The following is a 134,741-nucleotide window of genomic DNA, read 5'->3' as shown; positions in this document are numbered from 1 at the left end:
GGTATGTGTGTGGTGTGTGTGGGGTACGTGTGTGTGGTGTGTGTGTGTGGTGTTTGTGTTGAGTGTGTATGTGGTGTGTTTGTGTGTGTGGTGTGTGTATGTGTGTGGTGTGTGTGTATTGAGTGTGTATATGGTGTGTTTCTGTGTGTGGTGTTTGTGTGTGTGGTGTGTGTGTGATGTCTCTGTATGTGTGTGGTGTGCGTGAGTGCGTATGTGGTCTGTGTGTGTGTGGTGTGGTGTGTGTGTATGTGTGGTGTGTATGTGTGTGGTGTGTATTGAGTGTGTACGTGGTGTGCTTGTGTGTGTATGGTGTGCTTGGTGCTTGTGTGTGGTATGTGCACGTTTGTGGTGTGTGTGTATTGAGTGTGTATGTGGTGTGCTTGTGTGTGTGGTGTGCGTGTGTGGTGTGGTGTGTGTGTGTGTGTGAATATTGTGTTTGGGTGTGAGACACAAACTCATTCTCTGCTTCCAGAAGCAACTGCAGAATAATATGGGTCAAGTATATGGCAAAATATCCCCTTTAGAAAACAGAGAATGTGAGCAATATGTCTTTTCACACCTCCTGTTTAGAGTTGGAATCTGAGTGAAGATTTCGAACCCCATCCAGGCCCCACACCCCCAACTCCCCACCCAGAACCTCACTGGACTCCCTGAACCCCCTGCTGTCAGCTCAGGGCCCCTCTAGCCCACATTTTATCTTGGATGCTGGCACGAGCACGGCACTGAAAGGCATTTCCCCCTCGGCATGGCATTTGGAGAAGGAGTGGGCATGGGAACAGGCCTCCACCCAACCAGCTCCTTGAGAGACAAAATGCTACCTTGTGGGCTGGGCAGCACTCCTGGCCTTGTGGACTGGGTAGCACTCTTGGCTCCACAGCAAGCCCCTCTGCCAACGCCACCCCAAGGTTTTAGAAAAGGCTCCTGCCCTGTGCCAGCAAAGCACCTACATGCCAGGAGGCTGCCCTTGGCATTGTATAAACAGCAACGCAGGGATCTTCCCAGGAACCTCAGCCATCCTCTGGGCAGCAAGGAGGCAAACTCCAAGGGAGGTGGGCTCTGATATGGGAGCAAGGATGGCAAAGCAGGTGGGTTCCTGGGAGGGGCTGAGAAGGGTGCCAACCACAGCCAGGAAGCAAAGCGAGCCCGGCAGGGTCACTGGGGGGGTTTCAAAACAAGCCTTCAGCACAGCTGTCCCCCCATTCAGGGACACTGTGGTGGGCTCTGCATCCCTGTGATATGGATGATGGCAAGGGTTCACACCGAGCATGTGCCCACTCTACTGTGGGCACAGTGCCCTTTTGCACACACCTATGAGGCAGGGGTGTTGGTGTAATCTAGACCAGCAAGGGCCAGTCAGTAACCCCGTGCGACAGGAGGCCACTCAGCACTTGAAATGAGGCTGTTCCCAGCTGAGATGTTCCGGAAGCGTGAGATACACCATTGATTCCAGAGACATGGTATGAATGCAGGAGCACAATATTCCCATTAATAATTTTTATATTAACTCCATATTGAAATGATAATGTTTTGAATATACTGGGTTAAACAAAATCTATTATTCCACTGAATTTCATCTGTTTCTTATTACTTTTTAATACTGCTACTAGAAAATGTAAAATTTCGTCTATGGTTCTCATTGTATTTTACTAGACAGTGTTGGCCTAGAAAGACACAAGTGTGCCTGAGGCTATGATAACAGGTGGGGAGGGAGAAATGCCGAGGGTTCTAATCCCAGTGTCTCCACTAATGGGCTGTGCACCCTCAGGCAAGTAGCCCAGCTTTTCTGAACCAGGATCATCTCTGTATAAAGGAATATATTAATATCAGTACTATTGGCTTCTCAGGGGTGTTGAATGAAGCAGAAACAAAGCACACAAGACCCCAGAACACCCAAGGGGAGGATTCCATTGTTTCAATAGCAGGATGGGGGATTCCAACTTGGGTGGATGCACCAGCTGCAGGCAAGGCCCAATTCAGTGAGCAGGGGCCTATAAAGGCCCCAGGCCAGGTGGCTGGGAGGAGGGGCAGGCTGACGGGCAGGCTGATGGGCGGGCTGCCCTGACTCAATGCCGGGCATGTGTTCTAAAGATGCCACAGATTCCATAGCCTGGCCAGCTTACCTGGCACATTTAGAGGGTCAATGAACACTTTTGGGTTATCGTGTAGGAGAAAGAAATGATGATGATGATGAAGATGATGATGAGGATGGTGCCTGTAGGTGAGGCATGTCTTACTAACCTGAGTCAGGATGACATGGTCCCTCGATGCCAACTGTGAGTTTCTGAGCCTGTTTTCTTTTTCATGGACCCCAACAGTCTCAAGTATATGCCCAGCCACTTCCAGTTTCTGGAGGTGTGGTGGTGAGTGGCCTCTCTGTGTTTAAACTGGAGGATGATTCCAGTGTGGAACAGATGTTTATATTAGCAGAGAGGGGTATGTTTAGGACTCAGAGGGGGAAGCTCAGAGAACATGGGAGATGGTGAAAAACATGTTCTGGAACCCTGAACCAGAATTCCTAGAAAGACCTCACCCTCACACCTCTGCACACTAACCAGCACCCTGATGATTCTTGTGTACACTTGATTTCAAACATCAGTGACTGGGATAGACTCTAGTCTCTCCCCCAGCTCTGACATTCCATTAACCAGTCAGCTCCCCTCCTCCTCCTCCTCCTCCTCCTCCTCTGTATGAAAGAAGGAAGAGAGACAGAGTCAAGGGAGAAGAGACTGCCTCGCAAATGTGAATGATGGGCATTCCAGGGGATGCGATAAAATCTGAGCCCGCCCACCCCACGGACTCCAATCTGGAGGCAAGTTCAGGCTTGGGGCTTTGAGTGTGGATCTGCTAAGTCTTGATTAGGGGTAAGGGGTGGGGTGAGAGAAAACGAGAGCCCAGGCCCAAAGGAAAGGAAGGGAGGGGTCCACCCTGCACCTCTAGGAATCCTGCTTTGAGTCTGGGAGTGGAGAAAGGCATGTGTGCTATGAGCCTGCCCATAGCTGGGAGGGGATGGAGGGGGATAACTTTAAGAGTAGGGGAACATCCTGAGAGAGGAGGGACTCATACCCCTGCCCTCAGAGCAGAACGGTAGACTCCTCGCCTAGACAGCTAGAAGACCAGGGGGAAATAGTCCCTGCTGTGTGACTTTAGGCAAGCTACTTGCCTTCTCTGTGCTCATTTTCTCATCCCCAAGCTGGCTTCCAGCCGGAGCCACCGTATATTCTGAGAGTCCACTCATTCATCCATCGGGCAGATCCACCATTTAACAAGCAGCAGGGAGCTCACGCTGCTGCTTCTCTAGAAAGGGGTTGTCGGTGCCCAAAATGTGTGTTCCTTGCTCTAGGTGTCTATTTAGATGTGCTTTGTCCCTCTTACAGTGTCCAGAAATATTCTCCTTTCAGCCCACGTCTCTTTTGTCAACTCTCAAAGTGTAGCTGTGTTCCTGGCCCACAGCATCCTCATAAAACTGACAATCCCATCAGCACCTTGACGTCCGAGGGGTCCCACTATCTCAGTGGTTTCCCAATTAGGCTGTCTCCCTGCTCTTCCTACACAAGCCTGTTTTCCCAGCCTCTTCCTTTGGTTCTTCTCCCATTCACTTTCTTTTCTACTTCATGAGCCTCACTGTCAAATACTCTTGAGTTCCACCTCTGTGCACACGGCCAAGCTATTCCTTCGCTCTGGAATGCCTTCCCCATCCTTCTCTGATTCATGAAATTGAAGCCATCTGAAATGGCGGCCTCCCCAAATGGAGCTGCAGACGTCCTCCTGTGGGCACCCATGGGTTCCTGTTCTTGCCCACGCGGAAGGAAACACGTCGCCCAGCTGGGACTCTCTGCTGACCCTGCCCTGTGTTTGAGCCACCCTCCCTCCTCCCCGCACCCTCCTGCAAAGCCAAGCCCTTTGTCACTCCCTGACCACCTGTGCTCTCAGGCCCCGGGGCCTTTGCACATGCTGTGTCCTCTGCCAGGCTTGCCGATACACCCTGCCTGTTCCATTGCTCTGTCACCGTCTATGCCTGCACATTGCAAGTTTTCATGGTGTACTTCCTGACAGAATGAATTAAAGCAAGAACCAGACCTGGTGTGGGCTGGAAAGAATATGTGTATAGGAGATGGGGGAGGCAGGGAGGGAACACCCCTGATTTTTTTTAAGTGGAAGCTTCATGCTGGGGAGGAACAGGAGGGAATCTGGCAAGAGGGCCTGGATCCAACTGCTAAGAGGACTGAATGGCAAGCAGCAGCTTAAGGGCTTGGTTCTGGAGCACAGAATGAGGAGTCAGGAGACCGGGGTCTCTGCAGCATCTCTGAGCCTCAGTGTCTTTATCTGAAAAGGGAAACAAGAAGAACACCCCTCTGCCCAAGCTTGTGCTCCAGGCAGGGTAGTGCAGTGGTGAAGAGGAGGCGGGCAGCATACAGCCTGGGTCAAGAGCCAGCTCCACCACATCCCACATCCCAGCCCCAAGCCCTGACATTTCCTGGGCCTCAGTGTCTCATCTGTAAAATGGATGTAAATGCCCATGTCACAGAGACCTTAGGACTAAGAAAGAGGTTGAGTGTGGAGCATGTGTCGAGAAGGGGCTTGGAGGAGCCATAATTAGACGAAAAATGTCAAGGTGCTTTGAGATTAGACAGTGTTGCCTCACGGTCCTTTTGGGAGCTCATGGACGACAGAGCTGGTAGGCGCTGCATGGAGTGAGACTGCAGCCACCCGTCTTCCCAGCCATGCTATTTGTATTTAAATCTGTCCCCTACATACACACACACACACACACGCACACACAGGCAGGCATGCCGGTTGACTTCCTTAACAACTGTTTCTGGCCCTGTGCTCCAGTGGCCAACTCCTGACACTTGCAAACTTTAGCTCTTAGATGATCAAAGAGCCAGCCCTTAATGTAAGCCAAGGCCCATGGCGAGCCCCTTCCCATAGGTCTCATCTGATGCTCGCGAGAGCCCTGTGTGGCAGGAGCTCCTATTAGCCTCATTTTAAAGAGGAGAAAACTGAGGCACAGAGAGTTTTACGCACTTCCACGGCATCCAAGGTTCAGAACACCACCATGTGCCCCAAGCAGGCTGCCCAGACCAGCTCCCAGGGGTGTACTTGTGTGTCAGTCCCTTAGGCCAGTTCTGTTTGTCCCCATCTGAGCCAGGGATCCAATGCAGGAGGAGGGAAGGGAGATGGAGTCGTGCTCTGGGCGATGGAGGGAGGACAGATAGACTTTATCCCCTCTTTATTTCCCTGATCCACGAATCACTGTCAGATGTGGAAGGCCCACAGCGATCCCTTCATCCCAGGCTGCTCTTGTTACAGAGAAAGTGACTTGTCCAAGGCCACCAGCTTCAGCATGAGGAATGGAGCCCAGGGCTTCTCCCCTCCAGGGAAGGAGCTCAGGAGACTGGAAGATGATCCCCACTACCCCACTCCACCCTTGTAGGTGGAACAAGCCTGAGCTTAATGATAGCAAAGAGCTTCATTCTTCCACCCATGTCTGTGTTCACTGCGGCTCCATGACTGGGCCCCTCTGTGGTCAACCCATAGCCACCGCCAAGCCCAGGCCTGGGACATGAAAGACCTTCTGTTACGTTTGGTTATTCGAATGAACTGGACAGTGGGCAAGAACAGAGTGCCTTAGAGGTCACTGGAGGAGGATGGGACCTGGAGTCAAAACAGCTGACTGTGTTATTTTCTTGTTGTGTCGCAACCTTTTTGGGTCTCAGTTTCCCCATCTGTCAAATTGGGGCCATCAGTGCTGACCTCATGGGGTTGTTTTGATGATCAGGAAATGGACTTCAGGAAAGACCACTGTCTTCCCCAAGGGAGAGAGTAAGCATCCTCTGTCCTGGGGCCCGACTGCCATCTCCATGTCCTTGAACACTAAGCCTTAGCAACATGGCCCACTGGTCATCCCGTGTCATGCCATGTTGCTTCTACCTGCACACCCCTGCTCATGTACGTCCCCAGCTTCAACGCCCTCTCTGCCCGCCCTCTCGTCAATTTCCACTCATCCTTTAGGATTCAGTGCAAATGCCTGCTCCTCTAGGAAGCACTCTCTGCTCCTACTCCCACCCCCAGGCCCTTTCCCCTCTTCATCTCACCCTCGTAGTCCTTACCTACACTATGCTGAGTTACCTTATAGGGTGGCCCTTAGGTGTGAAGCCTTAAGAAATGGAGGCTTTGGGTCCCAGGGCTAAAGTTCAAATCTTAACGTTGCCATTTGCTAGGGGCTTTGGAAAATTTATCTGACCTTTACCTTTTTGTGACTCAGTTTACTCATCTAAAAAATGAGGAAACTAATAATAAAAGCAGCCTGCTTCTTAGGATAATCACGAGGACTAAATTACTTACTAAAATGTAGATGATCTTGAGTCAAAGAAACCATCTGTTAAAAAAATTATTTAGGACAGTGCAATTTGAATGTGGACTGAGTATTAACTAGAGAAAGTTACAAAATTGTAACAAATTTATTGGTGTGATAACTGCTTGGGGTTACAGTTTTCCTAAAAATTCCTCACAATTTAGAGACACACTGGAGAATTTCAGGTAAAAATCTCAGGATGTCTAGGATTCGCTAGATTTTCAAGAATAAAAAAACACACAGTTAGCCATGATGGCTCATGCCTGTAATCCCAGCACTTTGGGAGGCTGAGATGAGTGGATCACTTGAGGTCGGGAGCTCGAGACCAGCTTGGCTAACATGGCGAAACCCCGTCTCTACTAAAAAATACAAAAATTAGCCAGGTGTACACCTGTACTCCCAGCTCTTCGGGAGGCTAAAGAACAAGAATGACTTGAACTCCGGAGGCAGAGGTTGCAGTCAGACGAGATCATGCCACTGCACTCCAGCCTAGAAGACAGAGCGAGAGTCAGTCTCAAAACCAAAACAAAACAAAAAACCATACATGTGTGGGAACAATAGAAGAAACAAGATCAACTAAGTGTTGGTAATTATCAAAGCTGTCGATGCATATGTAGGTTCGTTATATTATTCTCTTAACTTGTGTGAATATTTAAATATGTCTCTAGCAAAGAACACGGTTTAAATTTGTGTATAGTATTCAGTATTTTTTGTTGTGGTTTTCTCACTACTCTCTAAAACTGTGAGAATATTCAGCATTCTTTCCCCTGCTCAGTAAGCAGGTCTTATGCAGTTAAATGAAAATGATGTATTTTACCCTTGATGTTTTGTTAAAACGACTGAAAATGGGAGAAAACCAAACGGAGTAGCTCCTGATGAAAAGACCCTTGATTTCTTCACCTCCCTGGACAAACAGGGTTATCATATAGTGGGCAGGCCCTTATAAAAATGTCATGAACCGTCTATGGCCCTCAGGCTGTAGTTTCTGACCTTTATACTGCGGTTGCCTGTTTTACGTTCCTGTCTCCTTGGAGGCTGGATGTTCTCAGAGGCTTTGTCCCTGACACTGGGCACTGCATGTGGGACTTAGTAGATGCTTTATATATATAGATTGACAAATGAGTGAATGCATGAGTGAACACATGAACGAGGACTCGTTATTTGGAAAAAAACCTGGCTTCTTGCCCCTTGTACCTTCTTCATGTAAAGTTGACTTCCCCCCCCTGCATGTTTATAAAACCAATTAGTAGAAAATCTTAAAAACCTTCTACATCCCATAACATGCGGCCTGGCCAACAACTTTCTGGAAACCGCCCTTGGAAGATTCTGGGCAGTGCGGTGGGGGAAGGAGGGCAATGTACCTGGCTCAGGCACCTTTCACGGCTTTGGAGCTAAGAGCTTTCAAAGAAGGTGATCGACCCAGGACCACTGTCCCAGGCCCCACTTGAAGGGAAGCCCCCACTAGGGCCCAGGGTACAGGTGCCTAGGGGTGCACAAGCCAGAGGTGTTGGGAAAAGAGGTGTTTGTTACCTGTGGTTGACTCAGAGGCACCGAAGCGCTTTGAAACAAGCGTGGGGAAGACATGGGCACCGGCCAGGCCTGCATTCTCTCACAGCCCCCAGGCTTCTCTCTTCAGCAAAGCAGTGAACAGAAACTGCTTCCAGCAGGACAACGCTGTCCTGAAAGCCCCCGGGGCCAGCTGGGGATGGCTCCGGCCATTCCTGCCTCAAGCCTGCCCCCTAGTGGAGTAGCTAGGTGCGGCCTCCCAAACCAGGCAAGCCAAGGCCTCTGACCGTCCACACTGCTCACGGAGCACTTGCCCAGGGTGTGCCAGGCTCAGTGCCGGGCACCCAGGAGGCGGGAAAGGGAAACCCGTCCCTGAGAAGCCCCACAAGGGCTCCTCACTCCTCTTCTGGGGGCCCTTGGCAACCTGGACTCAACTCCACTGCTATCCTCCCAGGGAGTGAGGACCCTGCCTTGTTCATCTGAACAGCAGGCACATCGTAGACGCTTGGTACGCGTGTGTGATGGGCGGGTGGAGGCATGAGTGAATGAATGAGGGAGCCGTGCAGCAAGGTGGTTACAAGTAAGGGCTCTGGAGGGACACTCTGGGGCAACAGACCACTTTTCAGCTGCGAGATCTTGAGCAAGATTCTTAAGCTCTTGGAGCTTCACTTTCCTCATCTGTGAACTAGGGATGACATGAATAACTGCTCATTAGGGCTGCTGAAGGATGTTGACATCACTGTCATTTTACAAATGACGAAACAAGCTCAGAGCAGATGAGCACGGCTCCAGGTTTCAAAGCTGGGAGTGGCAGGAGGTTGCGGGATTGTCAAGTGGGGCCCCCTCACTGCAGATGACATGCTCTTTCTGCAAATCCCATGCCCTGTTCACCAGTAAACTGCACACACTCTTAGAAGAGAATGGGACCTGTCTCCTTCATCAAACGGGACGTTTCAGGTATCCTGGGCAGTCCATCGCACCGCTGCTAGCCTCCCGCTTTCTGCTCCTGTGCCTATTGCTAAGCATTTTTGTAAAAATGAAGTAAAACTGATATGCAAAGGTCAAACTATAGACTTGCCTCTTCCCAAGTCAACTTTCAAAGAGCTGAAATACATCATAATAAGTTACCACTCACCTTGAAATGTTATCTCAAAAATACGTATGAAACATTTCCTATAGGGGCTTTATTTTTTTTCCTTCCCAATTTTAATCAGCTTAAGTTTGTCCAATAAGTATGATTGAAGGGATCTCTTCATCACTGTTCACCTGCCTACTGATAACCCTGTTTGTCTAGCGGAGTTAAGGACTTAGGGGTCTTATCATAGGGAGATGCTCCTTTTGGTTTTCTCCCGTTTTTCAGTCATTTTAACAAAATATCAAGGATAAAATACACCATTTTCATTTAACTGCACAAGACCCGCTTACAGAGCAATTGTGTCGCCCTGATGAATCACAGAACGCGGTAGGTATATTTTGTAGGTCTGCGTGAACTGCGGTGTGAAAGCGGCTTAGTGGTGTGGGTGGATAATGCACATGGGTGTGGGTTGTACAAAAGTCAGATGTTAAAAAAGGAAGATGGTCTAAAATCCCCACACTTTTCCCTTATCCCTGCCCAGTGTTCTAAGGCAGGGGTTCCTATTTCTGTAAAAATCTCCAAGGGTTGCTGGTCAAACTACGGATTCCAGCCCTCAGTCTAGAGAAACTTAAGGCGAGTATTCAAAGAGGGATCTAGGAATCGGGTTTTTTCCACTCTGTCACCCAGGCTGGAGTGCAGTGGTATAATCTCTGCTCACTACAACCTCTGCCTCCTGGGTTCAAGCAGTTCTTCTCTCAGCCTCCTGAGCAGCTGGAACTATAGGCATGTGCCACTACATCCAGCTCATGTTTGTATTTTCAGTACAGACAGGGTTTTGCCATGTTGACCAGGCTGGTCTCGAACTCCTTGACCTCAAGTGATCCACCTGCCTCAGCCTCCCAAAGTACTAGGATTACAGGTGTGAACCACATGTCTGGCCCAGGAATCTGTATTTTAACAAGTTTCACAGGCCGGTGATTCTGAAACTTTGGGATATTCAGAACCATCTGGAAATAATCCCAATGCCCAGGCTCCTCCCAGGTCCCTTAGGTTGGGATCTCGGAGTAGAGTGTCCATTAAAGCCCCAGGGTGGTTGTGCTTTGCAGTAAAGTTTGGAAATCAGCATCATAGTACCTGAGTAGTTAGGAGGGGTTGCTGAGGAGGGAGAGGCATGGCAGGAGGAGTCTCAGTGGGGTAGGTGGGGCCGGGTGGGCTCAGAGGCTGCAGCAGGCAGAACTGAGCAGGACCAGGCTGTGCCTGAGCAAGCCCTGGGCATCTTGCCTGCGGAAGCATCGCGGAGTGGCCCCCACCTGTGTCTTCCCCATAAACACAGTGGTATCTGCAGAGTCTGTTTCCAGAAGTACATCATAAAAGAGACTTTTATGTGAACATCCGCAATTTGGAAATACCAAGGCTGTTTTTTGTTTTGTTTTGTTTGTGTTTTGCCTTGTTTTGTTTTGTTTTTCCCCCTCCTCTGGCCTTTCCTAGACAACACTCTCCTTGACTTACGATCTTTTCTCCTTTTTGCCTTCTTGGCTTCTGTTGTTGGACAGAATGATGCAGGCTCCATATGACGATGTGTTTGCAAAGATCATTTTCTCCATCTGCAGAATGGTCCCAGTCACCCCAGCTCAGGTGGTTCATGGTGGATAAGAAGATAGCAGCCAGGGCTCTCCGGGGACTCTGCAGGATAGGGTATGGGACAGGCTCCTGCCTATGGCTGGGGAAAACAAGAATAGGTTCCAACCCCAAGGAAAATTAGACCCTGGTAGAAACCTCAGAGGGGCCCAGGGGCCCAAGCAAGCATCCTGGGGTTCTAGGATGAGCCCCAGCCCCCAGAAGGAAAGTACTGTTTGTGAGATCCAACAGAAACCTCTGGGGAAATGTGCTGGCCTTTTTTTTTCTATTGTTTAGCTGCAAAGAGATTCCTCTAAACGTTCATTTTCTACTAATTACCTCTCTCCAAAACCCAGGCAAGTCAAGCAAATAGGTATTTGTTTTGCACAAATACCTATTGCTTACACAGAAATGGGTTTATGGTTTTTATTTTGACAAAGGCCATACTCTCATTGTCCACTAAAGATAAGGGCCAGGTGTGGCTTAGGGGCCCGAGCTCCAGGGCTTCTTCATTGCAGGACACCACAGGTGTGGCATGGGAGTCCCGCCAGCAGCCAAATCAGGGTACTAGAGGCTGGGATGATACAGCTAGGTTACTTATGGAGTGACAGCTCTGACCCAGAGGTGCTACACGTTTTCTTTAGGATGTGTTGGTGTTCTGGACCAACACAGACACCCCCAGAAAGGCCCCAGACCAAGCATTCAATGTCAGCGCACATACACGTGCCAGATGTTCCCCCAGTGACTCCCCATCACGACAGGCCTGGGTGCACTGAGGAGGTGCACTGAGGTAAGGGTGGGGCTGGTGGTACCTGGGCCCTTGGATGACTCTGCAGGTGGATGTGCAAGGAATGGGGAGTTAAGAGCCCACATAGGATGCACAGACAGAGGTGATGTGGGAAACTCTCATCTCCCTTCTCTGGCTGAGACGCTTCCCCCACTCCTTTTTTGGGGGGTGGAAAAAGAGAGTCATTCGGTGAAAAGAGCTACGAACCAAACTTAAGGACAGGTAGACATGCCATGCCATCCTGGATGTTGAAGGAGGCTGATGGTGCGCGCGTGTGTGTATGGTGTGTGTGTGTGTGTGTGTGTGTGTGTGTGTGTGTGTGAGGGGGGCGGGGGGAGAGAGAGAGAGAGACCCTACACTGGCCTTCCAGGCAGCTGAAGCCCCATTGAGAAGCCTTTCAGGGATGCTCAGGGGATGCCTGCCTCAGCCTGCCTGGGGCCGAGGGAGGCCACCATTGGATGGGTACAAGGTGCCAGGGATCACTCTGGAATTAAGTTTCCAAAACTAACTGGGAGGTTCTAAGATGTCACCTCGCCACCCCTACACCCCAAGCTGCTGCCAGGGGTTCTTGGACAAGCTTTTTCATTAGAAACTGATATCATTCACTATAAATGCCACCTGCCCAGGAGGAGTCCCAGTGAAAGCCACCATGGCACCCTGCACCTCCAGTTGATCAGGGCCCCAGAGCAGCTTTGGAGTAGAGCAGGAAGGCGGAAGTGAAGCTGTGACTTTCGTAATGATTTCTCAGGGAGATGTGGAGACTGTAAGCACAGGCTTAGAGTCAAGCACTTCAGACTGGAGTCCTTCTGCCTTTCCCTGCTCATACAGGGGCAGATGGGCAAAGGAGTTCTAAGATGACTCGCAGCGTTACGACTCACCGACCCTCCAGAAGAAGTTCTGGCCATGAGGCCCCTCCCAGCCCTCACTTTTCAGCAATGAGCAGCATTTGTTGTCTCTGGAAGCTGAGTGTTCACGCACTAGACCACCCGAATGGCAGCTTAGGCTGGACTTCAAGGGAGAAGCCGGGCAGTGGGCCGTTATCAGCTCAGCTTTGGCAACAACAAGAACCCTGAAGGGACAGGTGCCCCCACACAGGGACCCAGCTATGTCTCAGAATCCCGAAGCCTCTCCTTGAGCTCCCAGTCCCTTGAAATATTTGTTTTGCTCAAGATCTGATGGGAGCGTGTCCCCAAAGTTCATATGTGCACAGTGTTCCCTGTGCAGTGATCAGAGGCACAAGAGCTAGTGGCTCAAAAGCTCTGGACAATGCAGACCTTGGTTCTGTCCCTGACTACCTGACGTGTGTGGCCTCGCACAAGTCATTTAACCTCTGTGTGCCTCCGTGTCCTCACCGCTCAGGGGAGCATTAGCAGGCCTGCCTTGTGATTTGTTAGGGGATTCTATGAGACAGTGCATTCAAAGTTCTCCATATAGTATGAGCCCTCACTCAAATCTTAGGTATGTTGATTGTAAGGGCCTGTGAGTTTGTGCATGCAGGGGAACAGATGGGCGGCATGTGGTTTCTACCTTCAAGGGATGACAGATTCGTTGGGGAAATGAACATGCACTCGTTTATTCATCCTATCAACAGATGCTTAATGACACCTACTATGTGTCAGGCTTTGTGAGGCTTGATGTCCCTCTACAACTGCCAGCCCAGATAATTGTCTAGCTGCTTCTTGATTACCTCCACTGATGGTACACTCACTACCTTTCAGCTTTTTTTTTCATCAGAAAATTCTCCCTCATGTACAGTAGTGGGAAAAACGTGAACTGAAACAGATCTAGATTCAAATCCAAGTTCTGTCGCTTACTAGATGTTGGGCCTGGGCAAGCCACTTTACTGATCTGTTAAATGAGAATAATAATACCAGTCACTGTGCAGAAGACAAATGAGATCAGCCAGTCACTGAGGGCTCGGGCAAGACTGTCGCCCAGTGGTCATCGGAGTGATGTTTTGCGATAGATGGACTAGCAGGAGGAATTCCAGCTGTGACCTCATTTGATGCTCACTTCTAGTCATTTGGGAGCTAAGCAATGGTAGCAATGCCATTTTACAGAGGAGAAGACAGGCTCAGAAAGTGTCACTCCCAGAGTGACATGAACAGTGACAAAGGCTGGACTGGATGCAGTGTGGTGTTTCTAAAACACAAGTCTAACCCTGCCATCCTCCTGCTAAAATCCTTCAACAAACCATTCTTCTAGACCTCAGCCCAAAGCAAGACATTTGAGGTCTTCCTTGATGTATGCTGTGCCTTGGACCCATCCTCATCCTTCCTAGGCTTCACCTCCTCCTGCCTGCACCCTGCACCCTACACCAGGCTCTCCAGGCCCCAGGCCCTGCCACACGTTGCCAGCTCAGTGCCTGTGCACCTGAGGGTCCTTGTGCATTGGGCACCCTCTCCTCCTTCCTCACTGATCTATTCCCACCCCCTCTTCAAAACCCACTCCCAACACCTCCTGTCTTGGGAAGCCTCTTTAGCCCCAGTGCACACACAGCCCAGCCACTCCTCTGTCATCCCACAGGCAGGTCTGCTTGGTTCTCACACTGCATCCCCAGCACCTAGTGCTGCACCTGACACAAAATAAAAGCTGACTACAGATGTGTTGAATAGACAAACGAAAGGGAGAATGAATAAATGAGTGGACACCATCGTTATAGCATTGATTGCACTGAATTGCAATCATTATTTGTGTGTCTATTGGCCTCGCTAGGTGGAGAGCCAGTCAGGTGCTCTGTCTTATGCACTTTCATCTCCTCCCAGCCTGGCACAAAGCCTGTGCATAGTAGGGATTTAAGAATCCTCTGTCCCTAGAATGACTCAGTCAGTGTGCACATCCCCAGCTAAACTGTCAGTGCTGGAGGGCAGAAGCCGCCCTCGTGCCAGTCATCTGCTTTCCCTCGTGCTCACACAGAGAGGCGAGGCTTGATCGATTATCAGGAGTCTGGACTCACTCGTGGCCTGCAGACACATACCCTAAGTATGCGTCCATGCTGGACCTACCCTAGGTATGTGTCAATGCTGGACAAGGCAGCTGGCGCTCAGAGGCTCACACACCAAACCCAGCAGTCCTCAGGCCCTGAGGTCCAGAGGTTTTTCCCCTGCACAGATCTTGTCCAGCACCTTCTCCCCTGGCCTGAGTCTGGAAGGTTTTCTACCACTAGATGGTGCCAATTGCAAAGGCTGGCTCAGCTGACTGCCCACAGCCCTTCCCTCCTCTGCCCAGGGATGTCATAAGGGGCTCCCCTGTCCAAGGGAGGACTTCTCTGCAGCTTCCCCTAACCAGCTGTGTGCCCTGGCTCCTCCAGGCACTCAGAAAGGAAGCTTCCTTCTGGGCATCTTTAACTTGGGATGTAGACAGGATGGATCGTGATCCCAGGAGTGGGATACGCACCCGGTTCCAGCCCATTCCAGCTCAGCTCAAAGTGTCCAGATCCCCAGCTCTGTTCTGGGCACAGTGGGGTCAGGGAGGACGCACAACCAAATGGGTGTAAGAGGAGACAGACTTCGGTGTGCCATGTGACATGTGCCAGGCCCTACCTAGTGTTGCCACATCACAATGCCCCTTCACCCTTCCAACTGGCCCCAAAGGGTGATTGTGCCCATATCACAGATGGGAATGCTGAGGCTCAGAAAGATGAAGATGCTGTTCCAAGGCCACATGGAAAGAACTTCTGTCAGACTGTTTCAGGTTGCATGTTCTTTTCTTGACACTCAAACTCAGTGCCCAGAGGAGAGGTTCCGGACCATGATGCCTTGAATATCAAAGATATCAAAGCCCTTTTAGCCGACAATCCCCCATCCATCCATTTCACCATTCAACACATATGAAGCCCTACTGTGTGCCCTGTGCTGTGTTTCAGGCGCACAAGAGATGCAAGGCCCAGGCTCTGCCCTTTCCAAGTTCACATTCCAGTGAGAGAGACAAGGGCAGGGAAGGCTTCCTGGAGGCGAGGGCATCTTTATTTCCTCTGCCAATAGCATGTCCTGAGTGTGGCTCTCAGAGATGGTCTGCTAGTGCTCTTGAGGCTCTGAGGCTTCTAGACTCATGGCCTAACAAGGAAACGTCTCTCCCCAAAGTCAAAAGGAGGTGTGTGTGTGTGTGTGTGTGTTTACTGATTTAGAAATGTAGCGGTTTTCTTGCATCCTGTTGTGTTTTTGAGGAAACACAGACAAGGGCAGGCTAACTAGTGCCTCCTAGGTGAATGCCACCCAGCACTGCCAACCCCAAGAGCTCTCTGTTCCCTACCAGGAAGGCCTTCCGAGGCCACATGGCCCACAGAGCCTTCCTCCCTGCAGGGGGCTGCAGGCAAGATGTTTTTTGCCATTCTGGTGTCTGTCTGGGCCATAACAGAGAAGACACCCATATGTCCCCACTGAAGACTGGCACTGTGCAGGCACTCTGTGGGGGCCTGCCCCACCCTGCCCTCACCCCATGGAGTTCACAGGCATTAACCTCCAAACCTAATTTGCCTGAATCCCTCTGCTGATCAGCGGCAGGGCCCCAATTCCACCTCAGCACCTGCTCCTTTCCCTTCTTGAGTGATTGTCCCTGCAGCCCTGAGGTAAGTGAGGTGGCCTCACTTTACAGGGAGGAAGCCGAGGCCCTGAGCAGGTGGAAGCTGGCTGTGACTCACGTGGCTGTGCAGGGCTCAGATCCCATGTCTCTTCTGTGAGGACCTGCAGGGCCAGGTCTAATCTAATCCAAATCTAATCCAGGCCAAATCTAATCCAAATCTAACCAACAAATATCTAATTTCTGAGGCTGTCTAGTGACTTAAGGGAAAGCCAGGCACACGCAGGTCAGCGAGTCAGGAGAGTCTGCCCAGAGAAAGGGGCCCAAGGTTCAAAAGATAGGAGGGCCTCTCAGCCACAGGGAACTGCATCACAGCGGCCTTGAAGTAGGGAAAGGGTGGATTTGACCAAGTCCTGAAATCAAGCTTAAAGTCGGGTTTTGTCTGTTGACTTGCAAGGGCTTTATTTATCGCATCAATATTTACTACATTTATTATGAGCCGGGCTCAGAGCCTAGACAGACTAATTCAGAAATTCATCTGAACCACTTTCCTCGTCCCTGGTCCTTCAAGGTGCAAGAGTGGACCCCACTCTCCTGGGCAGAGCAATTACTGCCCTGGTGTTCAGAGAGCTTCCATTCCTCCTTGGGATGCCCAGCACTTTGCATAGTAAATCCTTCGAGTTGTAGTAACTCACCTCTAATACTTGCCTCTCCCATAAGCTGTGGATTCCCTAATCATAGGGACTTTTAAAACTTATCTCCAAATGCCTGAAGCTTAAGAGAGACTATGACCTACCTCTGCAAATGTTTGTTGAGTGAATGAAAGAACCCAGAGGAGGCAAAAGTAAAAGCTGTTGCAATGAGAGTTAGGAGACGAATTTGCACCTTGGCCTTGCTGTGAACTGTGTCATCCTGGGAGTGTCCATCTGTCTCTCTGGGTCTTGCTTTCCTCCCCTGTAAAGGAGGAAAGAATTTGTCTGAATAGCTCAGCACCGGAACCTGGTGTTCAGAGTGGAAAGCAGATCTGTAACCCCACAAAGCAGGCTCCTCTGCTTCCAGATGGAGGAAGCAGCCCAGAGCCCAGCCAGCCCCCTGCCCCAGCCCCACAGAAGCCCTGGTTTCTCCCTGCTGACTTCGGAACTCAGGCGTCAACAATGGGAAATGCTGGGCAGGATGCTCCATGGCCTGCCCAGGAGTAGGAGGACTGACTCAAAGCCTGGCTCTAGCTCCCGCTCCTGTGTCCTCAGGCGATTCTCTTCCTCTCGTAGGCCCAGGTCTCCTTTGAGATAGAGCAAAGGGCACAGATGGGATTCAGGGGGCCAACCAGATGGGATGGCAGGTGATGGGAGCTGGAAATAGTGGCAGCCTGGAGCTCCTGCACTCAGACACCTGGGCATCTCCATCTGCCAGTCCTCGGGCCTGGGCAGCTCTTTGGGCCTTGGTTTCCCTTCCTAGCTGGCCTGTTGTTACGTTCATCATATTTGCCAAAATAAAAATGAAGCTGTTGGCCGGCGGATGGGAATGGGGATGCTGGGGAAGAGTGCCGGTTGGTAGCATGGAGTGTGTGTGTGTGTTGGGTGGGGGGTCTCATTGCCCTGAGAACAAAATAAAAGGGCTCCTCCTTGCAGGGCTGGTGCTGGCAAAGGAAGCGCCACTCACTCCCTAAGGGCCGGGGCCCATGCAGCTGCCAGGAGCTCTAAAACTGAACACCTGCCGTTGCACCACGCCAGCCCTTTCCGAATACTCAGAGGGGAAAAAAATAATAAAAGGTCAGCGGGCTGAAACTGTTGTTAAATAGGAGTCCTCTGACTCAGAGAGGCCTTAAGAACTCTTGATGAGTGACAGAACTGGCCCTGCAGGTCCTCAGAGAAGAGACATGGGATCTGAGCCCCGCACAGCCACATGAGTCACAGCCAGCTTCCACCTGCTCAGAGCCTCGGCTTCCTCCCTGTAAAGTGAGGCCACCTCACTTACCTCAGGGCTGCAGGGACAATCACTCAAGAGAGGAAAGGAGCAGGCGCTGAGGTGGAATTGGGGCCCCGCTGCTGACCAGCAGAGGGATTCGGTCAATTGGTTTAACTTCGCTGCATGTTGGGCTCCTCTGTTCTATTTGTTTTATTGAGAATAAAGGAGATGTTTGGCTATCAAAAGCATGATAGAAAAAATCATTTTCTGAAAACTTCTTGAACAGTATGAAGACAGGAATGCAATGGTAGGACCCTTCGGGCATTGAAACCCCTGCCTCAGTAGCCCTCCTTCCCCTCTGCCTTTCCCCTGCAGGCCCTCTCTCCAGCCCCTACGACCATGGACTTTACCCCAGCTCCGCTGGAGGACACCTCCTCACGCCCCCAGTTCTGCAAGTGGCCATGTGAGTGCCCGCCGTCCCCACCCCGCTGCCCGCTGGGGGTCAGCCTCATCACAGATGGCTGTGAATGCTGTAAGATGTGTGCTCAGCAGCTTGGGGACAACTGCACGGAGGCTGCCATCTGTGACCCCCACCGGGGCCTCTACTGTGACTACAGCGGGGACCGCCCGAGGTACGCAATAGGAGTGTGTGCACGTAAGTGAGTCCCTCCATACCTTCTGACCAGCCCCTTAGCACCCCCAGCTCTGGCCCCAAACCCCCCTCCCTTGGCACCCCTACAGCCTTTCACCTGGCCAGGCTTCTGTTCAGCAGGAGATACACCCCATGGTCAGAGGCCAGAGGCTGGGCCCTACCTGAGAAGGGGAGGGAAGGTTGCCTGCACTCATCTCGCCTCCAGAACTTTGCTTCTTGCTTTATTCTCAGTCCTAGAAGCACATTCATGGCTGTCCCCAAAGAAGAGGGAGACGTCATGAAATACCTAAGCCTGGTTTTATTCTCTTAGTGGTAGGACCTTTTAATGAATGCCCATGGCCTACCAGGACACAGCAGCATACTATAGAACTCCAAATATTTTGGTAATATTGTAAATTAAAACAATATGATTTTAAAAATCCAGTAGCCTTGAAAGAATGAAAACCAGTAGCCTACAGTCATCCCTTCCCACCAGCTACCTACATTTCTCAGTTACTACAGTCACTTTAATTTTCTAGTTATTTCTTCTGATAGCTACTACTATAAAATATGCCTTCTGCTGTATCTTAATTGCCTTGAAATATCAATTTTCTATGATCTATTAATATTCTAAGATAGTTGATGATTTACCTTCTCAGTACCACCTGATATATCCCTACCTTCCAAATAACATTGCCATGATCTTTGGTTATACGATCATCAGTATTTATAATATTATGACTATGTAAATATTGTTCACTGCAGTATGAGATCATGTACTTGTTTGAATTTCCTTCCTTATGATGCTTTTTGTTTTTCCTGGACTTTCTAATGTCCTTTGCTTTTTCTTTATTCTTGGTCTATTATGATATCCTCCTGTTTGGAGGTGGTCGTTGTTGTTGTTGTTGTTGGTTGTTGTTTTCTTTTGTCTTCAAGTGCTCCATCATGGGTATTCTGTCCTTTTTTGTTCCAAGACACCTCCTTTATGAAACTTTCTGACCTCCTGCTTCTGTCTGGGCTTGTATTCCCTTGAACTGTGTAAGCATTACCCAAAATACATGACTCATCAGATTCAGAGAGGTAACTAGGTATTATGATGCAGCAGCCTAACTTCTGAAAACTTCCACAAAGTCTCATAAACCCCAAAATTCCCTTCTTCCCTTAGTGCTGAATCAAGCCTTCCCCTTAACTATGACTCCATATACACCCCATCACATAGTCACACACAATATAGTCTCTCATCCTCAGCTAACCATTATATTTTTTGAGGTGGATTGTCAATGAGGGTTATGTACGTCATTTGTAGTCAGACAATTTTATTTTATCTGAACCTCATGGTTAATTTATGACAGTTTCTTCTCTTTTATCATTGGTTCATGCTTCAACTTTCACACCAATCCTTGTGTCTTTGTGTTTCTGTGAATAACCATCGCACTTCTCCCAGCCTTCTAATTTTTCTTCTTTTACTGAAACTCATTAGCAGCCACATAAAAGGTACGTTGAAAGAGAACTTGCAGCATCACCTGCTCAGAGTCATCTGATGTGTTGGTTATAAATGTTATTCCTGAGCCCCACCCCAGACTTGTTGAATTAGTCTCTAGAAGTGGGAATGAGGATCCATTCCTTTAACAAGACTCCCAGGTGATTCTCATGCATGCTAAAGTTCAAGAATTGCTGCTAATATACTGTCAGTTATCTGTTCTAATATACTGTCAGTCATCTGTTCCCTCCCCATAACCCAGGTAGGGAAACCTGGCCTGGACTTCTTACACTAGAACCACCTCCAGTTATATAAGCCTGTCTCATAATTTATTCCCCCTGTGAAAACTGTTCTTCAAGGTCATTAAAAAGATAATTCTGTTCACTGCCATTGCACTAATCTCTAAAGCTGTATTGAGATCTTGTCATCTGTCAGGCACCACTCATTTATAGATGTTCTGTCATGGATCCAAAGATTGTGTGAACCCAGAAACTGCCTGTCCTGCCTGCCTTCCCCACTGGTGGCCTGGAAGACCCCCTTCCCTGTCCTCCTCACCCCCAATCTCTGCATCTTAGGTCCTGCCTTGACCCAGTACAGTCACTTAACTTCCCAACACCATGGGCTTCTGTGTACTTCCTTTCCTTTTATTTTAAAAAACAGAAACTGTAGGGCAAAGGAGATTGTAATAGATTTTACACTTACCAGTGGTTCCCTGGTCATGAAGTTTTGCAAGCATTGAGATAAATGAAACTAACCAGGAGCTATAGAAATTCTCATAGGCTTCAAATGTTCATGTCCGTTGCCAAATTCCAAAAGAGAGCTATCATAAGCTTCATAATAAATTTTTAAAATGTATTTAATACTAAATTTTTTCATTCAGATAGTTTCTCACCCACCCATTACACTACACACACACACACACACAGTTATACATATACACATCACACACATATATGTGCCCACACCTGCACACATACACAACTGACTACTGCTCTATTGAACATGTTCCCAGAAGTGCTACCATAGTGTCTGAATTCATGAGACCCTCATGCAGGAAAGAAGAGAGTGTGGGGTCTGCAAAAGAATACACCTCTGGGCCAGAGGGTAAACAGAACAAAGGGTTCCTCTAAGAAACAGTCTTTCTGCAAATGGTCAGCTAAGCCAATGGACAGTTCCCAGGACAGGCTAATTCTGTCCTTGAAGATTTGCATGTAATTAGACCAGAACAAGGCAAGTAATAAAAATGAGCAATCGCAACCCTGGCTCATATAACTCAAAGAGAGTATGATGGGTACAATGGCAATCTGGTGTGTGCAAGCCCTGGCTCTCAGAGATCACCCTACTGGGCCCAGCCACTGTGGCCAAGCAGAAAAAAGCTAGGTCTTGTTCGGCATGCTTAGTTTTCAAGAGAATCCAGATATATGGATTTGTGTATGATTTGTAAACATTGGCAATACATTCAAAAATATTTTTAAAACCACGCTGTGGGCCAAACTAAATACATCTGTGGGCAGAGGGTGACCTCTGAGTTACATCTTTTGGCTATTTCAGTTGCACAAACACTACTCAACATTTAAATGAAGCTCGGTCAGGCTTGAGGGCAGTGTGGTTTGGTGGAAGGATTATGATATTTACAGGCTGACAGACTTGGGTTTTAGATCCTGGCTCTGCCACTTGCTAGCTATGTGACCACGTGCACATCACTTAAGGAGCTTGATAAAACCAACCCCACATGGTTGTTGCAGAATAAATACGGAAATGCAAAAAAAAAAAAAAAAGTGATTGAATGCTCTTTGGTTTGGCTTGTGAGGAAAGTTACCTCAGTCTTATTCACAGCCACCTTCAGAGGAGGGAGCAGGTCTAGCTCACTCTTCTTCTAGTATGAGCCTAGATCCCCCATAGTGAAGAGTGAGGAAGCAGTAAACTCATGCAGGCTCTTCGGACCTAGACAACTGAGCTGGAATCCCAGCATCATTATCACTCACTAGTGCTATGACTTTAGGCAAGCTACTGAACCTTTTAAGTTTCAGTTTCTTTTTCAAGGAAAATGTGACAAAGTTTATTTCTCTGGGTGGTTGGAACATCAAGTGCCTGCTACATGGCAGGAGCTGAATAAAGGGTAGCACTCACCCCGGCTCCCATCCATCCATCCCTCCACTGATTCTTCACACAATACACATAGGTGAGGCAGCAAACACAAACAGAGCTACAACAAGGTGTGACCCACTGTCCCTGTTGAGAGTGGGACTGACAGTCCATGGGAGGTGTGGGAAGGGAGGGAAAGCCCTGATGGCAGAGCAAGTTGATTTGAATTCCTGAAAGTGCCTCAGTAAGAGGAGAGCTAACTAGATCATACCTGTACTGCAGATCTGAGATTAGATAGGAGGTGGTGAAGGAAACCCAACTGGCTTCACTATCTCGCCTTTGATTAGCTGGAAAGTGAATGAGTTGGCTGATGGGACCATCTGCAGCCATCATTCGTCCCACTAGCCTGTGGTGGGCAGGCTGGTCAGAGCCAGTAGCAGCACCTCACTTCCCCACCCAAAGCTCCAAGGACAGACACTGGAGCGCCATCTAGATGCAGTGGTTTTCAACCTTAGCTGCAAACAGGATTCACCTGGGGAACTTTAAAAATACGGAGATCAAAAAAAATAAAAACTACGGAGATCAACAAAGGAAATACACTGACACCCAGGTCGCCCCCCGTATTCTGAGGCCTGGCATGAGCATCACAATTTTTAAAAGCTCCCCAGGTTCCCCTGGGATTCCCCTGTGCAGTTGGTGGGGAGAACCACTGTACTGGGGACTCCAGGCATCCAGCACTGACCTCTCCCTCCAAAGTCTCCACATACAGGGGCAGAGTCCCGGGCTTAGCCCACTCCCTTCTACACACACACACACACACACACACACACACACACACACTCTTCCTGGAGAGACAGCATGCAGGCAGAGGCAGGGTGACTCAGAATGCAAAGATCAGTGATTCACCCAGCACTTCCTCTGCTTTTTTTGCCTTCCTCTGTCCCCTCCTTCACTGGTGTCTGGTGGCAGGAAATGGGCTGTGGAGTCAGGTCCCCTGAGTTTGAGTCCCAGCTGTATCATTCACCAGTTTTGTGACCTTGAACAAATGAATCATTTAACCTCTCTGAGAGCTTTCCTGTCCATCAAAGGAGAAAAATAAAACTCTCTTCATGAAGTCATCGGGAGAACTGAATGAGATAATGTATCAGATGGTGCCTGGCACTAGATCAGAGGGTCAGTTGATGTTAGCATCTTTCCTTTCTGCACCTCCTGCACGGATAACTGCACCCCAAGAGAAACAGTAGCCGCAGCAAGGTTCACACAAACCGGGATTCTGCTTCCCACTGTGGTCACCTTGGACGCGACACATCTTCACTTTGCTAAGACTTTGTTTTGCTATATATAAAGACAAAGATAATAATGTGATAATGTTTCTGTATAGAATAAAATAAGTAATGCAATGCATAATAAAGAGTAGAGCTCACCCAGCTCCCATCCATCCATCCCTCCACTGATTCTTCACACAACACACATAGGTGAGGCAGGAAACACAAACAGAGCTACAACAAGGTGTGACCCACTGTCCCTGTTGAGAGTGGGACTGACAGTCCATGGGAGATGTGGGAAGGGAGGGAAAGCCCCGATGGCAGAGCAAGTTGACTTGAATTCCTGAAAGTGCCTCAGTAAGAGGAGAGCTAACTAGATCACACCTGTACTGCAGATCTGAGATTAGATAGGAGGTGGTGAAGGAAACTCAACTGGCTTTGGGTTTCGCAGTATCCAATAACAGAGTACTTCAAAAATCTTCATGCCTGCTAGATATTAGAATTATTACTATTATTAATAGCCACCTTTAGGCAATCCCTGAAGGACAGAACTGTTGGCCCACTGCAGATTCCAAACTACTCTTTCTCGGGTGATCACTCATGATGTCCGGGGCTCTCTGCCTGTATTTCCAGAAGCTGTCCTCCCGAGAGAGCATGGTGTCAAGGGTGACATCTGCCCCAGAAGTCCCCAACTCTCCCTGGAACTCCAAACTGGCATAACTAACTCCACATAGCCACTCGGTTGTCAACCAGGCATCTCGCCTATAATGGAGAACACTTGAGTCCACCCAGCCCAAACCCTGATTGTACAAGGAGGACAGAGCATCTTCTTCCTTCTTGACTCCTCTCCTCTCCCCTGCACAGCCCCTCTGTCAGCAAGTCCTGGCAGCTGTCCTTCCAAATCTGTCTGGAGGCCGAGCTCTTCTCTTTCTGGCTTCAGACTGCTCCCTCTCACCTGGGTCTCAGGGTGGTCCCCCATGCTACCTTTGCCCTCTGATCTGTCCTCAACTCAGCCCCATGAGTGTTCTTGCAAAGCATACTTTCTGTCATTCATTCAGCAGTTTCTTACTGAGCACCTACTATGTGCTAGGCTCTAACAGCTTTGTACCTTCCTCTGAGCCTACAAGGAAGCCTTCTCTGACCTGCTCTCCTTCCCTTTTCCTTCTTATCTCCCCTCCTCAGACCTCTCCCACAGCCCAGGCTTGCTCCCCGCCCAGGTCTTTTTACTTAAGTGGGCCCCTCGCTACCTGGAAAACTCCTCCAACCCCCGCGTGGGCTTACTTCCTCACCCCCTTCAGGCTTTTCTGAGCATCCTCACCCAGTGAGGCCTTCCCCATCCACCTAATTTAACCCTATTCCTGTTTGCACTGAGAATACTCACCAGCAGCACTACAGGCTGCAGCATTTACCCCAAAATAACTTTGCCACAAAATATCTCACTTTTATTATTCTATTGACATCATTCTGGAATACCAACTTTGAAAAACAAAAGATATCAATCTATTTACAGCATTGTGTTTTTAGTAGTGGTCTTTCCATTTACAAAATGTCGTAATTCTTGATCACTGAAAATGTCAAATCCTAGAAAACCTAGCATTCCTATGCATAATTGTTCTTCAACAGTTGGCCGGGATTCACTTGATGAATCTGATTTTTCTGAAATAGATTATTCTGATGATTCAGACAATTCCGATGTTAGTTCTGTTTAGAAAGAACTCCAAGAAACAGATTTTCTATTTTATTTTTACATCGAAAATCAGTCAGATTTGCTTCAACCTCAAAAAGCATGTTTATATAAAATTAAATGAGCTCTGGCAGCTAGCTGAACTTTTTTTCTAAACAGGGAAAGGGTTATTAATAAATTTGCAACTGTCTCCCCACTCCCGACTCCCCCTCCCTGCTCCACTTTTCTCCCAGACACTTGTGACCGCCAACAATCCGTATGACCTTTCCACAGCATAAGCTCTTTGAGGGCATGACTTTTGTCTGTTTCCTCCGCTATTGAGTCCCCAGCACCTGGAAGGCTCCATAAATGCGTAGGGAATGAATGGAACACGTGTTTCGAAGTGTTCTGGCTTTTCTTTACAAGTCGGTCACCTTCAGAACCATGAGCCCTAACGGCAGGTATTTGTCAGTACCAGGCTTTGTGCCTGGTGCTGGGGACCCTGCAGGCAGCAAGCCACCCGAGTCCCTCGGGATGCTGCATCCTTCCACTCCCTAGGTGCTGGCTGAAGCTATAAAGGAACTCCCGCACTTCCTCTGCTGAAGTCCCACCAAACACTCAGCCCTGCCCTGTGCACTCTCACACCTCCCTGCCTTTGCCTTTGTGCCTCTGTTCCTCCCCCATGCTGGTAGCCATCCCAGGGATTGGGGCGTGGTCCACAGGGAGCCCCTATAAAGGCAGCTGGGCCGGCCAGGGGCATCAAGGCCACTGGACCTGACCCGCCGCCTGTGTTTGCAGAGGTGGTCGGTGTGGGCTGTGTCCTGGATGGGGTGCGCTACAACAATGGCCAGTCCTTCCAGCCTAACTGCAAGTACAACTGCACATGCATCGACGGTGCGGTGGGCTGCACACCGCTGTGCCTCCGAGTGCGCCCCCCGCGTCTCTGGTGCCCCCATCCGCGGCGAGTGAGCATACCTGGCCACTGCTGTGAGCAGTGGGTGTGTGAGGACGACGCCAGGAAGCCACGCAAGACCGCACCCCGTGACACAGGAGCCTTCGGTGGGTGTGGGCCCGAATGGGCTGGGGACGGGACCCTACAAATGGGTTGTGGACTCTCCTGGAGCTCTGACCACCATAGAATGACTCATTCCCCAGTCCACTAGGTACTAGCTTTGTGACCTTGAGAAAGTCATACCTCCCCTGAGACCCTACTGCCCCATCTGTAAAACAGAAATAATCCCATCTGTCTAGTCTGTCCTATGGGATCCTCCCAGCATAAAATGAGGAGTACTTTCTAAAGAACAAAGCCCTAAAAGTGCAATCCATTATTATCCTACTAAAGCGTTAGGGATGGGTGGTGGAAGAAGGGTAGGTGTGTGGGTACCCAAGGAGAGGAGGCATGAGCAAGAGGAGATGGGTCTAGTAGAAGCTTCATGATGACTTGAGGCTTCCCCTTTGCTATGAAGATGGGTGGGCAGGTGAGATTTCAGCAGGTAAACCAGATAAGAGGAAGCCCTGGAAAAGGAGGGTGGGGAGGGGCCCAATTGTTTCACTGCTGCTTACTGGAATGTAGCCCAGGGCCATACATTTAGCATGTACCCAATTAATGTTTGTCATACAGGTGGGTGGGTAGATGGATGGATGAATAGATAGATAGATGAATGAATAGATAGGTGGGTGGATGGATGGATTGGTGAAGAGATGGATGGATAAATAGATATATGAATGTATAAATAGATGGATGAGTGGATGGATAGATGATGGATGGATGGATGATGAATGAATGGGTGGATTAATAGATGGATGGATAAATAGATAGGTGGATGTATGAATAGGTGGGTGGATTGATGAGTTGACAGATAGATGAACTGATGGATAGCTGTATAAATAGATGGGTGGGTAGATGGATGGATAGATAAATAGATGGATGTATGAATAGATGGATGGATGGATGGATGGATGGATGGATGGATGGATGGATGGATAAATAAGTAGATGAGTGGACAGATGGATGAATGGATGGATAGATGAATGGATGAATTGATAAATGGATGGATGAATGAATAGATAGATGGATGTATAAATAAATGGATGATTGGATGGATAGATGACGGGCAAATAGGTGAATGATGGATGGATCAGTTAATAGATGGATGGATGGATGGATGGCAGATGGGTGGATGAATGGATGGATGGGTGGGTGGATAGATGGATGGGCTAACAAGGATCTGAACTAGGGTAGTGGGAGTAGAGGCAGCGAAGAAGGAACAGGCACAAGAGGCATTTCTTCAGTGAGACTGAAGGTCTTAATGTCGATTTAATGCATAGGGTGAAGAAGAAAGAGAGCCAGAGGCTGACTCCCAGGGCTTGCCATTGCCTAGGATCAAATACAAGAGAAGGAGCACATTCGGGCCAAGGGAGATCCACTTAGTTTGAAACAGACTGAATTTAAGACAGAGTGCCCTGTCCACGGGATCTTAAGAGGAGCTTCCAGTTTCTCTTTATGAGGAAGAAGGAGAGGAAATAGGAGAGCTCTGAAGTCATCTGCTTGGAGCTGCTGGTGGTGATGGCTGGGATGGCCTGAGGGTAACATGCAGAGACAGAGGGGGCCTGAGGCAGAGGTCTGGGAATGCTGACATTTGAAGGGTGAAGAGGATAAGAGGAGGCGTGGGGAAATCAAGAGAAGGGTTGGAATGTATGAAGAAAACCAGGAGCATCTGATGCCATGGCAGGCAGCAGATGAGGACATTTCTAGAGGAAAGTGCTTACCAGGCAAGCAGTAGAGAGCAGCGGAAAAATGGCAATGGAGTGAGAGTTCTAAGGGTATTGGTGTTTTTTTTTTTAATTATAGCTGCTGAAGACTGCTCAGGTATGGTGTGGGGCAGGATTTCTCAAGCTCAGCACTGTCAACATCTTGGATGAGAGAATTCTTTGTGGTGGAGTTGTCATGTGCATTGGAGGATGTTTCGTAGCAATCTAATGCATGACTACTAAATCCCAGCAATCTAATCCCTGGGCTCTACCCACTAGATGCCAGTAGCACCCTCTCCCTCAGAGGTGTGACAACCAAAATCACCTCCAGACATTGCCAAATGCACCCTAAGAGACAAAATTGCCAGGTGGAGAAGCAGTCCTGTGTGGATAGGAGAAGGCGTGGAGGACAGTTTTGTCCCCAGCAGCCCCAGGGCAGCAAGGCAGCTGTCCCACCACCACCTCCCCAGCAGGGCCCATTGAGGGTCACGGGGGAAGCAGGGAAGCAGAAGCTGTCTGTCCATTGTGTGTGGCCCAGTGACCCTGTTCTGACTGAGCACAAGAAGAGCCCCTGCCTAGCAGAGGCGACCCAAAAACCAAAGCTTTTATCCTCCCGGGCAAATCCCTCCCCACTGCCTCCCAAGATGCTTGCAGCTCCAGTTCCTGCCAGCCCTGCCCCTCCTGTCCTTGGATGCCTCCCATTTCAAGTCTCTCTCTCTCTCACTCAGTGATTCCTGCATTCGTTCATCAATATTCTCTGCACACCTATAAGCTTGGAGGAACTTACCTTTCCTCTTTCTCCTAATCCTGGTCACATTTCTCTCCTTTTCTGTGTTTATCTTTTCCCCTCTCTTTCCCTCCCTTCATTCTTTTTATTACTTTTATTACCTTCCCTCTGTTTCTTTCTCTCACACACACGTTCTTTTTCTCTCTCCTCCTCTCCTTCTTTCTCTGTCTTTTCTCTGAGCTTCCATCTGTCTTTCCACCGCTTCCCTCTCTGCCTGTTCCCTCCTCTCCTCATGCACATGTGTGTTTGGATGGGACAGGCCTCCTCTCCTCTGCATCTTGTTCCATCTTTCTGTGGGCAGTTCTCTGTCTTAACAGCTTTTAACCTGCTTTGGTCTTGAGCTCACTACCGTTTTCCATTTTTCAGATGGTTAGAGAGCACCTACCATCTTCTAGATGCGGGAGATACGTGCATCAATAGGACCATCAAAGAGTGGGTAGTTGAGTTGGCTGATAGTCAAATGACCACATAGACTCACGTTAACTAAGGGCTTTAGCTTACTAAAGGCCAGGGACAGCTTGGGTGCTTTCATAGGCGTAAAGTTGTCTTTTCTATCACGGTACGGGAAAGAGATGCTATAGCCAACCCCATCTGCAGGTGGAGATCCTGAGGCAAGGAGGTGTGAGCTAGCTTATTGGAAATTACATAGCCAGCAAGTAGCAGTGCAGTGCTTCCAGTTGAAGCCTGTATGTCCTCTTTTTCCTTTTTTTTTCCTTTTTTTTTTTTTTTTAAACAGAGTCTTGCTTTTTAGACCAGGCTGGAGTACAGGGGCGTGATCTCGGCTCACCGAAACCTCTGCCTCCCAGATGCAAGCAATTCTTGTGACTGAACCTCCTGAGTAGCTGGGATTACAGGCACATGCCACCACACCCGGCTAGTTTGTATATTTTTTAGTAGAAATGGGGTTTCACCATGTTGGCCAGGCTAGTCTCAAAACTCCTGACCTCAAGTGATCCACCTGCCTTGGCCTCCCAAAGAAGCCTATATGCCCTCTTAACCACTATGCCCTCGGCATCACTAAAACAAAATGTTAGGTGCTAGGATGTAGCTACTTGCCTTTGAACTTCTCCCAAGTAACCTTTATCTCTGCAGAGGCAGGAGAATGTCTTTTAAAAGTCTTATTTCTGGCCAGGCGCTGTGGCTCATGCCTGTAATCTCAACACTTTGAGAGGCCGAGGTGGGCAGATCACCTAAGCTCAGGAGTTCGAGACCAGTCCGACCAACATGGTGAAACCTCACCTCTACCAAAAATACAAAGTTAGCTGGGCATGGTGGCCCATGCCTGTAATCCCAACTACTTAAGAGGATGAACAGGAGAATAACTTAAAGCCCAGAATGCAGAGGTTGCGGTGGGCCATGATCGCATCATTGCACTCCAGCCTGAGCAACTCCATCTCAAATAATAGTAACAATGATAAAATAAATCCTATTCCCAGCACCTAGCAAGATGTTTGATGCATACTCAGTAAAAATCTAAGCCCTATTATTGTGTTGCCAGCCCCATAGGCAGCTGTTATTGTTCTAATAGGGAGACAGGCCCAGGGTGGGTTATCTAAGATCACACAGCTTGTAGGTGGTAGAGCAGAATTTGAACTTGGGTCCACCTGTCTCTAAAGATGGGTTTCCTCCCATGCTTCCACACTGCCTCTCTTGATCAGAAAAATACAAGGAGCTCAGAACATGTCCTCCACTCCCTGGGTACCTTTGCTGGTTAGAAGCCAACTTGCTGTCTTGTGGGAAAGGACAGCCAATTTCTCTCTGTTCCCCCTGAGTTCTGGGGACCCCAGACCTTAGTGTGGTGAAGGTGAGGGTTGGGGCCTGGTGGGAGCTGTAGACTCATGCAGATTCTGGTCCCCACACACAGATGCTGTGGGTGAGATAGAGCCGTGGCACAGGAACTGCATAGCCTACACAAGCCCCTGGAGCCCTTGTTCCACCACCTGCGGCCTGGGGGTCTCCACTCGGATCTCCAATGTTAACGCCCAGTGCTGGCCTGAGCAAGAAAGCCGCCTCTGCAACCTGCGGCCATGCGATGTGGACATCCGTACACTCATTAAGGTGGGTCCAGAGCAGGGGTGGACGTCTGGACTTCACAAGCAGACAAATCTGGGTTTGAGTCTGGCTCCTGAACTTCCTCGTGGGAAGCATTTGTAAAGTGGGAATATTGTAAAGTGGGAACAGTTAAGCTCACTTAGTAGATCTAGTGTAACAGCTGTTTGGGATAATGCAGGTCAGCAGATTGGTGCACTGTAAATTTCACTCAATGGAAGCTTTGGTAGGCATCATATTATTAGAATCAGGATCACTCCAGGAAAACCTCAGGGACCCTCAGGAGTGGTCTTCTGTAATGATTCTGAGGGATCCTTACCAATTTCTATCCTCCCTTCACTCCCATGCCAACCCACTCACACAGAGCAGCCACAATGGGTGATATAGGGAGCACTAAATGAGGCTCAGGACCCTTAGAGTCAAATGTCTACTTGCATTAATTGCATGTGACTGTGGCCAATCTCTGCTCATCACTGAGCCCCCATTCCCTCATCATTAAGATATTGGAGTTGATCTCTGAAATGCCTTTCAGCTTTAAGAGTCCAAGATAATTGGCCGGGCGCGGTGGCTCAAGCCTGTAATCCCAGCACTTTGGGAGGCCGAGACGGGGGGATCACAAGGTCAGGAGATCGAGACCATCCTGGCTAACACGGTGAAACCCCGTCTCTACTAAAAAATACAAAAAGCTAGCCGGGCGAGGTGGTGGGTGCCTGTAGTCCCAGCTACTCGGGAGGCTGAGGTAGGAGAATGGTGTAAACCCGGGAGGCGGAGCTTGCAGTGAGCTGAGATCCGGCCACTGCACTCCAGCCTGGGTGACAGAGCGAGACTCTGTCTCAAAAAAAAAAAAAAAAAGAGTCCAAGATAATTAAAATAAAGCATCAAAGAAAATTGGGCCACATTCGCTTGAGCCCCAGCTTCAGAGTTAAAAGTGGATCTCATTTATCTAATTCAAGTCTCCCTCACTCATGCCTTAGGAGTGGTCAGCCTTTTGTCACATGAAAATCAAAGCAAAAAAACAAAAAATTCAATAGTTATTCCATTTTTGGAATGCTGATGGTTTCTTAGGGATGCTGAGGCCAGGGTTGCCTCTGGTGTAAAACAAGCAGCACAGCTCCCTGTGATCCTCTTCAGACATCCAACATCACTGCTCATCCCCTAGACACCTTCTCCAGTCATCTACATACTGATCAACTGGATCCATTTTTCGTCTTCCTTCTCCTTTTTCTCCTTTTCTTTCTTCTTCTTCCTCTCTGATTATTTTTCCCTGTAATACTAGCTTTTGTATTTTCTGCACTTGGTATACAGTAAGCATTCCATAGACATCTCTTAACTGAAAACATACGTGGAAAATGTACCAACCGCAGCAAATTAGAGCAAAGGTCCTAAGCTGAGTGAGATGGCTCTACCATTACTGGACCAGATAATGCAAGTCCAAGCCAATTTTGATTTCTAACCAATTTTTTTTCCAGAATTATGTACCCTCAGAGAGTTTCCCAAATTGGGCAAGCTTCATGCCGCCATACAGCCTAGATCTAGCATGGTGCTGTACACAGTAGACCCTGAGAACCCTTAATCCAATGGATTTACTCTGTGCCTACTCTGTACTAGGCATGGAATTATACCACAGAGACACAGAAAGAACAGCAAATCTCAAGTGGCCCATAGCCCAGTGGAAAGTAGAGTTACCTTTTAATAATGTAAATCCATTTGAATATATTGCATATTAAAGGTGTGTGTGAAAGACCACGAGAGGCAAAGGCGGGCAGGGAAGTTAGGGCAAAGCATGTCCCCTGAGCATGGAGTCCCGATGCCAGTTCTGCCACTAGCTAGACAGGGGAACTTGCTTGGATGAAGTAGCTACACAGGCTCCCCATGTTGGTGAAACCACGATGAATGGCCATAGGCAAGACAAAAATGCAGGACAAAAGAGAAACTGCAGGCTGTGAGATACAACCCAAACAAAACATGTTCCTCTGTGGTCCTCCATTTACCCCTGTACAGTACACTGGATCTCACTGTGTTTGCTGTTGTCCCTCCTTGCTTGAGGATGCTGTGAAGCTGAAAGTAAGGTGGAATGCTCCCACACAGTGAGGAGGGAAAAACTGGGGGCTCAGGGAAAGAAGGTGATTGTCCATTCTCTGAGCACCCCCACTGAAAGCGCCTTTCCTTTCCTTCAGGCAGGGAAGAAGTGTCTGGCTGTGTACCAGCCAGAGGCATCCATGAACTTCACCCTCGCCGGCTGCATCAGCACACGCTCTTATCAGCCCAAATACTGTGGAGTTTGCATGGACAGCAGGTGCTGCATCCCCTACAAGTCCAAGACCATCAACGTGTCCTTCCAGTGTCCTGATGGGCTTGGCTTCTCCCGCCAGGTCCTATGGATTAATGCCTGCTTCTGCAACCTGAACTGTAGGAATCCCAATGACATCTTTGCTGACTTGGAATCCTACTCTGACTTCTCAGAAATTGCCAACTAGGCAGGCACAAATCTTGGGTCTTGGAGACTGACCCAATGTCTGTGAAGCAGTCAGCCCTATGGTCAATAACTTTTCACCATTGAGCCTTATTTTGTCAATTTCCCACTCATTCCTAGTTACCCTGATCTGGACCCTTGGCCTCCTTTTCTGTCTCTAACCACCCAAAAGACCCATGATGGTGCTGATCAGGCCCATACTATGAGTTTTCTCCTTGACATCATTCAGCATCTACTCCAAAGAAAAATGCCTGTCTCTAGCTGTTCTGGACTATACCCAAGCCTAATCCAGCCTTTCCAAGTCACTAGAAGTCCTGCTGGATCTTGCCTAAATCCCAAGAAACTGAATCAGGTAGACTTCTAATATCACCAATTTCTTCTTTAGATGCCAAACCACAAGGATCTTTGGGTCCATTCAGATGGATAGATGGAATTTGGAACAATAGAATAATCTGCTATTTGTAGCCTGCCAAGAGGTACTGTAATGGGTAATCGTGACGTCAACACACCAAAACTATCCTGATTCCAAATATGTGTGCACCTCAAGGTCATGGAACATTTGCCAAGTGAGGTGAATAGTTGCTTGATTTTGATTTTTAATGGAAAGTTGTATCCATTAACCTGGGCATTGTTGAGGTTAAGTTTCTCTTCAGCCCTACACTGTGAAGGGTACAGATTAGGTTTATCCTAGTCAGAAATAAAATTTGATAAACATTCTTATTGATGGGAAAAGCCCCCAGTTAATACTCCAGAGACAGGACAAGGTCAGCCCATTTCAGAAGGACCAATTGACTCTCACACTGAATCAGCTGCCAAATGGCAGGGCTTTGGGTACTTGGCCAGGCTCTTCCTTGAACCTTCTCCCTTGTCTGGCTTGGGGCTCGTAGGAATTGGTAAGGCCTCTGGACCGGCCTGTCTGGCCCCTGAGAGTGGTGCCCTGGAACATTCCTCTACTCTTACAGAGCCTTGACAGACCCAACTGCAGACCATGTCAGACCCACTGAAATGACCAAGACAGGTTCAGGTAGGGGTGTGGGTCAAACCAAGAAGTGGGTCCACTTGGTAGCAGCCTGGGGTGACTTCTAGAGCTGGAAGCTGTGGGACTTCAAGGGCCCCCGTGCTCAGGGCACATCTATTGCAGAGACTCATTTAACAGCCTTTGGTTCTGCTGACCAAATGGCCAGTTTCCTGGTATGAAGATAGAGGTTTACCAGTTGTTTAGAAACAGAAATAGACTTAACAAGGGTTTAAACCTGAAGAGGTTGAAGCTAAAAGGAAAAGGTTATTGTTAATGAATATCAGGCTATTATTTATTGTATTAATAAAATATAATATTTACTGTTAGAATTCTTTTATTTAGGGCCTTTTCTGTGCCAGACATTGCTCTCAGTGCTTTGCATATATTAGCTCACTGAATCTTCTCGACAATGTTGAGAAGTTCCCATTATTATTTCTGTCCTTACAAATGTGGAATGGAAGCTCATAGAGGTGAGAAAACTCGACCAGAGTCACCCAGTTGGTGAGTGGGAAAGTAGGATTCAGATAGAAATTGGACTGTCTTTATTATTAACCCATATTTCCCCCCTTTTTTTTTAGAGCTTCCAGATGTGTCAGAATAGGAAAATAGGAAAACATACTGGAATAAGTGGCTTTTTTTCACTGTCATTTTTCCCTCTTATTGCCTTTCTAGCTCCTTTTTAAAAGACAAGAATATCTGATTTTCTGATAATTTAGGCTCTTAAGCATCAAAAAATCATGGGACACACAAAAATCCACAAATCCCCTATAGCTTCTCCCCTCTCTCCCATCAGAACCAGCTCTCATCACACATTTAAAAGATGATTCTGTTTACCCAGTGCTGCATGTTGAATGTTGTGTAGTTATTCACAGGGAATTCTGTGCAGTGTGCAGAGAGACTCCTAAACAGGAAAAGGACTGGGAATATGTCCTCCTTATTATCACCTCCCCAAAACCTAGTCCAGTGCAAGTCACACAGTGGTGCTCATTAAATACTTGATGAATACGGGAAGCTGTGCTTGTGTTCCTACTTTTATTCGAAGCTCTCTTCTTCCAAAGCTACATGAAAATATAATTTTAACAGTCAAAATTTTATATTAAGTGCCTTAGCAAAAGAGACATTTAATATTTTAAAGAAATGTGTATGTATATATACATATATTTGTATATGCATATACAAGAATTCTTGTATAAAGAGAATTCACCCCATGAATGATCTCTTCTGTAAGTCAGTGTGAATCATATTAGATTCCCTTAGAGTGAAAACACCTGCCATCTACAAATTACAAGGCTGGATAACAGCTCACTCCATTTGAAATTCAGTGAAAACCCAAGAGCTAGGTTCTTACTGAATTTGCATCTCAGTTTGGGAAACTGAACTTAGCTTTCAAAGATCATAGGAAGTCGGATTGGAGAAACTAGGGATTATTCTGGCAATGGGTGGAAGAAGGTGGTCAGAATAACCCAGTCGCCACTGGTTTTGAGAAATGGAACTATCTTATGCAGAGCCCAGAGGGCAAGTCTCAGACTCATGTGTTGAAGTCATGGAGAAGGAAATTTGGATCCAATGTAATGAAGCTCTTTCTAAGTCAGAATTTCCCTGCAATGGTGTGGCCGGATTCAATAAAAATTAAGAATAATACATACAATGGAAAAAATCTCCATTGATTGTTTACTCGGTGCCAAGCACTATGCTAAGTTGTTCATTATCTTATTTGTTTCAGCAATTTTGAGTATGCGTCTCTTCACTATTTTATAAATGGAATATCTGGGACTCAGATTTTCTGAGAAGTCAGCACCCAAAAAGTTAGAGCCCAAACACCAGCTTATTCTATCAGCCCTTGCTCTTGCAGAGGCCTCTAGAAAAGACCTGAATGACTCCTATTGGAGAATCATATCTACAAGGGGCTTCAAATAGACCAAATAGATCATCACCTCTCTGGTCCCTTGTTAACTATATGTTCTGAGACAAAGAATAGGTACCCTACGGGTTAGTTAACCTTGGCTGAGGAAATTTACATTAGTACTTAGAGTGAATTACTCAGGTGTGCTTAGGTGTGCAACAGGGAGGGAGATCTGAATTCACCAAATTAAATCTTGCTAAACCTTATTATAAGCACTTGATGAGCGCTTAGCATACACCAAGCCTTGTGGAAGGTGCTTTCCTGCCATATCTCATTTAATCTTCACAGCAGACCTACAGAAAATGACACTATCATCTGAGTCTCACAGAAGTTTAATAGTTTACTCAAGGTCTTACCAGCTAGTGAACAGCAGACCAAGACTGGAAACCCAGGATAGTCTGATACTTGAGCCATCTCTTCTTGTGCTATGCCTAGTTATTCTGTCCCCAAATCAGAAGGCATGACCTTTATAAGAGGCGCTTTACTGACAATAGCTGCAATTTTAACTTTGAAAATGATTCAGAGTTATCAAAGATAGTAGACTCAAATGATATGATTGTCTGTAATCTTGCTAGCCTTGTACTATGTGTCCGTAGCAATTACAGGGAAGTAATCTAGCTGCTGACTACTACGCTGAACTATGTCACTGCTTCTTACAAACTTGTCTTGATGCAAAGCAGCCACAGTGATAACCCTGCATACCTGGGAATCATAACAGTCAACTATGTATCTCTGTGTGTGTATATATATGTATGTATATATCTATTTTCAAACTGTGATCTAATATTTAAATATTCCTACTGCCGTTTTTGTGACTGAAGAACTACACATGAGGAAACGTCTTAGAATTTTCCAATAGAAGAAAAATAACCCTTGGGCAATCTGTCATGTTTCACAACAGTCCTCGTTTTTCTCGTGATTTGTGCAGTGGGGAAAGTGTTTGCTCAGTGTGAAGGGTTTCATTGCTCAATTTCTCTGTGTAAGGCTTTTCTCCTTAGGGGAATAAACCATCAGCAAAGTCACGTACTGGATTTGGTGGCTTCTCTTGTACCTGCAGTTGTTGTGAGCCAGTGATGGAGCATTGAGCACGTTCAATAAATGTGCAGATGGTGGAAACGAGGTCCCAGACACTTTATACAGTGACATTAAAATGGCTAAAAACGTTTGGAAATGGGTTTAGAAACACAAAGTTTAGAACTCAGAGAAGACAAGGGCTGCCAATGTATCCGGGCTGGAAGACACCTCATGTAAATATAAAGTGAAATTTTTGGCATTCATTCATTCACTCACTCACATATTCAGTGTCTTTCTACATCCCCAACGAGACTGAGTACCGTGAGGTCAGGGACTATAGCTGCTTCCTCTGAGCCTAGCTCAGAAGCAGACACATGTCAAGAACTGAGTAAGCAAGGATCGGATGGATGGACAGAATATCTATTGCCAGCTGCCTTAGGAACCAAGAGGAGGAAAAAGAAGCATAAGGAAGGGTGCAGATGCAATGGAAACAGTCCTGACTTTGGGCCTCAAATGGATCTTGATATCCTTTTTTCCTTACTAGGCCCATCTGAGCCTCAGTTTCTCCAGCTGTGAGATGTAGAAAATGATTGTACCTACCCCTCAGTAGGATGCATATTTCATACAAAATTTTAAAATAGAGCTTAGAATACTAAGCACTTAATAAACTTAGAACATTAAGCACCTACTAAACACATCTATTATCAACTGAGTTTCTTCATAAACTGGGGGTAATCAGCAAGGCTGTAGTAAGAATTAATGTCAATGTGCGTGTTTGTATATTTAATTTATTTAGCCCTTATTTAAAATAGCAAATGTAAAGAAAACTATCTATACTCAGTTATAGTGTCACTAGCTATACTCAGTTGAATGCTCTTTTACCTCAGCCATAGACTGCTGAGCCCCTTAATTTTTTGCTTTTTATGTTTTCATGTTATGCTGTCACTTGATTTAAAACCCCGCTTCTCTAAAGCAGGAAAGGTGTGTTACTTCTCTATGACTCCCAAGCCTGACACAGCACACAGCGTATGCTGAGCTGTATGAACAGATGTGCAGATGGATGGGGCAGATGAAGTGAATGCCTCTTTTGATACCTCTTGGCCAAATCCCTCTCATCCACTTGCCCCCAGAACACATGATGAGAGTATAAAAAGTCAAGGGGAGGCTCCATTCCAATAAAAATATAATCGTCACACGAATTCTTTCTAGGAACACCTCTATCCTGAAACATATCGATTTCAAAATTGGAACTTAGATCATGGTGTCCTGTGGGTGCCTCAGATTAAGATGAATGTATAGATGTTAGGGCAATTTTTTTAGGATATCAGGTGGCTGAATTGGGGGGGAAATGGGACTTAGGGGAAATGGCCAGAGCATTTCATTATGAAGCATTTTCTTTTCAAAAGCATATTGCAGAGATGCCAGTGTTCTCCATCACCCCTACTGACAAAATCGGAATGCAAAGGCATCCTCTGTATTCAGAGAACCAAAAATTCTAGTTGAATCTGGTTCTTTCTAAATGTAGGAATGAGCAAAAATGACTTCTGAGGAGACAAACAAGCTGTCACGAAGCCCGTGCACTGTTTCATGTATTTTATTCTGTAACGAATGTCTCCAGATCTCCAGCCTAAACCTCACTGCTCTTGTTTTTCACACAACCCTAACAATGTAGATTTCTTAGTCCATTCCGTAAAAAGGGAGAGGAAGCTGCCCGAAGCAGGCTTATTGATAGCAGAGGCCAGCCCGGCAGCAGAGGAGAAGGTGGAAAAATTAAAAGCCAGATGAAAGATATAAAAGCAGGTCATCTAAGTCCGAGTGGGACTATGTAATAATGGAGGGACAAACAGCCGCCACAGTCAGTAACAACCTTACGGGCATCCACAGTCTTAGTTAGTCCCAGGAATTTACTGATGCTCCACAATCCCAAGACATCAATAAGTGGGGGCGTGAGTCATGTGCTCAGTGAATGGTTTTAAAAGACAACAAGACAGCAAGGGATTTAATCCATTTTAGAAATGACTGGGCAAGTGATTTATTCTCTCTGAGCCTTGGTTTTCTCATCTATATGAAGCAAGGAAAACTCCTCACAAATAAATAATAAAAAGCTGAAATAATCTATAAAGCACACTAAATATTATTAAAGAAAGTATGTATCTGTTAATTTAACAAAAATCTCCTATTATGTGCTTTGCTCTATGCTGGTCCCGTCGATACAGAAGAAATCTCACCAGCCTGGCCAACATGGCGAAACCCCGTCTCTTCTGAAAATACAAAAAATTACCCAGGCATGGTGGTGCACCTGTAGTCCCAGCTACTTGGGAGGCTAAGGTAGGAGAATCACTTGAACCCGGGAAGCGGAGGTTGCTGGGAGCCCAGATCACACCACTACACTCCAGCCTGGGTGACAGAGCAGGAGTCCACCTAAAAAAAAGGAAGAAGAAAGAAGAAGAAAGAAGAAAGAAGAAAGAAGAAAGAAGAAGAAGAAGAAGAAGAAGAGGAAGAGGAAGAGGAAGACGAAGAGGAAGAAGGAGAAGGAGAAGGAGAAGGAGAAGAAGATGCCTAGTTTGCGGGAAAAAGGACACCCACAGTGACATGTGTTACAAATGCTAGATGTCCCATCTCTGCGTGGTGATGCCTGCCTCCTGGGGAGGGCTGGGCATTCCGCAGACAATTCTCAAAGCAGGGATGAGAAAGGGCATATTCTGCCACAGTGAGCTTTGCTGTCAATGGGCTTAATCATGCAACAGATACGCCCAATTCATCGCCACAACGACATCAATTACTCAGACACCGCTGCATGTATGTGGGGGGAAGGGCGCAGGAGCAATGTGAGCCCAGTCACAGTTAATTAGACAGGGAGTGGCACCTGAGTAGAGCTGGACCAATGAGATTCTTCCCCTTAAGAGACAGAAAGACCCGATTAGTTTTGGGTTCAAGAGCCAAAAGGTCAGGTAGCCCCTGGGTTAGGGCCACCATTTTATGCTTCAGAGTTACAGAAAAATCTGATCTTAGAAAGGAGATGGCTAACTCCTCCCCAATCCTGTCTCCCACCCCATAGGGCCGAGCCTCACCTTCTGCTCTTGGATTCCAGGTGGGACGCTGGCGAAGGGTTTCCACGTAGCCTAAGAAGCCCAATATAAATACGTAAGCCAATGGATTTAGGCCAGATCTAGGGGTTAACCCAATGACTTTCTTAGGGAAACTGAAAAGGGCCAAGGACAGACCCTGTACATGCTAATCTCAGCACACACTTGGCCTCCCAGGGGCTGCTGAAACCCAAGAATCGGAAGATTTGAAACCAAAACAAGCAGCTAGGAGACCAGAATCAGATCCCCAGCTGGCCAGACAGACTTTGGGTATGTATCTCTAAATAGCACTGACACATGTAAACACCTGCAACAGTTCCTTCCTCGCCGAAGCCAGACCACAGCAGGTCTCGGTGCCACATTGACTCCTCAAAGCTGGCACAACTTCCCTGCTGTGATGCTTCCTCGCCATTTCCTCCACCACCTACTTTATCTTAGTTCCCGTCTTACACAGGACACAAAGTCGGAAAGACACTTCTTATGTTTGTTGAATAATCATGAGCCGATATGCTCCTCCCTCCCCTGACTTTAAACAGGGCTTCTTAACCTGGGGTCCCTGGGCCCTCCAAGAATCTATGTACAGAATCCAGAGGGCCCTGTTCTCAGATAGTGAAAAAAAATGCATCTTTGTTGTTCCTAACCACTAATTGCAACTTAGCGTTTCCTTCTATCTAAATGTAGGCGACAAATCCTAATAGTATCAGCAGCTGTAATCCAGATAATCCTCTTATTTCCATTGCAGCAGACAGCTCAAAGTACAGGACTTGGAAATTGCAGCGATGTTGAGGTCTGCTTCCACATTACTGCTGAAGAAGTGCATGTGACTAGGTCACACAATAGTCACATTTGGATAATTATACTTCTCTGTAAGTGGCTTTTTTAGTCTTATGTATTTTATTTTACACATTTAAAACTCTTCAGAGGAGGAGTCTGAAGTCTTCTCTAACTTATCAGTGGGGCCATCCATGGCACAAAGAAGCCCAAAGACCCTGCCTTCCCCTCAGCCCCTGCTGGGACAGGATGCAGTTGTAAAAGCTATCACTCCAGGCTCACGTCCTGCCACGCACAGCTCACAAGGTCATCTGCCCAGGTCTACACTGCACGTTCCTCACAAAGACACGTAACAGGCTGGATGCAGTGGCTCACTCCTGTAATCCCAGCACTTTGGAGGCTGAGGCAGGTGGATCACTTGAGATCAGGAGTTCAAGACCTGCCTGACCAACATGGTGAAACCCCGTCTCTACTAAAAGTACAAAAAATTAGCTGGGTGTAGTGGCACATGCTTGTAACCCCAGTTACTCCGGAGGCTGAGGCAGGAGAATCGCTTGAACCCAGGAGGTGGAGGTTGCAGCGAGCCGAGATCATGCCATTGCACTCCAGCCTGGGTGACAAAGGCAAAACTCCATCTAAAAAAAAAAAAAAAAAAAGACGCATACCATCCACCCTCAGTGCTGGTGCCCAAACTGGCCCCTCTGCTGGGAACGCCCTCTCACCCTTCTGTGCTGAGGTGATGTCCCCACCTTCTTCCAAGTCTAGATCCTAAACAGCAGGGCTGTGAACTACGGCACATCCACCTGTTGCACGATGGTGCAGACTTCGAAAGTGTTTACAGCTAAACATTTTACAAAGCCTAAGAAATTCTTCAAGGGAAGTGAAGAAAAACCAACATAGAGAATAGCATGAGAGCTGTTCTCAGTGGGGGCCTGTCCTTGAGCGGGGGCTACACTTAGTGACTTGCTTCTGTGAAAGGAAAATCCTCGGGTCCCCAAAATCGCTCAGCTAAAGGGGAATGTCAAGTTGGAAATGGCTCAGGGCAAACCTGCCTCCCTTTCTATTCAAAGTCATCCCTCTGCTCCCTGAGACAGATGTATGTTCTGATTGCCTCCTTCGGAAAGACTTATCAGAAGCTCAAAAGAATAGAACTATCCTGTGTCCAAGTGTTCTCATTGTTCAATTCCCACCTATGAGTGAGAACATGCGGTGTGCACATGTGCCCTAGAACTTAAAGTATAATACATACATACATACATAAAAAGAATACAACCAACTGTCTCTCACCTACCTGAGACCTGGAATTCCTCTCCCTTCTTCTAGTTGTCCCTGCTTCTGGATGGAACCTTTGTATGGTTCTTACATGTATGGATTGATGTCTGTGTCTCCCTAAAATATATAAAACCAAACCGTGCCCGGACCACCTTGGTCACAGGTCGTCAGGACCTCCTGAAGCTGGGTCACAGGTGCACGTCCTCAGCTTTGGCAAAATAAACTTTCTAAATTAACGGAGAACTGTCTCAAATTCTGGGGGTTCACGCTTCCAAAGAATGAATATGGAGAAGTAGAAAGGGTAACTTGACGACGGAGAAATCTGGCAAAAACTACCCCAGCTAGGCCATCACCATTAATCCCATTGGCGATAAACGACAGTGATAGTGTGTGGCCTGGATATGATGTGAGAAGCAGGACAAATCACCTCTATGGGCTTCCCCGAAAAACCCACAGCCCCCAGTTGTACCATGAGAAGAACTACGTACAAACCGCAGTGGAGAAACCTGCAATAGAATGCCTGACTAGTGCTTCTCAACACTGTCAAAGAAAAAGGAAACTCTGGCCAGTCAAGGTGGCTCACACCTGGAATCCTAGCACTTTGGGAGGCCGAGGCGGGTAGATTGCCTGAGCTCAGAAGTTGTGAGACCAGCCTGGCCAACACGGTGAAAACCCATCTCTACTAAAATACAAAAAAAATTAGCTGGGCGTGGCAGCCTGTGCCCGTAATCCCAGTTACTTGGGAGGGTGAGGTAGGAGAATTGCTTGAACCTGGGAGGTGGAGTTGCAGTGAGCTGAGATCGCGCCACTGTACTCTGGTCTGGGCAACAGAGTGAAACTGTCTGAAGGAAAAAAAAAAAAAAAAAGGAAAATCTGAGAAACTGTTACAAGCCAGAGGAAGCTGAGCATGACAACAAAACGTAATGGGGTGTCCTGGATGGGATCCTGGACAGAAAGAGGACATTAGGGGAACCCCAGTGAATTCTCAATATGGCTCAGGGCTTAGTTAACAGCAACGTCCAACTGATCTCCTGGTTGTGACAAGTATGCAGTAACATCAGGTATTAATGACAGGGGTCACTGAGTACAGGCTATATGGCAACTCGCTGTATTCTTTGCAACTGTCTGTACATTTTCAACTAATCTTAGTTAAAATAAGAGGTTATACTAAAATCTTTTAACTTTTTTTTAATGTAGAATAGAAAGCAAGCATTACAATGGTTGTCATTGGGCATGAGAAAAGGAATGGTCTTTGCACATACATTTTTTTGTAATCCAAACAAAATGTAGCCTGGGTACAGTGACTCACGCCTATAATCCCAGCACTCTGGGAGGCCTAGGTGGACGGATCCCTTGAGGTCAGGAGTTCAAGACCAGCCTGGCCATGGCAAAACCCCATCTCTACTAAAAATAAAAAATAAACATAAAAATAAATTATCTGGGCATGGTGGCGCATGCCTGTAATCCCAGCTACTCAGGAGGCTGAGGCAGGAGAACTGCTTGAACCTGGGACGCAGAGGTTGCAGTGAGCCAAGATCGTGCCACTTGACTTGAGTCTGGGTGACAAACTGAGACTATTGTCTCAAAAAATAAAAATAAATGTTAAAAATAAAAAAGCTGTTTTCCTCAAATTATAGGTTGAAAAGTTTTATCCTCTTATCACTGTGCTGTCTAAGCTATTGGTCACTTGAAGTGCAGCTGGTCTGAAAGGGCCGTTGAGTGTGAAAGACAGACTAGAGTTCCCAGAATGAAAAAGGAATGCAAAAGACCTGCGCAATAGTTTTTATGGCAGTGGTAATATTTTAGACATCTTGAGATAAATGTATTATTAAAATTAATTTCGTCCATTTCTTTCTACTTTTGAAAACGAGGCCACCAGGAAATTAGAAGTAACATATCAGCTGACTTAAATTTCTGCTGGACGTGCTGCTCTGAAGCAAAGAATTCCAGAGATGAGGGGCTGGGGCCCCCTAGGTGTCAAGGATGGGCAACCCCCAGTGAAACAGCCATCCCTGCACTGTAATGTTTCACACACACAATCTCTCAGGGACACAGAAAAGACACAAGCCGCTGCAAAGTTACAAATTTATTGGTCTGGAAATAAATACAAATATCTCATTAAGAAACTCCTCTGAAGGCTTGTGCACAATAGTTTCCCATCTGTACTCAGCCTCTCTTGCCCCGATCCCCGACTTTTCTGCGCAAGGCCAGGGAAGGCCTCCAAGGTGATGGGCGGCAGGTAACGAGTCATTGCCTCTCATGCCACCTGGAAGGCTGGACTACTTCTTCCTTCTCCCAACCGCGGGGTCCCAGAAATCCTCGGGCCCCAGCGGCTGACTTACAATGCTCAACTCACTCTGACCAAACTTCCTATGAGAAAATCCACGGTGAGCCAAAATGAAAAGTACAAGGCAGTAGTACAGGAGCCTGGCAGCTGCGCTGGCCGCCCAGAAACGTCAGTGGTGCTGCCCCATTCGGCGAAAGGTTAGGGAGCAGGAAAAGAGGAAGCAGAAGAGGGAAGGGAAGTCCCATGGAATACGTATTCCAGAATCCTTACATTTTCTCAGCCAGCGCTCCCCACATGAGTTCCCACCCCCACCCACACAAGAATAAAGAGTTCTGAGGATCCAAGAACGTGACTCGGTCAGGTAGCTTCAGCTACTGAGTTCACGTTCTAGCCCAGCTGTCGAAGATTGAAAACTGGATTTAACCCAATCACACAAAATTCCTGGAACCAAGCTGGGATCCACAGAAATCACAACTGCACTGGATCCCAACACAACCACAAGGAATCCCTTACATCGAGTAACCCCAATTCTGCCCCCACCCCAATGCTTCTATCCCGGCCCCTGAAAGGACACTCATCACAGCCAGGGCAGCTATGGAATGTTTCCCTCCATTCCAAGGAATGCAAAACAAATCTAAATGATCTTCTCCCTGAACAAGAATCATCACTCGCTCACGTATCGGGGTGGGAAGTTGGGCTGTGGAGAAGAGGCAGAAAGCAGAACTAAAGCCTTCAAAAACCATGATGCGCAACATTTGCTGAAACATTTTTCTCTGTAAAGCCAGAAGATTTTGTTGCCTGCTTTTGCTGCACATTAAGAGGATGCTAGAAAAATCAAGCTTGTTTTCTTCTGCATTCAAAGCTTCCTAGATGCACCAACTTTAAAAATCTGTTTCTTCAAGTTAACTGCATAGATTGGTTGTTCCAAATGCCTCTAGCCTCAACATAAATCCCACCTTTTCCCCCTTCCTGTTTTGCCTGTTTCAAAGAGGTCCCTGCACGTCACTATTACCCCCCTCCTGAAATGAGAAAAGGATTTTGTTTCCAGAAACTGGTTCAGTTTCTCCTCAGTTAAAGAGGAAACAGGAAGTGGGCGGCTGGCCTTCTCACCAAGCACCCATTTGAACCAGGATGCTCAGGGCAGCCTAGGCTTGGCTTTGTGAAGTGTGCGCTGCTATGTGTCTTGTTTTTGGCAGTTTGGTGTCTCTGAGGCAGGGGAGGAGAGTGGCAACTCGCCACTGGTTAATGGAAGAGGATGCGAACGCAGAGATGCTTGCTTCCTTCCTCTGGTCCACTGCCACCCAGCCTTTGGAGAGGGCACCCACATAATAAGACCCCATTTGTCTCCACCAGAGCTCACTCTTACAAAATAAGCTTTGGATTAATACCGAGTTAGGCGCAGTGTGGCAGGCAGGGGGCGAAAAGGGGCTGGGGAGGAGGGGGCCGCTACAGAGATCAGAGTCCGGGGGTGGCGGCTGGGCAGGCCGCCTAGCAGGAGACCTCCATGGACTTGGGCCCAGCGTTGTTACCGGCTGCACCCGAGTTGGGGGTGATGTCCAGGTGGGCCCCCTCGCTGGTGTGGGAGCGGCTGCGGGTGCCCTCGCTGGTGTGGGAGCGGCTGCGGGTGCCCTCGCTGGTGTGGGAGCGGCTGCGGGTGCCATCCAGAGAAGTGACGCTGGAACCAGAGGCTGTGCGGGACCGCATCAGGCGGGTCATGCTAGCCGAGGGCACTAGGGGGACAAGAAACAGCCAGTTAGAGGGCAGGAGACTGCCAAGTGAGGAGCCAGGCATGCCCATCCACCAACCACACGCCCTTCTACGTGCCAACCCCAGAGAAGCCTTGATCCCTGCAGCCATCCAGCTGCTGGGCCCCCGTCCTCTCCATGTCCACTCACAGAGAGAGACGGCGAGGCCCATATGAGGGAAAGAACTGCTGCACTCACACCATGAGTGACTTGAACCCAGATCTGGGTCTGCACCCCAATTCTGCCACCTCTTAAAAGCTGTGCAATTTTGAGAGTATCCCCCTAAGCCTCCCTGTTCCCATCTGTAAAGGGATGTTAATACCGACCCCTGGTATCAGCACCCGTGTGTACACCCATGACCCCATGCTGTCCATGATCACTGGAGCAGGGAGGACACCTGGGGTCAGCCGGGCTCGGCCCTGCACATCACACGTGGGGAAATGGAGAGGGGCCACGTGGAAAGTTCCTGGCAGGGCTATTTGTTGTCATCTCTCTTCCCCAAAGAAGCCTGTCAGCCCAGGTGCTAACAAGGGCGCTGCCTATTCTTTGGGATCTTCTCTAAGACCTCAAATGTTCTTGCGCATGGCACGTGCTGATGGGGTGAAATGAGGGGGAACAATCCTGCCCACCTGTACCGGATGAGACAGTGCCCTGCAAGATTCACACCCACCTGAAACTTCAGAAGGGAACCTTATTTGGAAATAGGGTCTTTGCATCTGTAATTAGTTAAGGATCTCGACATGAAACCATCCTGGGTTGACAGGGAACCCTAAACCCAACGACTGTGATGCCCTTACAGAAACAGCACATAGGGATACGCAGGGGAGAAGTCCACGCAAAGACAGAGGCCGAGATTGGAGCGATGCAGCCACAAGCCACGTAAAGCCAAGGATCGCTGGGGCCATCAGAAGCCAGGAAGAGGCAGGGAAGGTTCTTCCATAGTGCTGTTGGAGGCAGCAAGGCCCTGCCCACACCTTGATTTTGGACTTTAGGCCTTCTGAACTTTGAGAGAATGGATTTCTACTGTTTTCAGTCACCCAGTCTGTGGAGCTTTGTTAGGGCAGCTTTAGGAAACTAGTATCCCACCCACCTGAAGCATCATGGCTAGGAGGCCACAAGGAGTCACAGATATCAGCAACAGGGGCAGCTGATCCACACCAAGCATGCAGGGCTTATGTTATCTCCCTGATAGGCACAGGGAGGGGCTTTTGATGGCAGGTACTCCCAAAGAGAATTAATCCTTGCTGAACTATCTTAAAGAGCTAGTTTTGAATTCAGAAAGAATTGGGGTCAATGCCACATCCGCAGCTCACATACTTCCCTGAGCCCCTACTTCTCACCCACAAATCTGGGATTTCTACTGAGGAGGATGAGAAGGACACAGTAAGCACTGATGTCAGGTGTGCAAAGGGTTCATTAAGCCAGTCCCTGCAGTGTGCAGGCGGCCAGTGACCAGTTTCTTTCCTTCTCTTTGGCTGATGCCTTTGAGACCATAGCTCTTCCTGGTTTTTTCCCCCCAAGACCTGCAGGAGGCTTTGGGTTTCTGGAAATAGATGCTGATTTGGGGAGAAAGATGAGGTCTAGCATTCACTTCCTTTTTCTCCAGAACACACTCTCAAGGCAGAAATCCAAACCCTGGCGGGGCCAAGACAAACAGGAGTCACAATTTACACTGTGCAGGGTAAAGCAGGGCTGCCTCACGGCTCTCTCCATGGCTATCTCCAGTGACAGCCTTTGCCTGCAACTTCCGCTGGGGAAAGCAAGCTAGAAAGGCAGGAGCCCCACTGGCAGATAGCTTCTGCTGGAAGAGGGCACCTGGGGATGTGGATCCCGCCTGAGCCTGAGGCATGGAAATCAGACCTGCCAGCCCTGCCTTGCTAGAGCTAATCATGGCTGAGGCCAATGCTAGGACTGCAGTCAGCTTACCAAGCATACTCTTACTATCTACATGGGCAAACAGTTTAAGGAAATGATAAAAGGGATCAGAAGTTCAATACCTTCCTAGTAAGGATGGACACACAAATTATAGTTCCAAAACAGTGGGGTCAGAAGAACCACTAGTCATGTCAGGGCCGGACTATGGCTGACAAGCCCACAGCACCGACTGGCTGCTGTTCAGCTGAGTTACAACTTGCCAGGGTCTGTCCTAGTCCTGGGACAGAACTTCTGGAAAAAAAGGCTGTATGTGTCTAACAAACTGTAACTGCAAAGTAAGAATTAGCGAGTCCCTGAATGATGCTTCCAATGCATCCTCCACTTCCCAAAGCTCATGACTCGAATGTGGCATGCTCCACCTTGAATATAAGCAACTTTGTTAGCCACTTCCACAGAACTTCAGTCTTCAAAGAACTTCCACATATCCGCCCTCTACTCCCTGCTTAGATCCCCGAAGCCTCAGCTTCATCATTGATAAGATGGACTAAGAATATGTCAAAGGAGTACTGTGATAGTTCAATGAGATAAAATAATGTGTTAGTATATCTTTCATCACTGACACCACCTTCATCATTACTATAGCTGGTGGTCTCTTAAAACTTGTGATCAAAATTTTAAAAACTGTTATTGTTTCACTGTTTGTCACTGTCTTGGTGCTTAAAGGGACAGTCCTCATCCTAAACCTCCCAAAACCCCTGGTGTGAAGCAACTTCTGTTCAACAAAGGAGGAAAAATGAGCCTCGCTGGTATAAATGAGAGGCTTGACCTTCCAGGCTGCCACGCGCCCTCCACACACCTAAATGTTTCTTCCCAGAAAGCTGAAGCTGGCCAGGGGGACAGATAATTGCTCATCCAAGCCTGGCTCAGGACAGAGCACTTCCAATTCCAACACGTGCCCTGACCCACTGCACACGAGGAACGCCATACTCACTGTATCCCATGCCCTGCACGAAGTACTTGAAGGCCTCAGCGAGCTTGGCTGGCTGCGAGAGACAGGGAGAGAAAACGCAGTCAGTTGCTGGGGGACCCGATCACCCGAGGCCACAGGGTGTGTGCCTGTGGTCACCTTCATTTGAGAGCTTGGCTCCAGACAAAAGCCATCACATGTTGACAGGACAAAACACAAAAGTAAAAGGAAGACTATGGGATAATGATGGGATATTCACCCCACAGCTGTGGAACTTGGACAAGTTACAGGACCTGTCTGAGCCAGTTTCCTCACCTGTAATACAGGGTAGAGTATCACAGCTATTTCTGTGTGTCTCCAGGGAGATTACATTCCACAGAGGAACATGTCTAACCCAGCATGTGGAACATAACAGCATCGCCATCGTGAGCCACTCCCCGTGCAAGGGGCTTTGCTGCATTCAATCATTTACTCCTGATAACCCCTTATGAGGTCACTGCTACCTTAGATACATTTCATAGCTGAACAGGTTTGGAGAGGTAAATCCACTCAGGGTCCCACAATAAGTAAGTGGCGGGTCCTGTAGATTAACCCAGGGCTCTCCAAACTCAAAACACTCGTTCTTGAGGCAAGTCACTATCAGCCTCAATAGCAGGCTGGCTGAAAGAAGGGATGATGGATAGATGAATGGTTGGAAAGAAAAGGATGGATGGGATGATGAAAGGAAGCGGAGGGGAGGGGAGGGGAGGGGAGGGAAGGGAAGGGAAGGGAGGAAGGAAGGATAGATGGATTAAAAAAAGAATTGGTGGGCAGAAGGAAGGAAAAAAAGATAAATATGAACAAAAGAAGGACAAATAAAAGGAAGAAAGGATATGGAGAAGAATGAATGGATGGTGGCTGGATGGTTCACTGGATGGGTAGACAAACCAATTAATTAACAACTCACTGGGTTACTTTAAGTGAACTGTGTATGGCACACTGAGACCACATCCAGTTCTGCCAGTTCTCTCAGTTCATTTAACGTAAACTAGGAGGTGAATGCTCAAGTATCATGGGCATACATGCAAGGCATATCTGTTCTTCAGTTAATTCCAACTGTTCTATCCAGTGCCCTGGGTCCTATTCTCCTGAGGCAGTGAGAGGGCACTGGTAGAGGCTGGGCTGACCCCCTCCCTGCTCTCCACCAACTCCTGCCAGGACTCCACAAAGAGCCAAGTGACATTTAAAAGACAGGCTATGCTCAAATTGCCCTCTGGAATTTGTGTGTCAGTGGAAGAAAGAGACAAGAGAAGCAGGTCAGGGCTGCAGGGAACAGGGACGCCTGTGTTCAAGATGATGAAGAGAACCAAGAACACAGGCTTGGGAATGAGAATTCCCGGGCCCAGTTTTAGCTCCAGTAATCATGGGCAATCTCTCTCAACTTTTGGCCTGTCTCCTCTTCTGTGACACTGGGATAAAATGCTTGCTCTTCCCACCTCTGAGTACTATTGCAAGGACCTAATTTAATCAAGGATGGGAAAACCCTGTGTAAACATACACCCAACTTGCAAGGGCACAAGGACGACAGTGTTACACAGGAATTGCTCCTCCCTGTGCTGGTGTCCCCGAAGCCTGTGCTAGTTGAACTCCTCTGAAGCTCTGAAAATTCTTTTAATTATGACCAGGGTTACATCTGTTCTCATTTTACGTAGAGAAAGGGAAAAAGGAGGAAGAAAGAGGCAGGGCAGGTTTTGGATCAAAAAGATGACAGAAAACTCCACTTCATTTTAAGATAGAACACAAAACTATCAGGATATAAAATTATAAGACAACAGATTAGAAGTTTACTTGTCAGGTTGGTGAGATTCTTTATAGGAGGGGAAATTGAAGGGATCGGTTACGCAGCAAACACATTACGTTGATCAATGTGTTTATTTGTACATGTGCACACACATTTACACATGCACACACAGAGACATGTGTACACATGCACACCCGCACACACACATGCATACACACACGCACAATTTGGCATCCTCTCCTCCATGTCCCTCTGCTCTGGGATGGAGCTTCTCGGGGCCCTTCACTCCAGCAGAAGCCCGTGGTCTTTGGGGCAGACAAACCTAGATTTTGATCCATGATGACCAAGGTGTGTCTACTTGGCAAATCCCCCAACCTCTGTGAACCGCAGTATCACCCACTCCACAAGGGTTGGCTCCTAGGGGATCAGAGTCCTCCTATATAGCACCTTTTCCCAACAGTCCACAAACTGTCATCCGATGTCACAGCAAAGCGATGAGGGAACAAGTGTCACAGAGGCACATGCACTCCACCCAGGGGGAGGCGACAGCTGGCTAATGCAAAAGCCAAGGTGGCACTCACCTGGGAGATCTGTGGGAGACCGCCACAGTCCGCCATCTAGGAGACAGGGAAGCTGGTTAGTGCCAAACACCACAGCCAAGGCCATCTGAGCTAAGCTTGTTCTGAAAGGGTGCCCATCTGCCCGCTGCCCGGCCCTGCCTTGTCCCGCCTTACAAAGGAGGAACAGGGTGGACTGTGGGTAGGGAGCATTCCAGCCCCACCAAGCAAGGTTGCTGGTGTCCCCGTGGCAACCATCACTTGCAGCTTACTATGTGCCAGGCACTACGCTAGGCCCCATAGATAATTTCACTCCATTCCCCAAGAACCATGGAAGGTACAGCTGTCCCATTTTACAGGCAGAAACTGGGCCAGAAAGAGCTTGAGGAACTCGCAAGGTTCCAGGCCAGGATCTGTCTGACCCGAAAGGGTTTGATAAAGAAGGCCCTTTTCAGATACTCCCTTTGTTCCCTCAAAAGGTTGAGTTTGGGTTGAATTTGGGTCTTCGGGCCGGATTCAGCTCCTGACTGGTACCCTTCCTAAATGGTGGATGTTCAAAGTCCCTGTGAAATCTCCAAACCTCAAGAGGCCACTGCAGCCTGTGAGAGCGTGCAGCCAGACTGGACATGAGCAGGGCTGATGGCAAGGGAGCAGGGGGAGGCTGTGGGGAGGGTGGCCTGGGGTGAAATGGGGCTGGAGGAGTTCGTGGGAGTGGAGAGGCTGTGGGCATCTTACAGCCCAGGCGCCTCAAGTCTGGACACCCAACACTAGCCACAAAGCGACACTGACCTGGGGCAGGCCTCAGCCCAACCAGCATGCAGGGAGCAGCATGTCAAAATGTTCCCTCCAGGCGGGGCACTCGGCACATGAGGCTGGTGCTGTGGAAGTCTCCAGAATCAGGCCTCAGTGAGTTCTGTTTCTGGGTCTACCATCAGATCGGCCGCCCAACCTCAGTCAGGCCACCTACCCTTTGCTATAGGGTGTAGTTGAATTGTGTCCCCCAAACAGACATACCTAAGTCCTAACCCCAGTACCTATCCACGTGGCCGTACTTGGAAACAGGGTATTTGCAGGTACAATCAAGTTAAGATGAGGTCACACTGGATTAGAGTGGACCCTAAATCTAATGGCTGATGTTATTAAAAGAAGAAGGAAGTCTGGACACAGACGCAGTGATACAATAGGGAGAGTGCTGCGTGAGGATGGAGGCAGAGACTAGAGCAATGCATCTACCAGCTAAGGTGCACCAAGTGTGGCCAGCAGCCACCAGAAGCTGGAAGAGGCAGGCAGCATTCTCCCCCAGCACGGAAGGAGCACGGCCTTGCCCACACCTTGATTTCAGACTTTCAGCTTCCAGAACTATCAGGGAATAAATATCTGTTGCTTTAAGCCACCCATTTTGCGATACTTGTGACAACCGCCCTCAAAGTATGGCATTATGCAAGCTTGACGCCCAGCAGCTTCTAATCTTGCAATTTCCTTCTGAAGGAATCTTGAAAGAAAATCTACGTAAAGAGCCCAATACAGGAAAACAGCCTCCCACTCAATAAGTATCGGACACCCCCCACATGCTTTTCAAAGGCATTCTGCTTCTATGGGGGAAGTTGAGGGCACGGTGACCTACAGATGCCACTTCCTTGTCCTTCCCCCAGGGCAAGGGAGCCGCCTCATCTCCACCCAGGTCGCTCCTGGCCACCTGCCCCTGCAGGGGTGCACCCGGGCTGAGAGGCCCCTCTGAAAGGTTCCCACTCTTGTGCTGCATCTACGGACGAGACTGCCACAAACAGCCGGTGGTTTGCATTGTGCAATCAGTCATAACTGGCAAGGGACTGGTAGAGGTTGCTACAGACCCTCAAATCCAGCTGCGAGCGAGCTAGCACACCATGTGCTCAGATGAACTTGCTGGAGAAAGTCCTGACCTTCCCCGGCCGTGGGACGTCTCATCTTCTCTTATTGTGACAAGCAGAGCCCCTCTTGGAGGAATGTCCTGGCCCCGGCCTATGGAGGGCCCCTGCCAAGTCATCCCTGGTCTCTCTATCCCCAAAACCCTCAGACCAGCAGCCTGTTGATTCCTGCAGTCCCACAGAAGGATCCCTCATCTTTGCAGCCTCAGATCGCCAGTCGGCACCCAACATATGTTCATAAACAGATGTTCATAAACAGATAGATTAAATCATTAACTCTATGGTTTCTGATCCTGTGCCTTGCCTTTTTCAAGCCTAACTCAATGTTGCAGAAAACGTGAGTTTCTAAGAAATAACAAACACAAACCCCCATTGTTTTCCCTGTACCTTGAGGAGAGTGGTCTTTGTTGGGTCCAATTTCGAGTTGCACTCCACCTGCACAAGAGGGAGGAAATCTGTTAATTCTTTACGTGAAGCCAAAGTCAAAACATCTCCCCCTTCCCTGCCACTCTGCCGCCGTCACCAGAAACTCCAGTATTTCTGCTGGCAAAGAAGAAAGTATGTGGGGTTTGGGATTCAGCAGATGTGGCTTTAAATCCAAGCCTTGCCATTACCAGCTGTGACAACTTGGATAAGTTATAACTTCTTTGGGCCTCAGTTTCCTCATCAATAAAATGGAGATAAGATCTTTTTTCAAAGGGTCGTTATGAAGAGTAGCTGAAATGTAAACAGTACTGCAGAAATATCTGCTAAATAAATATCCTTGTTTAACCAGCAGCTGCCAGAAATTCTACAGTTTTAACATTCCCAGATCTAACAACTATTCTTCATGTAAAATCACGCTGACCAAGCTGGCTTCTCTCTTCATTTTGTCAGTGACCCTCTCGAAAGGGGCATCCGGAATTGCGAAGAATACCCACATGTAACCCATGATGTTCAAAATGCCTAAAGTAAAACTATCACCTCCCTTGATCAGAACAGTGTATCTCTATTGATGTATCCCATGATTATCTCCAGTTGGTCAGCCCGTAAGAAATTCATGGTTCGTTAAGGCATGCCAAGTATTTACTACATGAACATTCGCAAATGTCACTCTGAAGATCACTGCACAAGGCCTGGCAGTACTCCAGGACTCTGATCCATAGCCCCTAAGTCTTCCATCCCCCCAGCTGTGGGGTTGTCTGAAAGGCAGAGTCCTCTCTTGCTGCCACAAAGTTGCAGGTGGGAGTTAAGGGGTGAAAGGAGTCAGGAAGCTTTCCTAAGCCCTGCCTCCCAGTGCCTCTCTCACCTGCCAGCTCATCAGGCACCAATCAGTTTGGAAAGATCCTTCTGCTTCCCAAATAAGAGGCGAGTCTCCTTGCCAGGAAGCCAAGTGGCAAACACGCCCATATAAACAAAGATCGGAAGGTGAGGGGACCTGGGAGAGGAGACACTGCCAGGCAACCAGGACTGGCAGCCACCAGGGAAACAGACTAGTGGCTGGGCCCTCTGCCCAAAGGCCAATGTGGTATTTCAGAGAAACATCACCTGCCCTGATGGGGCAGAGGAGAGAAGGGGCAGGCAGGGCCACTTCAACAAAGTCAACCAGACTTTGCCTGTTGAATTAAACACAGAAACCAGCTGTGATTTCTACATACCACGGCATCCACCGCAGGCGAGCTGTCCCCAACCACCAACAGAGCAGGACACCTGGGGTCAGGGACAGAGCGGAGAATTAGCACAAGGTTCCTTTCAAGATTGTCCCACTCCCAGGCCTGTCAGGCCGGGGCCTGCATTCTACAACAGTGTCATTTTGGTTTCCCCAACACCCTTTGCTCTTTGACTTCATTCTCCTTTGATCTTAGGATAAAATTGGTTACTAGTCCTTTACAACTTCGTATGAATTTCAGCCAGGGAACTTCTGTGCCCCAGTGCTTTTATTTTAAAGCATCTTCTCCTCAAGGATGGATGAGCAGGACTTAGCTGGTAATCAAGACCCAAACGAGAACAGCACGAAGGACAAAGGCAATGACGTGCCAGGTTCCCAAGTGTCACAGAACGTGGCACACTCAGCCACAAAAAGACACCGTCATTACTGGTGGAAACCCAGTTAGTTCTGTCCACGACTGTCTTTTCCTCCTGGACATACAGAGCACTGTAAGACTGGGTCCTGTGCTATCCATCCCTAGGCTTCATGGAACAAAGCCTCACACAGTTATTGACGTAGTAGGTGCTTAATAAATGCTGTCCCAAGTACAATCAACAATCTTTCTCCAAGATCAAAGGCCTATGTCATGGAGACACCCTAGAAACTGAGGCCACCAGCACAGGGAGAAATCCAAGTCAGGCTGTGTATCACTCAGTCTCTGGGTGGAACATACCCAGGTCTCACTGACACAATGTCCTGCCACACTCAGAAAGAAGGCCCTGCCAGCAAGGCCACATTCACAGGCGGCAGCCCCGACTGCAAGTGCTGGGCGAGAGAAAAGCCACTCACTGCAGGGTGACTGTGTGGGTTCCCGGCATTGGTCGCTCAATCTCCAGGTCACGCCGGCTGCAGGAAACAAATGCGTCATTAGCATGAGCAGTCTTCGCCTGGAGAAAGCTCCCACTCCCACCCAGCCAAGCCCAGGAGGTCCTGCCAGTGGCCATTCTGGCAAACCACCCACATCCCCAACTTGCGAGAGGCCCTGTGGCTTTCAGCGCTCCACTCCCTCTTGGTGTCCACAGACCTGGTTAGAGGGACAGCAGGACCCATGCATTTCAAGCAGAGTCCCCCTCATTTTGTCACAAATATTTGTGTGGCTTTTTTTTTCCAGGAGTACATGTCAGGTCTTCCACCCCAGAGGGCCCCTGCCTTCCCTGTCCCCCTAGTCAGAGCCCCCACCTGACAGTGGGGGCCACCTCCCAAATGTTCTCGCAGCCTCTTAAGTCCCAGCCTCACCAGCTCTGAGTCCTCTATAAAGCACCCAAACGATCTCTTTAAAACTCAGTCCTCATCTTTCCATTCCCTGTCTCAAACCCTGTGGTGCCTTCCCACTGCACTAGTGTGAGGCCCAGTGTGGGCCCGGCCCAGTGCCGACCGCCCTCCCTGCACGCAGTCACCCACCCTTTCTGCTATCTTGCAGCTCCCAACATGAGAAGCTCTTTCTCAGCTCACAGCCTGGAGTTAGACAAGCAGGATCCAAATCATGCTCTGCCACTTTCTAGCTGTGTGGCCTTGGGGAGAACACAGGACCTCTCTGCGCCTTTGCTTCCTCAACAGGAAATGACAATACTACCAGGACCTTCAGAGTGGGATTTTGAGAGGGGCCAGTTAATTACTGCGCTATCTGTGCAGGCAAGCTAAGCGTGTGGAGTCTGTGGGTTGTGCTGGTCTCCTGTGTCTCCAGCACCCAGATGAAAGCCTGACTCACTCCAGTTCTCAGGAAGTATTTGCTACGTGAATGCACGGCCGGGCTTCTCTTTCTTCAGTCACATAGTGAGGATGTTACCACTGAGATGAGGGCGGGATTGCAAAAGGAGGCAAATACTAAGCTCTGTTACAAATGTTAATGTCAAGAAGTCACGTTATTAACATCTGAGCAGAGATAAACACTATGAGGCCTACTTCTATCTCCTGTTTTGGGAGTGTGGCAGAGCTAGCTCAGCAGGTTGAGTGAGCTCTCTGAAAGATTACAGAGTCTCTGGCTGACACCAATGGCCCTGAGCTCTCTCCTCCCCTAGCTGAGCTCCAGATAAGCACCTAGTGCTGGTTGAGAGGGCCACGCCTTAGGCAAAGGCCGTGTTCAGGTCCTCCTTATCCTTGGAATGACAAACTCCCAGAAGCCTGCCTGGATTATTCGCAGCCTCCAGGAGTGCTTTGCTGGTCTCTCACTTAGCTCTTCTTACATTTGGCCTTTTGTGAAGGTCAGCAGCGGGCACACACATTTACGCTCAACCCTCTGAGTGTGCGACTGCGTCCCTCTCACGTCTGCACCCCCAGTGGTCTGGCGTGTTTGTTCAGATCCCTGCAAGACGAGCTGAACTCCAGGAACCAGCTTACAGGCCAGATGTCCTTCCTGGGGACACCTGTCCTATGAATCTATTTGCTCAAACTCAAAGCCTACCTCTTCCACTCATTTTATACCCTCCCTCTCACCTGCCCCATATTTCGGATCTACAGAAGACACCTCATAAATAGCAATGATGTGGCTGAACAACATCCCGATACCTGTTGTAGGCGTTGATGAACAGGTGCAGGTTGCCAGGGTTCATGTCATTCACGATGTGCTGGCGGTAGGTGTGGACCACCTCCACGTTACTGTGCATTTCTTCCTGCATTTAGAGAGGCGAGAAGATGGTCCTCATTGCACTGTGGCCCTGGGCTGGTCACTACTCTCTCGTTCTCCAGGTTATTTGGATACAAAATAAAGATAATAATACCTAATCTACAAGACAGCAACGGATCAAAAAAAAAAAAAAAAAACCCTTCGGGAAAGCAGCACACCCACCCGGGTGCAGACAGGGCTTTCACTATCCGCTGGGAGCAGAAAAGACACCCCATCCTGGAAAGGCCACACCCCACCCTTCCACACCCATTAATTAGGGAGTTTCAATCTGAAGTCAGACACCCTGGATCTAGAACTTAGCTTCATCACTGCCCCGTTCGTGGGCAAATCTTTTAACCTTTCTGAGCCTCACATCTCTCTAAAAAAGAAAAAGGGAAGAGAGAGAATGTTGCCTACACTTCACTAGATTGTAGGACTTAATGGAGGTTGTGTTCTCACCTCTACCAATAGTAACAATTGGATGCAAATGTTAGTAATTATTTTCCAATAGAAAGAGTTGAAAAGAAGTTTTTCATGCTTGAAAAGCAAAACCAACTCACGCAACAGGAAGTTGCTGAAAAGAAGGGCAATTGCAACTCCCACTGTGGCCAACCAGAGCCTTGGCGAAGTCGGCCTCAGCCTCCCGTCTCTGGGTGCTTTTTGAATGTCATTTCTGACAAACAACTTGTTTGCTCTGTTTCTCATTTGTAGGAGGGCAGACACTGTAGGTTTCACACAGGGGTCTGATGTGACCAGTGGCAACCAGATGAGAAGTTGGAGTTGGGGGTCAAAGAAAGCCGGTGTCAAGCTTGAGCTGCGTCCAACAGCCCAGGATCATTTAGGGAGCAAGGAGGTCAACTGGCTACTAAGAGCAAAGTCTGGAAAAGACAATCAGGAATTATGCTGCGATTTCAGATCAAAACCAACTGTAGTGATCTAGGGGCACCCTCAGACATTATGGCCAGACCAACCAGTCTCCAAACAACTTGGGGTACAATCAGATCAGATGCTCAACGCTATGTGTGACATCCCTTCTCCAGTGAAACAGAGACAGTGGCTGTGAAGTTTTCCCAATTCCTATCAGTTTCAGATTACACACTCAGGACAGGGAAAATGTATCCCACGCACTGTGGAATGAATCGTAAAAGGGGAAAGAGGACTCTGGTGGGCTAAGCCGTGGCCCTCAGAAGATATGTCCATGTCAAATCTCTTGAACTTGGGAATGCAAACTTGCTGGGAAAAAAGGGCTTTTGCAGGTGTAATTAATTAAGGATCTTGCTATGAGATCATCCTGGATTACATGAGCCAGGATGAAGTCCAATGGAAAGTATCCTTAAAAGAGGAAGGAGAGGGAGAATTGAAATAGACACAGAGGAGAAGACCACGTGAAGACAGAGGCACAGTGCGGCGTGAGCAGCCACTAGCCAAGGAATGCTGACAACGACCTGGAGCAGTAAGCCAGGTCGAATTTCCCCTAGAGCCTGTGGCAGAGGGGCGGCTCTGCCAGCACTTGATGTCAGAGTTCTAGACTCAGAGCTGTGAGAGAATACACTTTTGTTTTTCGTGTGTGTGTGTGTTTGAGACAGAGTCTCCCTCTGTCTCACCCAGGCTGGAGTGCAATGGCGCAATCTCAGCTCACTGCAGCCTCTGCCTCCCAGGTTCAAGTGATTCTCCTGTCTCAGCCTCCCGAGTAGCTGAGATTACAGGTGCCCACCACACCCTGTTAATTTTGTATTTTTAGTAGAGACAGGGTTTTACCATGTTGGCCAGGCTTGTCTCGAACTCCTGACCTCAGGTGATCCACTTGCCTCAGCCTCCCAAAATGCTGGGATTATAGACGTGAGCCACCGCACTCAGCCCACTTTCATTGTTCTAAGCCATCCTGTTTGTGGTAATTTGTTACAGAAGCCACAGGAAACCAACACAACGGGCAAACCCAGCAGTTGTACCCGCCAACTCCAGAGTGCAGCCTCTGTTCCCTAGTACACTCGCCAGCTCCAGAGTGGGGCCTCTGTTCCCCTCAAACACTCGCCAACTCCAGAGTGGGGCCTCTGTTCCCCTCAAACACTCACCAACTCCCGAGTGGGGCCTCTGTTCCCCTCAAACACTCGCCAACTCCAGAGTGGGGCCTCTGTTCCCCTCACTCACCAACTCCAGAGTGGGGCCTCTGTTTCCCTCATACACTCGCCAACTCCAGAGTGGGGCCTCTGTTTCCCTCAAACACTCACCAACTCCAGAGTGGGGCCTCTGTTCCCCTCAAACACTCGCCAACTCCAGAGTGGGGCCTCTGTTCCCTGGTACACCTGCCAACTCCAGAGTGGGGCCTGTTTCCCCAGGACTCACAGGAGTGTCAGATGGTCACACATGTTAGCTCAGAAGCAGACAGTGGTATATAAGCAAAGCAGGTCACTGCAATTTCAGGCAACCAAGGGGTTTTCCAGACCCTGGGCTTGCAACCAAGCCCATAGCATACGCTTCCCAAGGACAGCTGGCCCCAGCTAGAGACACAAAACCAATGTCTGCGGCCAGGTAGGCTGGGCTGATAAGACGACGACCGCTCACGTCTAGCATGCTGTGAGGGGCTTGGCTCACTCCCCCTCAGTGGGGTGACTCTGCAGAAGAGCAGCTCATCTAAGAGCCAGGCAGCAGCACAGGCAGCCGCCATCCTGCTGCGGTTGCCAGAATGAAGCCAGATTCATAGGTACAAATACCGGCCCCACCTCTCCCTGGCAGAGACCCTACACAAGTCACTCAACGTCTCTGGTCTGTTTCCTCTTCCATAAACTGCGAATGAGAACAGAATTTATCACACAGGTCACAGAGCACCTGGGTAGAATCCTAGTCCTATAGCTAATACTTGTGAGGCTCTTAGGACCGAGTCCCGCACACAGCTAACTCCATGGACATGTTTGCTATAGACCAGATTTATAACAGCCCAGAACTGGAAACCACCCAAAGGTCTTATCAACAGGTAAATGGAAAAACAAACTGTTGCACATACATAAAAGGGAATATACTTCTCAGCACTAAAAAGGAATACACTGTTTTTTAAGAGACAGGGTCTCTCTGTCGCCTAGGCGGAATACAGGGGGCAATCATAGCTCACTGCTCACTGTAACCTCAAACTCCTGGGCTCAAGCGATCCTCCTGCCTCAGCCTCCCAAGCAGCGAGGACTATAGGCATGCATCACCATGTCTGGCCAATTTTTAATTTTTTTGTAGAGACAAGGTGTCGCTATGTTGCCCAGGCTGGTCTTGAACTCCTGTGCTCAAGCAATCCTCCTGCCATGGCCTCCCAAAGTGCTGGGATTACAGGAATGAGCACTGCACCCAGACTAGGAATAAACTATTGATCCACTCATTAACACGGACAAATCTCAAAATGGTTATGCTAAGTGAAAGAAACCAGACCCAAAAAAGAGTACATACTATATAATGCCATTTATATAAAAATCTAGGAATTGCAAAGCAATCTATAGGGGCCAATGCAGATCCAAGTTGCCTGAGAAGGAGGGAGAAGAGGATTATCAAGGGGCACAAGGAAACTCTTGGGGTGATGGAGACGTTATTCTGATTACAGTGATGGTTTTACAAATGTATATACATGTCAAATTTAGCAAATTCTGCCCTTTAAATATGTGCAGTTAATTGTACTTCAACCAGCCATTTTTCAAAAACACATATAAAAGGGGAGAGAATGAATGACTTGTTGCTTATGAATGAATAATGTCACATTATCTCACGAGCACCAGCTCAGCGGCCCCCAGTTGACTGTGTCTTGTTCTCTCCACCCCCACATGGGGCCCTGTGCTGAGCACCACACAATGCATCGCTCAGCAGGAACAGCAGAACACCAGGCCACACAACTCACCTTCCCAAAGAGGTGGGACACCACCATGTCTGGCAGGGCTTGGGTCCATCCAGAGATCTAGGGAGGAGTAAAGTGGGTGGATTAGAAACCAGGAGCTAACAGTAGTGAACAAAGTCAGCAAAACCCCACTTCCCTGCGGGGAGAGTGGCATTGCCAGACTCCCCTCTGCATGTAGGCCTCAAGGACATCCCCTTGATAGAAACTCAGTTCCTATCTCCAGTTCCCTCCTGGACCTGATCCCCCAAATGCAGGGCCTGGGACTATATCCAATTCCTTATTTTCAGAGGCCCATGCACAAGAAATCCACAGCAAATGAGTGCTGAATAAAGATCCAGCTACTGCTAGCTTACCCTGCTCAAAACATTCACTAAGTCCTCAGCAAAGAGGGCCGTCCATTCACCTCTTCTAAAAACACACTGAACTCCCCCGTCTACGCCCCCGGATATGCTTGGCTCCCAACTATCCCTCTCTCTCATCTCTCATCTCCAAGCCAGTTTCCCCTTTCTATGTATACTGACATTACCAAAGACACCGACAATCTTCTTTTTGCTACCTCTCCCCAGTGACTAGGTTTGCAACAGGAGCTCTATAAATGGTAGGATACAGCAGGAGCTCCATAAATGTGTGCTGACCAAAGTACTGGGCAAAACTAAGTAGCAGAGAAGCTCTAGGCCTAAGGGTCTTTGGCTGGCCCTTGCCTGCCACAGCCCAGCTGTGTGGCACTGGGCAGTCTGCATACCTCTGGGTCTCAGACTTCTAGTCTGGAAATGGGAGTGCCAGGAACTTCAAGGCCACAAAGTCAAGGTGAGGAGTGCAAGAAGTAACTGCACATATCACAGTGTTTAATACCAACGCCTGGTACTCAAGAGGCTGGGGTTGAAAAGGAAGGGAATACTACAGCTATTAAAGCCCCACAGACATTCCCCAGGCTTCACATTAGCCAGTGGTCGACACCGCCAGACCTTCGAGTCTGGCTCAGAACAGCCATCACGAAGCACAGCGGGTGGACTGGAATGTCACTGCCTTTGCCGGAAAATCAAATGAAAAACAGAAGCGTGTTCCATTCCCGAATGTCACACAGGCAGGAGGGAAGGGCTCTCGCATTCTGGAGGAATGTTCAAAGAACAAACACAAAATCACAGTGGCTAGGACAGGGCCGGGGATGGGGCAAGAGGCACGGCCCCTTCAAACCCTCGGTTCCTGGCAGCCACCCAAAATTTGGCAAAAATGCACTTGCAAAATGAAAAGCTGAGATCACTTCAGCTTTGTCCTATTTTAACTGGAATGACCTGCCCATCTCCTTGGCAAACACTGAGGCCTTCACAGGGCCAAAAAACAAAAACAACACCACAATGACAATTTTTAAAAGATAAACAAGGAACCTTAGGACACCAGTCAGGGCAGAGCTTCCCAAGACAGCACAGGTCCCTTTTCCTCCAGGCAGCCCAACCTGCTGGCCAGGCCTGCCTGTCTCCCAGGCCTGCCTGTCTCCCACCCCAGACAGGAGCCCCAGGGGCAAGGATGGTCAGATCCACAAACCACGAAGTCAAAGCAAGCTGCATCCACTCCCCATTCTACTGCCTAGCTTTATGTGGCCCTGGACAATCCCCTTAGCCACACTGAGTCCTCATTTCTGAAACAGGGATAAAAATTCTCACCTCCTAGAGTTACTATGAAGATTAACTGCGGTAATGCACACACAGTAATGCTAGAACAAAACTAGCACATGGTAAACTCTCTATCTACGTTAGCTAATTATTATCGTAAAATGCTGTGGCACACTAAATATACATGTATTTTTCTTTAATAATATGTGAATGAATTCCTAAGATTAGAGGCTTTTGTCTTGTCCATCTCAAGAAGTTTTGTTCTTCAAGATGCTCAGTATCTTGACCAAAGCCCGGCACAAGTTAGGTACCCAGCTAATACTCATTAATCCAAGCAATGCTTATCCAAGCTGGCTCAGGGACCTGCATCCCAGTGCTTTCCCTGGCTTAGACAGCTTGGTGGTATTTAAGTCTTCTGAATGGCAAACGGCTGAGGTCACGTGTACTGTTCTAAGCAAAGCAGAGGGAACTGGAGTGGGCAGTAGAGGGTAGTGGAGGAGTGGGTAAAGAGAGATCTCGTAGCTCCAGGGCTCCCCCAGCCAGAGGCTGTGTGCACCTATCCCTCTGCCTGCAGGGACTCCGCCTGCCTGACAGGCCCCCACCTCACCTTGGAGGCAGCCCAGTCCATCCAGCCTTCCGCACAAGGGTTCACATTGATAAGGACGAGGCCCTCTACCATCTCAGGGTTGTTTAGCTGCGATTCAAGACACAAAGTGAGACAGACATCCCAGCAATCTGAAACACTAGGAACTTTCCAAGGCAAACCGAAGCTTGAGAGAAGTACCCAGAAAAAGGCAGTGTGGGCAGCAGAGCAAGCTGCTGCTCCCTGGCCCCACCCCATGCAAAACTGAGGTTCCAGAACAGCAGACATGGGATCGGGTCCTAGAGAGAGTGGGAAGGAGAAAGAGGAAGTGCAGAAGAAGTAGGAAGCCCACCGCTTTGCAGACCTGCCTTGGGCAAGTCACTTCAACCCATGGAGGCTCAGCTTCCCCAGCTGTCAAATGCGTGTAATACACCATCAACCTCATCAATCAAACAGGGTACACAAATGCTCTCTAGCTGTGGCAGTAACAACTGTATTACTTACTTCCAGAATATATAAACACACACACACACACACACACACACACACACACACAGAGTTATGCATCGCTGAATAACAGGGATACTTTCTGAGAAAATTGATCATTAGGAGATTTTGTCATCATGTGAAGATCTCAGAGTGTACTTACACACACTAGATGGTATAGTCTACAACTCACCAAGGCCGTATAGTACAGCGCATTGCTCCTAGGTTTGCTGTACAAACCTGTACAGCATGTGACGCTACCGAACACTGCAGGGAATTGCAACATGATGCTAAGTATTGATGTATCTAAGCAAATCTAAACATAAAAATGGTACCGTAAAAATGAACCATTACAATCTTATGGACCCACTGTCAAATATGCAGTCTGTCATTGACCGAAATGTCATTATGTGATGCAGACATATATAGATATAGATATGTACACCTGGGGTACAGTTGAGACATTTTCTAATTTGCTGAGAGTCTATATGGCCAGACCGTTTTGTATTCATGTCAGCATTTCTTTCTTTTTTTTTTTTTTTGTAAGATGGATGTTGTAGAATCATGTCAGTATTCCTAACCTCTAGCAAAGCCCAGCAAATCATAGGCAGTCAAAATACCTATGGATGAACAAAATGAGTATTGTTGCATTCTTACACAACTGCTTGGTGATGATACAAAGGAAGAGTGGCTTTTGACCTGAGCCCAGAGAAATAACAATGACAACTGTCATGAAAACTTCTTGTGTCTGATTCTAGTTTAGAATCAGTTACGAACCAGTACCCTGACTGCAAAAACCTGTACAGCTGTTACAAAGCAGTGTCACAGCAGAGTACTCAGTGAGCAAGGAGCGTCCTCACTAGATGGCTAAGCAGACAAAGTCAATGACAAAAGAATGTGTCCAGTATCACTCAAGAGTGGAGGAAGAGAAAAGGTTGTGAGTATATACATATATATATACACACACATGTATATATATATGTGTGTATATATACATGAGTACTCACGTGCCACACACACACACACACACACACAAAACTGTGGAGCATACGGGTCATTTCTTTTTCCCTTTTGGGTTTTCAATGCTTTTTCCAAATGTCTTCCTTCATCTTAAAATGTTATTTAAAATGCGATTTTCAAAAAATGCCAAAGCACTCACAGCAAATCGAGTTAGGATGTAGGCGCCTGCTCCTGTTCCCATGCCAATAATGCTTTTCAGCCTGGAAGCAGAAATACAAATGCATGTCACACAAGGAGAGAGTGACAGGAGCCCCCAAGGACCCACTTAGAACTTCCTGAGGGTGATCGCCTGGCTAGGCAATGCGGGAGCATGCTGCCATGACTGCCTGCACAGCCCTGAGGTTACCATGTTTTAGGACTGGACAGAGACTGCGACCGACCTTGGAGAGCCACGCCCCTTATCCTCACTTCCCTCCTGGCCGCCACCCAGGCTCTGAGAGACCGTCTGACATTTCGGGAAGGCCCGTTACGGCATCATTTCTTCCCACTCTTAAGCTTTATTTTGGATTCTAAAACTTGGAATGAAAACAAATTGAGCAAGAACCATGAAATTATCATTATTTGAAGGACTCAAGACAGAGATGAACACTGGAAAAACGAGGGTGTGGAGAGAAAAGCTGAGGTCTCAGGCAACTCCATTCCAGAATATTCCATGGGAAAGAGAAGGGAATGGAAGAACAGGAGGCAAGAGCAAATGGGTGGGGCGGCTGCCATCACACAACATAACATTCATGCAAGAGGAAAACTGAAGTTACAGGAGGCAGACTAGAGCTCAGAGACCGTGTGAAGAACAGTGTTCACAGAGTGACAAGCTAATTTCTTGCCTCATCTTTAAACTGCAAGCTTAATTTTAGTGGTCAATCCAGATCAAAGCCAAGGGGCAGGAAGACGCTAGAAGTCAGGCTTCTCTGCAAACGGAGGAGGAGCTGGTCCCTTGCTCTTACCCAAACTGTTGAAGGACTCCAGGAAGCATTTCAGCCAGCTGATCCATGGAGGGGTACATGTACCTGGGGATGACACAGAGAGGCCATTAGCGAACACCCAGAGAGAAACGGGTAATCCAAACAGGGACACGCTTGAAGGGTGGGGGCCATGCAACAGACTGCCCCATGCACCCAGACCCCCCAGTCTAGTCCCTTCCCATCCTTCTTCCAAGAAGACCCTTGCAGCACACCCTAACTATCAATTGCTTCCTATGCGTCAGGTCCCATGGACGCATTTTGGGGCATTATTAGCTCATTCAGTTCCCACAATAACTCTAGAAGGCTGCTAGGATTTTCCCCCCAGCAAGATTATAACTATCACTGAGGCTGAGAGATGAGCCACTTGGCCTCACGAGAACAGTAGATGGTTAGCCAGAAACATGTCCTCACTGGGTTTGTCTGGTTTTGGGCCTAGAGTGTTGCAGAAACTGACTAGAAGGCATTTCACAATTCCAACCTCAGGGAGAAGGAATTAGATCAGGCATGAATGAGTTCCATCCACAAAGGAGTGATTGATCCTCACACATGCTGCGCTCTTGGTGAGGTAATGGCAGGGGCCGGTGAGCAAAGCAGAGGCAAACCAGGACAGGAGCCAGCCCTCAAGTCAACAGAAACGGGGTGTGACTCATAACAAAGGCTATCGAAAGAGACCTGCCGTGATCAGGTGATCAGGGAGGGCTTCTTAGAAGAAGTGACGCTGAAGGGGTCATGGGAACCTGATGAGTAAAGCGTGTGGGCAGGGAAGCAGCGTGTTCAGATGCCCTGGGAAGAACCAGGAAGAGCCCGTATGGTGTAGCTCCATATCAACAGAACCACTGAGTTAGAAGCCGCAGGGCAGAAGAGGGGCAAAGACATGAAGCTCCTCTGAAATGGCCATGCCTCAATTTGGAGCCAGCAGCTCCTAAGGTGTGACACTGGAGAAGTCACTTGATTGCAGGGCCCTCTGTTTCTTCCCTATTGCCCAGGGCTGGTGTGAGGCAAGGAAGCAGCAGAATTCTACTCCCAAGGTCCCTCCTGTATAGATGGTGGAAGCCAGAGCCAGGAGGAGCCCAGCCAGGGATCCCCCACCCTGCTCTGCTGTCTCAGCTTCAGGATATAGGGGGCTCACCCTTAAAGGGCCTGGGAGACTCCCTCTCACCCCTCCCAAGTCCCACACTCTCCTCTGCCCTACTCCAGGAGGAAGAAACAAGTCAGGTCCCACTCTGACAGTGGGTCCCACCACATGCACACAGAAACCACCTAGTAAACTAGGGGGAAAATACCCTGTAATATCCAGACCAACTGAATAAAAATTCCTGGGGGTGGGGCTCAGGCCTCAGAATATTCGTAAAACTTCTCCAGGGGGAACTAAGAGTCTCAGCTTTCCCCCAAGTCTTTCACACAATTGGTCCAACCAAAGATAGATTTACTGACATACCTCTGGCTTTATCTGCTGGTTAACAATTAACCATGTCCCACTGTTTTAATACACTTTTAATTTTTGGTCCTGGTCCCATACGATTGGCTGTACCTTTCCTTCCTCTCTGATAAAGGTTAATTATTAAGGATGATTCTGAACACTAATAAAAAAGGATTACTATTTACAAACGCCAAGAAGGCCCCTTCTGGAAGACTTTAAACCCAAGAACCTGCTCCTGCCCTGGTTTAATCAGAGCGTCAGGTGCGGGGACAAGAGGAATTATCTCTGAGGTCTGCCTCCCCAATGTGATGCTGATTGGGGGATCCAACAAGCTTGACCATAATTGCACAAGGGGAAATTGAAAGGCCATGCCCATACAGATCACGAGCTAACAAGGGCCAGGCAGTGTAAACACTCTCAACTAAGGCAGCCTGATGTTCCAAAGAGGATACACGTCTCAGTAGATAGGACCAAAGCCAACTCCCCGGTTCTCAGCTGTGCAACCTTTTCTTTTTTGGAGACAGAGTCTTGCTCTGTCATCCAGGCTGGAGTGCAGTGGTGCGATCTCGGCTCACTGCAACCTCTGCCTCCCAGGTTCAAGGAATTCTCTGGCTTCAGCCTCCCGAGTGGTGGGGATTACAGCCATGTGCCACCATGCCCGGCTAATTTTTGTATTTTTAGTGGAGACAGGGATTCACCATGTTGGCCAGACTGGTCTTGAACTCCTGACTTCAGGTGGTTCACCCACCTCAGCCTCCCAAAGTGCTGGGATTACAGGTGTGAACCACCGTGCCCGGCCTCAGCTGTGCAACCCTGAGCAAGGTAGTTAATGCCTCCATGCCTCAGTATGTTCATCTGGAAAATGCAGCTAACAATACCAACCACACAGAGCTGGCTATAAGGATTAACCCCAATGTTAAATACGAATGATGAAGCCTAGCCCACAGGAAGTGATCCATCAACGTTACTTCTCTCCCTCTCTTTTTCTCCACAACCTTCTAGGTTTTTCACCACACTATTCGGTCACATCAAGTCCTCCTCCACTTCAGTCCTGTCCAGGCTGAGCACACCTATGGTAACGCCAGCCTTGCAGGAAGGCTGGGGGAATGGGGAGGTAGCATCTGATGAGTATGCTGTTTCAGTTTAGGAAGATGAAAAAGTCCTGGAGACAGACGGTGGTGATGGCTGCACAACAATGTCTGAATGTCCCTAATGCCACTGAACTATATACTTAAAAATGGTTAAAGTGCTAACTTTTATGTTATGTATCTTTCCACAATTTAAAAAGTGGTTAAGATGATACATTTTATATTTTACCACAACTAAAAAGTATTTAAAAGAGCAAAGCAGCTGAACCCCTCCCCGACACCGAATTTCCATGCCGTAGAGCTCATAGGGCAAGAGGCCCCTCACCCTGCGGGGAAGGAGGCTGCGCCGTCCTGCTGGCCAGGGGCGTCCACGTGGCAGACGGCGAAGTGCTGGGTGATCTCCTGCATGTCCTCGTAGTTGAAGAGGGGATTGTAGCAGGTTTTGTCTGAAGAGTAGCAGAGAGGGAGAGACGACAAAGAAGTAAGAGGAGAAAAAAAATTAGGTGTCTCGGTGGCAAAGCTCATTCATTTTGTTTCACTCCTATTCAGAAGAAGGAAGTGAACTTGGAAGAACACAGATGTTTGCGTTTTTTGTTTTTTGGTTTTGTCCCCATGCCCACTTTCTTCTGGTGATAAAAAGCAAGAGTAAGTCATGGGGCAAGGGAGTGGGAGCTGGCGGGTGAATCTTGCAGTTGGTGCTGGAAGGGGCTCCCAGGTTGGCTCCTGCAGCTCCTCCAGTCAGTCAGGGTCAGGATGGCCCTGGCATGAGATGGGTTTGCCCCCCTGATCCTCTCTTTCCATCTGAGCCCACTATACCCTCCTATCTGGGGTACTGGCCCAGGACACACATAACTTTCAAACAAGGAGGAGCATGGGAGGCGAGATGTGCCTCCTCCTTTCATGTGGCCTGGATGAGTCTCCTCACCGCTGAAGCCTAAGAAAGTCGGGCTGCTCACCCTACCTCCTGTCCCTTTTCCTCCTGGGCACTCAGCTCAACAGTACTTCCCAGGATCCCTTGCAATGAGAAGCAGCCATGTGATCTGTTTCTGGCCAACAGCCTGTGACTATCACCATTTCCTCACCATACTTGTCACCCAGATCCTCTAAGATCCTCTAAGCTTCTCTCTTCTCCCATCTACCTGCCAGAAGCACAGTTTCCAGCAGAAGGCTCTGCAGCCCCAGCGGATGGCAAACCCCCAAGCTAGAAGGAGCCTGGGTCCTTGAATTGCCAAATAGAACATGTCCCACTCAACACCCACTAAACTGTTACGTGAGCGAGAAATAAAACATATATTGTGTTAAGCCACAGAGGGCTTGGCATCTTTTGTTATAGTGGTAAGCCTATGATAAACCAACAATGAGCCTCTCTAAATGGGGAGAGAGGCTGCCATATGCAATTCCAGTTCCTTGTCAGAGTCAATCAAATAAGACAGTGTAAATCAAAATACCTAGCATGGACCTGGTACAAAATGGATATAAGGGAAACAGACTGGGGAAGAAGTGAGATAAAAGAAAGTGAAAATCAAGTAAAAAAGTGGTTTTCAGTGGATTTCCGTGAAATCATCCCCAGCCTCAAGGTATTGATAGGCTTTATAGAAACAAATGAAAATCAGGCAGTCCATCATCAAAAATCAAGCAAGCTTGCAATACTCAAGTTCACAAAAATTACAGGACCAGTGAAACCTATGTGTCTTCTGATTCCTCACAGAAGAATTCACCTCTACTCCATGAAATTTCAGCATTTGGTAGATTCCATTCGATTCGCATCTATGAAAAATGGGGAACCCACCTCTGAAAACCCTCCTGGTAATCTTGGAATTCACAGTCTAAACATTCATGGCAGTGTGACTCACACAGCCAAAAAGTGAAAATGCCCCAAATGCTCATCAACTAAAGAATAGATGGCCAGGCCCAGTGATTCATGCCTGTAATCCCAGCACTTTCGGAGGCGGAGGTGGGGGGATCACCTGAAGTCAGGAGTTTGAGGCCAGCCTGGCCAATATGGTGAAATCCCACCTCTACTAAAAAAACAAAAATTAGCCAGGGGTGGTGGTGGGTGCCTGTAATCCCAGCTACTCGAGAGGCTGAGGCACAAGAATTGCTTGAACCCAGGAGGTGGATTACAGTGAGCCAAGATCACACCACTGCACTCCAGCCTGGGCAACAGCGCGAGACTCTGTCTCAGAAAAAAACAACAAAAAAAAGAATAAAGTGTGGTAAATCTATACAATGGAATATTATTGTTCAATAAAGGAATAAAGGCAATACAAATATTAATGCATGGCCTGGATAAACCTTGAAAGCATTATGAAAGAAGCCAGTTACAAAAAAATTACATGTTATTTGATTCAATGTATACAAAATTCCAGAATAGGCAAATTCACAGAAAAGGAAAGTCAATGAAGGGTCGGTCATCTGGGGGTGGGGTGACAGATAAAAGTACAGGATTTTTTGGAAGGATGAAAAAGTTCCAAAACTGTGTGCTGATGGTTGTACAATTCTGTGAAAAGACTAGAAACCATATGCGTGCATTAATATAGAAGTCACTGTCACAGATAGCAAAGAACTCCCTGTGTTCCCAGTGCCTCTGGGCACACAGACAACTCCGTGCCCACATGCAGCGCATTTCTGGCTTTTCCAGGCTGTGGCAAGAGTTCTTCCCAGAACAGCTCCAGGAAGTCCCAGGCAAAAAGAAACCACCAGCTCCCAGCCACCAGCCCTTCTCGGCTGCCTTTTTCCGCCACTCTCTTGGGAACCAGCTGACAGGGAACCAGAGCTCCTCAGAACTTACGGTTCATGCCGATGTCATGGTAGGTGAGGATGACAGGCCGGTTTCCCTTGGGAGTCCCACACAGCGTGACGTGAACGGAGCCATGTAAAGTCTCGATGTCCTGCTCCTGAGGAGACACAGCAGACAGTGGGCTGGTCACGTGGGGTTTCGCAGCATCCGTGTGGCTGAAGATACTCAGACTGTTTCCAACTGTGTTTTGAGGAAGCTCACTTCTCATCTGGCCATAAGATCCCTGGCTTCGGGCAGCAGCTCTCTCTGGCCAGAAGCCACTCCCAGGACCAGGGCTAGGAGGGGCTTGCTTCAGGCAGCAGCTCTCTCTGGCCAGAAGCTACTCCCAGGACCAGGGCTAGGAGGGGACTCCCAGGAAGCAGAGGACAGAGGCCTGGCTCAGACTGTGCTGTTAAATGCACAAAATGCTGGGGAAAGGGCCTGCCCGTGACCATCTCTGCACCAGACTGTTTGGTCCATCCGGAAAACAGGCCACCAAGCCTGCGCTTCCTTGCTTCCTTGTCCCCAGGCCCCACTGACCCCACAGGTTACTATACCTGTGACTAACATCTGGTGGCTTGGGGTTACCCAGAACTCACTCCCCACTTCCAAGAACAGCCCCCAATTTCCTTCAGGAGCCCACCCAACCCTCACCCTCAGTCCTAAGAGTTCTGTTGACACTGACCCCCCTCCCCACGTTTCACAAGTCAAGGTCAGTTCATGCACTCCACCTTCCAGTTGCAAGGACTGGATCAGGTAAGAACACATAGGTTGGCTCAGGCCAACTAAAGCCAACTGCACTTATTTCTAGTAATTGGGGAACTGGACTGGACTTGATGGAGTAAGGCTGAGAGGGCTGGATCTGCAGCAGCTACATTGTCACCATGAGGCAAGGGCCTGCCTGAAAGTATGGCCAGCCCAGGGACAGAAAAGAGTGAAAGAAGGTTTGGGGATGGCATCTACCACCTGGGATTTTCAGTTACATGGGCCACCAACTTCCAATCCCATGTAAGCCATGTTGAGTTGACCAAAAGATTCTGAATGATACCATGCCCATTCTCCCTCCTGCCCTTCCTTCTCATTGGGCCAGGTGGTTCTTCTGGTCAAGGTCAACTCTCCAGCTCGGCCAGCGACCCCCAGCCAGCTTACTCCCACTCATCCCCGTGCCTCTCTGCGCCAAACCTTCCTAACAATTGAAGACCTGCTCATCTTTCTTCCTCTGGAAAACCAAAAAAAAAAGGCACCCTGCCTTGGTTCCAAGCACCCCAGTTCACTCGTGGACCAACCCTTCACCTGCCATGTTCATCTAAACTCCTGCAGAGGGTGGCTGTGAGTCTTTCTCAATTGTCACTTCCACTCGCCCTTCACCCCATGCCTACCCTGGGCTTCCGCCCTCCTCAAGGTCACCCAAAAGTTCCCAAGGACCCCAGTCACTCGTCTCCCTTCAGTGATTTCCACGTCTGCGAGCAGTGACCTCCCCTTTGAAGTGCTCCACTCTGGGCTCTGCTCCCACAGGGCAGTTGGGAAGCAGGGAGACAAGGCCATCAGGCTGCTGAGACCATCCAAGTACCAAGGCAGTGCTGAGACATGTCCCTCCACGTCCTCACCCTCACAGGAGCCCTGCCAGGGCCAAGTGACCCAGCTGGCTGAGGAAGTAAAGTCGGTGTCCCAGAGTCACATGGACAGGCAGCACAGAGGCGGGTCCCCCAGAAAATCAACCTCCGCGGGGCCTCAGGCTTCTCAGCACTTGGCCCGCCCGCGAGCGGTGCACACTCAGGCCTCACGAGGCCACTCAGCTCAGCACACTGCATTGATTTTCCAAAGAGTAAATGAGGCAGTGAAGTGGAACACAGAACACTCCAGATGCTGCTGAACCTGCTTCTAGAAGCCGGCAGAAATGTGACCTATACAGGTCACTGCCGTGTGGCGGCAGAGAAGAGTCAATGTTCACAAACTCACGCTTGAGAAGAGGCGATGGGACAGATCACCACTCAGGTGCCCTGTGGGGGCAAGTCACCTCCTCCCCAGCTTGAATCTTTAAAACAGAAACAGCCTGGCCCTTCCTCCCTCCTTGGGTGCTGAAAGTCCAGAGAATGCCAGCTGCTCCATCCGCGAGTGACTCCCTGTGACTTGTGGATGGCAGCCACCCACACGCCATCCACACCAGCTGGTGATTGGATTCCACCTCTGCTACTTCTTTTATTATTATTATTATTATTTTTTTTTTTTTTTTTTTGAGACGGAGTCTCGCTCTGTCGCCCAGGCTGGAGTGCAGTGGCCCGATCTCTGCTCACTGCAAGCTCCGCCTCCCGGGTTCCTGCCATTCTCCTGCCTCAGCCTCCCGAGTAGCTGGGACTACAGGCGCCCGCCACCTCGCCCGGCTAGTTTTTTTGTATTTTTTACTAGAGACGGGGTTTCACCATGTTAGCCAGGATGGTCTCGATCTCCTGACCTCGTGATCCGCCTGTCTGGGCCTCCCAAAGTGCTGGGATTACAGGCTTGAGCCACCGCGCCTGGCCACCTCTGCTACTTCTTTACCCCTGATACTTAAGGCAGTTTGATTTCATCTGAGAAACATTCATTAGGCACCTATTGTATGCCAGGTCCCCTATGTCCCCGCAGGGATGAGTGGGTGACAACTCTCAAGCTAGTAGGGGCAGTGGAGACGGTCCCAGGGGGCTGCAGGTCCTCTGGGTCCTCTGAGAAAAGAGGAGAAAGAGGATTTAACCCACCAGGGTGTTGCTGGGAATGGGACCAGGAAAGCCGCCTGAATCCCATAAGATCAACGATTCTCAATCTGAGGAACAGGTTCAAAAATAAAGAAAAATGACATCCAATTCCCAGGCTCCCCCGCAGTGTATGGAAGCTCCGTACTGAGTTTCCAACAAGAAATCACCACCTCCCCCTCCCCAGTGGAGGAGTGCAAGGGTTCCCGACACCCACTTGGAGAACCCCGAAGCCAGCCAGCCCCAGGCCACCATCATGCTTCTGCAGAAAGGAGACAAGCACTCCAGCTCACTCATGGACCAATCTCTCACCTGCCATGTTCATCTAAACTCCTGCAGAGGGTGGTCCTGACTCCTTCTCAATGGCCACCTCCACTCACCTGCCCTGGGTTTCTGCCTTCCTCAAGGTTACCTAGAAGTTCCCTGTTCCTGAATGGCACAGAGATGCGGCAGTGGTTACCAGGGGAGGGTGGTGATGTATAAAGAATGTACTGTACAGAGCCAGGCCCAGCCCCCTGGGAGCACCTGGGCCCGCCCAGCACAGGGTCATCCTGGCACCTGCATTAGCCCCCAACACCGTAAGCCCCTGGCACAAAGAGCTCAGCCCCATCTCCCTTCCCCATTCTCTGCCCCTCAGGGCCCAACGCTTCTTTCCTGCCCATAACAGGCATTGGAAAAATCCATAGATGAGGGAGCAGTGGCCCAGCTCCCAGCGGGGGCCACAGATCATCTGCTGGGCCCAGCCTGGCCCTGAAGCCACTATGGGAACAAAGGTCTATTTGTTTGTGGGGGCACATTCTTCATTGTCTCCCCAGCTGGCCCACATGGCTCCCTCTAAAAGACAGGCCAGGGCAGGCGGTGTTCCCACCAAGTCCTACCACTCCCCAACCTCTGAGCCTCCAGGTCCTCACTCCTGAGCTGGGAGAGCCGCCTGCACCCCAGGCTCCATAGCAGGAGAGGAGTTACCTGCACAGAGCCCAGAGCACAGCACTAGGCAGGAAGGGGACTCCTGGTACGGGCAGCAGAGGGTGCTAATGTGGTGGCAGGTATGGGACATGCCACCCCAGCTGGCATCAAGAATGTCCCTGGCAGCCCCCGGGGTGGCGGGTGTGCAGCAGATTTCTGACTCATCTCTTTCAAGGTCTTAAAATATACAGCCATGGAACCAGAACTAAATTGGAGGGTCTATCCTTCCAAATCCAAGAAGGAAAGGCTACCTAGGTCTCATTTGCTGCTCTGTCCGCAGACCTCTGCACAGCTGCCTGCTCTCAGTGGGCACCCGTATCTGCTGGATAAGAGATCTGATTCTGGCAGATAATGGTGAGCATTACCCACTAGGAAGGAAATTTATCTCCTGAGGGCATCGATCTACGTTGGGCTCTTCCCCACTCTGCTCCTGGATTGGCCATGAGATGCTCAGCTCCCTCCTGATAAGACCCCCAGGGTTGGTGAGAGCCTAACAGGGCACCAATGCTTCATTCCAGCTCCTGAGGAGTGTCAGGACCCTGGCTGCTGCCTCAACACTGCCCCAAACCTCAGCCTGAGCAGGACTCAAAAAAGAGGCTTTCAACATTGCTTGCCTTGGTGGGAAGGACAAAGACCCCATTTGAGAAAGTGGAAGTAAAGTGGTGGAAGTCACGCAGGGGCAGGGCTGCCTCCCAGGCATAGGTGAGCAGAGGTGAGGGAGAACATTTGCTAAGCGCCTACGAAGACTAAGGCAGGGTATCAGACCTCCATGCCACCGGGAGGCCCATCAATCCCATTTTACAGGTAAAGAAGTTGAGGGGACTCTCCCAAGGTCATAGGCTTGTGGTGGTAGAACCGGGATTCGAACTCTATCCACTGGGCCCTTGCTCCTTTGTGCCAGGGTCTGCTGGCCCCCATCGGTCCTCCACTCAGTTCCTGGACCCCCAGCACACACAGAAGGAGGAGAAAAAAAGCAAGTGTTGTACCTGTACCCAAGTCCCATCCCCTAAGTCACACACACATACCACCCTAACAAACACACCCACCAACAAACGCACGTGCACGCACGCGGTCCTAAGCCAGTCCGGAAGACTGTCTGAGATTGAATGGGAGAATTACAACACTCACAAACACAGGCCTTTGTCCTATTCAGTCCCACAGGAATGTTCTGTCCTTCTGTCCCTGCCGGGATAAATCACTCAGTGTTCTGGAGAGAGGAACCCGTCCCGTGTCTTCCACGTTTTCCCAAAGAGAAAGCACAAGGAACCCAGAACATCAGAACTGCAAGGTGCACTGTTCATCCTCTTGCCTGAGAGAGCAAAGTGCCTGTCTCAGGGCTCATCAGGGACCCCCCAATTTCTGGCTAGGACAAGGCTGGCAACACAAACACAACTCCTCCACCATCCAGAGCCCCACACCCAGCTCTTCCACAGCGCAGGACCAGGCCACAGAAGACCCTGCTCACAAGGCCTGATTCAGACAAGACGACGAAAAGGCAAAAACCCGGCTGCACACGCTTTCCTCTCACCTGCTCTGAAGAGTCTAGAAAGCTGCTCTCTCAAGTCTAGAGGTGATGGCAGGGATGGGGGCAGTAATAAACTGCCACTGCATCTTACCCCATGCCTGCTCTGAGTCTCTCACACGTGTTTTCTCACTAAACACATGCAACAACCACTGCAGAGATGAGAAAGCTGAGGCTGAGAGAGATTAAGGACTTCATCCAAGGCCACACAGCTGGAATAGTGGGGCAGGATCTGAATCAAGCTTGGATTAGGATGTCTGCCTCCAAAGCCTGTTCTCTTTATCATCCTGTTTCACATTCTGTGCCGGGCAGAAGAGGGGAAGGAACCTTTCTCTGCCACGTGCACTGTGACTCCCTAAAGGGGGATGCAGCAAGTCAGATTCCCCACACTTATTTGACTGCAGAACACTTGTACCTCCCTCCCCAGCGTCTCCAAGGATTGGCCATCCCTGCAGCACAGGCTGTTACACTACCAAACAGAATCGAGAAATAATATCTGCTGCTCCTATCCTCCTAAAACAGGCACCTGCCCCCCAACTGCAGGCATGTGTGTCTTTGTGAGGAAGTGTGCCAGCATTGGAAATACCTCAGCACAGACATCAGACATCACCTCCTTCCTGCTACCCACCATACACACGCCATGCAAACCCTATTCTCTTCTTTGCAGCACAACCACAATTACAAGTATACATGTAACAGCTGCCTCCCCAGCCAGACTGCCAATTCCTAGAGGGAAAGGCTGGCTCTCCAACAGACAGAGTCTGGCCTGGAGGGTGCACTTAAGAGATTTACAGTCTACACTGCCTGTATGCTGGCAAGTAGCAAACATGGCACCTACCACTATGGTCTACACCGCCTGTAAGCTGTCAAGTGGGGAAATAGGACCTAACACTATGCCTTGAAGATTTCATCTCTTTGGCTGTCAATCCTGGCTTGGGAGCTTTAAAACTATGGCAGACTCTGTTGGTTGGCATCCCAAACATCTGTTGTTCCCGTCTTTTTGAGGATAGAATTCCAACTGCTGTACTAAGAAGCCAAGTGCCTGATAAAGTGGTCCCCTTCCTTACTCAACTCCCTTGAAACCAAGGACGGTGAGGAGGTTCAGCTCTGGCCAATGAGATGCCAGCAGAAATTCCTGCAGCCTCAAGGAGAGTTTTTTAAAAAGGATCAAACTTGACCTTTTGATTCTTGTCCTTTCACCCTCCCGCCTGCATCCTATTTGGGACATGGATGAGATGCTCGGGGGTTCGGTGGCCATCCTACCAATCTGAGGACCAAAGCCGCATGCTCAGGTGACAGCAGGAAGCTGTTAAGGACTAACTCCAGCAGGGCTGGGTGACATTCATAGCCCGGGGTGTTAGTTTTTTAGGCTGGTGAGAATAGCAAACATTTCCTTGTTACAGCACTGTTTTTGGAGCAATACTTATCCTAATGTTATAACCACCACATGCCCTTGGCCAAGTTATCAGCCTTCTCTGACAATCCCTGCCATCAGTTGTAAGCTGAGGTCAATGACAAGGCCTCCTGTTCCATTGAGATACTCCCAAGACTAAAACCATGGGACAGACCTGGTTGTGTTTTGCAAACTGCGGCGTTTCCCTCCACGTCAGCTGTTACGGACAACCGCTCCAGAGTGATTAGTGTGAAGCTGCCAGGGCCAGCCCCGCTGGCTTAAGTCAACTCTCTGGATGATCCGGAGGGGCTCTGGAGACCAGCTGTGACTGTCTCCCCACTGCCCCCGGTAATCCCCTCCTTCCCAGCAGGCCCTGGCCAGATGCCGACCGTCCTGGGCTCTAAGAGGATGACCGTGTACCCACGCTCTAAGTCAGCTGGTGGGCTGGGCGACCCCTCCCTCAGTCTGACAAGCCTTGGGGTCCAAGCATGGCCAGACCAGTCAGGGTGCCCTCTGGAAGACCAGGCCAGGAAGCTGACTGTGGCTCATCAGCATCAAGTCAAGGCCCACGGCAGCAAGAAAAGTAAATCATGGGAACAGAGGCTCAAGTGAAAATGTCAGGGGCCTGCCCCCTCCCCACCATCTTTTCATAAAATGATACACTCCTCCCCCTATATTTTCCTGGTTCATCTCCTGTGCCCATGGAGGAGGAGGGGCAGCCACAGCAGTGCCACTCATCTTAATGATCCATTCCATTAAGTAACAAACACAGGCCAGGTGTGATGGCTCACACCTGTAACTCTGAGTTTGAGACCAGCGTCTGCAACACAGTGAGACCTCCTTTCTACAAAAAATAAAATTAGCCAGGCATGGTGGCTCATGCCTATACTCCCAGCTACTAGGGAGGCTGATGTGGGAGGATCACTTGAGCCCGGGAGGTCATAGTTACAGTGAGCCGAGATTGCACTACTACACTCCAGCCTGGACAACAAAGGGATACCCTGTCTTAAAAAAAAAAAAAAGAGTAAAGAATACATAAGTACCAGAGATAACTGGGGGAGGTGTGTGTAGCCAGGAGGAACACGATAAAAAGACAGCCACCCACTTACTAAGCAAGTTCAATAAAGCCAGCTTTGTCTCCTGTGCTATATCATGACAGCCACTGAACAGACAGCCTCCGGGGCTGAAGTATAGGTGCCCAACAAGATAACAGAGTTCAGATTCAAGATAGATAGATCCTTGGGCTTCCAAAGTCATGATTCCCCTGCAAGCCACACACAATGGAAGAACCTTCCAGAGGTCAAGCTGGGTCTGTCACTTCTCACTTCATTCCCCAGGCTTCTTTCATGTTGACATAAGGTCAAGAGAATTAAACAAAGTTACACGGAGTCAGGGAACAGGCTGCTGTGGGCAGAGCGTGTCAGCCTGGGAATACAGCATGCAACTGGAACCCACACTGAAGACCTCAGTTCTCCAAGGAAAGAAGAATTAGGAAGAACGTCTTTGTTTGGATTAGGGTGAAGAGATGGAGCAGACCCCGTCATCCATGGAGCAGTGGAAGGCGACAAAGACCTGTGAGCTGAGCCCGCTGCTGTGTGCGTTCAGTGTCTGCAGTGCGCTCAGGGACAGCAATGCTCCCCACTGTTTCACAGATTAGGAAACTAAGCCCCAGGGAGGTCAAGCGAGTGGCCAAGGACACGCGAGTAGCAAATGCCAGGGCTGGGTCTGCACTCGCTTCTGCTCACTGCACCCTTTCTGGGACGCCAAGAGATGAGTGAGGTCAGCCTGGCAGAGCCTGGCCTGGACACACCTCAGAGGCCCTGGTATGAGCGCTACCTCTCCTGTTCTATTGGAGGCTGCTCCTAGGAAACCCACAGCAGAATTGCAGAAGAAGCACACTGTGTTTATTTTCCAAAGACTCATTTTGCGCTGATCCAGATGAGTGTTCCCACCATCTGTCACCCGAAGGGCTTGCTCTAAGTCCCAGTGGCTTTGCTAGGAAGTAGGGCTGGGGGAGGACGAGGTTGGGAAATGGTGAGTTGAGGATTTCCAGGCTTCTGTCTGAGCCCTGCCCACCTTCAGTCATGGGGCATGAAAACAAGAAGCAACTGTGTGGAAAGAGAGAAATTAGCAAAAGGTCACCATTTCCATTTTCCCTGTGAGCTGGTCTGCTTCTAAAAAGAGGAGGGAAAACAGCCCCCCTGAATGGGATCATACATCCCTAAGACCAGCTGAGCTCTGCCGAACAAGAGGCCTCGCAGCAGAACAGGAGCCAGACCTCCGGACCCCCGCCCAGCCCTGGTACTGCCCCAGCCCCCTCCACCACTCCACACCGAGGCCCCGTGGGTAACATCAGCTCACTTCTCAGGGAGCCCTGGTGAGCACACAAACACAGATTCCCATGGAAACCAAATCAAATCTAACCGTCTGAATAACTCCAGATCCAGGTGGAGGGAATTAGAAGCAGCAAATCCAACAGAAAAAGCAATTTGAAGCCACAGAAAGTCACCCGGCCCACGAGATACAATTTATGGGTGATGAAGTCAACTCTGCTGTCCCTTCCCCAAAACCCATTAAATTCACTTTGGCTCCAGACGTGCGGACTGAATCAGCTTTCGCCATCTATCTCATTGTGGCGTGACACTGAGCAAATCCTTCAGATTTTCTGGGCCTCGTATCTTCAACATAAAACGAGGATGGCAAGGATACCTCCCTCAACACGGTTTCATGAGGATCACATGAGCAGATGCAGGGAAAGGGCCCGGCATGGTATCTGACATACAGCAGAGCTCAAGAGAGGCCAGCCAGTACAACTTCCATGACTATAACATTTTTTCGGAAGCAGATGGATCTAAATCCAGGAGTATCTCAACAGTACCCTCTGGCAAGTTCCCTAACATCTTCAAATGGGTCTCTCATCTGCAAAAGAGGCCAACACCCCTCACCTTGGCAGGGAAGCCCTGAGATAATGAGTATGCAAATATTCATTCTTCCTCCTCTTCCCTCCCTCAGGTGGCCTTCCACAAAGCTCCCCGTCTGGAGCAGAAGTCTTAGACTCTAGAATTACAGCCAAAGAAAAGAAGCTGGAACCCAAAACACTCCCACCCTCCCTACTCCTCAAATTTGCAAACACAATTGCCTAAAACCTGATGCCAGAGGCCTCTCAGCAGAGCCAGATCAGACCGTGTCCTTCCTGCAACCCCAACACCTAGGCCAGCAGCCCGTCCACCCCCCGCTCTGAGGGTTCCGGAATCTTTCCAGGAACGGCAGCCAGGCGGGGGCCTGACAGTGCTGGCAGAATCATATGCAAATCACCAATCACTTTGCCCAAACATCACCCAGGACAAAACACAGAGACCACCTAAAGGTGATGCCAGTGACAGAGAGATAAGGCCTGATGCCATATGCTCTGGCAGGCGAGCTGTCTCGTGAGACAGGCCACCCAGCAGCTCAACACAGACTCCACCAGCAGCTCCTCAGTGCCAAGCTCTGGGCTCAGTGTGTGTGTTTTGATTCATTTCAAAAACAAACAAACAAAAAGCCTAAATTATTGACTACATTGGGAAAGGAAGTAGGAATCTGCCTGAGTTAGTCAAAGTGCAGAAGCAGTAATTCTTTTTCAAGGAATAACATCGACTGCTTTCAGATACACAAAATAAAGCGACTCAAGACTCCTTAGACTGAACCAGGGGGGAAGCTATGCCCAGGGGGAAGAACTGCCCAGGAGGGAGACCTATTTTAACAAGCAGGTAAGAAACCAACTAAATGAATAGATAAAATCCATTTGCCATTAAGGCACATCAACTCTTGAGTCCTACAACAAATCCTCCTCAGTAGGCTAAACATAAGCCCAGTGAAGTGTTGTTTAGATTATCTGCTTGGCTAGATCTTTTGACAAGCAGACGTGGCACAGGTGAACCAGCATCGAGTCCAAAATGGTTTGATTAGTCTTTGCAGGAACAGGGCTGTATTCAAGCAATGCGGTTGAGAGAACTGTCCTCATCAGACAGCCCTGGGCTCAATGTGGCCCACTTCACAGCTGCCGTCCCTGGGAAAGTCTCAGTTTCCTTATCTAAAAAGGATGATGGTACAGATCCCCAAAGGTTCAGCAAGAGAGCGTGGGAGGCCTTCAGTACTGGCCTGGCTCATCAGAGGACACCGAAGTGCATGGTGGGCAGGTGCTGTCCTGTCACTTTGCTGGAGCTCCTGTGTGAATCTGAGGTCAGAGCATGCTGACCAGTCCCCAGGCTGATAAGCCCTATAGGCCCCCTTGACCAAAGCTCTGTCCTTCTCAGTTCCTAGCCCTGTAACCCATCAGACCCCAGAGAGCTTCTGTCTGTCATACTGCATCGCATCTTCTGAAGGAAATTCTACAGCAACCCTACACCCAAGATTTGGGAGACTGCTGAAAATCTGGGGGATGCTTTCATCAATCTCATGAGTCCCTAACACCTTCAAATCTAAGAAGCCAAATCTAAATGAATACGGTTTTATACAAAGATTTTCTTTTGGTAACAACCTTGAAAAAGTGTCATTCAACACTCAGATTTCAGCTTAAATATTGTGACTTACTGGGAACACTGAGTCTGTTAACAGCTTACAGGAATACCACATTTTTGCCCTTGGAAATTTCAGAATCCAGATCAGAAAAGCCTTTGCTTGTGCTGTTACCTCCGCCTGGAATGATCTACCCCAGTCTTCTCTTTGTCACGTGACTGGCTCCATCTATCTTTTAGGTTCAGAGCAATGTCATGACTTAAAAAAGCCTCAACCTAAGACAGCTCCCCAGCCATGCCCTCTCCCATCACCTGGCTCTGTATCACCCTTCACTATTCTCTTAAAGCACCTACAGAAGCTGGAATTCTCACCTATGCTTATTTGTATGTTTGTTTGCCTCCTTCTTCTAGGGAATCTGGATTGGTGCCCTCAAAGCACATAGCTTGAGGTTCCCTTTCCAGCTCTGCGATCTCAGGCAAGTTCCCTAACCTCTCTGTGCTTCAGGTCCTCTCTCTCCGTAGGATGGGAACAGGATGGCTGTAAGGACCCATGGGGCACATTTGGCATGCGGCCAGGCACGCATTCTGTGCTCAGCTATACTGAGCTATTATTCCAGAATGTAGGTTCCTGAAAACACGGGTCACTGCCTGTCATGCTCATCACTGCATCCCCAGCACCTAAACTAAGGCCAGGCACAAAGTGGGCATTTGTTAAAGAAACAAAGGAAAGCACAACAGGGAAAAATGCCCCGACCTCCTAGGATAGCTCGGGGGATTAACTCAGAGGGCTCAGCCCAGGCTGGTGCAGGATGCTGGGAGACCTCATCCTGACCTCTGCTCTGTCCTTCCAAAGGCTTCTCTGTGTGGTCCCCACTTTAATGATGTCCTAAGGGGCAGCTCCTTAACCGACCCCAGCCTGAGCCACATAGGTTGACCTCCCTGGGAGTAGGGGCAAGAGCTCCTATTCTCTGTTCTCTCAGTTGCCTGTGTCCTGAGATGGGAGAATGCAAAAGTGTTTTGCAGACTTTCCAGAGAAACACAAATGTGAGGAATGATCTTCACAGGGAACAAATAAACTATGCTTTCTAGGTTTCTCAGAATTGACAACCAAGATTTTAAAATCCAAAATAACCATATGATCCAGTGATAGGGTTTGGCTGTGTCCCCACCCAAATCTTATCCTGAATCGTAGCCCCCATAATCCCCACGTCGTGGGAGGGAACCAACGGGAGGTAATTGAATCACGGGGGCAGGTTTTGCCTGTGCTGTTCTCGTGATAGTGAATGAGTCTCAAGAGATCTCACGGTTTTACAAAGGGTAGTTCCCCTGCAAAAATGCTCGTGCCTGCCGCCATGTAAGACATGCCTTTGCTCCTCCTTCACCTTCCACCATGAATGCGAGGCCTCCCCAGTCATGTGAAACCTCTTTTTCTCTATAAATTACCCAGTTTCTGATATGTCCTTATAGCAGATTGAAAATGGACTAATACCTCCAGCAATGGGTATATGCCCCCAAAACTGAAGCAGGATCTCAAAGAGATATGTTCATGTTCTCAGCATGTTCACATGCATGTTCACAGCAGGCTATTATTCACAATAGCCCAAAGTGCCCAAAGTGTCCACCAATGGACAAATGGATAAGCAAAATGTGGGTCATACATACCATAGAATACGATTCAGCCTTAAAAATGAAGGAAATGCTCACACCTGCCACGACAAGGATGAACCTTGAGGACATGATGCTAACCTATACCAGCTAGACACTGGCAAAGAACAAATCAATGCAAACAAATACAGTTTTATAATAATAATACAGCATATGATTGCACTTATATGAGTACTTAGAGTAATCAAAATCACAGAGACAGAAAATTGAAGGGTGACTGCATGAAGCTAGAATGAGGAGTTGTTTAATGGGACAGAGTTTCAGCTCTGCAAGTTTTAAAGTTCTGGGGGTGCAGTGGCTCAAGCCTGTAATTCCAGCACTTCGGGAGGCTGAGGCAGGCATATCACTTGAGGTCAGGAGTTCGAGATCAGACTGGCCAACATGGAAAAACCCATCTCTACTAAGAATACAAAAATTAGCCCAGTGTGGTGGCGGCCACCTGTAATCCCAGCCACTCAGGAGACTGAGGCATGAGAATTGCTTGAACCCAGGAGACAAAGGTTGCAGTGAGCCAAGATCGCACCACTACACTCTAGTCTGGATGACAGAGCAAGACTCTGTGTAAACAAACATAAAAATACATAAAGTTCTGAAGATGGACGATAGTGACAGTTGCACAATAATATGAACATACTTAATATTACTGAACTGTACATTTAAAAGTAGTTAAGACGGTAAATTGGATGTCATGTGTATTTTTCCATAACAACAAAAATAATTAGGGAAACACCCCACGATAGCTAGTGGATAGGGTATGTGATGTTTGGCCCAGTACTGATGCGGGAAGCACCACATCACTGGCCCTTGTCAGTGTCCTCTATCCAATGCCACTTAACAAGGCTGGAGCGCTGTCTCCATTTCACAGATGGGGAAATGGAGGTGAAGCAACTTGCGCTATGTCAATCACCAGGCAAGGGCATCCATGGGGCTTGCGGTTCACTCTTCCTGGCTCTGGAATGGGGCTTTCACCTGAGGAGGATGGACGATCACATCCCCACTGCAGGAAGATACAACCTCAGTGCCAGCAAGCCGCTCCCCTGGGGAACACAAGGAGCTGACATTTCAGCCACAGGGAAGGTTGGCAAGGGCAGCTTCGATCAGGCTGAGGGAGGCTGGTGTGGCCCGGCCCATCCCTGAATGAGCAGATGACCCCTGGGACTAACTTCCAGCTGTTCTCAGCTCAGAGAACCAACCAACCAAGGCCATGGTGCTGGTGCTGCAGCCACTGTGTCTGTTGCAGCTCTGACTGTCCTGGGCGCATTATTCCCCATTCTCAAGAGGATGAAAAAGAGGATCCGCTGCCATAACTCTTAGCTGCCCCCACCATGCCACCCTGAAGGAGTGACTTCTCCTTTTCTCTGTCCCTCAGGTTCCCTAGCTGTAAAATGAAGGCTTGGACTTGATAAACCTCAAGATAGTGCATTCACCTCCCACCCTCCTGGAGCACCTTCGCATGCCCAGCGTCCTGCAACTCAGAGAGGAACGGGATGGAGCACCTTCGCATGCCCAGCGTCCTGCAACACAGAGAGGAACGGGATGGGAGAAGCCTGGACCTCAGCACACGACTGGTGCAGGAAGAACATGGGCTTCCTTCCTGGTCAGGCAGACCTGAGTGTGGCTCCTGGTCCCTCCACTCCGGCCTCAGTCTACCCATCTGAAAAATAAGGCTAATGGTGCCTCTCATGCTATCATGAGATATTGAGGCATTACATGAGATATTAGCTGGGAAGCTCTCAGCACAGTGCCTGGCGGGTAGGGTAGGAAGCCCTCACCAACATCACTAAAACCTACACAAGCAGCAAGGGAAGTTCTCAGGGCGGGAAGAGGCGAGGCCCAGAGTCTGGCACCACTTCCCCAATCACTGCTGAGTGACCTCAGGCAAGTCAGCTCCCAATGCTGTCTCTCTTCTTCTTCTTCTTCTTCTATTTTTTTTTTTTTTTTTTTTTTGAGATGGAGTTTCACTCTTGTTCCCCAAGCTGGAGTGAATGGCGCAATCTTGGCTCACTGCAACCTCCGCCTCCCAGGTTCAAGGGATTCTCCTGCCTCAGCCTCCCAAGTAGCTGGGATTATAGGCACTTACCACCACGCCTGGCTAATTTTTGTATTTTTAGTAGAGACAGGGTTTCTCCATATTGGCCAGGCTGGCCTCGAGCTCCTGACCTCAGGTGATCTGCGTGCTTTAGCCTCCCAAAGTGCTGGGATTACAGGTGTGAGCCACTGCACCTGGCCCTTTGTTCTTCTTAAACACTGAGGTCAGGGTGGATCTCTAGGGACAGCCTGACACAACCAGGATGAGGAGAGAATACACACCTTGGGGGCGGTATCGAAAGCCTCGATGATCTACTAGCCAATGCTTCCAGCCCCTCTCCCATCCTTTCCCTTCCTTCCAAAGACAGTGCAAGATTCCTCACCTCGGGACGGATGGGGGAGCATTCATGAAATAAGAGATTGAAGAGGAAAAGTGGAGTTGTTTTGAGGTAAGGAGACAGAACAGAGGAGTGAGATGCAGAGCACAGAATGGGTCCCAAACTGGGGACACCTGTGCAACACACAGGTAGATGTTCAGGTGAGAACATCTCAGCCGCCTTTGGCTGGTCCGGGAGCGCGCCTGTCCTTCTTCATGGAGACCACAAGCTCGCCATATGCTCAGGCTTTCTGCCCCACCCTCCAGAGCCCAGTATAGCACCGGACCCACCCGAGCTTGGGGCTAACGAGTCCAGGACTTAGAGTTCCTGAAGTTCTGACCCAGCCCTCAGCTGAGAGAGCCCAGTCTGTTCTCCTGAGAGCCTGTTCTTGGACACAGCTGAGCTGCACCCCCTGGCACGCCCTGCAATCCTGAGTGGGGATGGAGATACTTCAGTTCTGGGCCAGTAAACCACAGAGAAGGCTGGTTTCAGTTTCCCAAGCAGAGCCAAGAACATCAAGCTTTTGCTTCTGTTTCCTCCCCTCACAGGGTCCCAAGCCAGCCCAGCGTCACACCATTTTCCCCACACACGTCCCACCATTCTGGCCAATTATTTGGGGCTGAAACAGGAGGTGTCTTCTGCTTTCGTGGGAAGTGACTGGTTCTCGCTTCTCTGGCCAACACTCAAGTCAGCTTCTGTCTGGGAGCAGCAGCTGAGGGTGAGGACCTAGCTGAGACCACTGCCTTCTCTCCCCTTGCCCACAACGTTTGCGGAATGATCTACTTAAACCAATGGAAAGAAAGAGGAAAAAGAAAGATGGGATGAGGAAGGGGAAGGGAAGCCACATCCTCTACTTGCCTGGACATCAAACTCTTGTAGGAGGCTGGTGATGGTCTGTGGAAAGATAAAAAAGATTGTCAATTTCATCTGTGTCCTCTGTAAGAGAAATAATGTTGGGACGTATGGGCCTTTCTACGCCCTGAATCTGTAACTATGCTCCCTCCTTTGTGGGGTCTCCCTAATTCCTCACAAAGGCAGGCTTTCCTTTTCTTTTTTTTTTTTTCTTTTTGAGACTGAGTCTCGCTCTGTCGCCCAGGCTGGAGTGCAGTGGTGCGATCTCGGCTCACTGCAAGCTCCGCCTCCCGTGTTCACGCCATTCTCCTGACTCAGTCTACTGAGTAGCTGGAACTACAGGCACCCGCCACCTCACCTAGCTTTTTTTTTTTTTTTTTTGTGGTATTTTTAGTAGAGACGGGGTTTCACCATGCTAGCCAGGATGGTCTCGATCTCCTGACCTCATGATCCACCTGCCTCGGCCTCCCAAAGTGCTGGGATTACAGGTTGAGCCACTGCGCCCAACCCAGACTTTCCTTTTTATCGCAAAATAGAAGTCCAGCAGAAAAGCAGACTAATACATTAACTGGATTCCTTTCTGACAGTAGCCTTGACAGATAAAAATCTGAAGGTCTAAGCTGATGACAAGCTTGAGAGATACAGAAATTTGATATCTGACTGTTAACTGGTCTCCCTGGCTCCACCCGTGTGCTATACTTTTAAAACTCAAACCTGATCACATCATGGTCCTCCTTACATTTTTTCTATGGCTGCTGTCATCTGGACCTGGATCAAATTTCAATCTCTTTTGAGTAGAAGAGGCAGTGGAGACCTCTAAGCATTTCTCTCAATCTAAAAATTCTGAGTTTCAGGCTGGGTGCAGTGGCTCATACCTGTAATCTCAGCACTTTGGGAGGCGGAGGCGGGTGGATCACCTGAGGTCGGGAGTTCAAGACCAGCTTGACCAACATGGAGAAACCCCGTCTCTACTAAAAATACAAAATTAGCCAGGCATGGTGGCACATGTCTGTAATCCCAGCTACTCGGGAGAATGAGGCAGGAGGATTCCTTGAACCCAGGAGGCAGAGGTTGCAGTGAGCCTAGATCACACCATTGCACTCCAGCCTGGGCAACAAGGGCGAAACTCCATCTCAAAAAAAAAATCTGAGTTTCAGCCCAAATTCTATCTTTTACCAGAGTTGTCCATGGCAGGACAGGCCCAGGAAGACAGAGAAAAGCCCCATGTCCCCTCTGGCCTGGTGAAAGTGTGACTTGGAGGACCAACTGGAGTCTTGGCTGGCCAACATTTCTAACAGATGTTGCTGGCATGTTTTCCTCCTCCTGACACAGAGACGGAGTCCCAACACTGTGAAAACTGAGCCCCAGCCTCACCCACCACAAACCTCCAGAAAAGAAGACAGCTCAGCAGAGCAAAATGCAAAAGTGATGAGGGGAACAGGATGATGGAATGGAGCCCCCATTAGATGGCAGGGATTGGAAGACTAGATGACAACACAGGCCCTCGTGCTGGGGATTCAAATAGCTCCACATCCCCTGGGCTGTGGGCAAGAACATCAGGGACTCTGGGTAAATTCAAGTGGGAGCAAACGTGGCTGGCACCTATACCATTGCCCCGTGTGTGTATATGTGCACGTGAGCGTGTACTGGTGGGAAAGAATGGAGAAAGTCATTCTGTACAACAAGCATCAAACTTCAAAACGTCAGCAGAGTGCAGTGGCAATCCAGATTGCGGACAGACACAAGGAAGAACTTCCCAATAGTTCAGTCCAACTCTAAACACTTTGCTGAGTCAATCTAAGGAAATGAAAGGAATTTATTTCCATCTAAACCTTGAAAGAAAGGGTAAATATTCACTGAGAGATGCACTGGCATGTAACCCTGAGTGGATAAGCTCTTACTGATGTGTTTCACATATAAAATGTTGTAAGGATTCCAGTAGGCTGCCTGAAATAAATAAAAAATATTGTTTTAAATGCATTCACCCTTGGACCCAATGATGCCACTTCTGAGAACTTTTTTCTAGGGCTGTATCTGCACATGTATGGAATGACACACATGAAAGATACAAGGGTGGGAATTTCTTGCAGCGCTGTTTGTAATAGCAAAAGGCTGGAAAAACATAGGTGTTCACATACTGGGCGCTGGGCAAATACATGAGGTGGGATACTATGTACCTAAAAAGAGAAAAGCACGTGGATTGTGGACTGATGTTGAAACGAGCTCCCAGAAATGTTCAGTGAATAAAGGAAAGTGTGGGATACTATTTTCACAGGGTTTTTTTTAAAAGGGAGAAATAAGAATACGGTGATATGTATTTGTTCTACCTACAGGTTTTTGTTCGATTGTTTCAGAAGACTATGTCACAGACCCAGAGTTAAGAGGACATGGATTTAGAACCTGCATAGTATACAGTAGGGGTTGGCACACTACAATCTGCTTCACCATGTTTTAAATTTTTACTGGAACACAGCAAGTACATTCACTTACATACTGTCTATGGCTGCTTTCTTGCTATAATGGCAAAGTTGACTGGTTGCAACAGAGATCATGTGGCCTTCAGTGTCTAAGATATTTACTATCTGACCCTTTGCAGAAAAGATTTGCAGACCCCTAGTGTGGAATGATAGTAAGTATTCTGTAGCTTCCCCAGGCTTGGTTCCGAATTCTAGTTGTACCAGTTACCTGAATGAACTTGGCCAATCCCCTTCCTGTCTAGGACCAGTGTTTTGTGTGTTTTTTTTTTTTTTAATCAGCAAAAGGTGAAAAGAGATAGTTGCCTCACACATTTTTAAAGAAAAGTCTATGAAATTATGAACCTAAAACAAATCAGTCACATATAGAGTCATAAGGAAATTAAATGAACAGTCTTTTCACCAACGTCAGCTGGCCTGGGTTTGATTCCATGTCCCACACTTTGTAACTATGCAAAGAAGACAAATTAACCTCCCTAAGACTCAACTCCCTCCACCACAAAATGAGTACAATCACAGAACCTGGGACCTGCATGAACCAAAGCTGAAATACAGTTGGCGGAGAAACAGGCATGCAGGATGTGGTTAGTGCATGGCAATTATCATTTTTAAAAGCATTTAGTTGGCTTTAGACTAACTTCACTTTTGGACCAAAGCTTCCACATTTTTAAAAAGACATATCATCAGAGGCAGTTATGAGGCTCAGTGAGAATTGGGATGTGAACATGTTTTGAAGCTACAATGTCAACTGTGCAAATGTAAAGGTTCATTCATCATTAGAACAATCAGCCCAGGATGGGCCCTGCCAGCCCAGCCTATAGGACAGGGGCCTCTGTTTCCAACAGGAAGGGCTCTGTTGACAGAAGAGGTTTGCCCAAAAAGATAACAATAGCAAGTGAAAAAGCGACTATGCATTGCCCATCTCCTCTATTGCAAAGTTCTAACTGCTCCCTATGAATTAGGTCACTCCATCTTCGCTTAGCCCCATGAGGTAAGTCCTAATGTCACCATTTTACAGATGAAGAACTAGAACACGAAGAGACTTAGAGGTTTGCAAGTGGACACCAAGCTGCAAAGTGTCACAGCTGGGATTTAGGCCCAGACGGTGTGGCCCCAGGGTATGCAGCTTTAATCAGAGCTGAGGCAGGCAGTCCCCATGGGCAACTGGGCCCCATGTTGCATCTTCTATAACCACAGAATGTTAGAGACGGGAAAGCTGAGAGAACCTCTGGTTCGATGCCCTCACACTACAAATGACAGCAGAAAGGCCCAGAGAAGTGGGCAAGGGGCCCAGCCCCCAATCCTAGGGGACTTGAACCAGAGCCTCTCACAACTGTGCATTTCAAGGAAGCAGTGGATACACGTGTTATGTGTGTATGCATGTGTGTCTGTGTATGCTGTGTACGTGTGTGTGCAGCATGCTTGTATGTTGCATACATGTGTATCTCTGCAGTGTTTGCATGCCCATAAGTGGAGTGTGAGCTCCAGTGTGCCTGTGTGTGTCTAGGTGCACACGTGCCTGTGATGGGGTAGCCAGGAAGATCTCCACTCACCTCCCCTTTCTCCACCAAAGGCTTCACCTCAGCGAGGTCTACGTCCTGCATCTCCCGAGACATGTCCCTGCTGTCACCTGCCTGCAAAGAGACAAAGGCCAAAAGGTCAACATTGCCTGCAGAGAGGTTTCCTGAAGGAAGCAAATCCAAGACCAATGGCGAGAAGGCCAGGCCTGCGCTCGGCCCAGCAGCTTCACCTCCCTTGTGATGCACTGCAGGGGATGAGGGGGCCCCTTGTACACACGGCCCATGGACCCAACTCAGTCTTTCCACTGGGCCTAGGGCAGTGGATTTCCTGGGAGAGGATACTGAGGCTCACAGACACTACCCTCCCAAAGAAATGGATGGATCAGGCTCACAAACAGGTCCCCATACCGAGTTCAGGCCCATCCACGATACCCAGGACGCAGCTCACTGCATTCTAGACAGGGACCTGCATTGCTGATCCCAAAGTCAGGCAGCCCCAGAGTGACGATGAAACAAGAACACAAGCTCATACGGTGCTTACCATGTACAGGCATAGTACAAGCTTCAGCCTCACAGTTAGCCCTAACAGAAGGCTGGTGATGCAGACGCACAGACACACAGGCACACGCGTGCGTGCGCACACACACATACACATCCCATGGTGCAGGACTCTCAGCTACCTGCTAAAAGGGAAGAGGGCAGAGGAAAACCGTAATCCAAGGAGTCTGGCAGGCACTTGAACACATAGTACAATTTCGTAAGAAAAAGGACCTCCAAGGCAAAAAGCACTTCCTGGACCAAAACAAGGAATGGGCCAGATAAGCACAGTTACCTGTGCTGTAACACAGGGCAGGTGCAGAAAGAACTGTGGGCTGCAAAACCAGACAGAAGCAGAGCCCAGGAACACTCGGAATGCTGCCATTGACTCCTTGGGGTGCATGGCTTGGGCAGGTGGTGATATCTATTCATCATACTTGCAAGAGCTGAATCTAGAAACCAGAAGTATAAGCATGTATTCCCATAGATCAGTGGTCAAGTTAGAAAAATTAAATGCCCACCAATCCCTGAGGTGAAGCATAAAAAATGAAGAATAAGGTCAAGTATTACAGACAGCATCAGAGGACTGGGGGTGAAGGAGTAAGTGACAAGAGGGAAGAGCCCAGGCCACCCACCCAGTTCACAGATTCAGACTTTCTGAATGGAAAAGGCCATGAGAACCAGCCTGACCAAAGCCCTCACACTGCCAGCTTCAGAGTGGGAACCTGGGCCCCGCACTGCCCAAGGCCCCTTGGATGCAATGGTAGAGAGAATGCAAGTCTCTGAAATTCCTGCCTAGGGCTCCTCTGAAGACCCAGGAACTCTTAAGAACCTGGTGAAACACCTCTTAGAAGTCAGCCGGCAAGTGCGGGCCACCCTGAATCCACCCCGGATCCATCCCTTGTGCCAACACATGGCATTCCGTGGGAGGATCCCGCTCTCCACTGGGGTGCTCTGGTCTGGGGCCCCAGCATGATTTTCCCAGAAGATAACCAGCCCCACAAGAATGCCTTTATACAGACTTTGGAGTCTATGCTCCAGAACATTCTGAAAACAAAGTCGGTTTTATATTTGTGAGCATTCCTGGGCAGCTGCCAGCTTGGAGGCAGGAGGCATGAAAGGCCCGGGTCTGTCAGCCTTGCTAATTCAGCAGGTTCGTGGTCCCAAGACCCTGGCCTGTGGGACACCTCGCCTACACAGCCTAGGGAGCCTTCCAGAAACCCAGGGCCCTGCCAACGCCATCCCTCATTCTGAGACTGAAAGGACTTCTCATTTCACAGGAGCTTCTTAGCATACCCTGCTCAGCAAAGCACGCCAGGGTGAAGTCAGGGGGCTCTCACTGTCCCCCCAGGTGGGTTCAAGCAGTCCTATCTGTGAGCTTCATCAGGCAGGTAGCTTGTTCTTTTCTCTACCTCTAGCTCCCAGCATGAGAGACTCTCCTAGGCACAGTCAGGCTGCAACTCCCTCTCTGAATAAATGAGCAATGTAGCTCAACAGCCATGCTTTCAGTAAAACTCACTTTTAAATTGTCGCTAAACCCCAAGAGTGCAATGTCTGGAAAACAAATTCTACATTTAAAAGGACTCAACAAATGCTGTGGTTCAGCCCAGTTTTGTCAGTTCTCTTTGGCTTCCAGAAACCATGATCACACTAGGATATGGTGTCAGCCTCCGCCAGCTCTCTCCTTCTCCAGAACACAAAAGAGAGAAATGTCCACCTTCCCTGTTTCCTCTATCTGGTAAAACCTCTTCACCCTACCCGGCACCTTTTTCCTTCCTACAGCTTAGCTTCCCAGACCACAAGAGGCAATGGGTTGAAAAATCGCTGTGTCTCCTAGAAATATCAAGTTCTTGAGCATCTGCTTTTTTGAGCTGGTGGGGCCTTCTCTGACCCAGCCCCCTCAGTGCTAAAGGCCTTTGGGAGGTCTAGAGATAAAACTGCTGAGGATGATCACAGGACATATCTAAACTAGGGGGGATTTTATCTCCCAGGGGACATTTGGCAATGTCTGGTGACATTATTTATTGTCCCCCAAATGATTCCATTGATTTTGAACCATTTAGGAAGTGTCCTAGACTCTGAAGTCTGCAGGGAGACTGGATAAAGCTTTGCACTATTCTGGGGGGACTGTGGGGGCTGCAGACCTGAAGGCAGCCTGCATGTTGGCCGCGCCCTGTAATACCAAGGCCGCATGAACCAAGGACTGCAGAAGGTGCCTTCTGCGGGGTGACCCAGCCAGCTGCTGGCGGTCCACCATGCGGCCAGCCTGCAGGGCAGGAGAGCGGCTCCCTCACCTCAGTTCTCCCAGGCTGGGCCCGTCAAGCAACCCTTACCTTGTCCCTGAAGCCTCAACCAAAAAACTTTTCAAACTTTATTTGCAGGAGCTTTTGTCCAAAGGAAATCATGTAAGGAAGTTCAACATTTAAAAATGTTAAAAAATAAATATTTAAATATTTAAAAAGCCAAGGTGCTTCGGCTGAAGCCAGGAAGAGGGGCCTGAACCCCACTCCACCCTGGGACTTGGCTCTCTACAATTTGCCCCCCAGTCCCCATGCCACCAGGCTGGCCCTCAAACAACATGTGAGTTCTGGGAAGCAGGTTGGAAAACTCAGGATTTATTCAGAGGTTTCTTCCTGCACTAGGTTCTACGTGCCCAACACGGAGCTCAGAACAAACATTACACCAGCTCTGGTGATGAGACCGGCTATGGGACCCACATGGGGTTCATGAGCTAACAGACCCAGCTCCTGCCCCCACGGAGCTCCCAGTCCTGAGGGGACAGGCGCTCCCTCGGGCTCACTCATCAGGCTGTGTCTGGGCTGTGTCCACTGTCCTGTCTGTCCCCCTGGAGGGCAGAGACGATGCCGTCTGGACAGCATCCAGGACAGTATCTGTGCCTCCTGGACAGAGATCCTCAGCTCAGCACCGCTGACATTTGGGCCCCGCAAGCAGCCTCTGCCTTAGGGGCTGCTCTGAGCATGGGAAGCGGCTCAGCAGCATCCCTGGCCTCTGTCCACCACATGCCCACAGCATACACCCCAAGCTGTGACCAGCAAAAGAATCTGCAAACGTTGCTAAATGTCCCCTGGTGCGACATCCACCCTCCTTTGGAACAGCTGATTTTAGTAATTCCTAGTAGGTAACAGTATCCAGAAAATGTCAGTTGGATACATTCTTATTTCATCTAGTACATGCAGACACACACACTCTCAAATGCACTCACACATCCTCTCACCCTGGCACACTTGCAAACTTTCCTTCTCACACTCATTCTCACACTCACACACTTATACTCACACATACATACTTTCTCACAAACACACTCATTCTCACACACTGAGACACTCTCACTTCCATGGGCTCTCACATTCAGACATTTGAATGTCACACGCACTCACACGCACTCACACGCACACACGCACACCCCACCACCTTCACTCACAGAGGAGGCGACTGGGCCCAAGCAGCTGCCGCTGTCCTGAGCTCACCCCGCTGGCTGCAGCACAGGGGCTGGCGCAGAGCCAGATCCGATGTTCACAGTCTTCCTTCACTCTGCTCTCCCCAAAACACTTGTTCTGGGATTCAAAGTCACCACCTGAGAATCATGGAAGGACCCAGTTCTGGCAGAAGACGCTGACTTCTGGTGTCTGTGATCTCCTTCTACCAGCAGGAAATGGCAGGTGATACGTGACCCGGTTTGGGGGCTCAGGCTGGTGCCTCCACTTCTGCTCCCTCCCGCCAGGCACCTGAGGCCCTCATGGCTTAGCAGGTGTGGCAGGTGGAGCCTGCTGGGCTTGAGGTCCTTGCTGGACCTCCAGTCCCTACCCCTTCCCTCTGCCTCGTGCAAAGTCCTCATCACAGAGCATTGGGGCCCACTAGAAAGCATCCAAGTAGTCCTCTAGCAGGCGGGGTGGCAGGGTAGGGCCACATGCAGCACAGCGGGGGACCCAGGGCTGACTCCTAGCCCACCTGCCCTGCCTTTGGAGTGGCTTGGGACTGACAAACCATGTCTCCATCTCCAAGCCCATCTTTGCTCCCTAAGCAGCACAGAGGAAACCCCTCCAGCCGGTCTCCTTCAGCTAAAACCCGGCTTAGTGCCAAAAACAGGGCTCCAGGTCACAGCACCAGCTGCCAGCCTGACTTGTATCTCCACTTCTTCCTTTCCCATCCACCTGCCTGGGAGGAATTCCGAGAAGGCCAGAGAAGTGAAAGGTAGCCAGGAGCTGGGGGAAGGCTTGCAGGTCAGATGCTAGTGTTACCATTTATTAGCTCTGTGATCCTGCATAATTTATCGAATCTCTTTTTAAAAATGCATTCTTCTTTTTGTTTTTTAGAGAGACAGGGTCTTGCTACATTGCCCAGACTGGTCTCGAACTCCTGGGTTCAAGTGATCCTCCTACTTCGGCCTCCTGAGTAGCTGAGATTACAGGCATATGCCACCATGCCTGGCTATCTAACCTCTTTGCCTCAGTTTGCTTGTCTGTCCGTGGGTATGTTAACTCCTGCTCCCAAGGATCAGCAGTGTGGCTTAAATTCAAGAATGGCGGGGAGAACCTGGCAAATAGCTGCTTAATTCATCAGCATACTTCCCTTTCAGGGTTGCCTTGGAGATGCTAGGACATCTGTGAGGACGCGGCCTGGGTTTCAGTCCTAGAGTCCCAGTGAGGAGAGGGACACATGGAAAATGTTCAGCAAATTGCCACCAAGGTTTCTGATTATCAGGCCCAGTGCACCACCACTAGGGCCCTCCTCTCCACCTGCACTGTCTGTCAATGAGTAACGAGGGTCCAAGAGGGGCTACACGAATATCTTTCCGGTCCAGCAGACCCAGGAGAGTCCGTGGAGAGCTGGATCACAGGTTCCAGGCAAAGTCAAGGCTAGGATCTGCCTGAGGAACAAAAGAAGATGACCCGTGACCCTGGGGCCTGGGGGGGCAGTGGGCACAGGCGTCTTGGGTAATCTGAAGCCACTTGAGAACTGTTCAATAGCCCCTGGGGGACTGAGGGGACACACAGAGCCTGTGATTCCCAAAAACCTGAGTGGGGCAGCAGGAATGCTGGCCTAGGAATCAGGGCATGGGGACCCTGCCACCTTCCTACTCCACGACTCTGAGCAAATCACTTCCTCTCTGGGCCTTGGTTTCTCCATCTGTAAAGTAGGCACAGTGTACGTCTACGGAGATCACTCTGTCCACAACAAACTTATAGGCAAACGGAAACCCAGGCAGGAAGGTGCTTCACAAAGACAAAAGGGCCACGGGGTCTCGCTAAGGCCCTGCTGGGCTCAGCTCCGGCCAGATTAGCCCTGAACCTTAGACCAAGGTCCCCACTTCTGCCAGCCTCAGACTCCTGTCTGTTAAGACTAGAGCCTTGCTCCAGCTCTGCCACCCATCTGCACACCCTCTTGAGCAAACTCTCCTGGGCCCCCAGAACTCCCACAGGGTGGGGCAGAAGGGGTATCCAGCAGAGAAACATCCATGATCTGTTCTAGAAGTTCCAGGTTCCACCCACCACGAAGAGCAGCCACAGGAAGGCAACAATATAACCCTACCCAGACACACCACAAAAACAGCACCAGGAACAGTATCTGCAGCACTAATTGGGTTCTAAACCCTGTACTTCCTTTAAGCTTCACAGAAACCCTAGGAGGGATGTGCCAGCATGTCACCATTTAACAGATGAGGAAACTGAGGCACCAAGAGGTTAAGATCTGTGCCCCAAGCCAGCAAGCATCAAGCTGGTACAGGTTAAAGCACCCTTAAAGGGAACGCTGAAATGTCCTCAACATTGTCCTAAATATATCCATAGTCCTTATCACCACCCATGGTCCAGATGTACGTTGTAAGGTGGGCTGCATGTGACCGTGAGGCTTTCAGCGTGTGGAGGTCGGCTGGGACAGTCGCATGCCTCTCCTGCACTCTGCAGCCGCCACTGAGCCACCATGAGCCTTCACCACACGCAGAAGGTTCTGTTTTCTGCTCCCCCATAGCACCTTCCTAAGACGGCCAACTCCATGCTCTGGAAAAGCGTTCACTCAGCACACTGTTTCACTTGCTCCTCAAGACGGTTCCCCCAGGAGAGGTTGGGTATTATACCCAGTTCCCAGACGGGTAACCGGAGGCTCAAAAACAAACACAAACGCCCACTTGACTTTCAAAGGCCACATGTCTGGATTTCTCCCTGCTGAGGGAAAGGTGAAAAACTCACTGGTTTGCTGTGGGTGCAGGTGTGGCGCTCGCTTCCCTCGGGGGAGGGCAGACAACAGTCCCCTGGAGGCCTTCAGTGAAGCAGATAAAGGGAGGACAGGCGGGAATTGTTGACAAGTGTAGCATTGATTGTCTCCAACAGCAACTGGCCCAGATTCCACCCTCCATAGCATGCCTGGTTTCAAGGCCACGTGAAAGCCAGTGTTCTCTCCAGCACATTGGGCTCTTTAAAGAACAGATTTTAAAAGCAGGGAAAAAAATCAATGTGTGCTATGACTGTTTGCTATAGCAGCCTCCCCAGAAAATAGCCGAAAACAGCACCATTTCTGCCTGAACCTCAAGGAAAACCACCTTAGACAGACCCTGGATAGCCCTGCCTTACTGTGAATACATTCCTTTGTCATTTCTCTGTCAAAACAGATTTTGAAGTCAAGCTACAAAGCAGTTCATGGGCTCTCTTGGTGTTTTCTGGACCTTTTGAAACTCAAGGCCCTGGGGAGGGTGAGGAAGTTGGCAGTCTTCAAGCACTGTCTTTCTTATCTAATCAACTCAGCAAACAACATGGGTGGATTCACCGGGCCTTCAAGAAAGTTCCCTAGTTGAGAGGTTAGGGAAACGTATCAGAGCAATGAAAATCAAGGAAACAGTGCAAATGTCACACAGAGAACAAAACCACACTAGGAACTCGTCGAGGGCCCCTGTGCTTTGCAGTGGACCCTGAAACCCAGGAGGCATCAGTGATGTTTGATATTCAAGGAATGAATACGGGATCACTAAGAAGGTGAACCCCACTGCCTTCCTCTCAAACAAGCCAAAGCTGCATTCACTCCCTGGGTGTGGGTCTAGAGGGCTGGAGCCGACACTGAACTTCTGTGTGTTCAGCTTGAGCGCAGCACCAGGGAGATCAGCGAGAGTGTCCCAAACACAACAGCAGGAAGAGGGAGGTGTCAGGAATCTCATCAGGGCCCACCTCTTTTCTGCAATACAACCGAGATCTTCCTGGAGATTCTCAGTGGAGTTTTGGCAGTTCGAGTAATTCGTTTGGCAGAGGGAAGATGACCGTCTGAGGGGATGAGGTGAATAACTGGAAGTCCAAAGGAGGACAATGGTCTCCTTAGAGGATTATTCTGTGAAATCTGCGAGACAGGCATGAGCTGCGCTGGATGGTCTGAGATAATTTGTGGACATCACACAAACGGAGCCAGTGTTAGCAGAGGACGAGGAAATGGATCCCTCATACAGAACCCTTTGTCCCGAGATGGGATGCTCGCCACGCTAACAGGATCCTTCTCCCGAATGGTCTTGCAGTTTCCACCCTCCGGAATGGTCCTCCGATCTTGTCTACGCAAGGTGGTCCAAGTTACTTCCTTGATCAAAGGAGGTGTCCTTGCCACCACCACTAACACAATACCTACTAAGGACAGGCTCTCAGGTTTCATGGGGAACATGAGCAGGTCCCAGGAAGGACCCAATCCAGCGTCCCCTCCAGTAGGGGACAGCCAAGGAGGCTTTCTGGAGAAAGGAGGAGAGTCCCACAATTAAAAAGAAGGAGGGAGAGGTGGTAAGCATTCCCAGCTGAGAGAGGCCACAGACCCACCTCTAAAATGGCCCTCTCACATCCACATTTGAAGAGGGTTACTCAGAACCTTGTTAGGTTCCATGGGAGTGGGGCTGAGGGTGAAGACAGGAGGAACAGGATGGAGACCTGGGCCCCCACCCACCTCTCTTTAAACAGAACTCTATCCATAGTTAAAATGTATAGCTGCAGAGAGGCCCCCCTGCAGATTGAAAGAAAGGAAAGATTAAACTGCTGGGGAGGGCACTCAAGGCCTCCAGACTGTTAAGGAGCCTCACTTTCTACCATCTCAGTTCAGGAACACCCGCTGAACTCAAAAGGTCAGAGATGGAGCCCAGGCAGGCAAGGGGTAGGCAGGTCTGTAAACAATGTTAGGTAGGAAAGTCAAAGATCTGGGCCAAAAAGAGACCTGTTATGGCCCCGATTGTGTAATCCATTCCCATTCTGTAGTGCTGGGGCTGACACCCCACCCGAGGGGGCCCAGGTTTCTTTTCACACGGCCCCCACCCCGAGAACTCGGCTCCACGTTGGCACCTACTCATGGCCCTCTACTTCTGCAACCGCCTTCCTGTGGGGCCTCAGTGTCCCCAGCCCCTCTGCGCACCTGCCTGGGCCAAGTTCTCAGCCAAGACCGCTATCTAGCCTGCCTCTGTCTCCAAGTTGAAAGATAAAAAGCCAAGTGGACACGCAGGCCTTCCACCACACAGCCATCAAGAGAGGCAGGAACAGCAGCCTGGGGTAGATCCAGGAAACCAAACTTATTCTCAAAACATGGGCCCAGAGGGTGTGGTCAGCCTCCAAGGGCAATGTTGGAGTGTGGAAAAGGCTCAGGAGGCTCACCTTGGCCAGAACCCCACTCACTGGACTCTGGACACAAGAGTCACCAGCCTGAGCCTCAATTTTCTGACCTGAGAGGTGGAAAGAATGTCTTCTACCTCAGTTAGATGATGTGATGCATTGAACCTCCAAGGCACTGTAGCAAAGAAGAGCCATTTACTGAGCACTAATTCCCAGGCACTGCAGACACAGGGTGTGCCCTGAAGGTACAGTGACATGCATGGCCACAACTTCCTTTCTTCTCTCCCCTGTCATTCCAGAGCAGAAGTACTCAACTCTGGCTGCCTGCAGGATACCCCACTCCCAACCCAGCCAAGGGAGCTTTGAAACAATAGGGTATCCCCTGATGGAGAGAGAATCACAGGAGACTGGGCATGGAAATGTGCATTTCAGAAGAGGTTCTCATGACACTATTATGCAACCTACATAAGCTTAGCAAAAAGCAAAACCTAGGTCAAGCATTTGCAGGCACTTTCACAGCCTTGGGTAGGTTTAGGACAAAGGGCCCCAGACTCTGCTTGCCAAGAAGATGCCTTGAGAATGTCTTCTGTGGGTGTTCCTGACAACAAACACCTACACACTGTTTTCCACATGCTGGGTGCTGTTCTCAGTTTATACAGATTAATAGTTACACATCCTGATGACACCATGTCTGTTACTCTCATTTTACAGAAAAGTAAACTGAGGCATGGAGCTCCTGATTGCCCTTTCATTTGATCCCGATTTCTTCAGGCGCCCCAACATGTTGCCATGGAAAAAAAACAAAGGCTCTGAAGTCCAACTGCCCGGTTCAAAGTCTGGCTCTCCCACCTGAGCCATATGGCTACAGGCAAATCCTGAAACTCTCCTGGCCTCGGTTGCCTCATCCACTCAATGGAGCAATACGGTCTAGGCAGCGTTCTTGTGAGGATGAAGGCGGATGAAGGGAGACAGTGGCTGTTCTGGAGGGAGAGAGATGCCGTGTCCCTCCCTGGCCTTCCTTCCAGGCTGAGTCAAACCTGAACTCTGCTTGAGTCTTAGATGCTGAGTCATCATGCTTTCTCTCAGGACAGGGCCTTTGAGTCACGTCTGGAATGGGATTCTCTGGGGCTGGGTCCCAAGGAAGAACTGCAGCTTTGGGCCATCAGAAAAACACAATGCCATCTTTCTTTCAGGGCCATGTGAAGGCAAGTTCAGGCCAGCGGGTTTCAATGTACCCTGGGGGGGGAGCCCTCAGCTCAGTAAAATCTGTCTTCTGTCATGGGGGGGCAGCCCCCATTCAGTCAAAGGCCAACTCAGGGGGCTGCAGCCTCTAAGCCTCTGCTCTTCAGGCTGGCTTTGCTAATCTCTCAAAAATACCTGATTTACACTTTTAAAAAAATCATCCCACTCTGCCCCTTTGGCCTCAAAAGTTTGCTCGCCAGAAACTCAGTGAAGATGCAATTTCCTTTTGCCCCTCCATCGCAGGCAGGCAAAATCCCGTCAGGAACCCTTTCCACTGCCTTCAGTCCCACCCAGGAGCCTCCCACAAAGCTGAGCTCCAGCTCAGCTCGGCCTGGGCACATCCCTCCCCAGCCCTGTGCCTCATTTTCCATCTGTAAAATGGGAAGAAGTTGGACTAGGTCCTGTGTGAGTTTTTTTATTCCATTGCAAATGATCAAACCTTGTTGCTCCAAAACAACTTCTTCAGGAGAAGAGACTCAAACAGACACTCCAGGGTCCCTCAAAAGCCAAACCCAACACCTCCACCCATGCACAGTCTATTACCTTGCCCAAAACTCAACCTGCTGGTTCACAGAGAATGGGGCAGAAGACCCAGAGCCATCTACTTCAGCCCATGTGCATATTTCAACTCCTCCCACCTGCCAGGCACTGGGCCAGGGGCCAGGTTACAGGGCAAGGCAGGCAAATCCTTCTCCTTGCCCATATACAGCTTACATTCTCGTGGGAGACACGGTCCCGCAAAGCTAAGAAGTCACAGGTCAGGGGAACACCCCGTTTTCCATCCACACCGAAACCCTCTCTCTCCCTGACACCTTCCTCCATCCCCCACTTTGTGCCACCCCAGCCTGGGGCTGGCTCTGCCGCCACACACACCACACAGAACCGGTCTGTGTCTCCAGCTGTGTGTCTTCCCCACCAAAAAGCAGCCCTTCCAAGACAGGCGCTGGGGTTTGCCCCCTCTGCACCTTGCTTATTTCAATCACATTTGTGAAACTCAATAAGGACGCCAGAATTTCTAAACAGGAAGAGTCTACACTGAAAAATTCACCTTGAAACTGCATTTCTGCAGCAAGAACAGGGGGGTTTGTATTTAGATATGTTCATTTGATGCAGCTTAGGAGAAGGTCCCGTGCAGCTGATGGCTATTATAAGGATGTCTACCGCCCTCCTGCCTGGCCACTGGCTGACCTCTGAATTTTAGATATTTCCCAGTAGCTTAAAGAAACCAAGCAAACTGAAGTGCCCCAGCGTCCGTGAGGAAGGGTTGTTCTTGGGTGGGCATAAGATAACCAAGGGCCCTGCCTCCCCCACCCGCTGCCAGGCATCTCCCACTTCCAAGCCACAAAGGCGTGCTGTTCAGACCCCCAGGGACAGCAGGGACAACAGGCGGGGAGGTATGGGGGAGGGGTGGGAGTAAGGAACCGACCCACTAAATTCCAGCTCCAGCTACTAATTTGACAGAGGCGTGACAGCGCGTTTCCCCCAGAACCAGCCGCATTCCCCACGCCCAGCCCAAATCTCCTCCCGAGGCTGAATCAGAGACCGCGGCGGATCCCCCAGGAACGTCGGAGTAATTCCAGCTGTTCTCCTCCCTGGAGAGCAGGAGCGGCCAGCACCGGAGACAGGGGAGGGGAGGAAAGCGGGGAGGGTGGGCGGAGGCGAAAATGACGCCACTCATAGCTCCAGCCAGCTCAGGGGCCGCCAAACGTCCGCGAGACCCCTCTCGCCCAGATCACTTTCTCCCACGCCGCCGCTGCTCCAACCGCGGGTTCCTCCGGGGGCGCACCCTGCCCAGCGGCGCTCGCAGACACTTGCTCCCGCTCGCGTGTTGCATTGTGACACACCCTGGACCCTCCCCCAACACACGTTTACACTCACACTCACACGCACACCGCCCTGTGTGTGCTACGGGACTGAAGCGCCACCAGCCTCTGGGATCCACGCCCGTTCCCGACCCAGTCTGCGAGCCAGACACACCCACGCCCCCTTCTCCAGCCTCCTCGCCAGCGCCGCTCACCTCTACCATCCCCATCTACACACTCGCGCTCAATCTCTCGGTTCCCAAACACACACACCCACACCCACACACACACTCCCCTAGTCCCTTCTGCACCCACGTCCAGCGCGCACCCCTGCCAGCGGCGCCAGCTGGGATTCGGAGAGGAGGCCAGGAAACGCTATCCTGGCGTTTTCGGGCCGTCTCATCACCCCCTTCCGGACCTCCAAAACCCCATATCCACAGCTAGCGGGGAGATGAATGGGAATCTGTCTTTTTTTCCTCCCTTTCCGTAACTGAACACCCCCAACTTCAGCGGTGTCTGCACCCAAAGCCTCCTCGCGCCCGCGCCCAGGGGTGGCCGCGCACTTGCAGCTCTGGGGCGCTTACTCCCGGGCTCCGAGGGGCTACAAAGGGCGGTCCCGGCGCTCCAGCGGCACCGCACGGGCGGCCCCTTTCTGCTCCGCGTCGCGCCGGGGAGAAGAAGGCGCGGGCTTACCTAACGCGAGGGAGAAAAGAAAGGACGGTGCTGAGGCTGGCGGCGCAGCGCCCCGCGGAAGCCGAGGGCGGAGGCTGAGCTCGGGAGCTTGAGCGCGAGCGGTGAGCCAGACGAGGTTTGTTTACGTCCCGGCGGAGGGCGACTTTATAGGCACCGCGGCCCCGCCCCCGCGCCTCGCCCCTCCCAGACCCTCGCGGTCCCCGCACGCAGCCGGGACACACCCCTTCCCCGCTCCCTCCTCCCGGGAGCGTAGGGCTGGGCTGAGGCAGCGCGCGGCGGGCGCCCACTGGAGCCGCCGCCTGTTGCGCAAGCCTTCGTAGGGGCGCGGCCGGGAGGGGCATCGGGGCTCGGGTTGTGGGTCGGCTCTGCAGTCCCCTCCGAGTCCGGGTCCTCGGCCTGTGCAGCGGGCGCGTATGCCCTGCCCGGAGGAGCCGTTTGTGTGCTTGTGCGTGTTCATGTGCGCGCTCGTGCGTGTGCATGTGGACTTCCTTGTGTCTCCGTGTGGGCGGAGGCCCCCCAGCTCTGCCTCAGAGTTTCTTCTAAGAGTCTAGTAGCGCCGCGCCCTGAGCGACTCCCTTCACTTCCTCCGGGTCTCACCCGCTCGGCTCCCCAGCCGGATTCAGCTGCCTGCCCAGCAGCCGCCTTCGCTTTCGCCGGATAGGTTCCCTCCGATTCTCACCCTTCCTTGTCGCGAAAGCTCTCGCTTAAATCCTCGCTCCGGTTTAATCCCGTCCATCTTGCCCACCGCCGTCCAGCACCCAGCGCCTCCCCTTACCCTCATCTTCCCAGTTCTAAGCACACTCACTGTACCTTGCCCACTGGGCTCCTCTCTCCTGCCCCGCAAACCCAGATGGGAGGGTTCTCACCCCTTCCTATACTGATTTCCTGAACTTTAAGGACACACCCTTTCCAACCTTAGCACTGTCCTGCTCTGCTGCTCTATTTGTAACTATTGCCTGCATGTTCTCATCTGGCCAAAGAAACCAGCAATTCTCAACCCCTACTGCACATGAGAAGCCCCAGAGGAGCCGCCAAAATTAATAAATAAATAAATAGATAATAAAAAGAGAGATGGACTCCAGAAAGATTTAATCAGAATCTCAGGGGGTGCAAACCAACCGGACATTTGGGGTTTTTACAAAGCTACCCAGGCGGCTCCTGACGTGCAGCCAGGTTGAGAAGCACTGCATGGAGGAACATGATATTATGAATAAGGGAAGCCTGACTCACAGCTGGCACCGTCATTGTCCTCAGGCTACCTGCCCAGCGTTGAATTTGCCACTGAGCCCAGGACCAGACCCAGGGCAAGCTCAGGTGACCCTCCCTGCCCCGCCACAGACACATACGCGCGTGCGCACACACACTTCCTGCTGAATTGTCGACCTCTTTTCTATGCCAACCCATGCTGTCCCTAAGGCAGGGGCCATGGCTTTCCTCTCTGCATCCCACATGCCTCCCTAGGCCCTTAAACTGATTTATTATGTCATTCCACAAGTAACAGAATTTAGCTGCTCTTTTGAGCTGGGTCCTGTGCGTCGCCACTGGGAAAGGACTGAAAGGCAAAGACATTTTCTACAGGTGCATAGCATAGTACAGCCCCAAGATGCAGTTTCTCCATCCATATAGCGTGGTGGAGCTGAACTCATTCATTCCCTAACTATATTAAGGACCTACTATGCCCAGGCACCATTCAAGACCCTGGGGACATGATCATGAACAACAACAACAACAACAAAATGTGCATCTCTGGGAGCCATCACGTTGTCTAAAGACCCTCCCAGATCAAGCACTCTGTGTGCCTGTTTTCTTTTAGCCAGCTTACACATACCCATTCTCCCGTAGGCTCCCTCATTGTGGCGATTTATTGAGTGAACATCTTTGGCTTTTTATCTGCTAAAGATATAAGAGTGTCAAGTTCAAAAGTGCGGAGTGTCAAGATAAGGAATGTCAAGTTCAAAAGCGCAGGGAAGGCGGCCCACTTCTTCAGTAACAAATGGAACTCCTAGTCCATGGAATTAGAAGGGCATTTTGCCAGGGGAGGCCCTTGCCTGTCCGTTAGAAGAGGTCCTCAGGACAGAACGCTAAGAGCAGCCCAGACTTGCAGCTTGAAACCCCGAGGAGGATGCCTGGTGGGAGGCTGGGCTTGTGTGGGAAGCCTAACCTTCTGGAAGACCATTAGCATTGAACAAGTCAGAGGACAGAGGAAGGAGAGTGGAGTGAAGAGAAAAGAACTGAGAGGGGAGGCAAGAATTTGAACAGTGGATCACAATTTTCCAAGTGATGGTATTCTAAAATCAGAGTCCACATCACCTTGGAGAAGGCCTGAGGAAGACACCATTTGGATTCCACACTCCCCTCCCTCAGCCCAACACAGCCAATTTTCCTTCCCCATTGAAAAGGATGTTTTCTTCCACTGAGCACCAGATGAAGTAGTTTTCTCGTGTTTAGTTAAGTGTCACTCCGCAGGAGAAAGACTGTCTTTAGTACAGGCCTGGATGCACATAAAGCATAGAGGATGCCCACCCTATGCAGGGGCTCCTTTCTGGGACCTGGGAGCTGCATGCACCTCCACATCCCCCACCCCAGCCAGCTGAGGAGGCAGAAGCTCACAGAGCTGAATGTGGGTGCAAACACATTGTTTACATTATTCCTCTTTCTCGCTGGTCAGCAGTAGAATCAGATTTGCTTAGTAAATGCACACGCACTGCAAATCCGTCACAGGATGAGATCGGATTTTCTGGACTCATGTCCACTGGAAATTTCTACTTAACAACACCTTAGATTTTATACTAGAATATTCTAACTAAATGTTCCAAAAATGACCATAGGAATCACCTATTCCCAACTGTCTTTCTTAAAACTCGTGGGTACTCGGGGCTGGGTGAGACCAAGATACAGCGGGGATTCATGGGGAAGAACCCAGTGGTCTGTGGCCCCAACTCCAACTTCACCACTTATGAGCTGTAATACCTGGGGCAAATTACTCCACCTCTCTGTGCATGGAGGAAACGAGTGAGAGAAACCATCAGGCCTTTCAATCACAATTTATGGGTCTACTGCTGCAGACCGTCATCTTTTCTGTCTGTCAAAATGAAAAAGTGTCCCTAAAAAGTGAGTATCTTCCCAGCTCCAGTCCTGGGCTCCCTTGGAACCCCCTCTCTCCTCCAGCATCTATCTCTCCCTTTCTTTTGGATCAAACTAATCAACAAATAATGATTCACTGCAATCAATGATCCACCCTAAACCAATCCCCTCTTAATCCCAAGTCCCCACCTCCTGTACTGCAGCCCAATTCCTCTCACCCCTTCCTCCCTAAACTTTCCAAAACAGGCATTTGTACCTAAAGGCTCGTCTCATTTCCTCTTCCTTTTGCTTTGTAGTGTTTGTCAAGTTTTTCTTGAACCTGGTCAAATAAGTCTTCAAAACTTGTTAGGAAAAACAACAGCCTTTGTCCCCCCACTTTCCCATATCTCTATCCCCAGAAGTCACCACTGTCTGCTCTTGGAGAATTATTTCTATCTTATCTTTGCCACTTGCAGACTGTATGCTCTTGGGCAAGTTATTTCATTTCCTGCCTCTGCCTCCTTGTATATAAGATACACATAACAATATAGGGTCACTATGATAAATAGATGTGTTAATATATGTAAAGTGCCTATAACAGTCCCTGGCACATAGAAAGCTCTCATTAAAGTGTTCACCATCATCCTCACTGTCATCATCACCATCATCATCATCATCATCATCTCATCCCATCCCTCCTGGCATCTTGCACACCTGATTATAAAGAAGTTCAGTAAATGTTGGTTGAAGAACTGAGCAAATGCAGATATTTCTCTTTGAACTCACCCCATCTTATTCGGTGTTACTGCTTGGACTCTGTTAGGAGGGAAAAGGGGATTCTACCTGCTTCGTGATCCCAAGTGGAGGGACTGCCATCTGGGATTTTTACTTAAGTAAAAGTAAATTATCCCAGTTCTCTGCAAGCATGCCTGGCCTGTAATATCAAGTTGTGAGCAATGAAAATTTTTTTTAAAAAAACTGTGAAAGGAATACAATTCCAAATGAGGGTGAAGTGTAGGCTATGTTCAGGATATCTAATAAATCCTTTACTTTGAACATAAATGAAGAGTTGTGCAATGTTTGGCCCTTAGAAAATCAGTTTCTCCTCACTCTTGGCTTGGATGAGTTTCCTAGGACTGTCATAACAAATCCCCATAAACTGGGTGGCTTAAAACAGCAGCCATGTATTCTCCCACCGTTCTGTAGGCTAGAAGTAAAAACTCCAGATGTGGACAGGGACCTGCTCCCTCTGAAGTCTCAGGGAAGAATCCTTCCTCGCCCCTTCGTGGCTCCTGGTGGTTCCTGGCAATCCCTGCTGCTCCTTGGCTTATACATGCATCACTTCAATCATGGTCTCCGTCAGCACATTCCTTCCTCTCTCGTCTCTCTGTGACCTCTCATCTTAACCTACCTAATTATATTCTGCAAACATCCTGTTTCCAAATACGGTAATTTTTGTTTGTTTGTTTTTTTAGAGATGGAATCTTGCTATGTTACCCAGGCTGGCCCTAACTCCTGGGCTCAAGAGATCAATCTTCCAATCTCAGCCTCCCAAGTAGCTGATACTACAGACATGCACCACTACACCAGGCTCTTTTGAAGTTTTGCATAGACGTGAATTTTCGGAGAGAAACTGTTCAACCCCATACATGGCTAACATGGATTTAGCAAGTATTTGTAGCATATTTGCTGAGAGATGTACTCAAGGGGCTGCTCAGAGCAGCCCTGACAACAGTGCACACGTAGGATCCCGCAGCAGCCCCCTTTTATTCTCTGTTCCTACCATGCCCTTGATCACATGGCCAGTTCCATTGTCGTCTTGATCAATCGAAATCATAGGTCCTGCCTCATTAGGCCTTTCACTGCTCCTGTTGACTACCAAGTTCACCACGCCAGCCCTGGTGTGGCCATAGGGATATTCCTCGGCGAGCCCAGGCTTGTGTCTGCCTCCCCACATTCTCCTCCAGCCAGAGTCACTCACTGCTTTTCCTGAAAATATTCATCTTCACCTACATTTCTGAACTTTTGACTAAGCTGCTTTCTCCTCCTAGAGAGTCTTCCCACCCCCTTCACCTATGGTGACTTCACTCATTTACTCTTCCTGGAAACACAGCAGGGTTGATCACCACCCATTTCCTTTCCCCTTCTTCCTGCCGCTCCCTCCTTGAAGTCAGGCATGTCAGGGTGACTTGCACCGTCAATGGATGGTGAGTGGAAGTGACGGGTGTCACTGCTGGGTGGGAACTTTTGCAAGCACCGTGTGACTCAGCTGCTCTTCTGACTCCTGCCACTATAACTAGCCAAACACCAAATGGTGGAGGCTCCATTCCCTGGGGCTTGGAGGAAGGAAACACGACACAGAGTCTGCAACTGACCTAAAATGGACATGTAACATGGCAATTGCTAAGGCAGGAATGTATGTGTCCCCACCACCCCATAGATTTACATGTTGAAAGCCAACCCTCAATGTGATGGTGTTAGGAGGTGGGGCCTCTAGAAGGATATCAGGTCATGAGGGTGAAGCTCTCCTGGATGGAACCAGTGCTCTTATCAAAGAGACCCCAGAGAGATGCTTTTACCCTTCTGCCTTGTGAGATTATAGTCAAAACATGACTGTCTATGAACAACAGGTCCTCACCAGGCAGCGGGGCCTTGATCTGGGACTTCCCAACCTTCAGAACTATGACAAATAAATTTCTGCTATTTATAAGCTACTCCGTTTATAATATTTTGTAATAGTAGACAGGAAAGAAAGAAAACCTGTTTCCATGTGCTGCTAAGATTCTGAGGGAGGTTGTTACTGCAGCCTAACATAGCCCATCCTAACTAATTCACCATCCTCCAGGGCCCATGCAAACTGCCAGCTCCCCAAGCAAACCTCTCATTCTCCTGCAACGAAATTCTTTTTTTTTAAATTCAGTACAAATTTGTTGAGAATTCATGTTCCACTAGGCACTGTGTGCAATACTAAGAAAAAACAGATAAGCAACAAGAAAAGCATATTCCCTACCCTCATGAGAGCCACATCAGACCAAAACAAATGGCATAATCATATAATTGCAATTGTTGCAAGTGAAGACTATGTAACCCAAGAATCTCACCTACTCTGGAAAGTCAGGAAAAGCCCGCATGAATGTGTATGACCTTAACATCTTCAGATCTCCTGAGTATTTTGTATTTTTATTTTTATTAGTTAGAATTCTTTAATGTAGCTGGGTGTGGTGGCTCACATCTGTAATTCCAGCACTTTGGGAGGCCGAGGCAGGCAGGTCACTTGAGGTCAGGAGTTCAAGACCAGCCTGGCCAATATGGCAAAACCCCATCTCTACAAAAAGTACAAAACTGGCTGGGTGTGGTGACACATGCCTCTAATCCCAGCTACTTGGGAGGCTGAGGCAGGAGAACTGCTTGAACCCAGGAGGCGGAGGTTGCAGTTAGCCAAGATTGCACCACTGCACTCCAGCCTGGGTGACAGAGTGAGATTCCATCTCAAAAAAAAAAAAAAAAAGAAAAGAAAAAAAGACCTCATTAATGTATACCTGGCATCAATATAATTTTGAATGTCTTCAGCAATAAAGGGGGGCAGGGAGTAGTTATGGGCTCATGCAGCAGTAAGGTCCAGAGGAGAAGCGGGTTCAGCTTGGAGGATCCAGGGCTGATATCACCAGGACTCTGTCTCTAGATCTCAGCATCACCCAGGTTAGTCTTATTTGGTTTTGGCTTTGTCTTCTGACAGGTTCTTTCTAGATTAAATCACAAGGCTGTCAGATCGTACTAGGTCAATTAATTAGGGACCTCATCTCTGAGGAAAGCAGATCCCTGAAAAATTTTCCTCATTTTTGGAGAGGTTTTGAGGAGCTTTGATACACCTTCTTATATGCTTGTCAGCCACTTGTTCTGAAATTGCTGACCCTTCACACTCTACCCATGTTTTTTGCTTCACCTGATCATCTGCCTCCATCACCATCACCACCAACTGCACCTTCCAGCCAAACCTGCCTGCCTGCCTCATTCCATCAGGCCAGCCAGCTTCATGCTGTTGCCTCTGAAGGGTGGAACTTGTTGTTGGGGGACAATGAGCCCTCTATCTTGGAAACACAGTACCTTATATAGGATGGATAAGACTGAAGTGGTCTTTGTAAACTAGAGGGAAGGAGAGGAGAGAGAGGAGGGAAGAAGAGAGAGACAGAGATGGAAAGAAGGAAGGAAGGGAGCAGAGCAAGAAAGAAGGAAAAGAGAGGGATGAAGAGAGGAAGGGAGAGGAGGGGAAGGAAAGAGAAAGGGAGAAGGAAGGAGGGAGGGAGGGAAGGAAGGAAGGAAGGAAGGAAGGAAGGAAGGAAAGAAAGGAAGGAAGATTTCAGTCTAATATACAGACAATTGGCTTAAAACTACCCTCATTCATCCAGTATTAGACTATAGGATGGTTCTTTGCCATTTTCTAAGCTTTAACCTGCCTCCAAGGCTGCACTTACCTTGTTAATAGAGGGACTCAGTGACTTTCTGAGAGAGAATGATTGTCTTTACTGAGAGAAAAGTTAGATTTAGCCTCACTGGATCTCCCACCTGGCTCTTGACTGATGATTCCCTGCCACCATCACCTGGGATCTGGTTTAAGAATTGCAAAAGGATTTTGTAGCAATCATTCAACTTATTCCCCAACCTGATTGCAGGATAATAACACCTGACTTTGCATTTTTTGTACACAATTAAATTTCAAGTAGGACATTCCTTTGCTGGACCTGGAGGTACATTCCATCTTGGTCAATAAATTATCCTGCTCAATGTGATTAGAATTAGAAATGCAAGTGTAAGCCTTTTATTTGTTCACGCGCAATGCTTTCTGAAGCTGAGTCTAAATGGCTCGTAGATTCATTCCTGATGAGTAGCCTACTAACCCACAACTCAGCAACAGCACTAATTGTGTGGGAACCTATTGCTCCCTCTTTCTGGAAAGAGACTGAAACGTTCACCCCATCCAAGCATTCCAGCAATGTGTAATTTTGGCTCCCACTAGGACAAGATGCAAGAAGAGAGGGGAAATTCACCCCAATTCTAGACAACACAGGGAAGACTAGTCACCCTGCATGCTGCAAAAAAATCAGACATATGCACAGGGAATGATGGCCTGCAGCACAGAAGAGTTGATGTTATCTTCAAGTTACAAGACAGACCAAACCACAGCTGCCCTGTTCTTAAGCCAAAAGGAAGGTTATGCAGAGGAGAAACCAACAGACTTTAGTGAAAATTGTCAGAATCAAAATGGAGTCAATTGTGTTTTAAAAAAAATTTAAAAATGGAGTGAGGAAAGGCCAAAAGGACAAGGTACTCATGCAAAAATGCCAGATAATAAGAAGTATCACAAAAGACTACAAAAAGCACAACCTTACACAAAGGCTATTGCAACCTTATACACACACGAAAATACCTCTGCTAGGGTATCCTTCCAGCAAGTCCCTGCCCAACCTTGGACTGATGCATCCTTGTTATTAATCCTTGTAGCCAACGGTATAATTATCAAAAACAATTTTGTGGTCCTCCTCATTTTTCCTTTAAAAGTCTTTGGCTTTTTTTTTTTTAACCTCCTTAAATATGCGTATAGTTTAGTATTACACATGTATTCCCATTGCAATGTTCGTTCTCAAAGAAATATTACTTTCTTTAAGAGAGTCTCCCTCTCTATTATTTAGGATAACATAACTGGTGTCAGAAGTGGGATTTGAAGCACGATAGTCTTTGGAGAAAGTGTGTGATTCTTGAGACTGGTGTGCAGTCAGCATATCTGAGTCCTTTGAACTCTTTTCTTCCATAGCTCATCTTTTCATCCATGGTGAGTATTAGGCCAAGACCCCATTTTTTTGGTAAAAGCTCTTTGACTTTATTTGAGACCTGGACCTTGCATTCCTCCTGGGAAAATGAGACTTTTTTGTTTTTTCTGACAAGTCCCTTCTAGTACAAAGTGATCTTGTCTTTCTGATGGGTATACTTTTCTGGTTTCTATGGAACTCATATTCTGTTAGTGAGGCATGCCTTTACTGGTGCATTCACTATTGATTCCCTCCGCATACCTGGTTTACTATTTTCCTTGATCTGTATGCCTGGCTTAAAATTTTTGTAAACATTTTTATTTTGGTTTATTTTAGTTTGGCTATGCATGTCTATATAATTTGGATTATTTTCCCCCATGCTTGTTTCTGAGCATTTTCTGAGAACAAAAGTAAACATTCTAAATGGTGGATGTGAGATGACAAATTAAAAGCCACTGGGGAGGTTGCCATCATCTAAAATACTGGTCTAAACTCTTGACATTCCCTGACAGGATTTATAGGATTTACTTTGCTCTCAAGAGAATAAGAAATGAAACAGAATTCTCAAATATTAAGGCATGCCAGGTTTTCTGGGACTCCATCCAGCTACATGGCTTTTCCTCATGCACATTTTTAAATCAGTGGCCATTATAGGAATTACTAGAACTCCCCAAGCTTGTTTTCCTTGGTACCAAATTTTAAAACTGCAACTACAAGGTTAAAATAAAATGCCAGCACGTAAAAGCTCCTAATTTATCTCCCTTGCTTTATTTTCCTTTTTTTACCTCCTCTCTGATTGCTTTAAATCTGCTCTCTTTTTCACTGTTATTAAGATAATCTACTCTTATTAATTTCAAAAACACTAAAAGGTTTTTTCTTAGGGCACTTCAGCCAAGACTTTTAAAAAAGAGAGAGTGCTTTCAAATTACAACAGCTCCATGATAACCAACAACCTAACCTTGCACGCCTAAGAGTCATCACTTTTGGAAATGTAAATTTAGGCTTACTGTGCTATGATCACTTAGTGTGATGAAACAGTTAATTAAAAGATTGATAATCTAAAAGAGAAAGAACAAGATAGCATGTTTATAAAAGTTACGTTCTCAGATCAAACAGGTCAAAGTCTTGAGACAGAGCAATAATATAAGGTTTCTCTATGCAGCATAAAAATTTTGCTTAGTCTGCCACACATACACCAGCAAAAGCCAAGGAAAAAACCCCGAAACTATAAACATCTTTTTCTAAAATGTTCCCTGCCCGCATCAACTAATCAAGCAAACCAGACCTGTAAACAAAAAGATAAATTTGTTGCTAAAATTCAAGGCCACCTGGATATTGTTCCCTTGTACAATTTAGCCAATCATAACTAAAATACAAACATTTAAATATTTAACCCCTGAACTCCTTTAAGCTAAAAAAAATGATAAAAAGAGGTTTTTAAAAATCAAACTGCAATAAAAACCTCTTTGCTTGAAGCTTTGATACACAGCCTTCATGAGATTACCTACTGAGTAAAGTAAAATGTAGCCAGAAAAACAGGTCCCATTTGATCAGAAATATCATTTGGATCCAACTGTCCTTATATAAATCAGTGAATTTATATTGCTATGTTTTACTGCTTGAGAATCTGCTTTTGTGTATGTATTTGTGTTGTCTGTTTTCATTTTATTTGTATATTTTTCTACCAAAATATATTCAAAAGCCTTAATTAATTAATTAATTAATTGACTTAAAAGGAAACCTTGAGTACGTAAGTATTTCATAAAAAATATACTAACTCGGTTTTAAGTTCATAAAACTTAGATAATTTTTGGTAAATAAAATAATTTAAAAATTGTTGGTAAAATAAAAATAGAAATGTCTTCAGTATTGTCAACATATGTTTTTCCCTGGGTTTAGTTATCAGATTATTTTATATTTGTCTTTGCTAGATGTTTTAACGTGATAGGCAAGGTTTGACACTAAGGTCATAAAACTATAAACCCAGCCTAAAAACAGAATGATCTTTGCTTATGTAACTCTTTGGTAAGTAAAACTAATTTAATATTATTGATTTAATGAAAACAGCTATAGTTTTGAAGTTATCCACAAAATAGTCAAATATTTAACTTTAAGGTCCTTACTTGGGTGATAAACACCTGATAGTCACAGGCTATAAAAATGATTAACAAAATAATAGTGTATGATAATGACTAGCCTTGTCTAATATCTCAGTTTTCATAAATAATTAAGTATAGTTGTGAAAAATAAATAAATTAGGTAAACATAAATGGCACAAATGTTTATAAACTTCATAGTTTCAAAAAATCTTTTTGGTAACTTTAAATCTTAAAATTATATTAAATTAGCAAATAAATACTCATTAAGCATCTGGGTCATTTTCAAATAAGATCAAATACTAAAACATCCATTGCTAAACATAAATGTATTTGTTCCTGGCTTTTCAAATTTTATAAAAAGACTATATTTATGTCTATTAATGCTCCTTGAAAATTATGTTATAGAGAAATATGTTTCTAATGTTATAAAATGATTCGCATCTATAAAATATTGATATGTGACAGAAAGTTCAACTTTCTTCCTATGTTTCACTAAAATTTAAGGTTACTAAGAGTTAAAATTCTATTAATTTATATATATTACTATATACAAAGTATACCAAAAAAGCAAAATATCTTTTAAATGAGAAAAATAATAAGGAAGACATAAAACATGTTCTTTATTGAAAAAAACCTTTTTTTCTAATTCATAAGTTGTTTAAAGATTATTTCAAAATATGAATTTAAAAAGAAAATCAAACCAAGACATAAGGAAGCTAATAAGTAACACAGAGAGAGAGGTAAAAACAACAGCAACAAAAGAAAACCACTGTTACAGATACAAAAATGTATTTTTGGTAAGAAAAATTAAAAAGAAAAAAATAATTTTCAAAATAATTAAAAAATTTGTTCTATGGTAAAATGAGTGGCTATTTATAAAAGAAAAGTAGAACAAAACTAAAGACTTAAGCCTGTTGTCGAAGATCCGCACAGGTCATGAAGATTCCTAAAGGATAAATTTAGTTTTAAAAATGTGTGTGTAATCTGCATGTTCTCACTTATAAGTGGGAGTTGAACAATGAGAACACATGGACGCAGGGAGGGGAACATCACACACTGGGGCCTGCTGGTGGATGAGGGTAAGGGGAGGGAGAGCATTAGTATAAATGCCTAATGTATCTGGGGCATAAAACCTAGACGACAAGGTAGTAGGTGCAGCAGACCACCACGACACATATGTACCTGTGTAACAAACCTGCGCCTTCTGCACATGTATCCCAGAACTTAAAGTAAAATAAAAATAAATAAATAAATAAACTTGTGTTTAATCAAGTTGAGTAAAAGTAAAAGAAAATTATTTTTAAGTCTTTCTAAAGATTGAGACATACACACACACACAGATACAAGTTTTCTGTTATAACTACAAAGAGTTCTTACAATATTGATCTTCTCTAGTAATAGTTACAAGAAGTTACAAGTTTTGACTTTTCATTCTGAAAATTTTCAGCCATCATCTGAACCACAGCTTTTATTTGTTTTATAGTCTCCATTTAATGTCCCTGGTTTCAGGCTAACAATACTGTCTTCTTCACTTAAAAACGCAATTTCATTTCTAGAGGTAGAGTTTTTTTCTTAAAAGGTTTCAATTCAATTTTGCTGTAGCTCACAACACAGAATTTACAGGTCATACATTACTGCCTTTTGTTCTTCCTTTTACTCTCCTTAAACAGATACATCTCTTTGCTTGGCTGGGGCGATAACACTGTCTTTCAACTTTTTTTGTCTGCCCCAGTAACTTTTTCCCCTGGTCCCAACTCTGTTGGTGTGACCCAGTGTGAAAATGCTTGTCTGAAAGGCCTAAAAAAGCAATATTTTCCTCCAGTATAACTTGATTCTGTACTCTTGACTTTTCTTGGTATGTTTTGATTGTTCCATTTAGCAGGAAATTTTACACACTTTTATTTTTTTTAAGAGCCATGTACTCCTCTGCTTAAGGTAGTAGTTTTCTTGTTTACTTCTTCTAAGATATGGTGTAAACTTTAACCTTGGACACATACTTTTCTTGTGCCTGATTAAAGTTAAGTACCTTTTCACCAGGTTTGACTTTCAGATTATCTAAACAGGCTTTCTATAATGCAAAACAATCACACTGTACGTTTTTTCTTTACCTTTTGGTAACTGGCCTATAAAATAAAGAATTTGTAATTTCTTGTGCTTCATGTTGCTTTTATTAGTTTTTCTGATTACTTTAAAAAACTGAGCTTTATAAGGGTTATGTTTTCTGTCAGGCCTCTGAGCCCAAGCCAAGCCATCACATCCCCTGTGACTTGCACGTATATGCCCAGATGGCCTGAAGTAACTGAAGAATCACAAAAGTAGTGAAAATGCCCTGCCCCGCCTTAACTGATGACATTCCACCACAAAAGAAGTGAAAATGGCCAGTGCTTGCCTTAAGCGATGACATTACCTTGTGAAATTCCTTTTCCTGGCTCATCCTGGCTCAAAAAGCTCCCCCACTGAGCACCTTGTGACCCCCACTCCTGCCCACCAGAGAACAACTCCCTTTTGACTGTAATTTTCCTTTACCTACCCAAATCCTATAAAACGGCCCCACCCTTATCTCCCTTTGCTGACTCTCTTTTCAGACTCAGCCCGCCTGTACCCAGGTGAAATAAACAGCCATGTTGCTCACACAAAGCCTGTTTGGTGGTCTCTTCACACAGACACGCATGACAGTTTCTTTTTAATATCCATGTAACTTTCTGTATTGCTTTTGAAGTCTTTGATTGTCACTCTGGTTAAATAAATGACTACTATTTCTGTGACCTGTTAACTTGTTTGATCAAATGTTTTGAAACTTTCAACTTCTCTGACAGGGTTTTCCAGGACCAAGTTCTAAATTAAGTCATTTTGACCTAAAATTAACTTTGAGATTTTCCAGTTGGGGCCCTGGAGAATCTGAAAGGATATATCTCTCATTTTGTAGAGATATTAAATAATTAGGTTTATTTTGTAAATTGTATGGGAAGAAACATTGCCAAATGATAAGTGATGCTAGATTTTCTTGTAATTGCATATATGGGTATGTTATTGATATAAAACGTTCTAAAATTATAGAACACTCTTAAAAATATTTTATCAGACTTGATTCTGGTTATTATGCTGTATGCCACAAAATAACCAAATTTCCTTGTCAATTTCTGGTTCTGATAAACTTTCATCAGGTTTTTAACCATGGTTATTCTAAGTTTTTGTTATCTACAGTTATTATTTAAAATACTTCTCTAAAGGCATCTACAATCAGATTCATGAAAAAAAACTCTAACGAGTACATTTAAATACAGGCTTCTGGAAACTTCAAGATCAATGGACTAAATAAAAATTTTTTCAATTCTGACTTTTAAAAAACCTGATAAATTCATGAAACTGCTAACCAAGATCAAGTACAATGAAACAAATTATATAAAACTAACTGAACTAATGAAAAAAGTATGGTTTTTATAGACTCTGTTGACCAGGCTGGACTGCAGTGGTGTGATCTCACTGCAACCTCTGCCTCCCAGGTTCAAGCGATTCTCTCCTTCCTCAGTCTCCCGAGTAGCTGGGATTAAAGGCACCCACCACCACGCCTGGCTAATTTTTGTATTTTTAGTAGAGATGGGATTTCACCTTGTTGGGCAGGCTGGTCTGGAACTCCTGGCCTCAAGTGATCTGCCTGCCTTGGCCTCCCAAAGTGCTGGGATTACAGGAGTGAGCCACCACACCCGACCACAATGCTGATTCTTTATTTAAATATTTTGCCTTCCAAATTTAACAACACTTTCTGTCTTAAACTACCTATAATTTACAGCAGACTGGGCACAGTGGCTCACACCTGTAATCCCAGCACTTTAGGAGACCAAGGTGGGCCAGTTGCTTGAGACCAGGAGTTTGTTGGAGACCAGCCCGGGAAACATGCGGAAGCCCCAACTCTACGGAAAATACAAAAATTAGTCGAGCATGCTGACAACTGCCTGTAGTACTAGCTACTCTGGAACTGAGACAAGAGGATCCCTTGAGCCTGGGGGTTCGAGGCTTCAGTGAGCCTGGGCAACAGAGAGCGAGTCTATCTCAAAATAAACAAACAAACAAATAAATAAAAGAGTATGCAGCAATTTAGTAAAGTATACCTTTGTAAACAAAAGTGAGAACATTTACTTTTTCTCTGCACACTTGATTCTTCCAAAATTTGAAAACTATTCATAAGTCTTCTCATTTTTTATGAAAATATAACTGTTTACTTAAGTTCAGTAAGATTCAGCTCTTTTTATAACAGGATACAGTTGAAAATACCGGTTAAATTACCAACATTTGACTAACATATCGTATTTAAACTGTTTAGAGGTACTGCAGGTCAAAATCTGCCTTGGTTTGGCTTCCTAGGGACAAAAGGGTTTGTTTGGCTTTTATTTTTTTTTATTTTTATTTTTTTTGAGACAGAGTCTCGCTCTGCTGCCCAGGCTGGAGTGCAGTGGCGAGATCTCTGCTCACTGCAACCTCCGCCTCCCAGGTTCAAGTGATTCTCCTGCCTCAGCCTCCTGAGTAACTGGGACTACAGATGTGTGCTGCCACACCCAGCTAATTTTTGTGTTTTTTTAGTAGAGAAGGGGTTTCATCATGTTGGCCAGCCTGATCTCAAATTCCTGACTTCAGGTGATCCGACCTTCTCAGGCTCCCAAACTGCTGGGATTACCAGTGTGACCCACTGCGCCCAGCCCTCAAAAGTTGTAATCTGAGAATAATATGTGGTCAAATCACTATTCTCACAGACAAGATTTGCTAAAACTAAGCTTATCTAAAAAACAAATGCCTTACTCTGGTTGATAAAAATCAGGATGTCTATAGAGAAAACAAGTTTGACTCCAAAGAAAAAACTAAGCCGGGGGTGGTGGCTCACGCCTGTAATCCCAGCACTTCGGGAGGCTGAGGCGGGCAGATCATCTGAGGTCAGAAATTTGAGACTGGCCTGACTAACATGGAGGAACCCTGTCTCTACTAAAAATACGAAATTAGCCAGGCATAGTGGTGTATGCCTGTAGTCCCAGCTACTCGGGAGGCTGAGGCAGGAGAATCTCTCGAACTCTGGAGGTGGAGGTTGCGGTGAGCCGAGATCATGCCATTGCACTCCAGCCTGGGCAACAAGAGTGAAACTTCATTTCAAAAAAAAAGAGAAAAAACTACAATACACCCTGTTGGTGTATTGGCCCACCTTGGTCTCCTAAAGTGCTGGGATTACAGGTGTGAGCCACTGTGCCCAGTCTGCTGTAAATTATAGGTAGTTTAAGACAGAAAGTTTTGTTAAATTTGGAAGGCAAAATATTTAAATAAAGAATCAGCATTGTGGTCGGGTGTGGTGGCTCACTCCTGTAATCCCAGCACTTTGGGAGGCCAAGATTGCAGCCCTGTACGTGGTTTCTACATTCTCGTTATTTACCTGTAGAGTGGACTTAGATCCTGAATTTTCTTGATTGCCTCCAATATTCGGCCACAGTTCTCCAACTAAGAACAAAAATTGCTCTATTCTTAAAGTCCTAAATGCTAAAGCTAGTTAACTTAATATAAATGTCAAGGGGCAAGTCTTATGCCTAGTATATGAGCCGCACAAGAAGCTCATCAAACCTGATGTCATAACCAGACACAAGCAGTTGATGACTTCATGCTGTGGATGACTTTCCCAATCCTCTCATAATATATCAACTTTTTAATAACCTGCCTTCTTTTTTCCCATAACCGTACATGATGAACATCTTTGCATTTTAAAAAATCTGACCACACTTTTTAAAAACTTTCTTATTTTAAAATACAACATGCATAAAACCGAAGTATACATTATAACAGAATAAATATAAAATGAACACTCAAGGATACAGCAGCTACCTGGGATAAGATGGAGAACACGGCCACTCCACAGAGACTCCCTCCAGGACCACCACCATCACCCATAAGGCCACATGATCTTTTCTAAGAACACATAATATTTGCTCCTTCACATGGATGAACCACAGTTCATTTAATGTAATGTGTCAAATTGTTGGGCATTTTGAGTGTTTCTGGTTTCTGCTGGAGTGAAAATCTCGCAGGTACTTCTGCATACTTACTTGTGTCTCTCAGTGATTTCTTTGGGTAAAGTCATAGAAGGGAAATATCTGGTTCAAAGGGTGTGCATATTTTTAAGGCTTTTGATACATTGTTGCAAATTGCCTTTTTATAGGCAGTAGGAGGGTTGGGTCTCACCAGCCCTTCAGCCTGGTGGATGTTTACTCATCTGGTAGGTGAAAGTATCTCATTGTTTCAATGCATTTGCGTGTCCTTTCTGTTGATGAAATGACATCATTTATGTCATGTAATTATACTTGTCCTCCAAGAATTACCAGTGAGAGATCCTATGATTAAAACATATGATCTTAAGAGCTTGTCCTATCTCTATGTCCACCCATAAGTAATAAAAATCCCACCCTACCCTTTCTCTTCCCCACTCCACGGCTGGAGCCATTTATCAGCTCCCAGACTTGAAGCCAAACCTGACCTCATTGCAAAGTCCTTGGTTGTGCTAATAAGCAGCTACTGGGAACTGGGCTAAGTCACTCCCCTCTCTGAGCCTCATGGTCCTCAGCTGACAAAGGCTTAGCAAATAAGAGAAACATGGAAGTGGAATAGAATTACGAACTCTAACTTTAATAAACTAATACATGTTGAACATCTATTATGGGCCAAGTACCGTGCTGGATACTTCATGTCTCACGCGTCTGTGTGAAGAGACCACCAAACAGGCTTTGTGTGAGCAACAAGGCTGTTTATTTCACCTGGGTGCAGGCAGGCTGAGTCCGAAAAGAGAGTCAGCAAAGGGTTGGCGGGATTATCATTAGTTCTTATAGGTTTGGGATAGGCAGTGGCGTTAAGAGCAATGTTTTGCGGGCAGGGGGTGGATATCATAAAGTACATTCTCAAGGATGGGGAGAATTACAAAGAACCTTCTTAAAGGTGGGGGAGATTATAAAGAACCTTCTTAAAGGTTGGGAAGATTACAAAGTACACTTATCAGTTAGGTTGGGGCAGAAACAAATCACAAGGGTGGAATGTCATCGGTTAAGGCTATTTTCACTTCTTTTGTGGATCTTCAGTTGCCTCAGCCCATCCGGATGTATATGTGCAGGTCACAGGGGATATGATGGCCTAGCTTGGGCTCAGAGGCCTGACATTTTGCATGCTTCATTTCTGAAGTTTGCAACAACCCTGTGAAGCAAGTATTATAATCTCTATTTTACACATGAGGAAACTGAGGCTCAGAGAGGTGAAGTGACTTGCCCATGGTCCCACCGCTGGGAAGACTAACAGGCCTGGCTGATTCCCAAGAATCTGCTCTTTCTGGGAGGACGCAGCGCCATCAACATCTCTGGACAGGCATATGGAATGACTATCATTAAATGGTGTCTAGAGTATATCTTATCAGAAATGTTCTTGGAGAATCCCTTTTTTCCCCCTATGGTGGTCCCATTGCTGTTTGTCCCATGCACCCCTCCAGAATGTGGTGGGGACTGTTGCTTGCTGGAAGACCTCCCCAGGACTCAGAGCCCACTTTAGTTAAGCTCTGCAAGAATGATAGGAGGCTCATCCCTCCTTTGGCTCTGTTCTTTGTCTCGACCTCCTGTTACCACCACCTTCCCCACCTTCTCTTGGCTTCTCTGAGTCTCACCTGTCCAGGAAGCCCTCCATGATGAAAACTCAGAGTTAACCTGAAGGACTTTCAGAAGAAAAGAACAAGAAGAGAGGGCTTGCCATGACCAAATGTTAACCCTACACAGGGACTTCACCTACATCATTTCATACAACTAGCACCCCAACTCTAGGAATTATTATATCCCCATTTTGCCAATGGGTAAGCTGAGCTTCCGGCAGGTAAAGTTCTGAACCAAGAGTTCATGGCTAATGAGAAGAACTAATACTTATTCAGCATATAAGTACCAGAGATGGTTATAAACCACTTGCATGTAATAACCATATTCTACACATCTCCAAAAGGTAGGGTACTGTTTTTATCATCCCCACTGTGTAAATGGAAATACCAAGGCAGAAAAAAAAAGTAATTTGCCAAAGATGTCCCAGCTAGTAAGTAGAGCTGGGATTAAAATCCAGGCAGTCGGCCAAGTTTGTCCCTAACCACCATGTCTGGATGACCCCAAACCTCCATGGTTTCTTTTTCCTGAGCAACCAAGTGCCTTCTAAATACAAAGGTTGGTGGGGAAATGCTTGAAGTCAACATTCTCCCTGTGTAGTTTGAGGAACCTGACAACCAGAGAGAGTGTACCTGGCTCTAGGTCCCAGGTCTTGTGACTGCAGATCCAGTCTTACCACAATCCAGCCCACACCGCCTCTACTCAGAGGGAGAAAGGGTGTTGCTGCTGATCTCACCTTCTCCCTGCCCCCTCGGTGGTGGTGGGCCAGGACTCTCTCTGAAAGAGTGATCGTGTGTTTAATTATTATGTGAGTAACCGTGGGAGGCTTCCTGGCTGATTATTAATAGAAGCTGGAGAAGGTGTGCGTGTTTAGCAGCAGGCCAGCAGTTTGGGATGCCACGCTGGCTTGGTCTCTTGGTTTGCGGAGTCACCTGAATGATTTGACTCATCTCCTGACTGAGGGCTTGGCTTCTTACTTCTGAGACACCCCATTCCCAAGGCAAATTGCTGCCTTGCCTCTCTCCTTACACTCATTTACATCATCTATTTCCAGGCTGCCTGCAGGAACTGAAGCATCTAGCCAAAGAGACCTGGATTTATTCCTTGCAGATCTCAGCTACGTTGTCTAACCTCTTGGGACCTCAGTTTCCTCATCTTTGAAACGGGCATGCTGACATCCAACTCGTCATGAGGACTTATGGAGATGATTGCACCTCAGGCACTCAAGAAGCTGCCACCATTGTGACTAGTATCATTCGGAGTCTGCCACGCTGGAACCTGCTGGCCACAGACCCTAACAAAACTGTTCCTTTGCTGCAAATGTCTATTCCAGGTCTTTCCCCCTTTTCTCCACATGGGGAGTGATGGTCCTATGAGGAAGAATAATGTGTTGCAGTATTAGAGCGTGGGGTTCTTTTTATTTTTTTCAGCAGGGCTCTTGGGAAGAAACCTGGCCATTTGAGCCCTCTTGACCTGGAGGGTAGGGTGACCGGGCCCAAAGCAAGACACAGTTTGACTTTTGTTTTGATAGAACTTAAGGCATGAAAAGATTTGATCAAGAATCCCAGAAGGGAAGGAGAGAAACTTAAAGCCGGAGAAGAAAGTACACGTTGCCTGAGCTGGGGGCGGGGTCTGGGGTTCTGTTATGGCAGCAGGGACCCTTGCTCCTGCCCTGGGGAGGTAGAGGGACTGCTATGTCCTCAGCCCACCCTGTCTGGAGAGACTGGAGCCCAGGCAGCAACCCCTGCTCCGAAGAAACCCTGAGTTCCCCAATGCCTGCCCGCTCTGTGAAAGAACACGTGAAACTTTGCCTGACATTGGTGCAGGGGAGCTGGGTGCCCACTCACGACAGAGACTGAATTTCCCACTGAGCCAGCGGAATGAGGGCTGCAAGTCCCCACGGACTTAAAAAAAGTAGGAAAAATGGATATTTCTTGCACACCTGAACTTGTGGCCTCAGATCTCTGCCCACCCCCCGCCCCCACCGTGTTAGGACCTCTGCACCACTGCAAGGGCCAGAGCAGCAGTGCATGAAGCTGCCATGTAGAAAACAGGTCTTGAGAAGAAATGTCCATGATAATACAGTGGCTACAGTTCTGCGAAGGGGCAACCCCTGATGGCTAGACCCGCGCCGTCTAATACAACAGCCGGCAGCCACACAGGTGTGTGTTTAAATTCATTCAAAGGAACCGAAATTAAAAATTAGCCACACTTCAGGTGCTCAATAACCCCTGTGACCAGTGGCTGCTGAGACTGGCCAGCACACACTTCTATCATTGCAGAATGTTCTCTTGGTCTACTGGTTTATTTGTCTAGATAATTCCATCTAGAGTAACATGGAACAATTCCCCAAAAAGCACTGGGAGAAAACTTTCTTTACTCCTCTGCACAACGGGTGAAGACTACCTCTGTTTTCAGGGACAGTTTTAATGATTTCTAGCAGTCAATGTGGAGGAGGAGGCCTGCAATTACGCATGGGGGTGGATACAATTTGTGTGGAGGAAGGACGTGTGTGCAAATAACTTCTACCTGGCAAGCACAGGAAGTTTGTGGATACTTTGTTCCTCGAAACACATGTGTAGGGCCCTCCTTTGGAGACCTTCCAGGCTGGCCTCTCTGGCCAAGTCTCCACTGCCACCTGTCCCAGCCCCTCACGATGATGACTCTGAAAAAAGGTATTTTGGAAAAGCAGTGTCTCGTGTGAGCCCCATTTTCTGTTTGCAGGCCTGTCTCTCCTCTGTGGGGGTTAGCTCTTTGAGAAATATCTCCAGTGTATCCCCAGCATCCAGAGCCTGGCTACACACAGTAGAGGTTTAATAAGTGTTGATGAGATGAATGGGCACGTTGGCAGATGGGAGGCTGAATTGGGGTGGCTGCCTTTGACCTCCAACAAAACTGGGTGTAAACTTCATCTTCTCCAGAATGTCTTTGTGGACTCCAGCCCCCAACTCTGGGCACAATGGTATTCCTAGATTCCATGATTGCTTTCCTAGATTCCCAGAACGGGTTGTGGTATAATAGGTGGAAGAGTTGAAGGATCCATAACCAGAAAACGGGGAAGGTTGGGAAGGGGAGGGCTCAGATAGAAACTCAGTTGACAAGGTGGAAGAAGAAAGCCTCATGGGGTACACTGGGGGTGGACAGGCCCTTCTGTCCAGGGGTTTCCCCAGCAGCAGGGAGAAGTAAGTACCAGGTGACACCTCTGTGTGTTGGTCAGAATCTTTTAAAATTTGTGCAGGGAGAATATAATGGAATATTTCACATGCGTCTTATATCCAAGCAACAGAAATTCCATTGCAGATAGGTGCTGGCGAAGCCTTTTATAAAGTTCCCCAGGGCAGGGCAGGAGGAGAAGCCAGGCCCAGGAGTCAATCCCAAGCCTGGAGGGTAGGCCCCGCTTTGGGTGACCCGCCAGGCAACTGGGTGACCCCCTGTCCGAGGGCCTTGCTCTATCCCCGTCGGCTCTGCTGGCGGCATTTGGGGGCTTCTCTGCAGGATGCCAGTGCAGAGCGCTGTTCTACCAGGCGGCCCATCCCTACAGGTGTCTCCGTAGCTTCTCTGACAGCTTTGCCACCTTGCACCCGCTTGCCCGCGTGCTCAGTCACGTCCTCCTCGTCGGCCGCGTTCCCCAGGCAGCTGCGTCAGCCTCCCAAGATGCAGGTAAGCCTCTGGCCTGGGGCCAGGTGTCTCTGGCCTGGCTCACCTGCTGGGTAGGTGACTGTAAGCATCGCTGCCTCTCCCCTAAAAGAAATCCCCTATTTTCACCCTTAGGCACTCACGTACCATACCGACTACAGACAGTTTTATCTCTGCCTTTAAGCATTTACAATTGAGATATCCACCGGTATTGATTGAAACGCCTGTTTCCAGTAAACATTCAAGGCTGCATTCATTCATTCATCATGCATTGAGTTAGCTCAGACCTGGTTTGTCAGGGAGTGTTCCCTACTAGGAGCACAGCGTCCCATTCCACTGAATGCTAGAGGGAGGAGCATAGACAGGAACCTCGGCCTTTGAGGTCTGGAGAGGAGGTGGGCGGGTACTCACCATCGTAATTGTAGCTTATTCTTACTGACAGCAAATCCTGTGCCAGGCCCTGTTCTAAGGACTCTCCATATTGAAAGCCTCAGAACCTTCGTATGAGGGAGATGTTACTATGCTACCAGTTTTGTAAATGAGGAAAGTGAACACAGACAGTTTAAGTGAAAAAAGTGTCACATCACAGAGCTTGTAGCAGTTTGCTAGGGCTGCCAAAATAAACAACTGCAGGCTGTGGGGTTCAAACAACAGAAATTGATTTCCTCACAGGTCTGGGGCCCGGAAGTCTGAGATCAAGATGTTGGCAGAGTTGGTTTCTTCTGAGGCCTCTCTGGGTTGTAGATGGTTGTCTCCTTTGTGTGTCTTCAGATGATCTTCCCTCTGTACCTATGGCCGTGTTTTCTCCTCTCCTAAGGACACCAGTCACATTGGATTAGGCCACCCTAGTAATCTTATTTTAACTTGAGGACCTCTGTAAAGACCTCTCTTCCAATACAGTCACATCCTAAGGTGCTAAGGGTTAGGATATCATCCTACGAATTTGTGGGACACAATTTAGCCCATCCTATAAGCTAGTAGGTGACAGAGTCAGGATTTAAATTCAGGCTGACGGGCTCCCGAATCCATGTGCTGCCTCTCAGAGAGGCTTCACACCCTGGGTAAAAAGTCTGCAGTGATCCTCTGGAAATTGGAGAAAATTTTCCAGTGTCAGGGTCCTGTGGGGAATGAGTGGGAGACTGTGGGTACCCTCCAACCTCCCCTGACAGCTTCCAAGCCCTGGGCACCCCATACGCCCTGGATGTCCTGAAGCTCCAAATGCATTCTCCTTACATGGCCAGGGAATTTCCTTCTTCCTTAGAACAGACAGGGAGACATAAACAAAAGACCCCCTTCTCTGCCAGGCACCTTTCTGGGCACTGCCCCATGGGACCCACCCAATTTAAATAATAACCCAGCAAGTTAGTGATTGTTATCCCCAGGGAGTAAATGGAAGCCAGGTTCTTTATCATCCTACCTTTCTCCTAAATCTCAGAGACACCTCATCAGGGAATATTCTAGCTAGAAGGTCCTTATCAGTTACAGGATCCAACAATCCTGTAGATAAAAAAAACCAATGCTCAGAGGAGGATGTGGTATGTTGGAGTCACAAAGTGCATCCAAGTCAGAGGCATGACTCTAACTCTATGGCTATGAACTGTGAGACCACGGCAGCAGAGACTGTGTCTGTCCTAGTTACCCTGGGTCCCCAGGATGGAGAATCAGATGAGCACAGAGAAAACTCTTTCTACATATTTAAGAATTAATAAATTATTCAACAATGAATACATTAATTCCCAGCCCAAGCCCTTGTTTTGGTCTCAAATAAAGAAATAATGGGTTGTATTCAATCTCCTCTTCATCTTTCATAATAGAACACCAAATTTTAACAGATAACCAGCCCAAATAAATATTTCCCGGTTTCTCTTGTATGTGACTGTGTTTTGGCCAATGCAGTCTAATTAGAAGTGGTTGAAACCTAGAAAATACGCTTCAAGAAAAAGCATACACAAGTTAATTTGTTTCTTCCTTTATACTGGCAAGAGTGAAATGCAATGGCTGGAGCTCCAGCAGTTACTGTGGACCACGAGGTGACCTTAGGCATGAAACCAATGCAGCACAGAACAACGGAGAGAAGGAACCTGATTAATCGACACTCTGGGGCTCCATACCAGCCCAGACAGCTCCTCGGGATGCCTTGAACACAACAGAGAAGTAAACGCCTATGTTGCTTAAACGGCTGTTATTTGGGTTTTTTTCTATTACTCATAATTAGACGTAATCTAACTACTGCAAGTCTGTAATGAGGGAGCTCATTAGAGGCAACATAGATTAGTCAAGAGCTCAGAATGTAAATCCAGATGCACTTGCTAAGGGCATGACCTTATACAAGCTACTTCACTCTCTGGAGTCTCAGTTTCCTCATCCGTACAATGGGTTTAATAATAGCATTTATCCTCTTCCTCAGTGCTGCCTACAAGGTGGCAGCTATCTTCTCAGCATCATGGCCACCCTTAGACCCCTTGTGAAGCCCAAGATCATCAAAAAGAGAACCAAGAAGTTCATCCATCACCAGTCAGACTGATACGTCAAAATTAAGTGTAACTGACGGGAACCCAGAGGTATTGACAACAGGGTTCACAGCAAGTTCAAATGCCAGATCTTGATGCCCAACATTGGGAGCAACCAAAAAACAAAGCACATACTGCCCAGTGGCTTCTGGAAGTTCCTGATCCACAACGTCAAGTAGCTGGAAGTGCTGCTGATTTGCAGCAAATCTCCCCGTGCTGACATCGCTCACAATGTTTCCTCCAAGAACCACAAAGCCATCATGGAAAGAGCCGCCCAGCTAGCCATCACAGCCACCAACCCTAATGTCAGGCAACGCAGCAAAGAAAATGAGTAGACAGCTCATGTGTACATTTTGTGTTTAAATAAAACTGTAAAAACTGCCAAAAAAAAAAAATAGCATTTATCCCATGAGATTGGCATAATCCATGGTGTGGATAAACGGTGATACATCATATAAAATACAAGCGCATAGCTCACTGTGAGGCCCAGGCAGTGACGTGCTCAGCAGAGATCTTGTCTTTAGCACCCAGACCCTAGCATGGGGGTGTGGGATCAGTTTTTGTCTGATGAGGATGATGATGATGATGAGGAGGAGGATGAGGATGCTTTACTTACTGTCACAAGTGACTGTGAGCCAGCTTGGTCTTGACTGAGGGGCAGCCCAGGACTCCTGGCTGAACTTTCATCAGTGGAACAGAGGGGTGCCAGGAAGAATAAGGCACAGTGGGGGACTTCCTGAACAATCCAGCCTTTACCAGCTTGAAGGAGTTTTTGGAAAGTTGGGTGGTTCCATAGGGATGTGGGCTGACCATTCCACAGTGCTGCAGAAATCAGAACAAAACAAAACGAGCTATAATAGTGAAACCATGTGCCCTGTGCATCCAAATTAAATAGCTCTACCACTCTGTGGCCCCAAATATGTTCCAACACTTCAAGTTAAGGAACAAACAGAAATCAGATCCAGACAAGTTTCGTTTGGGAGGATTTGTTCTGCCTCATAACCGTTGTTTAAACAGGCAAGAAATTTACTCAGTCAGCTTACGAGTTCTGAGACCTTGGGAAGAAGCCATTTAAACTCTCTAAGCCTTAATTTTACCACTGTACAATGGGGGTAGTAACATCTACCTCAAAAGATGACTGAAAAGAAGAGATTAAATAGATTGTCTAGCAAACAGTGAGTACTTAATAAATATCTTCTGTCCCTTCCCTTTCCCACAGGGCCACCACAGCAGAGCCTAGAGAACTAGTGCCGAGTGAACTGGATACACAGAGTTTATTTCAAGTGTGTAAATGTAGGCTGGGTGCAGTGGCTCATATCTATAATCCCAGCACTTTGAGAAGCCAAGGTGGGAGGATAACTTGAGGCCAGGAGTTTGAGACCAGCCTGTGAGACCCCCGTCTCTACAAAAAATACAAAAAAATTAGCTGGATGTGGTGGTGCATGCCTGTAGTCCCAGCTACTCAGGAGGCTAAGGAGGGAGGATCGCTTGAACCTGTGAGTTTGAGGCTGCAATAAGCTGTGACTGTGCCACTGCCCTCCAGCCTAAGTGACACAGCAAGATCTTGTCTCCAAAATAAAGAAACAAAATAAAAAGTGCGCATGCAGAAGAACATGTGTTGGTCCTACAGAACCTCCTGACGAAAGGTGAGCCAGGCAGGGGTCGAGTCCATGCCAGATGCCAGTCCCTCAAGGTACAGCAGGACCTTGTGGGAAAGCTCTGCTCATGACCCGGTCCACATCACATCAAAGAGAAATGTTTTGATGTTAATTAAATAATGTGAAAGTGGTAATCTATTTTAATGTTCTTTAAATATTAAAAGTGCTTTCTATTGTCACTTTTTATAGAATCTGAGAAATCAGAGGAAGCAAGATTGTGATGGGGCTTTAGATATCTATCTAGAATTACTAAGTGGATTTCACCTCTTCTGCACGGCAGTCAATGGACAATGGCTGTCTGGAACATGGCACTGAGAAGAATTCTCCATGTCATAGGGTAGACTAGCTATGTCTAGGGTAACGAGCAATCTCTACCCTAGACATGGTGTAGAAATGTGACATGTACACATGATCAGGGTATTTGCCATTCCTGACCTAGTCCCTTTGCCCCATCTGGCTAAACCTAGACTATGTGAACATAACCCATTATCTACTGAGGCTAGATAATAGCTAGGTAGTTGCTCAGAGATCTCTCCCTGGTAAAAGTCTCCACTAGGCAGAGCTGGAAGTGAAAGATATGTTAATACATGGATCCCGTGTGGTTACCCTGAACTGAGCACAAAATACCAAGCACTTTACATGCATTATTTCTAATCCTCCCAAGAATTCTGTAAGTTGGGCACAAGTGTACCCATTCTGTAGATTAGGAAACTGAGTTCTCATGAGCTTAAGAGACTTGCCCAGAGTTACCCTTAACTGTTGAGCATCAGAGCTGGAAGCTGCTCCCGTATCTAACACAGAAACCCACACTGTCTTTCCTTGGGCTACACTGTGCTTTCAGGAAGGAAAGGGAGCGGACAGTCTGACTAGGTGATGGCTGATGGAAGCTTTCTTGTTCCTCTGCCGTTGCTGGGTTGTCTGGACAACCTCCTCGGGCCTCTATTTGGCTTTGACTGTGGGAAACAACCTTGGCTTTCGCCAGACAGCTAGGTGCGTCCTCCAGTTGGGAAAGGTTGGTAAAACCTGCGTTTTGCCCCAGACAGGTCAACTCAGGCCAGAAACACGTTCTTCATGGACTCACCTTGAGAAAGCCCCTTCTCTGCATGCAGAGGCAGGGCCGGATGCTGACTCAGGGCTGCCTGGATGGTCTGAGGTTGCTCATTCTTGCACAACTGGGAGTGTTACGACCTGCGGTCTGTCGGCCAGCCCCTTACCTGTGAGCGGAGACTCTGAGGGGCCTATCCAGGCTCCTCCTTGGAACACCGGAGCCGTTCCTCACCTCTGCCTTGTAACCCCTCCATCTCCATGTGACTTTGTGCTAACTTTGCAAAGATTTCAAGGCTTATCAAGTATCTTTGAACAGGAAATACATTTCAATGGCTTACAAAATAAGCAGTTTCGAAAGGCACACAGGAAAAGTTCTTATCTCCATTTTTGCCCGCCATCCATTGAGTTCCCCACCCCCACCATAATAACCACCTTTATTACCTTCCTGGGATTCCTACAGAAAACAAACATGTATAAAGGTATATGCTTATCACCACGTACTTCCGTCACACAAAGTAGCATACCATAAACACCTCTGGCATCCTATTTCAAGTACCAATATATCCCGTATCTCTTATAACACATAAAAATATTTTTATTCTTTTTGGCATCTGCATATATGCCATTTAATGGATATAGTAAGATTATTTAATTAGTCTCCTCTTGATGGACGTTATGTATGTTTCCAATGTTTTACTACAAGCAATACTGCAATAATTTGTCACTTAGTAACTGAGCAAGCTTATCAGTTAGATAAATTCCCAGAAATGAGAGTGATGGCTCAAAGGGTGTATGTGCTTTTATGGCTTCGCTAGTATTCCAAAATTGCCCTCCATAGAGTTTGTACCAATTTACACTCTCACCAGCAATTTACCAGTTTCCACCTAACCTCACAAACACAATGTATGGTCAATACTTAGTTTTTTACCAACTGATAGATGAAAAATGGTATCTCAGTATTGTTTTAATTTGATTATCTCTTATGTTGTATCTTTCTCTGTTTTAAAAACTGTGTATGTTTTTTACTGTGAACTTTCTATTCATATCTTTGGCCCATTTTTCTTTTTGTTACTACTCTTTTTAGTATTTCTGAGAGCTCTTTACATATTATGAAGATTAAAAGCTTGATCTGTAACATGACTTGCAAATATTTTACCTAGCTTGATTTTATCTTTTGATTTTGCTAATGGTTTTATTATGCTAGGTAGAAATTTTAAAAAATTGTATATGGTATAATTTATCAATCAATTCTTTTATGAATATTGGATTCTGAACTGGAATTAAATAAGCCTTCTTACTCCATATTTTCCTGTAATATTTTTATAGTTTGAAATTTTATGTTTAACTATTTTATCTATTTGGAATTTATTCTAGTGTATGAAGTGAGCTACGTTTAGATTGATATTCAGTTGACCTACTATTCTTTATTGAATATCTTTTCTCTGCTGACTTAAGATACCACTTTTATCTTATTTTATACTACATTACAGAATGTATCTTATTGTATTAATCAACTTTCTCTCCTGTTACATTGGACTATTTATGTAACAGTGCAATACTAATTTAATTAACGGTTAATCAAATTCATTAATTATTGAGCTCCATGACATATTTTAATATCTGATATGACTGGACCCCTAGTCATTGTTCGTTTTGTTCAGATTTGCCCTTGTTTTCAATATAAACTTTAGAATCATCTAGTTTACTTTTTTTGTTTGTTTGTTTGTTTTTCTGAGATAGTCTTGCTCTGTCACCCAGGCTGGAGCACAATGGTGCTATCTCAGCTCACCGCAACCTCCACCTCCCAGGTTCAGGCAATTCTCCTGCCTCAGCCTCCCCAGTAGCTGGGATTACAGGCACCCACAAGCACGTCCAACTAATTTTTTTGTATTTTTAGTAGAGATGGGGTTTTACCATGTTGGTCAGGCTGGTCTCAAACTCCTGACCTTAGGTGATCCCTCAGCCTCAGCCTCCCAAAGGTGTGAGCCACTGCACCTGGCCTATCTAGTCTACTTCTAAAACCAAAACTAAAACTTGATATTTTTGTTAGGATTACACTAAATTTAGAAACCAACCTAGAGAGATTTGGCATTGTTACACAATTGAATTTCCCTCACCAAGAACAGATTACATCATTTCCTTTGTTCAAGTGTACCTTTGTGTTTTATATAATTATAATAAATTATGTGAACAGATTTTATAATATGGAACACATTCTTGAATTCTTGCATAAATTCTACCGGATCATAATGTTTAATTCTCTTAGTGTCATGCTAGATTTTATTTGTTAATATATTATTTAAAATTTTTGCTTTAACATCTATTTGGGAGACATTTTTTTGTGTGAAATCTTTCTCAATATTTGGTGCTGATGTGTTTTTCACTTCATGAAAGAATTACAGAATTTCCCTTTTCTCTGTGTACTAGAATAATATAAATCATGTTGGAAGTGTTTACCTTCTAAGGATTTGGCAGACGTCCTCTGTGAAAACATCTTTTTCCTTTTGCTGGGAGGTGGGGAAGAAGAGATGGTTAACTTTCTCGCAACTTTTTGTATTTATTCTCTGGTAATTACAAACTTTGAATTTTTGTTATTTTCTGGGGTCAAATTTCATAAATTTTTTTTCTGGAAAGATTTTTATTTTACCTGGGTTCCAAACATTTTTTCAAATTTATTTGTATTATGAAAAATTTTAGACATATATAAGGTTAGGAAAGAATAGTATACTGAACTCCAGCTACCCAGGACCCAGCAACTATCAGTTCACAGTCACTCCTATTGCATGTGGAATCCCACGCTACTTCCCCCCACCCTCCTCCCGAGTCTGGAGTATTTTGAAGCAATGCTGGAATATTGTATTCTTTTGCTTGCAGAACTTTCAGGCTGTGTCACTAAAACATAAGTATTGTTTTTTAAACAGGAAGTCCTTCAGTTATTTGTTTATATCAGGGTCCAAATAAGCTCTAGGCAATTACACCTGCTGGATATGTGTCTTAAATCTCTTCATGTATAGGTTTTTCTATAAATCTCACCTCCTCCTCTCCCAGATATCTTTCCTCAGAATTTATTTGTTGAATAAACAAAGTCATCTTCCTGGTAGACTTTTTTTTTTTTTTTTTGAGATGAAGTCTCACTCTGTCACCTAGGCTGGAGTGCAGTGGCATGATC

General features: G+C 47.8%; 2 protein-coding genes and 1 pseudogene across 6 annotated transcripts in view; 2 read left to right on the top strand and 1 right to left on the bottom strand.

Moving 5' to 3' along the window:
* WISP1 (WNT1 inducible signaling pathway protein 1) overlaps nt 1-33,034 on the top strand; it is a 36,800-nt gene extending 3,766 nt beyond the window's left edge. Inside the window, exons 2-5 of one of the 2 annotated variants that reach the window (XM_011938148.1) lie at nt 18,139-18,418; nt 25,686-25,946; nt 30,290-30,483; nt 32,652-33,034. In XM_011938148.1, coding sequence (XP_011793538.1) covers nt 18,139-18,418; nt 25,686-25,946; nt 30,290-30,483; nt 32,652-32,951 — 1,035 coding nt within the window. In that variant the 3' untranslated portion in view covers nt 32,952-33,034. The remainder of the gene's footprint in view (nt 1-18,138; nt 18,419-25,685; nt 25,947-30,289; nt 30,484-32,651) is intronic. The other variant, XM_011938149.1, reaches the window with a different exon arrangement.
* Nucleotides 33,035-44,082: 11,048 nt separating this feature from the next.
* NDRG1 (N-myc downstream regulated 1) lies at nt 44,083-105,408 on the bottom strand. 4 transcript variants are annotated; one of them, XM_011938144.1, is made up of 16 exons: nt 105,334-105,408; nt 91,284-91,364; nt 87,263-87,298; nt 71,244-71,349; nt 68,778-68,898; nt 65,927-65,989; nt 65,122-65,182; nt 63,501-63,587; nt 61,287-61,343; nt 57,319-57,422; nt 55,603-55,659; nt 54,764-54,815; nt 53,514-53,561; nt 51,247-51,282; nt 48,910-48,961; nt 44,083-46,028 (listed from the first exon to the last, which is right to left on the bottom strand). In XM_011938144.1, exons 1-16 carry the CDS (start codon nt 105,346-105,348, stop codon nt 45,787-45,789), a joined length of 1,218 nt encoding a protein of 405 aa, XP_011793534.1. In that variant the 5' UTR covers nt 105,349-105,408; the 3' UTR covers nt 44,083-45,786. The 4 variants fall into 4 exon arrangements, with proteins under 4 accessions (XP_011793534.1, XP_011793535.1, XP_011793537.1 ...); XM_011938145.1 differs by lacking the exon at nt 105,334-105,408 and adding an exon at nt 104,104-104,274; XM_011938147.1 differs by lacking the exons at nt 71,244-71,349; nt 105,334-105,408 and adding an exon at nt 104,104-104,274.
* Nucleotides 105,409-128,800: 23,392 nt separating this feature from the next.
* LOC105509049 lies at nt 128,801-129,202 on the top strand (annotated as a pseudogene).
* Nucleotides 129,203-134,741: the final 5,539 nt, after the last annotated feature.

This window comes from Colobus angolensis, unplaced genomic scaffold (assembly GCF_000951035.1).
Source record: "Colobus angolensis palliatus isolate OR3802 unplaced genomic scaffold, Cang.pa_1.0 Scaffold17, whole genome shotgun sequence".
NCBI classification, from domain to species: domain Eukaryota; kingdom Metazoa; phylum Chordata; class Mammalia; order Primates; family Cercopithecidae; genus Colobus; species Colobus angolensis.
Note: the sequence above shows the minus strand (reverse complement) of the source record. Positions and strands in the feature narration are given on the sequence as shown.

Coding starts and splice junctions, on each gene's coding strand:
- NDRG1 (XM_011938144.1), bottom strand. Junction 63,588..65,121: donor ACATCCTAACTCGATTTGCT/GTGAGTGCTTTG, acceptor CTTGAATCGCAG/CTAAACAACCCTGAGATGGT. Junction 51,283..53,513: donor CAAAGACCACTCTCCTCAAG/GTACAGGGAAAA, acceptor CCTGTCTCCTAG/ATGGCGGACTGTGGCGGTCT.